The 144,179-nt window shown below is 42.3% G+C and overlaps 5 protein-coding genes across 14 annotated transcripts; 2 read left to right on the top strand and 3 right to left on the bottom strand.

Moving 5' to 3' along the window:
- Window positions 1-8,543: 8,543 nt before the first annotated feature.
- LOC120928280 (sodium leak channel non-selective protein-like) lies at window positions 8,544-13,960 on the bottom strand. Its single transcript, XM_040339380.1, has 4 exons — window positions 13,892-13,960; window positions 11,083-11,200; window positions 8,991-9,180; window positions 8,544-8,907 (listed from the first exon to the last, which is right to left on the bottom strand). Exons 1-4 carry the CDS (start codon window positions 13,958-13,960, stop codon window positions 8,895-8,897), a joined length of 390 nt encoding a protein of 129 aa, XP_040195314.1. The 3' UTR covers window positions 8,544-8,894.
- Window positions 13,961-28,711: 14,751 nt separating this feature from the next.
- On the top strand, window positions 28,712-47,870 carry ZBTB8A (zinc finger and BTB domain containing 8A). Of its 8 annotated transcripts, none has more exons than XM_040337032.1 (6): window positions 28,712-28,836; window positions 31,472-31,564; window positions 34,766-34,940; window positions 36,779-37,713; window positions 44,063-44,232; window positions 47,063-47,870. In XM_040337032.1, exons 3-6 carry the CDS (start codon window positions 34,915-34,917, stop codon window positions 47,378-47,380), a joined length of 1,449 nt encoding a protein of 482 aa, XP_040192966.1. In that variant the 5' UTR covers window positions 28,712-28,836; window positions 31,472-31,564; window positions 34,766-34,914; the 3' UTR covers window positions 47,381-47,870. The 8 variants fall into 8 exon arrangements, with proteins under 8 accessions (XP_040192966.1, XP_040192964.1, XP_040192963.1 ...); XM_040337030.1 differs by having other exon boundaries at window positions 28,712-28,845; window positions 34,836-34,940; XM_040337029.1 differs by having other exon boundaries at window positions 28,712-28,845.
- Window positions 47,871-53,070: 5,200 nt separating this feature from the next.
- Window positions 53,071-67,410, bottom strand: ZBTB8OS (zinc finger and BTB domain containing 8 opposite strand). The gene is made up of 7 exons (XM_040337027.1): window positions 67,222-67,410; window positions 65,193-65,217; window positions 60,972-61,093; window positions 58,312-58,394; window positions 58,181-58,233; window positions 57,185-57,221; window positions 53,071-53,757 (listed from the first exon to the last, which is right to left on the bottom strand). The coding sequence occupies exons 1-7, from the start codon at window positions 67,301-67,303 to the stop codon at window positions 53,671-53,673; spliced, it is 489 nt and encodes a 162-aa protein (XP_040192961.1). The 5' UTR covers window positions 67,304-67,410; the 3' UTR covers window positions 53,071-53,670.
- Window positions 67,411-67,768: 358 nt separating this feature from the next.
- On the top strand, window positions 67,769-89,229 carry RBBP4 (RB binding protein 4, chromatin remodeling factor). Of its 2 annotated transcripts, none has more exons than XM_040337023.1 (12): window positions 67,769-67,973; window positions 72,998-73,145; window positions 74,283-74,428; window positions 75,250-75,423; window positions 78,423-78,538; window positions 78,644-78,804; window positions 79,570-79,696; window positions 84,546-84,623; window positions 84,724-84,803; window positions 87,807-87,864; window positions 87,969-88,079; window positions 88,584-89,229. In XM_040337023.1, the coding sequence occupies exons 1-12, from the start codon at window positions 67,958-67,960 to the stop codon at window positions 88,647-88,649; spliced, it is 1,281 nt and encodes a 426-aa protein (XP_040192957.1). In that variant the 5' UTR covers window positions 67,769-67,957; the 3' UTR covers window positions 88,650-89,229. The 2 variants fall into 2 exon arrangements, with proteins under 2 accessions (XP_040192957.1, XP_040192958.1); XM_040337024.1 differs by having other exon boundaries at window positions 67,771-67,973; window positions 84,727-84,803.
- A 122-nt stretch (window positions 89,230-89,351) lies between these two features.
- On the bottom strand, window positions 89,352-119,696 carry SYNC (syncoilin, intermediate filament protein). 2 transcript variants are annotated; one of them, XM_040337026.1, is made up of 4 exons: window positions 119,453-119,696; window positions 110,166-110,937; window positions 103,418-103,542; window positions 89,352-89,642 (listed from the first exon to the last, which is right to left on the bottom strand). In XM_040337026.1, the coding sequence occupies exons 1-4, from the start codon at window positions 119,494-119,496 to the stop codon at window positions 89,588-89,590; spliced, it is 996 nt and encodes a 331-aa protein (XP_040192960.1). In that variant the 5' UTR covers window positions 119,497-119,696; the 3' UTR covers window positions 89,352-89,587. The 2 variants fall into 2 exon arrangements, with proteins under 2 accessions (XP_040192960.1, XP_040192959.1); XM_040337025.1 differs by having other exon boundaries at window positions 103,389-103,542; window positions 119,453-119,695.
- Between the last annotated feature and the right edge of the window lie 24,483 nt (window positions 119,697-144,179).

The raw sequence follows: 144,179 nt of genomic DNA, 5'->3' as shown, positions 1-144,179 counted from the left end.
ATGATTTGTTTAATGAATGGCCCTTGCCTTAAATCCTAAGCTGTCCTCCACAGTACCTCTTTTTGGCCACAAGCTACCCTCAGACTCCTGGTTAAATGGCATCCAACATCACTAAACCTAAAAGACTGAGAAAAAGAATGTCACAGCCGTGCCTCTTGAGCATGGTGCCCCGCACTCAAAGTATATTTACCACATCAATGCCATTTTCTGCATCATCCATAACTACTTACCACTGGAAAATTATGGAGAAGGAAGAAGACCCAGCTTATCCCAGAGTGTGACCAGCTATTAAAAAAAGGCATAAAATACCACTGAGGGGATACCAGTGAAGGGAGAGGAAGGCCTTTGAAGGAGAGCCTCTAGTTTGTATTTCATACAAAGGAAAAAACTGCGCTAAACAATATATAAAATCAACATCAATAAAGATCAGAGGCAGCAAAAAAATGAGATAAACACGAATAACATAATAGAAAAAAAAATTGCGCCAATGAGGAAGAACAGCACCCTGTGCCAGTACTAATACACAAAGAAAGTCTTTTATAACCCCTATAGAAATTGAATAATGGGGGTATAGAAAACAAAGTCCCGATGTGTAGAGTGGATCACAAACAGGATGTAACAGCACCACCGTGAATGAGACTTCTGTGAGGAAACCACCACCTAATGGAAAGCCGCTTACCGGAACAACCAGATTCATAAGCATATACTGTAGGTATAACTCCATCCACGGACCGAGACACCGATTAACAGGGAATCCAATGGGCAGCTATCCAAGAGGTAAGTTCACTTGCTCATAGAAAAAGGTCCTCTGGTATAAAGGTATGGAAAAAAACTGACCCATCAGGCCAGGAGAAGCCGGTGAAAGGCGACATTACTGATCATCCGCGGTGGTGCTGTTACATCCTGTTGTGGGTTTTGATGTGATCCACTCTACACATCGGACTTTGTTTCTATACCCCCATTATTCAATTACTATAGGGGTTATAAAAGACTTTCTTTGTGTATTAGTACTGCCACTGGGTTGCTGGTTCTACTCATTGGCGCAATTTTTATTTGTATCTAGTTTGTATTTGACGGTAATGTCATTTTAATTAAAAACTATGCACAGGCAACTAGAAGTGCCTACTCAACTCTGCAGCAGTCTCAGTGCCGCTATGGCTGAAATCATGGGCCATTCTGATGGGCAAGACTCCCACACTTCCTTTTAGCTTTGAGGGATGCCTGCTATCTCCCTTCTCCCAAAAAATGACTGGCAATAAGAGGCAAAAAGGGGGCAGGGATATTTCAATATTACTAGGAAGGACTTTGTCTGTCAAATTGGCCTAGTATTTGGGTATAGCAGGGAAGAATTGGAGGCTGCTACAGGTAGAGGTACTTATGCTTAATATCTTTTTTAGGTAAACTGACAGAGTTGCTTAAGTGAAAAGTGATGTATTTTGATGTATTATGTCAAAGGGAATTTAATAATCTCATATAAGATAATATACATTTTGCCCCGTTTTGCCGATTATTTTAGTTTATACAGAGCAACAGTCTTTGTAGAGAGGTTACATAAAAGGAAATGTATCTAAAATTATGCACAGGACACATTTAAAACATATCAGGACCAAAATTAGAAACTATTGAACCTAATGCATATAAGATTACCATTCTGTTCATAGTGTTAATTTAAACCTCTCTCCCCGCATAGAAATTTTAATAAAGGTCTTGCTGTAATTTATTACTACTACTACCAATAACTAATCAGTTTTTAGCATTTAAAGAACTTGTGAAATAAAGTAGGTGGCCACAGTGCTCAGCCTTTTTCAACTGGGCGGCAAATTTAAAGGGACGTACAGGTACGCTCATTTGCCTGCCCGTGCCATGTTGTCCGACATATATCGTCGTGCGTTGGACGGCAAGCGGTTAATCAGCAGCCTTAAAATCGAATGTAAATTAGTAAAAAAAATATTTACCATAATATTACCATATTTATTTCATTAATTTGCTATTCCTATTGTATCCTCTTAATTTATTTTTTCTATATACAATGTCGACTCTTTTACTTTAATGCTTCTCATATGCTTTGTCTTGCGAGAGCTTGGATTTATAGACTTGTAAACTAATTTAGAAAAAGAAACAAACTCTCAGTTTATCTGACATTAAGCTGAAGTGGAGACTAATGAACACTGTTATTTAGAGAGATATTTGGCAATATGTTTTGCTAATCCTGCACTCGGCAGCTTTGTTTACTTATTTGTTGAGTATGACTAGGCTGATTATGAGACAAGATTGACTTTACTGAATTTAGTGCTCCTCAAATATCATCTTTAATCCCCATAGTGAAAACTAGAAGAATAAAGCCAAGCTGTTATTATTGGACAAAAGTTCTTCCATCAAAGGAAATCAACAAAAGGTATAATAATAAAACATAAAATCATATAGTAACAATACTGTATTTTGTTACATAACATACAGAGCTCCTATTTCTAATAAATGTAAATTGAATAGTACTTTATTGACAGGCACATTAACATTATAATAGTACAGGGAAGGTAATCAAAATGTTTAATATCAAGGCAGTTACAAGAACAAGCAGAAGGGACTTTCCCATGCTGAACCATTCCGTGCTCACACATTGGTCACAAATAGAATGTGGGCATAGGTTTTCATTGCTTGTGAGAATATGCGTTTCCATATTTTTTGGTACATGAAGTGGAATTAGACCGCTGTGTGGCGCTTTTTTTTTGCCATAATGTGCAAGTTTGCACCGCATACTTGCACATTATGACAAACCTACTTACATGTTTTTCCCCTCTCCAGCACTGTGTCATGCAGGCTCTGTCTCTAGCTCTCTCCTCGATCTCAGCCATCAGGTTCCCAGGCACTCTCTTCTTACAGATGATGGTACTGAGTCAGAAAAGTTACACTGCATAGTGTGCAGTGCTTTCAGTGTGCACTGAAAATTAAACAGTGTTTGGGGCACAGATTTTTTTTACAAAAAAACCCTAACACCTAGCAATGTTTTTTACTGTTTAGTTTAGATTTGCTTAAAAATGTGGGGTTCATTGATAATCTGTGCCATGGGAAATACAGATATTTGACTAGAATTTTTTTTCTGCACTATTCTGATGTCATTGAATCTTTCAGTCCATATCCCATACAAGTAAATTCTAATGTTTAAACATTATTTCAAACTGAACTTTTCGTATGGGACCCCTAAGGCTCATCCCATAGCGTGCAAGTATCAAAATGCCCCTCCTCCAGTTATGTGATCTACAAACTTCCCTCTTACTTCCTTCCAGCACCCAAGGAGTGCTGAGATTGTAAAATTAGTTGCACATATGCAGCTCAGTGTTCACATAGGCAGAGACCTCAGAGGTGTTTTGTAACAGGGCCAGCTCCCTGTTATCTATTTTAGCAACCTCCCCTGACAGAAATTTCAGGCTGCTTTTATCTGATGTGTCAAATAATTGTCAGGAGTTATCATGCTGATAACAGAGGAATGGGTTCAGGAGAGAGCTACAGGACTTAGCGCTTTGAAGAGAGATAACAAAATACTGCAAATATATGTGCCCAGCTCAAATTTCATGAATTGGGTTTACATCCACTTTAATGCATTCTTTGCATTAGGTAAAATACCCTTGCCATGTCAGCTCCCTCAAAACCCCCCCCCAAATACAGGAGGCTCACACAGCAAAAGCCATTGGCTCCTGCTGCTATCAATCAGATCCTGTGACAGAAATCAGGATCAAGCCATCATAGCAAGTGGCTTGCTATAGGGGGGCACTCAGAAAATAGGAGGAGCCAGGATCGGGCAGGGGACTCACAGAAAAGGAGGATCGAGTCTACTCTGTGCAAAACCATTACACAGAGCGGGTAAGTAGAACATGTTTATTATTTTAGAAAAATAAAAGTTGAACCATTGCAATCACTTAAACAAAAAATGTATTATTTTGTTTATAAAAGACTTAGATCAGGTTGTACATACTGTAGAAAAATGCACAATAATGTGCCTTTCTATACAAACTATTAATTTTGTATTATTATTCATTTAGACCCTTTATTACCATTTAAACGGGGAGATAAAAAAAAATTCAATCACTGATTCTATGAAGTACAGTTTACATAAATCATAACCAGACATAGATCAATCCCTTTTTTGGAGAAAAGGAATTTAGCTCTTTACGATGCACTGACCAAGTTATAAATTAAATGATGTAGCAAATCCCAGATAGTTTGTGTAAAGCCTGTTCTCTTTGAAAGAGAGGTTGCATTTTGCAAGGAAATTTCCCCCAGGGATTAGTTAAGTGTAACTTTCACTTTGAAAAGTATGCCCAATCACATGCAAGGAGAATTAAAAAAACTGCATTTTTGCTTGCTTATGATTGGGATGAGGTTAGTTTAGCATAGGTTCACTTTTTTCACTAAGCTCTGAGGACATTTTTCTTGCAAAGTGCAACCTTCCTTGCAAAGTAAATGGTCTATTTGTCTTTAGACCAACTTCCAAGTCTGGATCTGCCAGCTGTCCTGATTGATGCAGTCTCAGCACTGAGAAGTTGTAAAGACAGAAGATTTTTTTTATCTTAATGCATTTTATGCATTAATATAAAAAGCTTTGTGTGTAGCAGCCTCCCCAGCACCCCCTAATACTTACCTGAGGGCCCCATCTCTCTCCAGCGATGTCCACATGTCCCTCGGCCATCCGGTCTCTACTCCTGATTGGCCGAGACACAGCAGAGGTTTTCATTAGCTCCCCGTCGCTGTCAATAAAAGTCAGTTAGCCAATCAGGAGAGAGAGGAGGTGGGGCCGAATGGCAGCTCCATGTCTAAATGGACACACTGACTGCAGGTGCCCATATAGCAAGCTGCGTGCTGTGGGGGAACTTAACAGGAGGGAGGGGCAAAGAGCAGCATAGAGGGACCCTAGAAGTGGAGGATCTGGGCTGCTCTGTGCAAATCCACTGCACAGGGCAGGTAAGTATAACATGTTTGTTATTAAAAAAAAAAAAAAAAACTAGACTTTACAATTACTTTAATAAATGAACTCCCTAGTATCCAGGTCGTTTTGTCACCCAAGTAGAGACTTTTCCCCTATAGCATAAAGGCAGGTTTGTTAGCACAGTAGACTGTATATTTTCCAAGAAAAGTATTCCCCTCCAGATATATCCAACCATAAAAAAATTATAATAATCATAATAGACATCTTTCACATATACACATATATAAAGGCATTTGTGAAAATAATGTTATACATTGTATTATATATAAAATAAATTACATAAATAATTCCACAGTATTCCCTTTTATTTGTCTTTTACCTTGACACTAAGTTCACACCTTTGTGCTGTGAATGCATTAATGTGCATTACTTTGTATAATAACGTGCACTGCATTAGGGCAAAATATGCAAGTCTTTTTTTGAAAGGCAGCAAACCATGTGGTGCACTAAAATGCACATGCATTGGCATGGTGTTTTGGAGTGCCATTATCAACAACATGTTTTTCCCTATGCACGCGTTCCCATAGTATTAATGTTAATGAAGCCTTAAACTTTAACAAGAATATTTTTTTGGAGAGAAAGCATGTACAGTCAAATAACTTCAATCAAGTGTTAAAGTCATTAAATGATTGAGGTATGTCCCTTTAACACTTACATACTTTATGTAACAGACATTCTTTAACATCTAGATCAACAAAACATAATGTGCAATTCAATAGCATGTCCCAGTTACTTTTATTACAAATACATTTACAACAGTCGATGCTGGCAGATTTTTGGTCACAGTAAACCACTTAAGGACCGGAAGGATTTACCCCCTTAATGACCGGGCCATTTTTTGCGATACGGCGGTTTAACTGACAATTGCGCGGTCGTGCAACGCTATACCTAAACAAAATTTATGTCCTTTTCTCCCACAAAAAAAACTTTCTTTTGGTGCTATTTGATCACCTCTGTAGTATTTATTTTTTGCGCTAAAAACAAAAAAAGAGTGACAATTTTGAAAAAAAAAAGCAATTTTTTTGCTATAATAAATATCCACCCCCCCCCCCAAAAAAATGTCTTTCTCAGTTTAGGCCGATATATATTCTTCTACATAGAAAAAGGTAAAGCTGCGCTGTAACATGAATCAGCATAAATATCAAATATGCTTATAAGTGATGCACACAAAACACCAGTATAATAAATTAATTTTTGTGAAATAATTAAGTGCAAAAGTTCATAAGAAGGATGTATCAGAAAAGTTCAAATGAGTGACAGAACGTTCTCCGAATGGGTGATTATAGATGTCCAGATGATATTGTGAATCTGTATAGCAGATGACAGAATCCTCCACCACTTATAATCTAACTGCTTACCAGAGCAAGAAGTTAGTCAGGCATATAAACATATGAGCCATTTAAGGGATCCAGGGAATGCTGTCAGTCTCTCTCCAATCTCACCAATCCTCTACATCAGACCCAACTCTCTCCATTAGTACGACCCAGAGGAGAAAAACACTAATATAGCGTAATACCGTTGAGAATGGTTTTATTGATAAAAAAGTAGTGCACTTACATGTATGCAGATAAAAAAGTGCGTGTATCGATAATAGCCGGCCGGCTCTACTGTCCGCTCGTCCTTCCGGGTAGACAGCGTGGTACGAATCGTGGTGACGTCAGCACGTCGCTCCTCCCTACGCCGTTTCGTCACAATAATGACTTCTTCCAGGGGCACCTGGAAGAAGTCATTATTGTGACGAAACGGCGTAGGGAGGAGCGACTTGCTGACGTCACCACGATTCGTACCACGCTGTCTACCCGGAAGGACGAGCGGACAGTAGAGCCGGCCGGCTATTATCGATACACGCACTTTTTTATCTGCATACATGTAAGTGCACTACTTTTTTATCAATAAAACCATTCTCAACGGTATTACGCTATATTAGTGTTTTTCTCCTCTGGGTCGTACTAATGGAGAGAGTTGGGTCTGATGTAGAGGATTGGTGAGATTGGAGAGAGACTGACAGCATTCCCTGGATCCCTTAAATGGCTCATATGTTTATATGCCTGACTAACTTCTTGCTCTGGTAAGCAGTTAGATTATAAGTGGTGGAGGATTCTGTCATCTGCTATACAGATTCACAATATCATCTGGACATCTATAATCACCCATTCGGAGAACGTTCTGTCACTCATTTGAACTTTTCTGATACATCCTTCTTATGAACTTTTGCACTTAATTATTTCACAAAAATTCATTTATTATACTTGTGTTTTGTGTGCATCACTTATAAGCATATTTGATATTTATGCTGATTCATGTTACAGCGCAGCTTTACCTTTTTCTGTTTATTATTTATGTTTATCTGACATATAAGCTGCAGCAGTGTTTTTATTATTTTTTTATTTTAAATTTTATATTTTATTTTAGTTTTGTATAGTCTTAGCACTATTCACTTTTCCTTGGACCTGCGCAGTATTTTTTTGTATACATATTCTTCTACATACTTTTGGTAAAACAAAATCGCAATGAATGTATATTGATTGGTTAGCGCAAAAGTTATAGTATCTACAAAATAGATTTATGGCCTTTTTATTTAATTATCTATTCATTTTATTAGTAATGGCGGTGATCTGCAATTTTTAGCGGTACTGAGACATTGCAGCGGACAGATCGGACACCTAACTGACATTTTTTACACTTTTTTGGGAACCAGTGACATTATTACTGTTATTGTACCAATGACACTAGCTGGTGGACATTGAGTCTGCCCCACCTGCTGATTGGCTCCCCTGCTGGCCAGTGGGCGTGCGTGCACCCCCACAAAATAGAGTTCCCGCGCCAACGTACAATGGCGGCAATTCGCTGGAACGAGCTAACCTGCCACACTACAATGATGGCGGCGGGTCGGCAAGTGGTTATAAGCATTAGGATATGGTGTAGGAATGATAGGTAAAAATGTGAAGATTGTAAACATAGTTTTTAGCCTTGCAATATATGCTGTTAAAGTCATATGAGGTGTTCCAAAGCTTATCATCCACTTGAGGGGGCCATTTATGAAAAGCAGTAAATATTTTTGTAGCTGAATAAACTAATGAGAATCATGTCTCATTTTGACTTTAACACTGCAGAAATTACAGAAGCTAACTGGTGGCCATGGACAACACTTTTCATACATACTGTAAGACCCAAGATGACGATCATGTCATCTGGCCAATTATGATTGTAATGGGAAATGGTAATTTATTTTTAAGCAGTCTGTACCCTCTAGAGCACAGGTGTCAAACACAAGGCCCGCGGCCCTAATGCGACCCTCCAAGCCATTTCATGTGGCCCTCACACCTCTCCTGCAGCTGCAGGAGAGCTCCAGGCCTCCTCTGGTCCTCCTCCAGTCCAGACCCTGTACTTTCTGCTTTCAAGCAATGCATCCATCTTCTTCCCAGCAGCAGCATAAGGAAAGGGGGGTGCACTGTGATGTAAGGGAGGGTGGGGGACTCAACTTCTGATGGTGGGGTGGCTCTTGACATCTAATGTAATGGGAAGGGATGCGCTGGACATCTAATCTTACAGATACAACTGGCCCTTTTGAGGGCAATCATAATGCTGATGTGGCCCATGATGAAATTGAGTTTGAAACCCCTGCTCTAGAGGCACTTGATTTTAAGGGAAGAATTGTTCACCTAGAATGGATTTTACCAGCTGACTGTTATTACTCCTGTGAAATAAGGTCTACTCGGTGCATAAACATGCACATTCAGCAGATAGAACTCTGCATGTTTATTTACTGATTGTTCTAAGGAACGAATGTTGCCATCTCATATCTATGGACAGCTTTATAATTTTTTGTCACATTTATATTCCGCATTTCACTGTGAGCTCAATAATACTGAATAACAGAATTTGTCTCTCCTCACTTGACATGAAGCATCCTTTAGACCGACAACCTAGTAATAATGAGTACACATTAGTTTCCATTATAAAAATGTAATCTAAATGTTGCTTTGAGTTTTGCTTGCGTTGTCCTTACATGTCAAGTAGATCATCTCCACTTTCATCACTCTCTACGGTAAGTTGCCTTGTCCACCATTTCTTGACTTCTGAACCACAAGAAGCAGCATCCGACATGGCATTCATCTTGCACACTACAGACTTCATAGTGGAGCGACCACCAAAGCGTAAATTGACAGAGGATACAGAATGACTTATAGGCTTTGGTGCTGTAAAAAAACAAAAAACAAAGACTGTGATGATGTGTATAGGTTAACTGGATTTGGAAACTGCTGATATTATATTGGCTTGCAAAAATGATTGATAGACTTTAGTATTTTCCTTTTTAATATGGGGGTTATAAATTCATTCCAAAATCAATATAAAAATTCTGTAATGCAGCCAATCTGAAAAATCTGCACTGTCTTTACACAAAAAACGAAATGATCAGCTACAACCACCTAATATTTTCTCTACTAAATATTTGTTCTCCCAGCTCCGGCTGTCTGTGCTGCACTCCCAGCTCCTGCTGTGTGTACTGCACTCCCTTCCTCTGTATTTTATTTTATTATTAGATCACTGATAAGCACTAATAGCTGCCACATAATGATAGGTCTTTACCCAAAAGAAAAGAAAAAAAAGAATGACGGATTGAAATATACTGACATACATGACTGAAAAGGAAATATGAAAGAGAAAAGTAATAGAGGAAATAATTAGTTTGGGTGTAGAGTTTGTAAAGGATTAAATTCCTTGCTCTGTAAAGTGTACAGTTATGTATACTGAACATTTAAGGTTTTGATGTGCTTGCAATAGTATAGAGTTTGTGCTTATACATGTACAAGTGATTTTTAAAATATATTGTAATGTTTGTAGTTGTAATAAAAAAAACTCTTTGCACTATGTATGGCATTTGTATTCCCTTCCTTAAAATACCGTATTTATCTGCCTATAGCGCGCACCGGCGTATAGCGCGCACCCCTAATGTAAAAGGGAAATTCCTGGAAAAAAAATTGGATTACTTACAGTTTTGGCGTCCATCGGCGGCCTTCTCCGGTCCGGCGTCCGTCTGCGGCCCTGGTGGTGTCCTCCCCGCTTCTCCCGCGCTGTTGTTGAGCCAATCCCAGCTTCCCGCGCTGTGTTTGAACGCCGCCGCCGACATATACCAAGCGCAGTACACTCGGGCACGCTCGGCCACGCTTGGCTCCTCTCGCATTAAGGCTAGGAGGCGGCATAGGGCGTGACCGCGAGCGGAGCCGAGCCTGGCCGAGTGTACCCAAGTGTACTGCGCTTGGTATATGTCGGCGGCCGGTTCAAACACAGCGCGGGAAGCGGGTATCGGCGTATATCGAGCACCCACGATTTCCCCCTGATTTTAAGGGGAAGAAAGTGCGCGTTATACGCCGATAAATACGGTATATGGTCTCACACACACTGGGTGTATACTTTTCCTCTCTGAATGCCAGAACTCCTAGGAGTTGAAAAGCGGCTTAAAAAACAAACCTAAAACAGTTTTTCCTGATTTCCAGATTTTTCTCTGATAGTGTAGCCTTTGTGCAGGCGTTAGGCTCACTAAACTTTTCATTTTTTAGTCTATATTTTATCAATTTAGATTATAACATTGTGTATTATATTTTATTATCTTTAAAGGAGAAGTTCAGCCTGAGCTTTTTAGGCTAGGCTTCTCCTCTGGGTCACAGGAGTGCAATTCGTTTTGCACTCCTGTGACTCGTTTTCAGCGGAGAGCGGTCTGATGTCTGCTCTCCGCTGACGTCACTGCCATCAGTCGGGGTAGCACGTCATCCCGACTTCCAAGTCTGGATCTGCCAGCTGTCCTGATTGATGGCAGTCTCAGCACTGAGAAGTAGAGCAGAAGTTATGCTGACTGACAGTCAGCATCGCTCTGCTCACAGGGGAGTGAGAACCGAGCCATCGGCGGTGTTTGGTGGCTCGGTTCTCAGTGCAGAGATGCCAGGGGACAGATGCAGCATCGGTCTGATGCTCCATCCAACGAGGTAAGTATGAATAGGGGATAAAAAAATAAAATAAAAAATTCTCTTTTAAAGAAACTTTAACCAGTGGTTGTAATGACTTTTTCATAGATTTGAACATATGTTGCCATTTCTGTTTACCTGCCGGTAGGTGCCACTGGCCAAATCTTCTCAGACGTTTACCAGCTTCAATAGAATCTTGTCTATAGCTTCCTCTGTCAGAAAGCGTTGGGCTTAGAAGCTGCTGTTGACTACTTGTCTACAAATAAACAGAAACAAAAAAATGACATAAATACATTATGTGTTTGTAAACTTTAAGCATAATATTATATCAATTATTTTTGATCCTACTTCTAGGGCCCCTTTCACACCTGCGGACCGTATGTCCGCTTTTTCATCCATCCGTGCGGATGAAAAAGGGACATACATTGGTCCCTATGAGATCGCGGGTGTCAGCGGATGAACATCCGCTGACACCCGATCTCGCCCGCTTCTGTATTCCTCCGATTCTGCAGACGGAGGAAAACCCTATTTTTCCTTCCGTCTGCGGATCAGGTGAACACGGACAGGCGGTTCATGTTCATCCGATCCCCTCATAGGGGAGAGCGAAGAAAAGACAGGGTGGTCCCTGCACTGTGTGCGGGGACCGCCCTGTCATCCGCCGGCTCAGCGGGGATCAGCGGAGCGATCATAGATACAAAAGACTGAAATTGAAAGATTCACTTATGAGTCCTGCTTGTTTCAAATATGTTGTAAGCTGGGGGTACAAAGCTCCGTGGGATAAACAGGCTTTCAGACACAGATATCAAATCCAGGTAGTGACAAACAGTGCAGTGTTTATTTGTGATATAGACAAGTCTTTTATATACAGGTCTCCACCCCCTTTGCCCTGCCCATGTATACCCCACCTTTTTAATGAAGCACCCATCAAATGCAGCCTCACCAGCGCCCATTAATGCAGCCTCACCAGTGCCCATCAATGCAGCCTCACCAGCGCCCATCAATGCAGCCTTTACCAGCCCCCATCAATGCAGCCTCACCAGCGCCCATTAATGCAGCCTCACCAGCATCCATCAATGCAATTAATGCAGCCTACTGCACCTATCAATGAATGTTTACTTGCTTCCATTCACTCAGGAGTCGGGACACAGACACAGTCCTCGGCCGCGCCTCTGACACTATGTGAATGAAGCGGCGGCTGCCTGCTGATGCTGAGACTTAGTTGCTTGCTGCAGAGAGAAGAGAATAGGAACACCAGTGGCCGAGCGCCCTAGGCAGCAGTGCACCCTAGGCGGCTGCCTAGGTTGCCTAGTGGTAGCACCGGCCCTGATAGCTTTAACCAACCTTTTGCTCTCACAGACCAGTGTCGTCTGAGTTTCCAAGGCAGAGAGCACTGGCTGTCTGTCTCAGATGAGCTTAAAATAGCCCGGGGGAGAGGACCAAGATCTGAACTGGATCGTGGATCAGAAATCTCTGAACGTGTATGAGAGGAGCCTGGGAGATGTATAAACTCTTAACAAAAACGAAAAGAACTCTGGACAGCCGCACTCCAAAATGACTTAAAATAAAGTTGGTCTTTTAATGTAAAAAGTACATACAGGCACTGCAAACAACAGATACAGATTGGCCGACGCGTTTCACGCTGCAATTCAGCGCTTAGTCATGGCTAACATAGGTTCACACTAAAAATACATATATACCCATACCACCATCATGTGAGAAAACATTCGCCTATGGCGAGACTGGATCAATTAAACAATTAGATAGTTAATTGCATGCATATTAAAACCAATTTATATGGAACAGGTGATGTAGCATATCTTGCAATTAACATGTTAAAGTGAAGAAAAAAAGAAACAAAAACAAAATAAGACCATACATATGCCTAGGACATGTGAATAGACAAACCGCACCTATATAATCTTGGGGTCTCCAAATAGGCAAGATAACCATTGTAACTAGTGTATGACTCCACTTAGAGTTAATAAAAGTAATATAAAATAAAATAAAATAAAAATGAAAATAAAATAAATAAAATAGAGTTTCGTTTATTGTGTTTTGTGAAAGACACAACTATTATAAAAATATGTATGTAAACACTCCTGTGTGAAATAATGAGTATACCCATCGAACTATGTCCTGGGGGTGAATATTGAAGTGCTTCTAAATCTTTTATATTTTATTTTGTTTTTTATTTTTAATTTTTTATGTGTATCATATTTTCTAGACTATATTTGTCTTTTATTAAAAAATTTTTTTTAGGTTTTTTAAAGGTTTTTTAGAATCAATTATCTAGTGTTTTACTATGTGTGTTATTCTAAACAAAGAATGAAAAATAAAGTGTTAAATGTAGAAGATTATCGTAATCGCAATTGCAATTAAAAAGATAAACTTCTGTGTATTAGTGTTAATACCAATATTTTAAATTTCATTGATATTCTTATATATAATATATCAACTGTGACTTAGTGTTGGTAAGCACATAGTGGAAGTCAAGATGTAATCCATCTATTTTATACGGTAAACCCGAGAAGATTGCCCCAGGTCATGTATATCAGACCAAAAAATGTGTACATATGGAGATTACTAATGTTAAAGCCTCTATGTGTCTAGTTACGAGTTAAAGACATAGTACTCTTATAGTGTGAAGATTAATTGTCGGGAGACAAATACAGGCTCTCCAATACAGAAATCAATATCTAGACCACAGAGGCATGACTCTCCAAAAGGCTATACCAATGTATATGGAGTAAATATCTTTCTCATGAACAGAAAATGAGTATAGAACAAGCTCAAAGAGTTTACCGTAAAAAACGAGAAGGAAAAGAACATCCCCTGTACATAAGGGTTAACAGTAATCTAATGGTTTAACATGATCAGATGCAGATGCAGTTTTTAGCAGAACCCTCAAACCCTCAACAGAAAATCCGTTTCGATTGGGGACCCATACCACCTCGACACCCAGCCAAGATAACGGTACGTCCCTCCTGGCCATGTTCAGACGCTTGGAACAGTCCATGGCCAAGGAGATCAAATTGTATTGGGACACTCACTTTCTTTCGGATTATATTACTCTACAGCAAATACCTCGGGGTTTGCGCATTAAAAAGTTCCCCACCACAGAGTTATCCAATGAGACACTGAGACAGGAGTGGACTGACACATTGAACAAATGTTCATTTACCCTCATGAATATCCTTATTAAATCCAACTTGGAGCAAGTCAGCGTACTACAAGAGGAAATAACATCTGTTCAAAAGGAGCTTACAATCATGCAAACACACCCCGACTTTGCTGATCTGGATGGAAAGTTGAACAAGCGACTGGATAAACTGGAAAAACTCGTCATTGATACGAAAAAGGGAAAGCAATTAAGAGATCGTGCCGACTATGAAAACAATAAAGTTTACACACGCACACAGTTTCCCTTCCAGTCTAGACGTCCCCGGAAAAACAGAATTAAGAAAGTCAGTTTTTCTGACATTGAGAACGATGTGGCATATGACACCTTAGCCACATCAGGGTCAGAGTCATCTCCAGATCGCCCCAATACCACCCTTAACTCACAGCCGGATCAGGAACCACAATCGGATGGACACCCTCACGGGAACAAAGACACCAAGAAAAGAAAACCCACCATAAAAAGACCAGAAGGGGAGGCAAGAGGAACAAAAACCACACACACCCCATATGCCTTGCGAGGAACCAGAAGGAAGTGACCGATAATGTTATTAATATTTCTAAGAAAGATTTAAATCACGGATGAACTACATCTTTTATCCAAGGGTCTAAACTTCTGCCCTTCTAATCATTTTAATTTGTTTGGGACTATCCTGGATGTCAACAAGTTTGCTAGAAAGCTCACGCTTAAGAAACATTTTTTTTCATCATCCACCGAAGAGGACACCGCATCGGTTAACAGTCTGGAGTCGGGTGAGTCAGTCTCTTCTCCCACTTTGTTTAAAGACGTGTGCTGTCTGCAAGATCTCACCGATCTACTCATAGAATCGGATCCCTGCCTTTTAGATCCTGCGGATGCCCCTACCCCAATATCTTTTAATGTACTATCTCGGTTCTATCCGCTGGGTTCCAGGGGCAGCGAGCTTGATTTATATCAAAAATTAGTGGAGAGAGATCTTACTCACCTGGCACACAGATGTCATGGTGTTCCGCACCCCTCTAATTTGACACACTCCGAGAGAGAAGCCTTGACAGCATTAAGTTCTAACCGGGACATTGTCATAAGAAATGCTGACAAAGGGGGTGCGGTAGTAGTTCTGGACTCTTGTATGTATAAGGCTGAGGCCATGAGACAATTGTTGGACGTTTCCACATATGAATGCCTTAATAATAATCCCACTGCTAAGTTCACACAAGATCTAATTTGTCTCTTGGATAGGGGCGTATCTGCCGGTATCTTTTCAGAGTCTGACAGCAAACTTTTTGTTCCCCCACATCCTATTTTACCCGTTTTTCATTATCTGCCCAAAGTACACAAGGGGTTTACACCCCTGACCGGCAGACCGATTGTGGCCGGCATCGGATCGCTCAACGAGCGACTCGGTGAGTGGGTGGATGGCCAGCTGCAGCCACTAGTATCCGTCCTCCCGGGGTACCTCAGGGACACCAAGCATCTTCTATGCAAGTTAACGGGGGTTCCCTGGGGGCATGGATACAGGTGGATGAGCTTTGACGTGTGCAGCCTTTATTCCAGCATCCCACACCATCTGGGATTGCAGGCGGTGTCCTATTTTTTACAGCAATCGGGTTGCCATTCGCTTGCCCTACAAGAGTTCATTATTTCAGCCTTACGTTATCTGCTTACACATAATTTTTTTATGTTTGACGGGGTCTGCTACCTCCAGAGATGCGGGGCTTCGATGGGGGCCAAGTTCTCACCATCCCTGGCCAATTTGTACATGGGATGGTGGGAAAAGTCCCGCATATTTGGAGATACCAGCCCCCGCCGCCTAGATACTATTCTATATTGTCGTTACATAGACGACCTGCTACTTATCGTATCTGATGAATTTGCAGATTTAAACGAATGGCTGAAATATCTCAATGACAACAAGCTGAACCTGCAATTCACGGGTAATCTACAAACCACCACCATAGAGTTCCTGGATGTAACGCTCACAGGAGCTAATGGCAGTATTTCCACGGGACTCTACAGGAAAAGTACAGCTGGCAATGCTTTGCTGCGAGCTGACTCATCCCACCCGATACATACCATCAATAGCATCCCATATGGACAGTTTTTACGTTTGAAGAGGCTATGCACTTCTCCCAATGATTTTCTAAAAGAGGCAGATCAAATGGCGCTTAGATTTAGGGACAGAGGCTACTCAGCAACTGTCATTAACAACGCCCTACGTAGGGTTAACACTATATCTAGAGATTCATTATTGGCCAAAAAACGAGTAAAGGACATCCAGACTGGATCCTCGGCTCACAGATTTGCCCCCCTTTTTTCCACAGCCTACAGTACAGAGTACCATAAGATTAAACACATCGTTAATAAGTATCTACCTGTCCTTTATAGTGACAGTACTTACGCGTCTATTCTGTCTGAGGGTATCAAATCAGTGAGCCGTAGAGCCCCCACTTTAGGGGGTGTCCTTTCACCCAGCCTATACGTCTCACAATCTGCCTCCCCCACATGGCTTGATTTTGTTGGTACTTTTAGATGTGGCACTCATGGGTGCAGATACTGTCCTTTAATAGGCATTGGCAACACGGTTCAGTCATGTTCCAACGGCAGAGATTTTAAAATTAAACAGTATGTCAACTGCAACACAAAATTTGTAGTTTATGTCATCTCGTGTAGTATTTGTCATGTTCAGTATGTTGGAAGAACTATAAGGAGATTAAGGGATAGACTTAGTGATCATTTATACGACATTGAGAAGAATCATAACACAAACGTGGCCAAACACTGGAATAATTTACACAACAAAAATATTTCCAGTTTATCCATACAGGGTATGGAGAGGGTAGTGTGTCCACCTAGAGGAGGAGATAAGTTTAAGCTTCTCTGTAAACGGGAAGTTTTTTGGATTTTCCATCTTGACTGCAGACAGCCGCGGGGACTCAACTTTGACTGGGATGTCTCTCATTATCATGACTGAACATCGCCTTCCTTCCCCGCCTCTGTCTCATTCCCTCCTCTCGTGGAGATACATGCCCTCTCCTAATTTATTCTTCCCACATTCCTCTAGTCATATTATATCATATATTATCTATTCTTCTCCTTTTTTCCTTTTTCCTCATTCCACATGCCTATATTATATTATTTCACACATAGTGACTGTTTTTTATCTATTTACAATACTGCCTTAGTACACTAGGTCTAAAATACATGTATTGTGCGGTGTCAATGACACTGCACAACACAGGTACATATTGGAACATAGACGGACCAGTCTCCATGCGGGTCCGATATACATGCATCATTTTGCTGCACTTCACTTTTATTTAGACCAATCATCAATCGGGTTCCTCATTAAATGTCTTGAGATGCAGAGGGGTTCTGCTAGGAGGGGAGAGGGGACGGATTGGCACATATCTGTGTTTAGAGTATTCACAGTTATGGCCATTTCATTTCGAATGTCAATTTCATTTCAATTGATACATTTACTATGGACTTTCACTCAGTCTAGCCGGCCAGACACATAGTTATCATTACAGTGTCTGTACTGCTTTGTTTACCATATTTTTGTTCATTGACATTCAATCTTTTTTTTCCACATATTTCATTTCATAACATTTCACACAACATGGGAACATTTCTCATTTGTGTCTTGATACTAAAGATTTAAATCCCCCCCCCCCTCTCTCCCCCCCTTTCGGTTCCAACGGTGCTTCTTTGAAGCCCAATTTTACGGAACATTATATCCATCACCATTTTTTCTTCTTTTCTCCCTTTTTTTCTTTTTCTTCTTTTTTCTTTTTTCTTTCTTTCTTTTTTTGGGGACCATGTGTCCTCCTCTATAACATACATCATAACCACATCTTTCTCAAATCCATGATCTATTTTTCAGCTTAGTTCCACATATGCTGGATAATGCACATCAAGCATTATTGCCCTTAACGGTTTTACATTCCGGCCTTCTGGAGAGTCATGATCAGGGTCCCTATGACATATCGATTTTCTATCGTGTCTCACAGTGTTATATCACTGTTGACTTAATGTCCATACACACCAGACCGTAATCTTGACCTAGTTATGATCATGTTAAACCATTAGCCATATATTACTGTTAACCCTTATGTACAGGGGATGTTCTTTTCCTTCCCGTTTTTTACGGCAAACTCTTTGAGCTTGTTCCATACTTATTTTCTGTCCATGAGAAAGATATTTACTCCATATACATCGGTATAGCCTTTTGGAGAGTCATGCCTCTGTGTTCTAGATATTGATTACTGTATTGGAGAGCCTGTATTTGTCTCCCGACAATTAATCTTCATACTATAAGAGTACTATGTCTTCAACTCGTAACTAGACACATAGAGGCTTTGACATTAGCAATCTCCATATATATACATTTTTTGGTCTGATATACATGACCTGAGGCAATCTTCTCGGGTTTACCGTATAAAATAGATGGATTACATCTTGACTTCCACTATGTGCTTATTAACACTAAGTCACAGTTGATATATTATATATAAGAATATCAATGAAATTTAAAATATTGGTATTAACACTAATACACAGAAGTTTATCTTTTCAATTGCAATTGCGATTACGATAATCTTCTATATTTAACACTTTATTTTTCATTCTTTGTTTAGAATAACACATATAGTAAAACACTAGATAATTGATTCTAAAAAACTTTTAAAAAACCTAAAAAAAAAAAAAATTTAATAATAAAAGACAAATATAGTCTAGAAAATATGACACAAATAAAAAATAAAAAATAAAAAATAAAATAAAATATAAAAGATTTAGAAGCACTTCAATATTCACCCCCAGGACATAGTTCGATGGGTATATTCACTATTTTACACAGGAGTGTTCACATACATATTTTTATAATAGTTGTGTCTTTCACAAAACACAATAAACGGAAATTTTATTTTATTTTATTTTCATTTTATTTTACTTTATACTATTATTTTTACTAACTCTAAGTGGAGTCATACACTATATATATTGGAGTCATTGGAGTCATTTTTACTAACTCTAAGTGGAGTCATACACTAGTTACAATGGTTATCTTGCCTATTTGGAAACCCCAAGATATATATAGGTGCGGTTTGTCTATTCACATGTCCTAGGCATATGTATGGTCTTATTTTGTTTTTGTTTCTCTTTTTTTTCTTCACTTTAACATGTTAATTGCAAGATATGCTACATCACCTGTTCCATATAAATTGGTTTTAATATGCATGCAATTAACTATCTAATTGTTTAATTGATCCAGTCTCGCCATAGGCGAATGTTTTCTCACATGATGGTGGTATGGGTATATATGTATTTTCAGTGTGAACCTATGTTAGCCATGACTAAGCGCTGAATTGCAGCGTGAAACGCGTCGGCCAATCTGTATCTGTTGTTTGCAGTGCCTGTATGTACTTTTTACATTAAAAGACCAACTTTATTTTAAGTCATTTTGGAGTGCGGCTGTCCAGAGTTCTTTTCGTTTTTGCTACAATCAGCATTGCCGGCACCCTGGTGGTTCAAACTACCCTTGATGATCTACGAGACTCACCTGGAGCGGTGAAAGAAATTGTCTGTTTGTCTTATCTGGATTTTGCATCCTCTGATCACCAGCTCGGGAGTCTCTGTCTACGGGAATTCATTGTTGACACATTGGAATCACCAGTCTTTCTTATGGAACCAAGCACATCTTCATCTGCGGCTTCAGATGCAGTTTTTAGCAGAACCCTCAAACCCTCAACAGAAAATCCGTTTCGATTGGGGACCCACACCACCTCGACACCCAGCCAAGATAACGGTACGTCCCTCCTGGCCATGTTCAGACGCTTGGAACAGTCCATGGCCAAGGAGATCAAATTGTATTGGGACACTCACTTTCTTTCGGATTATATTACTCTACAGCAAATACCTCGGGGTTTGCGCATTAAAAAGTTCCCCACCACAGAGTTATCCAATGAGACACTGAGACAGGAGTGGACTGACACATTGAACAAATGTTCATTTACCCTCATGAATATCCTTATTAAATCCAACTTGGAGCAAGTCAGCGTACTACAAGAGGAAATAACATCTGTTCAAAAGGAGCTTACAATCATGCAAACACACCCCGACTTTGCTGATTTGGATGGAAAGCTGAACAAGCGACTGGATAAACTGGAAAAACTCGTCATTGATACGAAAAAGGGAAAGCAATTAAGAGATCGTGCCGACTATGAAAACAATAAAGTTTACACACGCACACAGTTTCCCTTCCAGTCTAGACGTCCCCGGAAAAACAGAATTAAGAAAGTCAGTTTTTCTGACATTGAGAACGATGTGGCATACGACACCTTAGCCACATCAGGGTCAGAGTCATCTCCAGATCGCCCCAACACCACCCTTAACTCACAGCCGGATCAGGAACCACAATCGGATGGACACCCTCACGGGAACAAAGACACCAAGAAAAGAAAACCCACCATAAAAAGACTAGAAGGGGAGGCAAGGGGAACAAAAACCACACACACCCCATATGCCTTGCGAGGAACCAGAAGGAAGTGACCGATAATGTTATTAATATCTCTAAGAAAGATTTAAACACGGATGAACTACATCTTTTATCCAAGGGTCTAAACTTCTGCCCTTCTAATCATTTTAATTTGTTTGGGACTATCCTGGATGTCAACAAGTTTGCTAGAAAGCTCACGCTTAAGAAACATTTTTTTTCATCATCCACCGAAGAGGACACCGCATCGGTTAACAGTCTGGAGTCGGGTGAGTCAGTCTCTTCTCCCACTTTGTTTAAAGACGTGTGCTGTCTGCAAGATCTCACCGATCTACTCATAGAATCGGATCCCTGCCTTTTAGATCCTGCGGATGCCCCTACCCCAATATCTTTTAATGTACTATCTCGGTTCTATCCGCTGGGTTCCAGGGGCAGCGAGCTTGATTTATATCAAAAATTAGTGGAGAGAGATCTTACTCACCTGGCACACAGATGTCATGGTGTTCCGCACCCCTCTAATTTGACACACTCCGAGAGAGAAGCCTTGACAGCATTAAGTTCTAACCGGGACATTGTCATAAGAAATGCTGACAAAGGGGGTGCGGTAGTAGTTCTGGACTCTTGTATGTATAAGGCTGAGGCCATGAGACAATTGTTGGACGTTTCCACATATGAATGCCTTAATAATAATCCCACTGCTAAGTTCACACAAGATCTAATTTGTCTCTTGGATAGGGGCGTATCTGCCGGTATCTTTTCAGAGTCTGACAGCAAACTTTTTGTTCCCCCACATCCTATTTTACCCGTTTTTCATTATCTGCCCAAAGTACACAAGGGGTTTACACCCCTGACCGGCAGACCGATTGTGGCCGGCATCGGATCGCTCAACGAGCGACTCGGTGAGTGGGTGGATGGCCAGCTGCAGCCACTAGTATCCGTCCTCCCGGGGTACCTCAGGGACACCAAGCATCTTCTATGCAAGTTAACGGGGGTTCCCTGGGGGCATGGATACAGGTGGATGAGCTTTGACGTGTGCAGCCTTTATTCCAGCATCCCACACCATCTGGGATTGCAGGCGGTGTCCTATTTTTTACAGCAATCGGGTTGCCATTCGCTTGCCCTACAAGAGTTCATTATTTCAGCCTTACGTTATCTGCTTACACATAATTTTTTTATGTTTGACGGGGTCTGCTACCTCCAGAGATGCGGGGCTTCGATGGGGGCCAAGTTCTCACCATCCCTGGCCAATTTGTACATGGGATGGTGGGAAAAGTCCCGCATATTTGGAGATACCAGCCCCCGCCGCCTAGATACTATTCTATATTGTCGTTACATAGACGACCTGCTACTTATCGTATCTGATGAATTTGCAGATTTAAACGAATGGCTGAAATATCTCAATGACAACAAGCTGAACCTGCAATTCACGGGTAATCTACAAACCACCACCATAGAGTTCCTGGATGTAACGCTCACAGGAGCTAATGGCAGTATTTCCACGGGACTCTACAGGAAAAGTACAGCTGGCAATGCTTTGCTGCGAGCTGACTCATCCCACCCGATACATACCATCAATAGCATCCCATATGGACAGTTTTTACGTTTGAAGAGGCTATGCACTTCTCCCAATGATTTTCTAAAAGAGGCAGATCAAATGGCGCTTAGATTTAGGGACAGAGGCTACTCAGCAACTGTCATTAACAACGCCCTACGTAGGGTTAACACTATATCTAGAGATTCATTATTGGCCAAAAAACGAGTAAAGGACATCCAGACTGGATCCTCGGCTCACAGATTTGCCCCCCTTTTTTCCACAGCCTACAGTACAGAGTACCATAAGATTAAACACATCGTTAATAAGTATCTACCTGTCCTTTATAGTGACAGTACTTACGCGTCTATTCTGTCTGAGGGTATCAAATCAGTGAGCCGTAGAGCCCCCACTTTAGGGGGTGTCCTTTCACCCAGCCTATACGTCTCACAATCTGCCTCCCCCACATGGCTTGATTTTGTTGGTACTTTTAGATGTGGCACTCATGGGTGCAGATACTGTCCTTTAATAGGCATTGGCAACACGGTTCAGTCATGTTCCAACGGCAGAGATTTTAAAATTAAACAGTATGTCAACTGCAACACAAAATTTGTAGTTTATGTCATCTCGTGTAGTATTTGTCATGTTCAGTATGTTGGAAGAACTATAAGGAGATTAAGGGATAGACTTAGTGATCATTTATACGACATTGAGAAGAATCATAACACAAACGTGGCCAAACACTGGAATAATTTACACAACAAAAATATTTCCAGTTTATCCATACAGGGTATGGAGAGGGTAGTGTGTCCACCTAGAGGAGGAGATAAGTTTAAGCTTCTCTGTAAACGGGAAGTTTTTTGGATTTTCCATCTTGACTGCAGACAGCCGCGGGGACTCAACTTTGACTGGGATGTCTCTCATTATCATGACTGAACATCGCCTTCCTTCCCCGCCTCTGTCTCATTCCCTCCTCTCGTGGAGATACATGCCCTCTCCTAATTTATTCTTCCCACATTCCTCTAGTCATATTATATCATATATTATCTATTCTTCTCCTTTTTTCCTTTTTCCTCATTCCACATGCCTATATTATATTATTTCACACATAGTGACTGTTTTTTATCTATTTACAATACTGCCTTAGTACACTAGGTCTAAAATACATGTATTGTGCGGTGTCAATGACACTGCACAACACAGGTACATATTGGAACATAGACGGACCAGTCTCCATGCGGGTCCGATATACATGCATCATTTTGCTGCACTTCACTTTTATTTAGACCAATCATCAATCGGGTTCCTCATTAAATGTCTTGAGATGCAGAGGGGTTCTGCTAGGAGGGGAGAGGGGACGGATTGGCACATATCTGTGTTTAGAGTATTCACAGTTATGGCCATTTCATTTCGAATGTCAATTTCATTTCAATTGATACATTTACTATGGACTTTCACTCAGTCTAGCCGGCCAGACACATAGTTATCATTACAGTGTCTGTACTGCTTTGTTTACCATATTTTTGTTCATTGACATTCAATCTTTTTTTCCACATATTTCATTTCATAACATTTCACACAACATGGGAACATTTCTCATTTGTGTCTTGATACTAAAGATTTAAATCCCCCCCCCCCCTCTCTCCCCCCCTTTCGGTTCCAACGGTGCTTCTTTGAAGCCCAATTTTACGGAACATTATATCCATCACCATTTTTTCTTCTTTTCTCCCTTTTTTTCTTTTTCTTCTTTTTTCTTTTTTCTTTCTTTCTTTTTTTGGGGACCATGTGTCCTCCTCTATAACATACATCATAACCACATCTTTCTCAAATCCATGATCTATTTTTCAGCTTAGTTCCACATATGCTGGATAATGCACATCAAGCATTATTGCCCTTAACGGTTTTACATTCCGGCCTTCTGGAGAGTCATGATCAGGGTCCCTATGACATATCGATTTTCTATCGTGTCTCACAGTGTTATATCACTGTTGACTTAATGTCCATACACACCAGACCGTAATCTTGACCTAGTTATGATCATGTTAAACCATTAGCCATATATTACTGTTAACCCTTATGTACAGGGGATGTTCTTTTCCTTCCCGTTTTTTACGGCAAACTCTTTGAGCTTGTTCCATACTTATTTTCTGTCCATGAGAAAGATATTTACTCCATATACATCGGTATAGCCTTTTGGAGAGTCATGCCTCTGTGTTCTAGATATTGATTACTGTATTGGAGAGCCTGTATTTGTCTCCCGACAATTAATCTTCATACTATAAGAGTACTATGTCTTCAACTCGTAACTAGACACATAGAGGCTTTGACATTAGCAATCTCCATATATATACATTTTTTGGTCTGATATACATGACCTGAGGCAATCTTCTCGGGTTTACCGTATAAAATAGATGGATTACATCTTGACTTCCACTATGTGCTTATTAACACTAAGTCACAGTTGATATATTATATATAAGAATATCAATGAAATTTAAAATATTGGTATTAACACTAATACACAGAAGTTTATCTTTTCAATTGCAATTGCGATTACGATAATCTTCTATATTTAACACTTTATTTTTCATTCTTTGTTTAGAATAACACATATAGTAAAACACTAGATAATTGATTCTAAAAAACTTTTAAAAAACCTAAAAAAAAAAAATAATTTAATAATAAAAGACAAATATAGTCTAGAAAATATGACACAAATAAAAAATAAAAAATAAAAAATAAAATAAAATATAAAAGATTTAGAAGCACTTCAATATTCACCCCCAGGACATAGTTCGATGGGTATATTCACTATTTTACACAGGAGTGTTCACATACATATTTTTATAATAGTTGTGTCTTTCACAAAACACAATAAACGGAAATTTTATTTTATTTTATTTTCATTTTATTTTACTTTATACTATTATTTTTACTAACTCTAAGTGGAGTCATACACTATATATATTGGAGTCATTGGAGTCATTTTTACTAACTCTAAGTGGAGTCATACACTAGTTACAATGGTTATCTTGCCTATTTGGAAACCCCAAGATATATATAGGTGCGGTTTGTCTATTCACATGTCCTAGGCATATGTATGGTCTTATTTTGTTTTTGTTTCTCTTTTTTTTCTTCACTTTAACATGTTAATTGCAAGATATGCTACATCACCTGTTCCATATAAATTGGTTTTAATATGCATGCAATTAACTATCTAATTGTTTAATTGATCCAGTCTCGCCATAGGCGAATGTTTTCTCACATGATGGTGGTATGGGTATATATGTATTTTCAGTGTGAACCTATGTTAGCCATGACTAAGCGCTGAATTGCAGCGTGAAACGCGTCGGCCAATCTGTATCTGTTGTTTGCAGTGCCTGTATGTACTTTTTACATTAAAAGACCAACTTTATTTTAAGTCATTTTGGAGTGCGGCTGTCCAGAGTTCTTTTCGTTTTTGCTACATGTAATGATGGTGAGATGTGGGATCAGTGTACACAGATGGAATATTACACACACTCCTACACATCTCCGTGTACATGTAATGATGGTGAGATGTGGGATCAGTGTACACAGATGGAATATTACACACACTCCTATAGATCTCCGTGTACATGTAATGATGGTGAGATGTGGGATCAGTGTACACAGATGGAATATTACACACACACTCCTATAGATCTCCGTGTACATGTAATGATGGTGAGATGTGGGATCAGTGTACACAGATGGAATATTACACACACACTCCTATAGATCTCCGTGTACATGTAATGATGGTGAGATGTGGGATCAGTGTACACAGATGGAATATTACACACACACTCCTATAGATCTCCGTGTACATGTAATGATGGTGAGATGTGGGATCAGTGTACACAGATGGAATATTACACACGCTCCTATAGATCTCCGTGTACATGTAATGATGGTGAGATGTGGGATCAGTGTACACAGATGGAATATTACACACGCTCCTATAGATCTCCGTGTACATGTAATGATGGTGAGATGTGGGATCAGTGTACACAGATGGAATATTACACACACTCCTATAGATCTCCGTGTACATGTAATGATGGTGAGATGTGGGATCAGTGTACACAGATGGAATATTACACACACACTCCTATAGATCTCCGTGTACATGTAATGATGGTGAGATGTGGGATCAGTGTACACAGATGGAATATTACACACACTCCTACACATCTCCGTGTACATGTAATGATGGTGAGATGTGGGATCAGTGTACACAGATGGAATATTACACACACTCCTATAGATCTCCGTGTACATGTAATGATGGTGAGATGTGGGATCAGTGTACACAGATGGAATATTACACACACTCCTATAGATCTCCGTGTACATGTAATGATGGTGAGATGTGGGATCAGTGTACACAGATGGAATATTACACACACTCCTATAGATCTCCGTGTACATGTAATGATGGTGAGATGTGGGATCAGTGTACACAGATGGAATATTACACACACTCCTACATATCTCCGTGTACATGTAATGATGGTGAGATGTGGGATCAGTGTACACAGATGGAATATTACACACGCTCCTATAGATCTCCGTGTACATGTAATGATGGTGAGATGTGGGATCAGTGTACACAGATGGAATATTACACACACTCCTATAGATCTCCGTGTACATGTAATGATGGTGAGATGTGGGATCAGTGTACACAGATGGAATATTACACACACACTCCTATAGATCTCCGTGTACATGTAATGATGGTGAGATGTGGGATCAGTGTACACAGATGGAATATTACACACACACTCCTATAGATCTCCGTGTACATGTAATGATGGTGAGATGTGGGATCAGTGTACACAGATGGAATATTACACACACACTCCTATAGATCTCCGTGTACATGTAATGATGGTGAGATGTGGGATCAGTGTACACAGATGGAATATTACACACGCTCCTATAGATCTCCGTGTACATGTAATGATGGTGAGATGTGGGATCAGTGTACACAGATGGAATATTACACACGCTCCTATAGATCTCCGTGTACATGTAATGATGGTGAGATGTGGGATCAGTGTACACAGATGGAATATTACACACACTCCTATAGATCTCCGTGTACATGTAATGATGGTGAGATGTGGGATCAGTGTACACAGATGGAATATTACACACACACTCCTATAGATCTCCGTGTACATGTAATGATGGTGAGATGTGGGATCAGTGTACACAGATGGAATATTACACACACTCCTACACATCTCCGTGTACATGTAATGATGGTGAGATGTGGGATCAGTGTACACAGATGGAATATTACACACACTCCTATAGATCTCCGTGTACATGTAATGATGGTGAGATGTGGGATCAGTGTACACAGATGGAATATTACACACACTCCTATAGATCTCCGTGTACATGTAATGATGGTGAGATGTGGGATCAGTGTACACAGAAGGAATATTACACACACTCCTATAGATCTCCGTGTACATGTAATGATGGTGAGATGTGGGATCAGTGTACACAGATGGAATATTACACACACACTCCTATAGATCTCCGTGTACATGTAATGATGGTGAGATGTGGGATCAGTGTACACAGATGGAATATTACACACACACTCCTATAGATCTCCGTGTACATGTAATGATGGTGAGATGTGGGATCAGTGTACACAGATGGAATATTACACACACTCCTACACATCTCCGTGTACATGTAATGATGGTGAGATGTGGGATCAGTGTACACAGATGGAATATTACACACACTCCTATAGATCTCCGTGTACATGTAATGATGGTGAGATGTGGGATCAGTGTACACAGATGGAATATTACACACACTCCTATAGATCTCCGTGTACATGTAATGATGGTGAGATGTGGGATCAGTGTACACAGAAGGAATATTACACACACTCCTATAGATCTCCGTGTACATGTAATGATGGTGAGATGTGGGATCAGTGTACACAGATGGAATATTACACACACTCCTATAGATCTCCGTGTACATGTAATGATGGTGAGATGTGGGATCAGTGTACACAGATGGAATATTACACACACTCCTACATATCTCCGTGTACATGTAATGATGGTGAGATGTGGGATCAGTGTACACAGATGGAATATTACACACACTCCTACACATCTCCGTGTACATGTAATGATGGTGAGATGTGGGATCAGTGTACACAGATGGAATATTACACACGCTCCTATAGATCTCCGTGTACATGTAATGATGGTGAGATGTGGGATCAGTGTACACAGATGGAATATTACACACACTCCTATAGATCTCCGTGTACATGTAATGATGGTGAGATGTGGGATCAGTGTACACAGATGGAATATTACACACACACTCCTATAGATCTCCGTGTACATGTAATGATGGTGAGATGTGGGATCAGTGTACACAGATGGAATATTACACACACACTCCTATAGATCTCCGTGTACATGTATACACACACAGCGAGCTATCGCACTGAACATGTATATTCTACCAAATTCCTGCCCCCCTCCCCAGGCGCGGCCCCTTTAAGACAGTCTCAGCCCTCGGGCGTCATCACGTGACCGGCCTTTGTCCGGACATTCGGGTGACGGAAGCTACACCGGAGAAACCAAAAGCGGGCGAGAAGTGGCGCCGAAACGGGCGAGCACCCGAAAAAAATAAGTGGTGTGTTGGGTGAGTGGGTACGGGCGCCGCCAGGGCAGGAAACGACGTTGTCAGCGGAAGGAAGGGTGTACCGCCCGAGAGAGGTGACCCGGGATCGGGTGTGACAAGCGGGGGTCGCCATGCTCCTGCTGACACAGATAGCGGAGATGGCGGGGAGTATCCAGCTGAGGACACATAACGGATATGATGGCTAGGTGTATGGGGCGGCTCTTCGTTCCCGGGTCACCGAGCGTTGGGACTGTAGCGGGTCACATAAGGCTGCTGCTGTGCGGTACGAAGATTCTCCTCGGCTGTTGTTTTACGTCAGTGAAGCGGCACCGAATCTCCCGGTACGGGTGTGGAGGATGATAGACAGCGCTGGCCACCAATCACAGGCGCACGGTGCCAAATATCCCTCCACTCACTGAGTGACAGGTAGCGGGACGAGTAGCGCGCGTCCGACTTAGTCCCGCCTTTACCGGCGAGGAAGTCTTCCAATAGGGACGCGTGTTGTAGGGAAGGCTCTACTTTGATAGACATCTGGAAGGACCAATCAGGAAATTCTCCGACTGACAGCTACGCAGTGACAGTGATGGTGCTGTACCTTTTTTGGAAGCTGGCAGTGGTTAGGCTGACATGGGTATCTGCTGGCTTCACTGTTTGACAGAAGCCTGTATAGTGAGAGCTATTGATTGCCAGAGCTTAACTTTTTATTATGTTGATGTAAAGGCTGAAATTCAATGCTTTGCAGGTAATACATAACCAACTCCATACTCTGTGGTACAGAAAGCTCCAAGGCCAGAGTCCAGACCAATTGAAGCTCATTCACACAGTCATACAACGCCCAGATCACAGCCAGGGGATCGCTATTCGCTGCAGTTACTCAGCTTATGCAGACCAATGACAGGCTGATGGCATCCACAGATGGCAACATCCGCTCTGGATGAAGTCTGCATGCAGGGCCTCTCATCTGTCCCTTCCTGTGTAAAATCTGTTTGACAGATTACATGCGGACAATGTCAGCTAGGGTTGCCGCCTGTCCAGGATTCACCCGGACAGTTCGGGTTTTGAATCATGTGTCTGGGTTTCAGTCTGCCTGAAACCCAGATACGTCCTTCAGACCGATCTGTGGCTCCCCAAGTAACTGAGATAGCCACATACAAATCTGTTGCCATTCGAGAGCTGCGGGTGGCTGTCTTGGGGCAGGTTTGGTATCACTCGGGAAGGGGGGGGGGCGTGATGATGTCAGCAAGAGTAATTTGGCCACATCCACTATTCACCACAGCGTGCCCCATGATTACTCTCCTTGGGGCTCAGTCGCTTGTAGACCAGTCTTTCAAGAAGTTTGGAGGAGAAGGCAAGTAAGGAGATGGGGAGTAGGTTGTTAAGGGTATTCTCATTCAGTGAGAATGGGAATGGGTCATGTTTAGCAGGCGGTTATGTCTGCTGAATGCAAAAGCAGGAATAATTTTTTCTGCACCACAATGCAAAGCATCATGGCCGCAGCATACGTGCACCCCCTTCCTCTCCGCTGCCCTTGCGGCTTCAGGCTGGGCTCACAGCAGAGGTCCAGCGCATCCCCGTTCACCATTTCAGTTCTGATTTCAGCCCGAATTTTGGGCTGAATTCGGACCTGAAATGGACCAGAAGATGCACAGGACTCCTGTGCAGTTCGCTCTGGAGCCTCTCTGGAGATGTGTGAACCGGCTCTATTGAGAGCCGGTCACAATCTCCTGAAATGCGAATTCGATGCGGAGAAACCCGCATTCAATTCGTACTAGTGTGAACCTAGCCTAAAGTGGTTGTAAACCATTCTATATACCTGTTGAAGAGCCTATCCTCAGGTGATATACAAAGATTAAACAAATATTCTCGCATAAGTTGTACCTGTTTTTCTGTAGGTTTGATCTGCAACTGCCATGGTGCTGCACATGTGATCGGTTATGACACCAGCGATTTGAAGGTTTGACAGTTTGGTTAAAGGGGTTGTAAAGGTTTGTTTTTTATTTTCTAAATAGGTTCCTTTAAGCTAGTGCATTGTTGGTTCAACTTACCTTTTCCTTCGATTTCCCTTCTAAATGTTTTTTTTTCTTTGTCTGAATTTCTCACTTCCTGTTTCTCCTCAGTAAGGTGTTCTGGCTGACTAACCCCCATGGATAATGGGGGCAAGTTTACTGAGGAGAAACAGGAAGTGAGAAATTCAGACAAAGGAAAAAAACATTTAGAAGGGAAATTGAAGGAAAAGGTAAGTGAACCAACAATGCACTAGCTTAAAGGAACCTATTTAGAAAATAAAAAACAAACCTTTACAACCCCTTTAAGGACACAAGCAAATGTGAAGGTTAGCAATCCCGGCATTCCAGGAATGTAACTTGTTTTTATTTTTTATTATTGCTGCTTTAGGGCTCTGGGCCCTTAAACAGCAGCCTCCAGCAAGAAGAAACAGATGCAATACTGGAGGCAATTTACAGCAACATTTGGAGCATAATTATTAACGTGGAACATATATTTCTTGCTAAACATTATTTTTTATCAAATTATTGTTGGTAAAGTTCCACTTTAATAAATACTGAAGCAGAATAGTCTGAAAACAAGTCATTTCTGAAAGAATTGGTAACTAGCAGTCTGATCTTTCTTTCCCTTCCCATTTGCACAGCCTTCATGCACACAGCCATACAGCTTGCAGAGCAGGTGGGGGACCCGAGAAGAGGATCAGGGCTGCTCTGTGCAAAACCATTGCACAGGGCAGGTAAGTATAACAATTTTTTTACCTAAAAAAACTGTGCCTTTACAATCAATTTACAGCGATTTAACAGTTTCAAAAAACAGTTACGTTCCAGGCACATACAGAGAATGTAACTGTCCCATTGGTTGTGCTGTCAACCAAACTGTCAAACTATCCAATGGCTGGTGTCATAACTGATCACATGCACAGCACCATGGCAATTGCAGATCAAACAGAGGCCAAAATGGCAGCTTCCTTGGCTGAAAATGAAAAAAGGGTTTAGTTTGGCTTCAAAGCGGGGGTTCACCTGAATTTTTTTTAAAAGGCCAGCAGCTACAAATACAGCAGCTTACCTCGGCTCTCGGTTTCCCCCGCCGCCATCCTAGGTAAGGGAAGCGCTGCGGCTTCACTGCCGGTTCCCTACTGTGCATGCGCGAGTCACGCTGTGCAGTTCCCACTGGTCCCCGTTGTATTCTGGGAGCCGAGTGTTTCCCAGAGCACAACGGGGGGGGGACGGGGACGCGGAGGGGCCGGACTCTCGCAGGAATCTATACCCGAAAGTGGTGCAAATACCTGTTTTATACAGGTATCTGCACCCCCTCCCCCCTGAAAGGTGTCAAATGTGACACTGGAGGGGGGAGGGTTCCGAAAAGCAGAGGTTCACTTTTGGGTGAACCTCCGCTTTAAGGTCAGCAGGGAAAGAGGGAAATGGGTTAGCAGTGGCGGTGCATCCATAGTGGACGTAGGAGCGCCCCCCTCTTTCCTGCACCCACTCGCTCAACAATACATAGACTCATGTATTATCGCCGCCCACTATTAAGGTGGCCGGCCCCCTGTTGAGAGCCGGCCATCTGAATAACAGCGGTGGGTGTGTTTTAGAAGTGTCTATCAGAGCCAGCAGCTCCGATGGGCTTCCCGATTACAGCCTGTGGGCTCTATTCGGCTTCCAAATGGTTAACCAAGGGACTCACAGGGTGTTGACGCCTGGTTAACACTGACACACGTCTCAGCCAATCAGGTTCACCGGGTCTGGTTACCGGTCACCTGATTGGCTGAAGCGAGATCGAGGGCGGGAGAAGACATCCAGGGATCGTGGAGGGAGGATGGCTGACCCGAGAAAGGTAAGTGCCGGCAGGGGGACAATCTGGCGGCATTTTAAGGGGCAACCTGGGGGCATTTAACGGGGCACAGTGGTGACAATTGATTTGATGGCACAGTGGCGACAATTGATGGCACAGTGGCTGCATTTGATGGCACAGTGGCAACAATTGATGGGCACAGTGAGGCTGCAATTGATGTTTTTTTTTTCCGTTTGTTTGCGCTCCCCCAAAAATTTTAAGCACCAGCTGCCACTGTGGGTTAGTATACATTGAAATCATATTTGCCCTTAGGGCTCATTCAGACATGCAGCCATGGTACTACCCCTCGACTGTCAACCTTAACAAGGAAATGCAACTGTTCAGGCCTGTACACATGCTGCTTGAAAAATGAACCCCTCCTTCCATGTTCTGTGGGCAGTACCATCTCTGACTGCATCTCATTTACGTGAATGGGTCTACGTCGCAACTGTGTGCAATACAAGAGGTTGCAGCCTGGTGGGTCGGCATTTTCAAGGTTAAAACTGGCAGTAAGGAGACATATTGCCTCCTCACTGCCTGTCAAATGCCCTCTGAAAGGTGATCTACTACGGATAACTTTTCAGAAGGGCAGCAAGGGTTGCTGCACATCAGTATGAGTCCTTAAAGGGCATCCTTTTGTTTATGTTTAGAAGGAAAACATTACTGTGTGACTGCAGATTTCATAGGGAGAACAATTTAAATGTAAAATAGCTACTGAATATCTTTAGTCTTAAAGTGGAATTAATCCAAGGAAGCTTCCATCTTAGCCTCTGTTTGATCTGCAGTTGATATGGATATGTGATGGCTTAACCAATCTGTTAAGAGCACAAACATGTGGTAGTAAAGGCATAAACAAAAATATGGTGTCCCTGCAAATTAATGGCATAATGTGCTAGTATGCGTCACATACTAGCACATTATGACAGACTTGCCTGAAAACAAAGCCCTCCAGCAGTGCCTTATCACCACTGACAGGGCTTCCATCTTCACACAGTCTTCCTTTCAGAGCCACAATGGCAGATCACGCATGATTCACATGATTGTGCTGTGTTAACGCACAATATGGCACTCAGTAAGCAGCCCAGTGGTACCGGCTGCAAAACTGCAAAAAAATTGAATATCTCCTGAACAGCATGTTTTTAGGAGATATTACTTTTACCTACAGGTAAGCTTTTACCGACAGGTAAGCTTACCGGTCGGTAAAAGTCACAAATGCCTTTATTGTAACTGTTTTTTTGGAAACTGTTAATTAGATGGGTTTAGTTTGCATGAAAATGAAAGCATTGTGTCGCAGGGTGTTGAAGTGTGAACCAGTCTTAATACATCATGTGGGTAAAGACTGGTATGCAATCACATGCTCTTACTTTTTTATGTGCATTTTCATGCATGTGTTTTTTTGTTTTGTTTTTTTACATATCCAATTTAAATGCGTTTTATTTTCATGTGAATTTCCAAAAAGCCAGGAAGCTGTGACTGTATAGGCCAAACGTGCCAATCCTTTTTTTGCTCTTTACTTCCTGCTGCATTGGTTTATTGTGTGTTTTTTCTAGGTTAACTGCTTTTATATGTGGAGCAGTGCATTCTTGTGGAGAGCTGCGTTTTTCTTCTGCTCAAAAACGAAGCTTTCCACACAGGTTTGAACCTGCAAATGTTGTTTATTTAAATTATTTTAACTTCAACAGTCCAAAGATTTTAAGTCAGCAACTATAAATACTGTAGCTGCTGACTTTTATTATTAGGACACTTGCCTTCCCAGGGTTTCCGCAATGTCGGCACCCCAGCCGATTTTTCAATTGACTCTCGGGTGCTGCCGCCGCCATTCCTTCACTACTGCGAACTTCCGGGCAATCTCGCGGCAGCCAGGTCACCCGGAAGTAGGGACGAGTACCTGTCAAAAACAGGTACCCGCTCCTCCCTCCCCCCAAAAGGTGACAAATATGGCAGCGGAGGGGGGGAGGAAGCAAACAAGCAGAGCTTCCCCTTTTGGGTGGAGCCCCGCTTTAAGTACTTGATCTTGACCTGGTATCATCCTGAGCAGTCCATGTACAGCATAACTCACAGAAGGGGAGGGAGAAGCAAACCAATGAGCCAATCATTTGTGTTACAGTTCAGGGAAACAGCTGATAGGAGAAGAAAGAAGAGCTAATCGGTGTACTTCTTCTCCTTTTATTGTCCAGTCGCAAGGTGAGGAAAAGATGTGAAAGTGAAACTGCAGCAGAGGAAGAGAAGGTGCTGTTGGCAAAATCTCAGGACTGAATGGACAAATTAAATTTCTTTGGCAGGTAAACCAGCTTTTATAAATGTATTTCATCTGTATATTTAGTGGCTTACCTGCAGTTTCGCTTTGAATCCATAACACAACTTACTTTGTTAATCCGTTGTCTACCAGGGTACGGTTATAAACCTTGTGGTAAACTAGGTGTTTAACAGTGAGCAAAGGGATTTCAGATAAGTCATCTGGGGGTTCCCCAATCTCTTTATAAAAAGGACCTGTCACTTGCCCAATGCTGTCATATGAGGACTTGTTAGCCACTTTGTTTTTAGCAATAACGTTAAATAAAGATTTAAAAAAAGTGTAAAATATGAAATAATGTAAAAAATATATAAAAATACGAAATATATTTTTAAAAGCACCCCAGTTCAAACGTGCAGCATAATGCAAGCATGTATATGTAGACATAAATTGTGCAATACATGGGAGATCTTGTCATGAACGTCGGAGTGAGAGCTACAATTCTAGTACCAAAATTTATGGCTATTGCTAAACTGATAATCTGTACAGTCTAAGTGTTGCTTATGGAGTAACATTTATTTGTAATTTCACACAAATTTAAGGCCCCTTTTACACAATGCGGATGTTTCCGAGCAGAGTTTGCCAGCTCAGCAGGGAATCTCTCCACTGATCCCCGCTGAGCAGGCAGGTGACCGCTCCTCCTCTATGGAGTAGTCAGATGGAAATAGACTGCCTGTCCATTTCCATCTGATTGTCATCCGATCCAACAAGCTGGACAGATGGCGAACGTATCGCCATACGTCTGGTTTTAGTGGATTTTGTCGGATCGGATACCAGGCGGGTGTCAGCGGACATGTGTCGCCCGCCTCCCCATAGAGAACAATAGGTGCGCTGTCGTACAACACTGTACTCAAATAGAATTTATGTAATTAATTCCCACAAATGGAGCTTTCTTTTAGTGGTATTTGATCACTACTGCGTTTTAATTTTTTTGCGCTATAAACAAAAAAAAATACTGACAATTTTGAAAAAAAAAACATTTTTATTACTTTCTCCTATAAAACATATCCAATAAAATAAAAAATAAAAACATTTCTTCATATATTTGGGCCAATAAGTGTTCTGCTACATGTTTTGGTAAAAAAATAAAAATCCCAATATATGTACTGTATAATATATATTTATGGAATTTTCATTATACATATATATATATATATATATATATATATATATAAATAACCCCCTTATTTACGAAAGGCAAATCCACTTTGCACTACAGTGACTGCACGTCCAAGTGCACTTTCAAATGCACTTTGCACTTGTGCAAAGTGGATTTGCCTTTCGTAAATAACCCCCTATCTGTTGCAGTGGACTAACATGCTTTGCAGTATCCTGCACAAAATGCACCTTTTTTGGTATTAACCTGTGCTGCGTTACCACTGGGCTGCTTACTTACTGAGTGCCATATTGTGCGTTAACGCAGCACAATCACGTGAATGCGACCTAAGACATGTTACTTGCTAAACATCACAATGGGGGTTATTTACGAAAGGCAAATCCACTTTGCACTACTAGTGCAAAGTGCACTTGGAAGTGCAGTCGCTGTAGATCTGAGGGGTAGATCTGAAACGAGGGGAAGCTCTGCTGATTTTATCATCCAATCATGTGCAAGCTAAAAATGTTTTTTTATTTTCCTTGCATGTCCCCCTCAGATCTACAGATCAGATCTACAGATCTACAGCGACTGCATTTTCAGTGCAATTTAAAGTGCACTTGTGCCTTTCGTAAATAACCCCCAATGTGTTTCTTTATATTTTCTAAAAATGTAAAGTTCTATTTTTTCCTTGTGATCCATTTACTAATTCTTTACTTCTGTTCTTCTGTCAGTGCCCTCCAAAGGATGGATTTTTCTTCACATCATACTCGTCTTCTGCAGCAGTTGGATGAGCAAAGAAAAAGGGACTTGTTTTGTGACTGTCACATCACAGTAGAAGGGCAGACATTTAAAGCTCATCGTAATGTTCTGTTCGCAAGCAGCGGATACTTCAAAATGCTACTGTCCCAAAGTTGCAAGGATGTCAGCAAACCCACAACTGCCACTTTTGACGTATTTTCTGCTGACACTTTCACTGCCATCCTGGATTATGTGTATTCTGGCAAATTGCCTCTGTCTGGGCAGAACGTCATCGAGGTCATGTCAGCAGCTAGTTACTTGCAGATGACTGATGTTATCAGTGTATGTAAGATGTTTATTAAATCATCACTAGACATTAATGAAAAAGACAGAGATGGCTTCTTTAGCCTGTCTGACAAAGACAATGGCAGCAATGGCACTGGACTGTATGCGGCAGGATGGAGGACAGAATACAGTCCAACGCACATTCATGAAGCTGCAGAGCACAGTGGCTTTATTGCAGGATACAATTACCCTCCTCCTATCACTTCACGGTTACAACGGCCTTTTACTAAACATTCACGCAAACCAGAGCATGTTCGCAAGCACCGCAGACGCTTGATGCCAGAGCCCCTAACATCTGCATGTCTAACATCGGTGCCACTAGGTGATCTTGTGGGTGGCACTGCTGAATGCATTGTTCATGAAGATGAGAGCACACTTCAGGAAGAAGATTCACAACCACCTGAAGATATGGTGTGCCCTAAAGTTGAAGAAGAGGAAGAAGGTGATACAGCACAAAGCTGGCCGGAATCACCCCAGCATGGAGAATCTGGGGACCAGGACGGCATACCACGGGTTTCAAAGGCAGATGAACTGTACAAAGCAATGCCAACCATCTTGGGTGTCATGTCTGGTTGGAGTGAAGGTGAGATAAGAATATCCCTAAAGCTACAAAGTTTAATTTACATGGCTATTTAAAAAATTTGATTTTTGCCTTTTTCTGTCTCTTAAAGAGAACCTGTCACCAGACCATTTATTTCAACAACAAAAAATTTCCAGGATTAGCTAAGATTTTTACTGTATGTGTAATTAATGCACATTTTTTTACCTGATAAAATCTCCTTTGTGTAGCCATCCAAAAGCCCTAAGACTGCTTCTGTTTTGATGTATTAATCATATATATGTATATATATACATACACACACACACACACACAGTACAGACCAAAAGTTTGGACACACCTTCTCATTCAAAGAGTTTTCTTTATTTTCATGACTATGAAAATTGTAGATTCACACTGAAGGCATCAAAACTATGAATGAACACATGTGGAATTATACATAACAAAAAAGTGTGAAACAACTGAAAATATATTTCATATTCTAGGTTCTTCAAAGTAGCCAGTAGCCAGCTTTTGCAGCAGACACATCTCTAGAACTGGTAAGAGGAGACTGTGTGAATCAGGCCTTCATGATAGAATATCTGCTAGGAAACCACTGCTAAAGAAAGGCAACAAGCAGAAGAGACTTGTTTGGGCTAAAGAACACAAGGAATGGACATTAGACCAGTGGAAATCTGTGCTTTGGTCTGATGAGTCCAAACTTCAGATCTTTGGTTCCAACCCCCTGTGTCTTTGTGCGAGGCAGAAAAGGTGAACGGATGGACTCTACATGCCTGGTTCCCACCGTGAAGCATGGAGGAGGAGGTGTGATGGTGTGCGGGTGCTTTGCTGGTGACACTGTTGGGGATTTAATCAAAATTGAAGGCATACTGAACCAGCATGGCTACCACAGCATCTTGCAGCGACATGCTATTCCATCCGGTTTGCGTTTAGTTGGACCATCATTTATTTTTCAACAGGGCAATGACCCCAAACACACCTCCAGGCTGTGTAAGGGCTATTTGACCAAGAAGGAGAGTGATGGGGTGCTGCACCAGGTGACTACCTCTTGAAGCTCATCAAGAGAATGCCAAGAGTGTGAAAAGCAGTAATCAAAGCAAAAGGTGGCTACTTTGAAGAACCTAGAATATGAAATATATTTTCAGTTGTTTCACACTTTTTTGTTATGTATCCACATGTGTTAATTCATAGTTTTCATGCCTTCAGTGTGAATCTACAATTTTCATAGTCATGAAAATAAAGAAAATTCTTTGAATGAGAAGGTGTGTCCAAACTTTTGGTCTGTACTGTATATATAGAGGTCAACCGATATGGGTTTTTCTCTGGCCAATGCCGATATTTAGAAATGGCGGCGGCCGATAGCCGAAATATGATGCTGATTTTTTTTTTTTATGGGCCGATATGTTTGGCCGATTTTCCCCCCTTCATCTCATAAAATCTAACAGTTAGACCCCTTTCACACTGGGGCGTTTTTCAGGCGCTTTTGGGCTAAAAATAGTGCCTGTAAAGTGCCTGCAAAACTGCTCCCCTGCAGTCTCAGTGTGAAAGCCTGAGTGCTTTCACACTGAGGCGGTGCGCTGGCAGGACATTAAAAAAAAGTCCTGCAAGCAGCATCTTTGGAGCGGTGTATACTGCTTCTCCACCACTCCTGCCCATTGAGATGAACGGGCACCGCTGCCAAAGCGCTTCTTCAGTAGCGCTACATGGGAGCATTTAACCCCTTCATTGACCGTTAGCTGGGATATAAGCACCCCGCTAGCAGCCAAATAGCGCCACTGGAATGATGGTCCAGTGTGAAAGCAGCGGAGTTCTGCAGAAAAAAAATTAAAAGTCAGCAGCTACAAATACTGCAGCTGTTGACTTTTAATATATGGACACTTACCTGTCCTGGGTGCCCGCAATGCTGGCACCCGAAGCCGATCTCTCCCTCGGTTGCTGCCGCCACCATGTTCGATAAGGGAATCAGGAAGTGAAGCCTTGCGGCTTCACTTCCTGGTTCCCTACTGTGCATGCGCGAGTCGCGCTGCGCGATCCCACTGGTCCCTGCTGTCTTCTGGGACCAGTGCGTCTCCCAGAAGAAAGCTGGGGGCGGAGTAGGCGCCAGATGTGGTGTAGGTCACCACAGTCACTGCGGTGATCTATGCCCGGAAGAGGGAGCAAATACCTGGGATTACGCAGGTATCTGCTCCCCCCTGAAAGGTACCAAATGTGACACCGAAGGGGGGGGGGGGGGATTCGGAAAAGCGGAAGTTCCATTATTACTCTAAGTAATACAATTTCTTAAATTTAAACATTTATTTTAAACACAACAAGCCTCCAATCAGTGCACTTGTATGTATAATTTTCTTGTATGTATAATTTAGAAAAAAAAATAAATATATATATATATATATATATATATATATATATATATATATATATATATATATATATATATATACAGTGCCTTGCGAATGTATTTGCCCCCCCCCCCCCTTGAACTTTGCAACCTTTTGCCACATTTCAGGCTTCAAACATAAAGATACAAAAATGTAATTTTTTTTTGAAGAATCAACAAGTGGGACACAATCATGAAGTGGAACGAAATTTATTGGATATTTCAAACTTTAAAAAAAAAAAAAAAAAGAAATGAAAAATTATTCAGCCCCTTTACTTTCAGTGCAGCAAACTCTCTACAGAAGTTCAGTGAGGATCTCTGAATGATCCAATGTTGACCTAAATGACTAATGATGATAAATAGAATCCACCTGTGTGTAATCAAGTCTCCGTATAAATGCACCTGCACTGTGATAGTCTCAGAGGTCCGTTTAAAGCGCAGAGAGCATCATGAAGAACAAGGAATACACCAGGCAGGTCCGAGATACTGTTGTGGAGAAGTTTAAAGCCAGATTTGGATACAAAAAGATTTCCCAAGCTTTAAACATCCCAAGGAGCACTGTGCAAGCGATAATATTGAAATGGAAGGAGTATCAGACCACTGAAAATCTACGAAGACCTGGCCGTCCCTCTAAACTTTCAGCTCATACAAGGAGAAGACTGATCAGAGATGCAACAAAGAGGCCCATGATCACTCTGGATGAACTGCAGAGATCTACAGCTGAGGTGGGAGACTCTGTCCATAGGACAACTATCAGTCGTATACTGCACAAATCTGGCCTTTATGGAAGAGTGGCAAGAAGAAAGCCATTTCTTAAAGATATCCATAAAAAGTGTAGTTTAAAGTTTGCCACAAGCCACCTGGGAGACACACCAAACATGTGGAAGAAGGTGCTCTGGTCAGATGAAACCAAAATCAAACTTTTTGGCAACAATGCAAAACGTTATGTTTGGCGTAAAAGCAACACAGCTCATCACCCTGAACACACCATCCCCACTGTCAAACATGGTGGCGGCAGCATCATGGTTTGGGCCTGCTTTTCTTCAGCAAGGACAGGGAAGATGGTTAAAATTGATGGGAAGATGGATGGAGCCAAATACAGGACCATTCTGGAAGAAAACCTGATGGAGTCTGCAAAAGACCTGAGACTGGGACGGAGATTTGTCTTCCAACAAGACAATGATCCAAAACATAAAGCAAAATCTACAATGGAATGGTTCACAAATAAACATATCAAGGTGTTAGAATGGCCAAGTCAAAGTCCAGACCTGAATCCAATCGAGAATCTGTGGAAAGAACTGAAAACTGCTGTTCACAAACGCTCTCCATCCAACCTCACTGAGCTCGAGCGGTTTTGCAAGGAGGAATGGGCAAAAAGTCTCTCGATGTGCAAAACTGATAGAGACATACCCCAAGCGACTTACAGCTGCAATCGCAGCAAAAGGTGGCGCTACAAAGTATTCACTTAAGGGGGCTGAATAATTTTGCACGCCCAATTTTTCATTTTTTTTTTTTTTAAAGTTTGAAATATCCAATACATTTCGTTCCACTTCATGATTGTGTCCCACTTGTTGTTGATTCTTCAAAAAAATTACAGTTTTATATCTTTATGTTTGAAGCCTGAAATGTGGCAAAAGGTTGCAAAGTTCAAGGGGGCCGAATACTTTCGCAAGGCACTGTATGTATATGTGTGCGTATATATATATATATATATATATATATATATATATATATATATATATATATATATATATAGTGATGAAAATAAGTATTTGAACATCCTGCTATTTTGCAAGTTCTCCCACTTGGAAATCATGGAGGGGTCTGAAATTGTTATCGTAGGTGCATGTCCACTGTGAGAGACATAATCAAAAAAAAAAAATCCAGAAATCACAATGTATGATTTTTTTAACTATTTATTTGTATGATACAGCTGCAAATAAGTATTTGAACACCTGAGAAAAACAATGTTAATATTTGGTACATTAGCCTTTGTTTGCAATTACAGAGGTCAAACGTTTCTTGTAGTTTTTCACCAGCTTTGCACACACTGGAGGAGGGATTTTGGCCCACTCCTCCACACAGATCTTCTCTAGATCAGTCAGGTTTCTGGGCTGTCTCTGAGAAACACAGAGTTTGAGCTCCCTCCAAAGATTCTCTATTGGGTTTAGGTCTGGAGACTGGCTAGGCCACGCCAGAACCTTGATATGCTTCTTACAGAGCCACTCCTTGGTTATCCTGGCTGTGTGCTTTGGGTCATTGTCATGTTGGAAGACCCAGCCTCGACCCATCTTCAAAGCTCTAACTGAGGGAAGGAGGTTGTTGCCCAAAATCTCGCAATACATGGCCCCGGTCATCCTCTCCTTAATACAGTGCAGTCGCCCTGTCCCATGTGCAGAAAAACACCCCCAAAGCATGATGCTACCACCCCCATGCTTCACAGTAGGGATGGTGTTCTTGGGATGGTACTCATCATTCTTCTTCCTCCAAACACGGTTAGTGGAATTATGACCAAAAAGTTCTATTTTGGTCTCATCTGACCACATGACTTTCTCCCATGACTCCTCTGGATCATCCAAATGGTCATTGGCAAACTTAAGACGGGCCTTGACATGCGCTGGTTTTAGCAGGGGAACCTTCCGTGCCATGCATGATTTCAAACCATGACGTCTTAGTGTATTACCAACAGTAACCTTGGAAACGGTGGTCCCAGCTCTTTTCAGGTCATTGACCAGCTCCTCCTGTGTAGTCCTGGGCTGATTTCTCACCTTTCTTAGGATCATTGAGACCCCACGAGGTGAGATTTTGCATGGAGCCCCAGTCCGAGGGAGATTGACAGTCATGTTTAGCTTCTTCCATTTTCTAATGATTGCTCCAACAGTGGACCTTTTTTCACCAAGCTGCTTGGCAATTTCCCCGTAGCCCTTTCCAGCCTTGTGGAGGTGTACAATTTTGTCTCTAGTGTCTTTGGACAGCTCTTTGGTCTTGGCCATGTTAGTAGTTGGATTCTTACTGATTGTATGGGGTGGACAGGTGTCTTTATGCAGCTAATGACCTCAAACAGGTGCATCTAATTTAGGATAATAAATGGAGTGGAGGTGGACATTTTAAAGGCAGACTAACAGGTCTTTGAGGGTCAGAATTCTAGCTGATAGACAGGTGTTCAAATACTTATTTGCAGCTGTATCATACAAATAAATAGTTAAAAAATCATAAATTGTGATTTCTGGAATTTTTTTTTTTTGATTATGTCTCTCACAGTGGACATGCACCTACGATGACAATTTCAGACCCCTCCATGATTTCCAAGTGGGAGAACTTGCAAAATAGCAGGGTGTTCAAATACTTATTTTCCTCACTGTGTGTGTATATATATATACACATACACACACAGAAAAACAGTTACGGTAATCAAAACTTTTGGACGAAAAAAAAATATGGGCTAACTTTACTGTTTATTTATTTTATTTTATTTTTTTTCGTTAAAGCATATTTTTTCCAAAAAAATTGAGTTTGAAAGACCGCTGCGCAAATACCGTGTGACATAAAATATTGCAGCAATCGCTATTTTATTTCCTAGGCTCTCTGCTAAAAAAAATATATAATGTTTGGGGGTTCCAAGTGATTTTCTAGCAGAAAACACACTATTTTTGATTGTAAGCAACAAGTGTCAAAAAAGATTTAGCCTTTAAATGCAAAGCATCATCTGAATGGATCCCATGCTGAGTGGCTGACCTCCTGTATTCAGAATGCCAGTTGCTCAGCATTGGACCTGGAAACCAGCTTCCAGAGTCATCGGTCAGGTATGGTGTGTGTATAGGTGGATAATTGTGGGCTGGTCAAGTGTAGCAGTGATCCTTTCCTCTGTAAAAATCTACCATGTCTAATATTCATCTTTAACAACCAACACAAACTTTTTGATTTCTTGCACTATTACAGGAAAAGTGTAAATTCTTACGCATTGTCCATACATTAACATTATTTCTATTTTTATAGATGACTTAAGTCCTGTAAGATTTAAATGTCCCTTCTGTACACATACTGTAAAGCGCAAAGCTGATCTTAAACGTCATCTGCGTTGTCACACTGGAGAGCGCCCTTATCCATGTGAAGCATGCGGGAAAAGGTTCACACGGCTGGAGCATCTGCGCAACCATTTCCAAACTGTATGTACTCAATGTTAACCAAATTACTTGTTTTTGTTTAGCATGTTTTACTGAACACTCGCATACCTTTAGGTAAACTCAAAAAACAGACCACATGAACATTACTTTCCTGGTGCCTCCATGGCAGCATACACATGGTTGGTTGCTCTGCCCCAACCAACCCACAGGACCACTTTAACTCTTTAAAAGAAAGTCAGTCCCTACGTCATTTCTATTTTCTGTCCTCAAGCCTGCAGGATCATGGATCACCTGTAAACAGCCCTACCACACCACTTAGTTGGTGCAACCATTAAAGGTTCATGCTCTCCTGTAGATGCAGTTCCAGGACTTGCATGAGTATGGGAGCCCGTTTTTCTGTGGATATTTTGGGGTGTTGGGAGCTTGGGGATTTTACACATTCCCCTGCAGCCCTTGGCCTAGTTTGTTGCTTCTCCTTCCTCCAGAGACGTTCAGCAAATGTTTCTCAGCCCTCGCATTGGATCAAGGTCGCTCCGTAAGTGCTCTGTGGCATCTTCCTTCCTGCCTCTCCTGCTTTGCAGTGGCGATTCACGTGTGCCTCCTAGCACAAATTGGTTAGGTTGGGGCGCCCACTGCAAAGACCAGTTGGTCCAGGGAATATGGCAGTTCAACACAGAAGGCATAGTGTCCAACATTTTGAAACTAAGGGTGGCATGGATGGCAATATCACGCTGGGCATCTCTTCTGAGAGGCAAGTCCATCTTGCTACAAATGGACAACAAAGTGACAGTGGCATACATCCAGAACCAAGGGGGGGTGCAGAGCAGGTCATTATCCAGTGAAGTGGCCCCGATTTTATCTTGGGCCGAGATGAATCTCAGAGCATCTTATATCCCAGCTTTTAAAAATCAACTGGCGGATCAACCTATCAAGACAGTTCACCAACAACAATGAATGGTCTTTGGACCAGAACGTTTTCTGGTGAAATTGCCACCAATGGGGTAGGCCTCAAATAGATCTTTTTGCGTCACCACTCAACACCAAAACACCTTTATTCTTCATGAGATACCCTGCCCGGAAATCAGCTGGGGTGGATTTAGATGGGATATGCAGGCGGTATTGCCGCGGTTTCCCATTGTTTTCAATGGGAAGGAGCGGTATACATGCCGCTCCTCTCACCGCTCCAAAGATGCTGCTGACAGGAGATTTTTTTGTCTCCCGCCAGCGCATCGCCTCAGTGTGAAAGCCTGCAGTGAAGGAGTTTTTCAGGCGGGATAGCAGCGCTATTTTTAGCGCTGTACCGCCTGAAAAACTCCTCAATGTGAAAGGGGCCTAACAGAGGAACAAGTATCCATTCTGGCAGTAATCCCTTACTGGCCGAGAAGACCTTTGGTTCACACTCCTGACCAAGCTCTCTGTGTAATCCCTTAGTCTTTCCGAACACATGCAACCTTCTATCTCAGGGGAACGTCTTCCATCCACATCCAGAAATCCTGGATGTGAGGGCTTGGAAATTGAGTGGAAGAGGCTGGAAAAGTTAGGATGCTCCCACAAAGTAATCCAGACGCTGCTTCAGGCCAGAAAGTCATACACCTACTACGAAATATGGCAAAATTTCTCAATTTGCACAAACTAACCTGTTCAACTCATTAAAACCAGATGTTCGCTATATTCTCCTGTTTCTGCAAAGGGGGTTGGATTTAGGTCTGGGGCTTAGTACCCTTAAGGTACAGGTCTTGACCTTATCGGCTCTAACAGAAGGGCTCTGAACCCTATGATGGAGCATATTCAGAGGGCAGTTCTAAGGTTAAGACCCCCGAGGAAGAATCTATATCCGAAGTGGGATTTGCCTTTGGTTCTCAATACCCTTACAGCTCCTCCATTAGCACCCACTGAAGAATGTTCTCTAGAAAATTATTACTTTTAAAGCAGCCTTTCAAATTGCCACCGCCTCTTGTCATAGTTTTGGAAATCCAAGCCTTGGGAGCTCAAGACCCCTACATTATGTTCTTCCCGGACAGGGTGGTCCTACAACCGATGCCCCCAGTTTTGAGAGACAGAGAATCTAATACAGAAATCGTATTAGGCTAGTGGTCTTCCAGTTCTGAAAACTATCAATGCTCACTCAAAGTGGGGAATGGCCTCTTCTTGGGTGGCTTTAGGGCGATTTTTTGGGGCTGACTCTTTCTTTTATAAAGTTAAAGTGGTCCTGTGGGTTGGTTGGGGGGCGGAGCAACCAACCATGTTTATGCCGCCATGGATAGGTATCGGGAAAGGTAAGTATTACATTTTCAGTTTTCTTGCAAGAGCCATAGGCATTTTCTGTTCTTGCTAAAAATACAACCAATGCAGCCACAAAAATAGAGAAACAGTAATTTGCAATACATCAAATTTTATGTTCTTGGGTTTAGATATACTTTAATATAAAAGAATGTTATTTTATATTTTTAGAGTATATACTGTCATTTTGTGTAGTGTTTATCATAAAGTATGGCTGTATGCATTTCCCTTTTTGTATTTCTTGCCCTTCTATATTTTATGGTATCAAATACAGAGAGTTATAGTTTACTAAAAGGAGCTTGTAATTTGTCTCATTCAATCTTCCTGCTTCATAGTTGATGATTTTTATTTTTTGTGAGTCCTAGTATAAAATGTGTATGGATGTCTTACTGCATATACTGAAGCTGAAAGTAGCTGTTATTGATACAGTATTTTTTTTTTTTTACCCTCCAGTATTGTTGTTTATTAAGATTCTATTTGTCAAAAGAGCTTATATGCTTTCATTGTTTTCTTCAAGAACACAGCTGAATGTATTACTTTAGCACTGTTTTATATTAAACATCCTTTCTTACCCAACACTTGACTTTCCTAGATACATGAAGCTGGTAAACTTATCTGCCGTCGCTGCAAGCTCCCGGTCACCGAGTTGACCGGGCGAGTAATTCAGGATGGGACAAGAAGATATCGTCTTTGTCACCCATGTCTATCAGAAGCTGGTTTGGATAGTGTCAGCTTTGATTTTGGGGATGATCAACCACTGGTGCTCCCACCTGAGAATGAGAGGGAGCAAGCCTGGAATTTCAAAGACGATGTGAAAGATGAAAATAGCAAAGATCGTCAAGAATCCGATCTGGTTATTCAGGAAGTAGAAGACAGCGAAGAGGAAGATGTAAAATCTCAAATAACATAAATGCTAGAAGTGGGGAGTGGACTTTGCTATTCTTTGTGTACAGAATATTTCTGGGAGTGAGATGGTGATATACTTAGTATAGTGGTTTTATCTATGTACACATTTGTTTTTATTGACATTTGTGCACCATCACACTTTATTTAGCAGCTGATATGTTGCCTTTTACTGAGTGACATTTCATTAGCTGTATCTGCATTCATATCAATCATGGCTGCTGTAGCACTTCATCTGTAAATATGTAACTTTTTATTTAGCTCTTGCATACTCTGAAACGTTTTCATGGCTGCAAGAAGCTGCCTTGCTGTAAAATACATATGTTCATATTTGAAGCTTTCCATATATTATGTGATGTTAAATATTTCTGAAAGTTTGTGTTATGAAGGACTATAAATTTTACATACATCCCGTGTATTGTAAATGCTAATCATTACCCTGCTAGCCTCTGCCAGCAATTAAATTGTTTTACTTCTTCATCAAACAACTAAACCAACTGAATTACCATTGAGCTTTTTTTAAAAACAAGATACCTAGACCTACAGTACCTTGGAAAAGTATTCACACCCCTTGAAATTTTCTACATGTTGTCATGTTGCAACCAAAAACGTGATAGAGTGGCACATAATTGTGAAGTGGAAGAAAAATGATAAATGTTTTTCAAGATATTTTACAAAAAAAATATCTGAAAAGTGTGTTGTGCATTTGTATTTAGCCCCCCTGAGCCAATACTTTGTAGAACCACCTTTTTCTGCAAGTCTTTTTGGGGATGTCTCTACCAGCTTTGCACAGCTAGAGAGTGCAAAATAGCTCAAGCTCTGTCAGATTGGATGGAGAGCATCTGAACAGCAATTTTCAAGTCTTGCCACAGATTCTCAATTGGATTTAGGGCTGAACTTTGGGCCATTAAAACACCTGAATATGCGTCAAAACCATTCCATTGTAGCTCTGGCTGTACATTTAGAGGAGTCGTCCTGCTGGAAGGGGAATCGCCACACCAGTCCCCAGTCTTTTGCAGACTTAAACAGGTTTTCTTCTTAAGCCTCGTACACGCGGCAGAACATTTTCAGCCAACATTCTGCTCTTTACCGCCACTCTTTGGGCAACTTCTGCTATTGTTGTCTGATGTTTAGCATTGGTTCAGAGCATGCGTGTTTGTACTTTGGATTTTAGCCCGACTGATTTGTGTACACACGATTGGATAATCCGAGGGAACCCATGTTTTGTCACAAAATTTGAGAGCATGCACAGCCAACATTTGTTGTCTGAAATTCCGACAACAATTGTCCGATGGAGCATACAGACGGTCGGATTGTCCAACAAAACACGTCTGTCGGACCAGTGTTTTCAGAAAATCATATCGTGTGTATGGGCCTTAAGATTGCCCTGTATTTGGCTCCATCCATCTTCCCATCAACTCTGACCAGCTTCCCTGTCCCTGCTAAAGAAAAGCATCCCCACAACACGATGCTGCCACAATCATATTTCCCGGTGGGGATGGTGTGTTCAGGGTTAGCATTCCCCCACACCACGTTTTTCTTTTAGGCCAAAAAGTCAAATTTTGGTTTAATCTGACCAGAGTACCTTCTTCCACATGTTTGCTGTGTTCCCCACATGGCTTCTTGCAAACAGGACTTCTTATGGCTTTCTTCTTGTCACTCTTCCATTAAGGACAGATTTGTGGAGTGCACGAATAATAGTTGTCCTGTGGCCAGAGTCTCTTACCTGAGCTGTGGATCACTGCAGCTCCCCAAGAGTTACCATGGGCCTCTTGGCTTTTTTCGGATTAATGCTCTCCTTGCCCGGCCTGTCAATTTTAGATGGATGGCCATGTCTTGGTAGGTTTGCAGTGCTCCATGAGATGGTCAAAGCTTGGGATTTTTTTGAATCTAACCCCACTTTAGCCTGGGTTCACTCTAGTGCGATCTCTGACATTGCATGTGATTCGCACCCACACTGCAGGTGATGATCACCTGCAATGTCTGAGCAATGCGAGTTCAATCACAGTTGTATGGCTAAACTTGCACTGGATTCGCACAGAAAAAAAAAAAAAAAAAAAAAAAAAATGTGCAGGGACTTGTTTTTCCCCCCGCAGTAGAATCGGATCATGTGGGTGTTCTCACCTATGCGATCAGATTCCTGTTCGAGTTCACACTGCGATCTGTGAACCGATCTGGGGGTATCATTAACAATGTATTGACACCCGCAGTGACTCGCGTCGGTTTCCACATAAGGTTGCAGTTTACAGTCAGGTAAACAAAGGGGAAAATGCAGTATTTAATCAATTGACAACCAAGAGAGAAAAAGAAAGCTGTAAAAGGGGTGGGAGGGGGCATTGGGGGAAGAGAATGACTAAGGGGCCAGGTGTCCCTTGTTAGAAGAAATAGTACCGATTTAGACAGAGCCACTCACCCAAGGAATCCAGAGGTCCAAGTCAAGTCCAGGAGGTCAGCCAGGTTGCGAGACTTCCTGAAGATAGGCATCGGTGTATACAAAATGCTGCCAAGGCCTCCAGGTGTCATGAAAGATCTCCTCCCGGTTGTTCAAGGTAGCTGCAAGATCCTCCATATCCCTAAGTTCACAGTCTTTGGAAAACTCTTGGGACTTTGATAAAGGGTTCTCTGATCTCCAACACAGGGGGATGCATGCCTTAGCAGCATTCAGTAGCTTAATTGTAAGAGAAGCCTTATATTTCTTTATAGGTTGTTTCAATAGATGTAACAAGCATGCCGCAGGGTTTCCCTCCAAATCAACGTTCGTCAAGTGCTTGACAGTACAGATCACTTCACACCAGAAAGGCCCAAGTTTGGGACAATCCCAGAAAATATGTAGCATCGTTCCCTCAGCATTGCTGCATCGTCAGCACGTACTAAGGACCTGAGAAAAACAGCAGTGCAGAGTAGTAGGTACCCCTTATCAACAAGTCATGATCTTGTGACAAGTCTCTTGAACTCTAGTGGCAATGGTTCTGTAAGCTGGCAAAGTATACCCAGTGAACACGAACACCGGTGAAGAAAATGACGTAACTGGAGATTGCTCCAGAAGTCTAGTGAAGGGTCAGTCGCCACCTCTCCGACAGAAGAGAGACGACTCTCAGGTCCTGTAAAGTCACAAAAATGAAGGCGGCCATTCGAAACCAGAGGGCTCTGAAGGCCCGATTCAAATTGTGGATTACCCAGTATAGGCACCATAAGAGAAGGCAATAGTGACACAGAAGAGTGTCAAAAAGCATCCCTAGCGACCAACGTGCTGCCAAGGGTAGGATGATCACAGAGAGCCTTCGGCAACTGAGAGATTATGCATGGCCAACTCTTCATGTCATCTAGTTAGTGCCAGGCCACTAACCTTGTGAGGTGTACTGCTCTGTAGTAGGCCTGTACATCTGGGCCAACCCCTCCCCAAGGCTTCAAGATGAAGAAGTTGAACCTTAACGCGAGGTCTTCGGTGGGACCATACAAAAATCTCTAAACATAGAACTCACCTGTTTAAAAAATAGCAGGGGGAGGCGAACAGGGGAGCGGCTGTAGCAGATACAGTACCTTAGGTCATCTTGAGGGCACTACAGCAGCCAAACCAGGTTAAGGTAAGCGAATGCCAGGGGAGTAGATCAGATTTAGGATGGAGGAGCAAAGGGGCACCAATCTAATACATTTGCATTTTTGATTGCAACATCAGAAATTGTGGAACATTTCAAGGGGTGTGAATACTTTCAAGGCAGTGTAGTTCCCCTCTTATTTATATCCTTACATAATGGTCTCCTATTACTGCCAGTGTATTCTATTGGTTTCACAATAGCCAGCAGCGTGAGGAAGAAACCCTGACAATCATTCCACTGCTGTTAAAAAAGTCAGGTTTAAAGCCAATTTCCATGTTTCCTATCACTGGTCCAAATGATCTATTTCCTTCACTAAGTTCCGCAGTGTCTCCAAGCACTGTATGTGCTGCATGTAGCTTTAGCTACATACAGTACACAGTTCCGAATGAGACAGAGACTTCACGTCTCACACCGAAACAATCAGAGTCGGTCTGAGTGGCACTTAGCCATTCACAGGCAACTTTTTTTTTATTCACAGAATACAAAGAAGAAGCTTTCTCTGATTGGCCGAGTCGGAGAGGGTGATGTCATTAGCCTGCCACTCCACCTCAGCCAGTTAGAGGAAGCTTTGTATTCATTCACAGAAATGTACATTATTCCCATTTTTAAGGGACACTGCACCACAACACACATGATCCACCTGCATTGCGGTGCACTGTTGAAGAAAAATAAGTGTATGTTGATTAAAACCTGAATTGCCAAGCTGTTACAGGCTGCCTTAAACAACATACCAGTGTGAATATGGCATTAGATATTTTGCTTTGTGCATGATAACACAAAAAAAAAAAAAGAAAAAAGAAGATTCTGTATGCAGTTGGTGAAAAATACTTTTATTTATAAATCATTCATATAGAATATATAATCTATATCATATATTTCATTGCCAATAGCAAGTGAATTCAACACCTGCTACAAAAATAAAATAAACAATCTGGTTTAAAGTACAAACTTAAAAGCATCATACAAACTACCAACATAATTCTTGTAGTGCGACAGCTAGGATGTAAACAGTATTTCCATGACAGAGTATTCCTTTCTTTCCAAATGGGAGTTGCTTCAGAGATTAAAAAAAATAAAATCAGCAGTTTTAAAGAATACTTGTCATGGGGGGAACACCGAGGCTGCCATTGTTGGCTTTCTTTTAAAATTGCTACAGCTTTCCCGCTGGTTCTCTTGCTTTAAATATTTTTGCAATACTAAACTGGAACAAGTTTGCATAGCAGTAGATTTGACTTCACCTGCTGCATGCTTGTTCTTAGGTTAGTAACTCAAAGTATTGAAGCCAGAGACAGCCAGGAGACTACATTTTTCAGATGTCAGCAATGGCAGCCCATAGGTTTGTCAGTGCAGGTGTGCATGAAAATGCAAGGTCTGCTTCTCTGGAAGCTCTTCACCCCCTCCTGTCCTGGAGTGCATTTCCACAGGATTATAAGTACTTAGGCCCAGATTCACAAAAGAGATACGACGGCGTATCTCCTGATACGCCGTCGTATCTCTGTTTTAGGGTCTCCCTAACTATGCGACTGATTCATAGAATCAGTTACGCAAGTTACGCATAGTTAGCCCTAAGATCCAAAAGGTGTAATTGAATTACACTGTCGGATCTTAGGATGCAATACCTCGGCCGCTGCTGGGGGGAGTTTGCGTCGTAAACCAGCGTCGGGTATGCAAATTAGTAGTTACGGCGATCCACAACGGTTTTTCGCGGTCGCTGCTAGTCTAGTTTCCCGTCGCAAAGTTAGTCGTCGTTTAAGCTGCCCTAACTTTACACAGCACACGTAAGTGCTGTATAAAGTATGGCCGCGTCGAAATGTAAAAAATTTTTGTTCTTGCGTAAGACGTCCGGGAATACAAAAGTACGCTACGCACGTCGCCGTTCGAAAAAATGACGTCACTTCGCGCAAAGCACGTCGGGAATTTCAAAACGGAGCATGCGCAGTAGGTCCGGCGCGGGAGCGCGCCTAATTTAAATGGCACACGCCCCTTTGAATTACGCGGGCTTACGCCGGAGGCCGCCAGCGTAAGTTTTCATGCAAGTGCTTTGACAATCAGGCACTTGCGATGAAAACTTGCGGCGGTGTAACGTATCTACGATACGTTACGCCGCCGGGATTCTACGTGAATCTGGGCCTTAGATTTTCTAGGAGGAAGCAGTGAAAACGTTGACATGACTGGAGCCTTCAGGAAGCAGCCAATTACCGAGAACATTGAAACACTTTTCTTACGTTTTTTCTTTGGATTTTATAAGTCTTTATTTGTGAGCTCTCAAAGCTTCACTTTAAAGCAGAACTCCAAGGAAAAATAAAAACGATTTCATTTAAGCCAGATACTACTGTGAGCACTAAACTTCTTGTGCTGCTGCCGAGAGTCACAGTTCTTCGCACAGTGAGGGCATCCTGTCATTTACCTCTCCTTTCACAAAACATTTTGTATTCTGAACAAAAAGCAAGGCGTTTTGTGAATAGACAAGTAGAGAGAAAAGGGAAGGTAAACTACACAAGCTCTTTACTGTACCAAAGTCGAAACATCAGAAGTTTTGTGCCGATAGCAATAGCTGGTGAGAATTAAATAAATATTTTTTTTACCTTCTACAGCAGTCATCTGGGCCTAAAATAACCATCTTTTGAGATTTGTGCACAGCAAAAAATAGTCAGAAATCCCCACCCCCTGGAATTTTGCTTTAAATGTAATGATCCACAAGTTAAATATCAATGATGACAAAAACTTCAGGCTTGTCATCTTCACAGATCTGCATGGCTGAATATGTAATAGCCTTCACCTCAGTACCCTGTCAATAGAATAAAATAGAGAATAAGAACACTTATAATTACACTTGTAGTTGTATGCACTGAGGTGTGCTCATTTTCGTTTCAATGTTTTTTATTGAATTTTTTACAAAGAAAAGAAATACAAAATGTAAGTAAAGTCCTTAGTCATCCTAACAATGAATGGAAACCTCCATTACAGCCAAGTTACAAACTAGAATCATTATGAAGCGGAGTAAGTAAGACATCTTCATCCTTAACAATGACTTCAAAGCTCATTTGAATTTTCACACATGGGCTGGATCCACTACCTTGTGACATTTAGAAATAGATCCTCCAACCGTTAAAGATCAACAACAGTCATCCATAAAGAATTATTTAGACAAACATATATTTTAGACGCATCAACTAACTGCTGCATATATAAGCAAATCGGGGTAAGTGGCTGTGTGGTAAGATCTCCCCCCCACTCCCTGAGATCAGAATACATTCCGTAGAAATACTCACTACGCAGAGGTTAGGGAGCAAAAAATTAGATGACTCTCACCTCATTATAATAACAAGGAAAGGACAGAAAAAGGGAAAGGGAAAAGAAAAAAGAAGATAAGAGAAAGTAAAGACAATAGAGGAAGAAGAAAGTGACCCCGTGCTCCAACCCCACCATCCCAGGTGTGCTCATTTTAATATGTACCTTTACATACAACAGCAACAGGTATTACTAATCATTTAAAGCGGGGTTCCGGGCATCATTTTTTTTTTGCAAGCTAAAATGAATCACATTAAATAGTCCCTAAAACATATTAATCGTTCCAGAAATCATTGCAAACACTTGTCTTATATCCTCCAGCTTGTTGTGGCCGTAACCATCATATGTGTGGGCCTGTGAAGCCCAGTTCCTTTTTCTTCCTGGTTTTCAGGGAGAGGTGCATGCTGGGCGATTTTTAGGCACAGTAATGCCCAGAGACTCCTGGGAAATGAGTGTCATTTACCAGGAGGCAATGGGTTCTTAAGACAGGAAGTTGAACCACATAGGACCAGGAACTAGGCAGATTATGAAATCTGCCTAGCAAAAGCCAGATAGAAGTTAGTAAAAAATGTATTTTGTTTTTACATTAAAGGCAAGCTGTAAATAGAAAGTTCATTTTTAGGGTGGAACTCCGCTTTAAGGACTGAGCCTCTTTCTGGAGATTTGTTGTTTACAAGTTAAAACATTTTTTTTGCTAGAATTTTTTTTTTTTAGATTGTGAAAGATAACGTAATGCGTAAAATACCCAACATGTCCGCTTCAAAACTGCACCCGCTTGTGGAATGGCGACAAACTTTTACCCTTAAAAATCTCCATAGGCGACATTTAAAAAATTCTACAGGTTGCATATTTTGAGTTACAGAGGATGTCTCGGGCTCGAATAATTGTCCTTGCTCCACACTAAAATGCAACAATTTTCGAAGCCGCTTCCGACCTGCAGTGGTATGGAGATGGGTGGGGGCCACCTTACCCTCACTCGTCTCCATGCCACTGACGTGAGAGGATCCGATCACCTCCGGCGCTGCCAATGGCTCCGGTAAGTGGCGGGGGGGGGGGGTGGAGTGGGCCTCTCATGCCATCGATAACAGTAAACTTGTGGCGAATCCACCACAGAGACCACGATTATCGTAAACCGGACCGCCCGCTGAATGAGAGGATACCATGGTTATGGCATCTGGCCATAACAATATTCCTCTTCAAACAGCCGACATATATATCAGCATGCGGCAGTCCGGAAGTGGTTAACAAGAGTGTAAGGGCATCTATTTTTTTTCAATTGTTTATTTAGCAGTCAAGGAAATAAACATAGGGCAGCGAATAAAACATTACAAAAAACAAGCATTACAATACGCACATCCCATCTAAGCTAGTACACAAATGGCTGCTAGGTCAGCTATCAAATAAACCATCGGCTACCGAGTATTATCCTACAACGTGTAATCTTGTATCAGTTTGTGAGAAGCCATGTGGGGGACACAGCAAACATGTGGAAGAAGGTGCTCTGGTCAGATGAGACCAAAATTTTTACTTTTTGGCCTAAAAGAAAAATGTGTGGTGAAAAACTAACACTGCACATCACCATGAACACACAATCCCACTGTGAAACATGGTGGTGGCAGCATCCTGTTGTGGGGATGCTTTTCTTCAAGCAGGGACAGGGAAGCTGGTCAGAGTTGATGGGAAGATGGATGGAGCCAAATACAGGGCAATCTTAGAAGAAAACCTGTTTGAGGCTGCAAAAGACTTGACTTGACAAAAGACTTGACTGGGGCAGAGGTTCTCCCTCCAGCAAGACAACGACCCTAAACATACAGCCAGAGCTACAATGGAATTTAAAAGCATATTTATGTGTTAGAATGGCCCAATCAGAGTCCAGACTGAAATCCAAATGAGAATCTGTGACAAGACTTAAATTCCTGTTCACAGACGCTCTCCATACAATCTGACAGAGCTTGAGCTATTTTGCAGAGAAAAATAGGCAAAAAGGCCACTCTCTAGATGTGCAAAGCTGGTAGAGACATCCCCAAAAGGACTTGCAGCTGTAATTGCAGCGAGAGGTGGTTCTACAAAGTATTGACTCAGGGGGCCTAAATACAAATTCACACCACACTTTTCAGATAGTGTGTTGGTATATCACATAAAATCCCAATAAAATACATTTACGTTTTTATAGTTTTAACATGGCAAGATTTGGAAAATTTCTAGGGGGGTATACTTTTTCAAGGCACTGTATTCTATGCAGCTTGGCAGGGGTTATGTACCACTGGGTGAGAAGTTTATAACCTCCCTCCTGATATTTGCTTGCCAGGGAAGCTTTATTTGCAAAAAAAAAAGTTTTGTCTTTCGGAGGTTGACAGAAGGTAACTCGAAGGTCATCTTCCCACTGTAAAAAAGTTAAGTCGACCATGTCCCCTGGTTTGTCAGCAAAGCATAGAAATGAGAGAGGGAGTTGAGACCCCCCTGAACAGATTTGATTGAGTGTAGCGAGTTGATAAAGGCTTAAATGGTCCATGGGTAATGAGCGTAGGCAAGTACTCACTTAAGCCCTATGGAAAAAAATCTAGGTCAGTATGGAAACGGGCCTTTAGTTCTCAGCTGGACTTCAGTTTATTATGAGAATTGGAGGGTAACTCAATCTGTTTTTTTTTTAACACACAAAATATTTATATATATACACACACACACATACATACATACATACATATACACACACACACAAACATATATATATATAATTTATTTATTTATTAAAAAAAAAAGAAATGAAAACAAACATTACATTCAAAAAAGTTTGTTTTTTGCAATATTTGGGTGCAGAGGCAATAGTGTTACGAGTGTGCCAGAATATCCCCACGGCACCGACTGTATTATCTTACATCCAAAAAAAAATCTACAGTTTTATAAAGCAGATTAGGAACACTTACCTGGGGGTGTTTGGACAAATTGAACTCTTCCCCCCACCTATAGAAGAATAAAAAAAAGAAAAAAGAAAATATTTTTAACAAAAATACTTTTTGTAACATTATGCTCAGATTTTGAATTGCTCACTTGCAGCAGATTAGAGTTAAGCCTAGTACAAACTAGTAGTTCTTTTCTCGTTCAACACAGCAGGGCTGATAGAAATACAAAAATTGACCGTTCGGGAGAAGCTGCTGTATTAACTATCCAATGTTAGTACAGCAATCTTCCCTGCTGTTCTATGGTGTTCTTACAGGGGGACAGCCTCCCTGCCAGAACACTCCAGTCAGCGCTCTCAGCCATTAGCCGAGAGTGCTGATCAGCAGACTTTTTTCGGTCATGCCCCTTTGACAGAAGCTGGCCAAACGGCCAGCTTCTGTCGGCCCACCTGCAGTACACACAGGTTTAGGTTCTGTTCACACCAACAAAATAAAAACCCTTTGTAACCAAGCCCCAGTGGCGGCACAACACGTCAGGGGGCATGGCTTGGGCAGTGCTGCCTGAGGCCACACATCTCATTAGCATCGGGTTGGTTTGAATGGCATCTCTTGCTATTTAGTCTGACACTCTATGACGTTCAGTGCATGAAAATGGATTTCAAGTAGAAATTGCATTCCTGGCATAGCTCTTTTTTTATTATTATTTAACTCCTTCCTAGAGTCCTCATACTGTCAAAGCTTAATACATTTATTGACCTACCAACTAACCAAGTCTCAGCAACTGTTATGCCTCGTACACACGGCGAGTGTCCGAGAAATAAAAAAAAGTCAGACAGGCTTTTTTCCCCCTGGAAAGTCTGGCCTCCGTCTGACTTTTTTTTTTAGAGAACCTGTTCTCTATCTTTCCGTTGGACTTCCAAAGAACTCACAGCAGACTTTTGCATGGTCAAAAGTCTGACCATGTGTACAAGGCATTATCGATACATTTGTTTGTTGGAAAAAAAAAAAAAAAAAAACCCTTACCCAATAGAACGGATTTTAAAACTCATACGATCTATGTGCAGCACCTTTACCTCCTGCATAAAGAAGAAAGACATTAATTTTCAGAAGGCAGAATATCATTATGGATTTTACAGCATGAAGAAATATCTCACCCGGGGAACAAAGTACTGGTCGGCACTAAATTTATATAGCCACGCATCCAGAAAATTGTAAAGAAGTGAAATCAGGTCTCCCCCTAAGAAAGAAAATAAAAGTCAAACAAGGTTTTTGAATGGCTTAGCATACCCAATTTCTGCACAGAACATTTGGGATGTACAGTACTGCGCACAAGTTTTAGGCAGGTGTGAATAAATGCTGTAAAGCAAGAATGCTTCCAAAAATATACAATTTGTTCATTTTTATCAATTTACAAAATGCAAATTGAGCAAACAGAAGAAAAATCTAGATCAAACCAATATTCGGTGTGAATACCCATTGGCTTGAAACCAGCATTAATTTGTACATTTGCACAAAGGCTGGAATTTTGTAGGATTAGAGTCAGGTGTATGATTAACCAATTATACCAAGCAGGTGCTAATAATCATCAATTTCATATGTTGGTTGAAACACAGTCATGAACTGAAACAGAAACAGTTGTGTAGGAGGCTTAAAACTGGGTGAGGAACAGCCAAGCTCTGCTACTAAGGTAAGGTTGTTGGAAGACAGCTTCAGATCACAGGTCATACACCATGGCAAGACCGAGCACAGCAGCAAGACACAAGATAGTTATACTGCATCAGCAAGATCTCTCACAGGCAAAGATTTCAAAGAGGACCAGGAATCAAGATGTGCTGTTCAAGCTCTTTTGAAGAAGCACAACGAATCGGCCAACGTTGAGGAGCACAGTGGTCAGCCAAGGAAACTTAATGCAGCAGATGAAAGACACATTGGGGTTTATTTACTAAAGGCAAATCCACTTTGCACTACAAGTGCACTTGGAAGTGCAGTCGCTTTAGATCCGAAGGGGACATGCAATAAAAATAGAAAACAGCATTTTAGCTTGCACATGATTGGATGATAAAATCCGCAGAGCTTCCCCTCATTTCAGATCTTCCCCGCAGATTTACAGCGACTGCACTTCCAAGTGCACTTGTAGCGCAAAGTGGATTTGCCTTTAGTAAATCAACCCCATTATGTTTACTTCCCTTTGACATTGAAGATGTCCATCAATACAGAACTGGCAGAAAACAGTGGTGCCCGGGTATACCAATCTCCTGTATGGAGAAGTCTGACCAGAAGTGGAAAAATTACAGCCAAAAAGGTACCTTTGAGGTGGAAAAAGGGCTAAGTGACCCAACTATGCACAAAAACATAGGAACTGGGGTGCAGAAAAATGGCAGCAGATACTCTGGACTGACAAGTCAAAATTTCAAATATTTGTTCGTGAAGGGCTGAAGGCAACAGTGAAGTATGGTTGAGGTTCCTTGCAAGTTTGGGGCTGCATTTCTCCAAATGGAGTTAGAAAGTTGGACAGGATCAATGGTGCCCTCAGTGCTGAGAAAATACAGGAAGATACATATCCATCAAGTCTTACCATCAGGGAGGTGCATGATTGGCCCCAAATTTATTCTGCAGCCGGACAACAGGCCAAAAATACAGCCAATGTCATTAAGAACTATCCTCAGCATAAAAAAAAAAAAAAAAAAAAAAAAAAAAAAAAGAACAAGGAGTCCTGGAAGTGATGCTGATCTCAATCTCATTGAGTCTGTCTGGGATTACATGGAGACACAGAAGGATCTGAGACAGCTTACATCCACAGAAGTAAGTTATAATCGTTGGTTAGTTCTCCAAGATAATCAAAGCAATATTTGGTGTGACCAATTTCTCTTCTGTTCATTTTTTCAATTAACTATTAACACTTATATTTCTGAAAGCTTTCTTAGTTTACAGCCGTTTTTTTTTTTTACACCTGCCTAAAACTTTTGCACAGCACTGATAGAGAATTGGATGACGGATAGTTATCTTAAACTCAATGGCTCAAAAACAGAACTCCTTCTGTTCCACACCAACAGGAAAAGACTCGCTACAACAACATGGATGCCCCTGCCCATTTTGGGACAATACTATCACTCCTAGCACCAAAGTCAAAAGTCTTGGAGTCGCTTTTGACTCCGACATGACAATGGATGCACAAATAAGTTCAGTAGTCAGCGGATCCCACCATCTGCTGCACCTACTACGTAGACGTATTCCCTTTATCCCAAAAGAAAACATAGCAGACTCGACTATGCAAACGCCCTTTACCTCAGACTCCCAAAATACCAAGTTGCGCGTCTACAAGTCGTCCAGAATACGGCGGCACGACTTGTAACAGGAAAAAAAAACTGGGAATCAATCTCTCCCTCCCTTAGGTCCCTTCACTGGCTGCCCGTAAAAGATCAAATCACGTTTAAGGCACTCTGCCTGATGCATAAATGTGTACAAAAGAGTGCACCCCAATATCTATGCAAAAAATTAAAAGGTCATAACCCAAACCGCGTCCTCCGATCTACCAACTAAAATCTACTCCAAATACCCAAGGCCCGATTCAAGTCCAAAGGATAACGACGATTCGCAGTCCGAGGACCTCGACTATGGAACGCTTTAGCAACCAGCATCCGAATGTAGGTGAATTATCAGGCCTTCAGAAAAAAACTCAAACCCCATCTATTCTGAAGGCAAAAAATAGTAGGAAATGGATACCAAGCGCCATTTCGCATGTGTAGTGCTATATAAGTTTCTCACTCACTGTAAAAATATTACTCGATATAAAAAATATTTTGGACAGCCTCACCTTCAATTTCCACCTCTACTGTGTCTATGGGTTCTACAGTCTCAATGTCGGTCATATATCCAAACATTGCCATAGCACATTGCTCAAAAGCTTCTTCTAAAGTATCTCCCCATGCGTGTAACCTGCAGACACAAGAAAGCATGTATTAGTAGACCAACATCAACTATATTTTTGGCTAAAATTCTTGGTTCTATTTATGAAACCTTTAGAAGACATCACATGAATTTCCACCTTACAAGAGTGGAAAGCCCTTTAAGTATATCCTCTTGATTCAAGCTACTACTGTGCCTGCTAATAGAACAGGGTTTTGCCATTTGTTTCCTGTGTGTGGTTGGGGTAAAGAAAGCAAGAAAAAAAAAAAAAAAAAAAAAAAAGCCCAAACCTAATCTGCTGGGCCAGGATCCAGTTAACCTGTGAGAATTCAAAATGGAAACCTGTCCATTTGAGGGCTGCCACTGCTGACCTCTACCCAGGAATACTAACTGTGTGCCTGTCTCTGGATTTTTGATACCTTCTGAATAACTATCCTGGAACAAGAATGACAGCTAGAAAGTGGACACAATTAAAAATGGCATTCAGTGGAAAAAGTATTCATACCCCTTGACATTGTCCTCATTCTGTCATGTTACAACCAAAAACGTAAATGTGTTTTATTGGGATTGTATGTGATATACCAACACAAAGTGGCACATAATTGTGAAGTTGAAGGAAAATGATAAATGGTTTTCAATTTTTTTTTTTTTTTACAAATAAATGTCTGAAAAGTGTGGCATGCTGCAATTATAGCTTCAAGTCTTTTTGGGTATGTGTCTAGCAGCTTTGCACATCTAGAGTGAAATTTTTGCCTATTCTTAGCAAAATAGATCAAGCTCGTCAAATTGGATGAAGAGCGTCTGTGAACAGCAATTTTCAAGTCTTGCCACAGATTCTCAATTGGATTTAGGTCTGGAATTTGGCTGGACCATTCTAACACATGAATATGCTTTGATCTAAAAACCATTCCATTGTAGCTCTGGCTGTAGGTTTAGGGTCGTTGTCCTGCTGGAAGGTGAACCTCTGCCCCAGTCTCAGGTCTTTTGCAGACTCTAAGGCCTTGTACACACGATCGGACAAAACTGATGAAAACGGACTGAAGTTCAGTTTCATCGGTCCAAACCGACCATGTGTACGCCCCATCGGTCAATTGTCCTTCGGTCCAGAAAAAAGAGAACTTGCTTTAAAATTGAACCGATGGACACCTAACCGATAGGTCAAAACTGATGGTTAGTACGCAAAAGCATCGGTTACAAACCCGCGCATGCTTAGAATCAAGTCGACGCATGCTTGGAAGCATTGAACTTAATTTTTCTCTGCACGTCGTTGTGTTTTACGTCACCGCGTTCTGACACGATCGTTTTTTTAACTGATGGTGTGTAGGCACATCAGACCATCAGTCAGCTTCATCGGTTGACCGATGAGAACGGTTCTTTCGGACCGTTCTCTTCGGATAGATTGATCGTGTCAATGGCCTAACAGATTTGCTTCTGAGATTGCCCTGTATTTGGCTTCATCCATCTTCCCATCAACTGACCAGCTTCCCTGTCCCTGCTGTTATGAAAAGCATCCCCACAACATAATGCTGCCACCACCATGTTGCACGGTGGGGTCGGTGTGTTCATAGTGATGTGCAGTGTTAGTTTTCCGCCACACGCAGCATTTTGCTTTTAGGCCAAAAAGTTAAATTTTGGCACCCTCTTCCACATTATAATCAACAAAAGTGCAGCACTGAAGAGATTAAAAGTATAAAACATCCAAAATAATCAAGTTTCAAGTGAATCCAAAATATACAAAGATAACTGTATTGAAATTCCAGGAACTCCACCGGAAAGTGAATATAAAAAAGTGCCTGAATTTCCAATATAAGCTGTAGTGCTCCTTAGTGGCGACAACCCTTCACTAATCATACACTCAGATGTAGAGACATTTAAAAGCCTTGTATTCTGAAGCTTGACATCCTTTCATCTGGAGTGGGGGGCAAATGGGGAGAGCATCACAGGAGACCAGCACCAAGTAAAAAAGCTCACGCAGAGGAGCCCAAAAATGATTATTATATGGTGTAGTATTTATTAAAAAAAATACTTATTTATATTAATGCGGTTCACTTTTTTTTTTATTTTGCATCATCATTACCTTTGAATGTGCAACCCATGATATACACTGGACTTAGGCTGAATATCTGTAATGACTGGATTAATATTGCATCTAGGTTTTTACATTAAGGCTTTGATCCGTTTAAGATCTACATACGATATTATTAATATAATCCGCCATTTTGTTGCAGTCACAGACATTATATATTTGTCTGAGACTACAACAAAATGGCAGACACGGTATTTCCAGTTTTCTATTTTAAGACCTAGTCACACAGAAAATGCCGGTCTGCGGCAAGATGGTGGCAGCGCCACGTCCGGTCATGATTTATCGGAATTTCCTGATGTTTGGTTATAAAAAGGAAGTGTCCTGTATCATGCCAGTGACAGGTAGAACCCTTGATAACGTGTTATTGCACGAAACGCGTCGAAAAGGGCCTACGCACTGATGCCTTTACCATACACAGAGGTGGCGGCAATCTTTTTTGTAAATTTTTTGACTTTCATATGCTTTTTTTTTATGCTGCAGCAAGTTTTTAATAAATGCTATACCATATAATCTTTTTTGGGCTCCTCTGCGTGAGATTTTTTTTACTAGCGCTAGTCTCCTGTGATGCTCTCCCCATTCGCCCACCACTCCGAATGAAAGGTTTTCAAAGCTTCAGGATACTGATACAAGGCTTTTAAAAAGGTCTTACCTCTGGTGAGTGCATATGGTTGGTGAAGGGTTGTCGCCACTAAGGAGCACTACAGTTTATAATGGAAATTCAGGCACTTTTATATTCACTTTTTGGTGAGTGTTTTGGCACATTGTACTGTCCTTATGGATTCCTGGAAGTTATCAGTTAACTTTGTATATTTTGGATTCACTTTGGACTTGATTATTATGGACTTTTTATACTTTTAATCTCTTTGGCACTGCACTTTTGTTGATTATATTGTTTGCTTGGAGGTTGTATGTTTACATTTAAGTGCCAGTTGCATCTTCATGATCAGCCCTCACTTTCATACTTCTTACCACTCTTACATAAAGGCCAATTTTTTTAAGTGCACGACTAATAGTTGTCCTGTGGACAGATTCTCCCACCTGAGCTGTGGATCTCTGCAGCTCCTCCAGAGTTACCATGGGCCTCTTGGTTGCTTCTCTGATTTGCCCGGCCTGTCAGTTAAGGTGGACGGCCATGTCTTGGTAGGTTTGCAGTTGTGCCATACTCTTTCCATTTTCAGATGATGGATTGAACAGTGCTCCGTGAGATGTTCAAAGCTTGGGATATTTTTTTAATACCTAACCCTGCTTTAAACTTCTTCATCATTATTATTATTCATGATGCTGTTAATTAGGTGACTTCTGAGGGCAATTGGTTTCACTAAATTTTAGTTAGGTGTATCAGAGTAAAGGAGGCAGGATACAAATGTACGCTACACTTTTCAGATATTTGTAAAAAAAAAAAAAAAAAAAAAATGAAAACCATTTATTATTTTCCTTCCACTTCACAATTATGTGCCACTTTGTGTTGGTCTATCGCATAAAAATCCATTTACGTTTTTGGTTGTAACATGCCAAAATGAATTTCAAAGGGTATGTATGAATACTTTTTCAAGGCACTGTATGGTGTGGTCTGTGGCTAGCAGTCACTCCTATAACATAGTTTTATCCCCCATTAATCCTGCCAGTAGTATTTTTCCAACTTCCTTTACCAGGTCAGCAACACTGTTCTTTCTGCAGAGAAATCATGCAGCAGTGTTTTAGACACCCCTGACAGTGTTTTATGGCTTTTCCCAACCTTTGTAACTGCCCATTATGCTGAAAAGATTGATTTAAATGTGAATAACATAAATAAATAAAATAATACATATACAGAATACTATTATAGGTATAAACCCTATACAGTTACCAGAAGACAATATTTTTAGCTATAGCGGCCCTCTAAAGTGTATTTCCACCTTTGCAGCCAAACGTGAGAAACCCCCAATTATATGTTTTGTTGATCATCTAACAACTGCCAAGAGTTCGGCTATTTAGGTATGTTGGAGAAGACATTCAAGATGAAAGATTTAAAAAGGAGGTATGATAAAAAGAAAGGGTACATACTGAACATCTGCAGTGTGATCCAAATCTGAAAGACAAAACAAAAAGGACTTAGTACACCTTACTCTAGTCTAGGTAAAAATGAAAAATGGTTACCAACAAACTCGAAAGACCCTTTCACATGGGCGTTCTGTATGTCCGTCTTTCATCCATCCATTGACGGATGAAAAATGGACACACATGTATCTCTTGGGGACAGCGAACGTTAGCGGATGATAATCCGCTGACATCCATCTCTGTTAAGCCAAGCTAAGCTCCGTTTTTAAGACGGAAGAAACCCCCATTTCCCCAGTGTGGAAAAAAACTGCGTGGGGTCCCCATCCAGGTCCATAGGGTTTAGTATGGATTCGGAGGGAACCCCCAACCCCAAAATGAAAAAAAAAAAAAAATGGTGTGTGCCCCCCCCGCAAAGTCCATACCAGACCCTTATCCGAGCATGCAGCTCGGCACGTGCAGAGAATGCATTAAAGCGGTGTTCCAGCCATTAATTTTTTAAAAGTCAGCAGCTACAAACACTGTAGCTGCTGATTTTTAATAAGGACACTTACCTGCCCTGCACACCTGCGATGTTGCCCCCCCAGAGGCCGATCCGTCCTTCGGATCGTGTCCCGATGCTGCCATCCTCACTTGCGGCTTCACTGCCTTTTTTCTACTGCGCATGCGCGAGTTGCGTGGTGCTTTGTGAATGGGCGGCTGTCTTCTGGGACACACACAGAAGACAATGCGAGTGGGACCTTCGCTTTAATCACCACTGGGTTTTTTTATTTTTTGCCAAGCAAACAAAACTGAACATTTTAAAAAAATACCCTTTTCTTTATTTTTGTCATACAATAATAAATTTTGCAAATAATAAATTGTCCTTCTTTATCGATGTGCGCTGATGAGGCGGACGCTGCACTGATGATCAGTGCTCTGATTATCAGTGTAAATGTCCCCTGTAACTGGAAAGCCGATTATTGGCTTTCCTTTCCTCAGACACTGACAAAGCAGAGGAAAGTAAATGCCGATAACCAACATTTGTTTACATGTGATCGGCTGTGATTAGACACAGAAGGAAACCGCTCACCACCGTTTGCCATGCTGCGTGCACGAGCGGCGGGAAGGACGTCATATGACGTCCGGTCAGGATGGTAAAGTCACCGTCAGGCTGTCATTCTGCTATAGGCTGGGCGGGAAGGTGTTAACTTTCTTTCCTATAGACACAACAGGAAGTGAAAGAAAATATCTCTGAAATTAAGAAAGTTCACAGTTGTACCCAGAACAGATGATTTTCCCTCTGTTCCTGTTTTGATGACAACACACAATGTTGATTTTTCTATCACTTTTAGCCCTGGTGACATCGGTAATCAAGACAAACAGAGCGAGAGTAAAGCTACCAAATGCCTGTAGATAAGTTTTGATGTGAACATGTTGCTATGCCCTTAGGGTTGTCTCATCTCTTTAAAGTGGTTGTACACCCTGTACAACCACTTTTACCTGCAGGTAAGCCTATATTAAGGCTTACCTGTAGGTGCTGGAAATATCTCCTAAACTTCCACGGTTTAGGAGATATTTACAAGAAAACCGTGTGCCAATGTCTATGGCGAATGCGCACTTTAGAAAGGGCAGATCGTGCTGTTTCTAAAGAGGTGATGCCGTGACTGACCGCTCCTGTGCACATGTGTGGGAGTGAAGTCACGCAACCACGGCCAGTCACAGAGCTGGAGTTTGCGGCCCCAGAAGGAAGAGGGGTGAAGATGGATGCTCCCCGCCAGCGGGGACGTCACAGGCAAGTGACATATAATGGGCTAGTATGCAATGCATACTAGCCCATTATGCTTTACCTTCTTTTACATTCTTTTTAAACAGAACCCATATGAATTACACAGGTTCTGTGGCAATTAAACTCACTTGGTGCCTTACATTATCCTCAGAACCTATGTAATTCATGTGTCCTGCATTAATGGGATGAGTTGTCAAACCTAGCCACCATGGAAAAAAACAGCTTTACTTTATCCCCCCTTATTCCTTTGTACAGAAGACAGATACCCACATTCATGCTTCTTGTTGACAGCCGGGTACTTTGCTTTCACGGCAGTCTGCTCCTTAGTAATTGTATAATAACGTTCATCCATGGCTGGACTGTTGCGAAGAACTCACTTCCGGGATCCCGGAACTTCCTGTCATGTACATCACTTCCGGGTTGCGCTTCACGCGGCTGCCATGTTCTTTCACGTTTATGGAACGGGGACGTCTTATAATGAGCATTTGCCGCGTATATGTCGCGGGCCCGTCCAAGGCGAATGAATAAGACCTGGAGCAAGGCTGTTCCGTGTAGGGCACTAAAAAAAAGGCGTTAATTTCTACTGAAATAAAAAAAAGTCCATGCGTGTTTATGACATTCCTTCATACTCAAACTCGTCCAACTACAGTGCAGCGTTTCTTCCCCTCCCATGTTCCACACACCGCCCCCCCTAATTATTCCCAGGTTGCCATGGAAACGCCAGGTCCCGCCTACTGCACTGCACGCCTCGACCAAAAGTTCCCTCACATTTCCCACCTCAAGGACCGCCCACTCGGTGACGTTGAGTGTAGCCATTCGTCGCGGCTCTCGTCTCCGATTGGTTCGGGTTGGCGCGAAGGTGCGCGACTCCGAGACACGGGGGAGGCGGGAAACAATAGCAGGAGGAGCAGGCCGGAGCGCCGGGGATTGTGGTAAGAAGCTGGCCTGAGGAGCGGCGACGGAAGGTGTGCGCGGCAGAGGACGGAGGCTGCTTTCTGACAGCGCTATGGCGGACAAGGAGGGTGAGTGCAGACAAAGTTCACGCCTGTAGAGATAAGCCATGACCGCGCCGGACAGCCTGTGGTTGCTGGAGGGCCTGGAGTGACCAGCCCCGTGTGAGTTGTAGGCTGTCCACGCCTCAGGGTGGTGGTAAGATTTATTTCAGAGAGTCTACATCGAGAATATATTCTCCTCACCACCATGTGCACTCCTCATGAGAGTAAACTGTAACATTAAACTATAGGCTTCCTGTGGACATCAGCATTCCTCAATGTCTGTCTACACACTGGCACTTTCTGTCATACCTGTTGATCGTGCCAACAGAGGTGAGCAGATGACGCCACGATCTCCACCTCAGCCAATCAGAGGAGGCTTTGCATTCATTCCTAGAATGCAAAGCAGAATATGAATGGCTGAGTAGCTTTGTTCCCTGTGTGGAAATGGAAGTTCCCTTTACACTGCTGAGGCTGCATACACAGTGGGCACCCCTATTCGCATAGAAAACAGATTGTTTGTGCCAGCTTGGCTCAAACAAACCAGTAAAGGTGGGGCTCAGCTTTAGGCTCCATGCTCCATATAGAGCATTTTTTTTGTAAAGTGTTTAGGAGAGTTTTACAACGTTTCTGCCTCCAAGCTCCAATCAGAAACGCAAACTAAAAGGATTTTTTTTTTTCCTGCCTCCAAACATTAAAGCAGTGTTCCACCCAAAAGTGGAACTTCTGCTTTAAGCACGCCTCGCCCCCTTACATGCCACATTTGGTATGTATTTTTTGGGGGGGTGGGGGCTTTGGTAGGAGTGGGATTTCCTGTTCCTACTTCCACCTCCGGTGATAACTCTTGCCTTAGGTGGGCCCTCCCTCTAGGTGATCTCCTGGGACACGTGACAGGTCCCAGGAGATCGCCTGTCCATTCCGGGAGCGCAGCGTAACATGCGCAGTGAGTGCCCGACTGTGAAGCCGTAAGCTGTCACGGCCGGGTGCCCACTGTGTGAACGGGGGGGGGGGGGGGGGTAGCGACGCTCCGGGTGGCCGCATCGCTGGACCTTGGATCAGGTAAGTGTCTGTTAAAGTCAGCAGCTACACTTTTTGTAAACATAAAAAGGCTGGAACTCTGCTTTAAACTCAAAATATGCATAGACACACAGGAAAACATTGAGTTGCTTCTATAGGCAGAACACAAAACTCCTGTAGAAGCTGCGATTTTTAAGCCAGTGTGCATGGAGCCTTAACCGCTTGTCAACCGCACGCTGTCAAATGACGGCTGGCGTAACACTCCATTGTTCTGACAGGACGTCATATGACATCCTGTCATTTAAAGCCGCTAGGGGGCGCGCGCACACGTCGCCTTACTGTGAACACAATGCGTGTGCCCGGCATTTTCTTTTTACCAAAAATATGTAGAAGAATACGTAACGGCCTAAACTGAGATAACATTTTTTTTTGTTTTAAAGTGCTATATTATAGCAAAAAGTAAAACATATTGTGTTTTTTTTTTCTTTTCGAAATTTACGCTCCTTTTTGTTTTTTTGTTTATAGCCCAAAAAATAAAAACCGCACAGGCGATCAAATACCACCAAAAGAAAGCTCTGTGGGGGAAAAAAAGGACGTGAATTTTGTTTGGGAGCCACGTCTGGGCAGGAAGGGGGTGTATGTGCCCAGTAGGCAAGTGGTTTTAAGTAGTTGTAAAGCTTCTGACAAGTTTTCCTGATGCCAAGAGAAAAATGGTGACAGAGGAGGGACCACCAGCTGATTGACACCTGCAGCTTGGTTCCTGGGTGCTGTGTGAAGGGGGGGCGTGTCCTCCAATCAGCTCTGAGTTCTCACTGAGCTCTGCAGAATGTTACTTCAGCTCGGGCTATATGTAAGGGTTTATAACCAGTTAAAGCGGAGTTCCACCCAAAGCTGAATTTCGGCTTATCTGATTGCAACACCGACATTTGGCACCTTTTGGGGGGGGGGGGGGGGGCTTAAAACTGTACATTTATATTCTCCATCAGCCATCCCCCACAGTTCTCTCTTGACCCTGCCCTTTTTAGATTGTAAGCTCTAACGAGCAAGGCTCTCTGATTACTACTGTATTAAATTGTAATGTGTACTGTCTGCGCTTATCTTGTAAAGTACTGTGTAAACTGTCGACACTAAATAAATCCTGTTTAATATATGTGATTCTGCACGTCCGCATAGAGGGCGTGCTGCCTCTGCTGTAATTTAGTCACAGCAAAAGCTCATCATCGGGTTTTGGCCAATGGATGTCCACCACCACTGGGTGATTGGTGAGGAGACACACAGGATGGAGCTCTGCCTATGTAAGCAACACAGAGCTTTGTCCTGTCAGCAGGGATGCACTGGATTTTGTTTCACTGCAAAGCAGGGAATAAAGACCAGCACATCCTTAGTAAAAACACCACACACAGTACACACAAACGCTGGTCGGGCACACATTTAACCCTTTGATCACCCTAGATGTTTACCCCTTCCCAGCCAGTGTCATTAGATCAATGACTGTACATATGTTTAGCACTCATCACTGTATTGGTGTCACTGGTTCCCACAAAGTGTCAGTGGCATATTTGATCACCTCCTGGGTTTTTTATTTGCACTATAAACAAAAAAAAAAAAAACTTTTTGCTATGAAACATATCCAATAAAAAAAAGAAATCTTGATACATTTAGGCCAATATGTATTCTGCTACATATTTGTGGTAAAAAATCCCAATAGGGCCCCTTTCACACTGAGGAGTTTTTCAGGTGGTATAGCACCTAAATACCGCCTGAAAAACTCCTGCCCAGCAGCCTCAATGTGAAAGCCGGAGGCGATGCGCTGGCAGGAGAGAAATAAATCTCCTGCAAGCAGCATCTTTGGAGCGGTGTGTATACCGCTCCTTCCCATTTAAAACAATGGGAAACTGCGGTAATACCGCCCGCAATGCGCCTCTGCAGAGGCACATTGCAGGCGGTATTAACCCTTTTCCGGCCACTAGCAGGGGGTTAATACCGCACTGCTAGCGGTAATAGCGCCGCTATACCGCCACCGCACCTCCGCTGCCCTGTGTGAAAGAGGCCTTAGTGTATATTGGCTGGTTTGCCCAAAAGTTATAGCGTCTACAAACTATGGTATATTTACTGGAATTATTATACTAGTAATGTCGGCGATCAGCCACTTATAGCGCAACTGCAATAGTATTCCAGTGACACAATACAGTGCTAAAAATATGTACGGTCATTGATCTAATGACACTGGCTGGGAAGGGGTAAAATTGGCTGATCGCCGACATTACTAGTATAATTCCAGTAAATAAATATACCATAGTTTGTAGGCGCTATAACTTTTGGGCAAACCAGTCAATATACACTTATTGGGATTTTTTTTTTTTTTTTACCACAAATATGTAGTACAATACATATTGGCCTAAATGCATGAAGAACTTTATTTTTATTGGATATGTTTCATAGCAAAAAATATATATATTATAAATATATATTTTTTTGTTTTATAGTGCAAATACTACAAAACCCAGAGGTGATCAAATACCACCAATAGAAAGCTCTACTTGTGGGGAAAAAAAATACACAAATGTTTGGGCACAGCGTTGCATGACCACGCAATTGTCGGTGAAAGTAACACACTGCCGTATTCCAAAAAGAATGGTCTGGTCAAGTGGTTAAAGCCCAAATTGGGCAAACTTGAAAATTCTCCCTTGCAGTCTGGCTGCAACTTGTTCAGGTCAAGGGGGCAAAAAAAAGATTTGCTTTACTGCTCCTCTGCACTACTAGACCAGTCACTGCGGCAGTGCCTTCTGTAGACTCCCAACTGTCTAAGGTCCTGACGTCATCGTGACTGATGTAGGTTTCATAGCTCTGCATTGGACGTTATAACACCAAGAAATAAGTCCACTGTCGGAGAAGAGGAAAAGTGAAATACATTTTACTCTCCTCTAGACTAAATAAGAAGTTAACCCTTGTAGAGCAGGCACAACTGCAATGCACAAGAGAATTTCAGATTTCCCGGAGTTGAGCTTTAACATGTAACAAACATTTTTATTTTTTGAAACCTCATAATCGGTGGCACGTATGCCGTTTGTGATGGGATTGCTTCAGTAAACATTCACCCTGGGTTCACACTAGTGCGATGCAGGAATCCGAGCCGGTTCCTGCATCGCTCCTGTCCTGCAGGCAGTTCACACTGCCTTGTGCAAACTACTGCTGGTGTCAGTTTAGTGCGACAACTGTGAACTCGCACAGGAATCGGATCGCATAGGTGAGAACACCCATGCGATCTGATTCCAGTGCAGAGAAAAACAAGTCCCTGCGCTATTTTCTGTGCGACTCCAATGCGAGTTCAGCCATACAACTGTATGGCTGAACTCGCATTGCTCAGAGATCGCATTTGATCCGCACCTGCTGTGCAAGTGTGAATCCCATATGATCTGAGATCGCACTAGTGGGAATCCAGGCTCAGACAGTAAAATGACACATGATGTGTTGGTGACATGTTCTCTTCTACATGGAAAATTATACATCATCAGCTAATACTAAAGTGTTAGAATACAACCCAATGTGTAGTTTATAACTTCCAAAGTTCATTCTAGTGATCCTGTAGAATTCCAGAATGCAGCGTATACTCCATGGTCTTCCAGCTGGGCCATCTTTATATATAAGCTCTAAAATGGACAGAGCGTACCAGCCTCTTGCAATATCTTCAATATAACTTTATTAAAAATGGGAAATAAAGTTTTGTTACAGAATTTGCACATAGTGCTTTTCCTTTGTTTGAAGAAGGTGCTCCTCTGTCAGTGAATATTTCATGTCAGTTGCACCGACAGTCCTTTAGATTGACAGCAACATTGTATTGCTCTGTCTTCAGGAACTTAGGGCTTAACCATCTAGCAAGGTGCAGGAGAAATCCAGCTGCATTTACCATTGAAAAGATATGACTTAAATGTATATTTACCATTTTTGCATTGAAAATGCTGCACAACGTTCTCAGAAATGAAAATTAAAAAAATGTTTGGCTAGATTTTATTACTGTCTTCTTTTTCTGGGCACAGCTGCATTTGACGATGCTGTGGAAGAGCGGGTTATCAATGAAGAGTACAAGATCTGGAAGAAGAACACTCCTTTCCTCTATGACTTGGTAATGACCCATGCCCTGGAGTGGCCCAGTCTAACAGCTCAGTGGCTCCCAGATGTCACCAGGTTAGTTTCTCACCAAATTAACAAAGGTCTTGCAAAATTAACTTTTTTTTCTTCCCTTTTACCTCCTAAAGTGAGTTACAATCTGATTATGCATTCTTTATTAAAGTATATCAACAGTAAATTTGTAGCCTCAAAGTATGGGAAAGTTAAAACCACCATTTTGCTGTATTAATATATGCTAAAAATACACGTTGACATATCAGAAATGTCAGCTTTTTATTTTCTGTGCAATCTGCACTCTGGTTACCAGTTCTACTTCCAAGCTATCACTGTGGACTATAGAACACCACCTTTTTGTTAATGGAGGAGGAGTTTTGCAGCCCTGTCTTTGTGTGGCAATGCTGCTCCTCCATAGATACTGTATGGTGAGAAAGCATAGTTCCCCCTAGGAAAGGAGGTGTGTTGCATGCTTAGGCCCCTTTCACACTGGGGCGGGAGCACCGTCGGCGGTTTTACCCCGCGCTAGCGTCTGAGGGTTAAAACCACCCGCAATGCCCCTCTGCAGAGGCGCATTGCAGGCGGTATAGCCACCCTGTCCCATTGAAATGGTGGGACAGGGTGGCTGCAAACCGCTCCAGTGTGAAAGAGGTCTAAGTGGGGAAAGTCTTGCAGCCCAGGCATGACAAAGCACGTACTGGTGACCCCCTGCCATGCCACATTTTGGGATGTAATTTTTTGGGGTGAGGGGTGGGTACCTAGTTTTGACAGGCACCCAGCTCCCACTTTCTTGCCAAGTGCTGTGGCAAAGGAAGAAAAGTCACCCCCCAGCCCCCCCCCTTGCAATCTTCTGGGGCGTGTCACAGGTCCCCGAAGATTGCCCGGCCATTCACAACACGTGGCTCATGCATGCGCAGTGCGTTCCTGGCTGTAAAACGGTTACAATGTTGGCGCGGAGAGGAGCGAGGCTTTGTGCGCCCGCATCACTGGACTATGGGACAAATGTGTGTCTGTTTGTTAAGTCGGCGGCACTTTTTGTAGCTGACTTTTAAATGGGTGGAAGGGTGCGGCTGTATTTGTGCAAGGAGAGTATGCTGTATCCAGCCCTGTGTATCCTGCTATAACAGCATTCTAGGTGCTGTCATCACAGATTACTGCTCTTTTTATATAATATTGACTAACAATCTGGCATTTTTACAGGCCTGAAGGAAAAGATTTTAGTATCCATCGCTTGGTTCTTGGAACTCACACCTCTGATGAACAGAATCACCTTGTGATTGCCAGTGTGCAGCTTCCTAATGATGATGCTCAGTTCGATGCATCTCACTATGATAGTGAGAAAGGAGGTTAGTCCAGGCTATAAGAATCTTGCATGTGTCCATAAGTGAACCAGTACTCAATGCAGCTTATGTTCACAATCCTTAAGATGCATGCTATAACCTTTACAATTACTATGCTGGTCATCTGCTATAATTCCACAAAAAAAATACTGGTTCTCACACTTGTAATGCTCGTATTGATACTTGCCCCTGCCACCCACTATTTGGTACCTTTTTTTTTTTTATTTTTTTTATAGTGGGCAAACTTCAGGTGGTGTGGGATGAATGCTTGGCCCTGTAGCCCTTGTGGATCAGTCTGAAGAATAAGTTCACCTTTTGCAACATGTTACGAGTGGACTCTGGCTGTCACAAAAAAAAAAAAAAACTCTGCCCGCACTGCTGCATCACTCATTCACACTGTATTGGAAATGGGGGAAACTACCAGGTCCGGCAGCCTTTGTGGCTGTCTGCTTGTAGTTTTCTATTAACTACCATCCAGTGCTAGTGCATTCTCCCCTTTTTTTTTTTTTTTTTTTTAAGGTGAACTTGCCCTTTAAGACTGTGCTGAGAGCTTACTGCACTTCTAGAATCCTCCCTGTCCTTCTCAAAAATATCAATGCAAAAAAGAGATTTGACCAGAAAGTACTTGCATCAATCAATATTTAAAGGGTTCACCTCTTCGTAAATGTGACTGAGCACTGGACACTCACGGAGGGAAGGCCAATGGCATAAGTCCGCTCAATACCAAATGTGAAATCGCAATTCCAGTACTGAAATGAGCACTGCCTAATGTTTGCTCCAAGAAATTGCATGTATCTGATCCCTTTTTTCTTATAACCTTTTTGCAGAGTTTGGAGGCTTTGGCTCAGTCAGTGGTAAAATAGAAATTGAGATTAAAATTAACCATGAAGGAGAGGTAAACAGAGCTCGCTACATGCCTCAAAACCCCTGCATCATTGCAACCAAAACCCCATCCAGTGATGTCCTTGTGTTTGACTACACTAAACACCCATCCAAGCCAGGTAATAATCTGCAGTGGTTTTAACAAAATTTGTGTCCATATGTGCGCGTGTGTGTGTGTGTGTGTGTGTATATATATATATATATATATATATATATATATATATATATATATATTCTCTCCAGGCACTTTATTAGGTACATCTTGCTAACACCGGGTTGGACCTCTTTTTGCCTTCAGAACTGCCTTAAAGTGATTGTAAAGTATTTTTTAGCTAAAAACAAACAAACCTGTACAATGGTTTTGCACAGAGTAACCTGCATCCTCCTCTTCGGTGCTCCTGGTCTCCCCCTCCGGTTGAGTATCCCCACAGCAAGCAGCTTGCTATAGGGGCACCCTAACAATGTCCATTCAGACACTGAGCTATGGCCCGATTCCGCCCCTTCTCTCTCATTGGCTGACTGATTTTGACAGCAGTGAGAGCCAATGGCACCACGCTGCTGTCTCGACCAATGAAGGGGGGGGGGGGAGTCCTGGGCAGCAGAGACACTCCTACAACATCGCTGTTCCTAGAGGGGCCTCAGGTAAGTATGGGGGGCTGCTGCACACAGAAGGCTTTTTATCTTTATGCATAGAATGCATTAGGTTAAAAAAAATCTGCTTTTACAATTGCTTTAATTCTTCATGGCATAGATTAATAAGGTGTTAGAAACATTCCTCAGATTTTGGTCCATGCTGACATAATGGCATCATGCAGTTGCTGCAGAAGCCATTATGTAGAGCTTTCTTTTGGTGGTATTTGATCACCTTTGCGGTTTTTATTTCTTTATCGTACACCACAGGACACAGAGCCATATTCATTACATAAGTGGTTGTATGGTCACCAGAGGTGATTGGACAGTGGCACAACGAATCAGACAGTTCCCCTCCATATAGCCCCTCCCATCAGGGGAGTACCTCAGTTTTTTTCACCAGTGTCTAAGGATTGGACGTATGGAGATGTGTTAAGGGAAGCTTGACTAAAGGAGCTAGACCGTCGGGTCCATCCATGACGCTAAAGTATTACGCAAAAAATGGATGAGATCCGGGCCTCAAGCATGAGGCATCGCCTGTAATGTCTCTTTTCGAAGGACTGGGCTCTGAGGTTCCAGTACTTTCGCTATTGCAGCTAAGAAGCCTGGTCAGAGTCTTTTACAAGGCCCAGGGAAGAGGTCTAGTTTAAATAGGAACCCATACCCCTGAAGGTTGGCACACAAAACCCGCTGAGATGGGAGAAGATTGGTACTGTCTGTAAGATTAGCAGTTAAACCTGCGGCGGGGGAAAAGGAGCCCAAGATTTTTTCTTTAAGCGGGGGTTCACCCTAAAAACCATTTTCTAACATTACATGACTCTCGACAATGACAGTATGCCTTTTTTTTTTTTTTTTGCTGTACATACCTTCGTACAGCTATTTTCTTCCCTGGCTTCCGGGTAGTGAATCCCGCGGGAGTGGGCGTTCCTATCCAGCAGGTGATTGACGTGATGACAAAAACTACCTTCGCATAAGGAGCGTCACGAGTTGCCAAAAGAAGCCGAACGGCGGTGCGCAGGCGCCGTATAGCACCAACTCACTACCCGGAAGCCAGGGAAGAAAATAGCTGTACGAGGTATGTACAGCAAAAAAAAAAAGGCATACTGTCATTGTCGAGAGTCATGTCAATGTAATGTTAGAAAATAGTTTTTAGGGTGAACCCCCGCTTTAAGTACCCTTCAATTTAGGCCAATATGTATTCTGCTACATATTTTTGGTAATAAAAAAAATAAATAAAAAATATCCCAATAAGCGTATATTGGTTTGCGCAAAAGTTATAGCATCTACAAACTATGGGATAGATTTAGGAACTTTTATTTTTTTCGGGACTGCGACATTGCTGTGGACATTATTTACCAATACAGTAAGCAGTGCTATATAAATGCACTGATCACTGTATAAATGGCACTGGCAGGGAAGGCGATTAACAATAGGGTGTGGTCAAGGGGTCTAATGTGTTTAACTGGGGGTGTGGCTTTCAATGGAGGAAAAGCGAGATCGTGATTTAGCTTAGTTGAAACACAATCTCTTTCCTCCCTGACAGATCAGCGGTATGCTTTGTTTGCATCGGCACACCACTGATCAGTCTCCCCTGTGAACGATTGGAGCGTCGTGCCAGCCATCGTGGCTGCCGAAACGCTGATTCTCAAGAGGTTTGTTGGGGGTGAGGGGCAGACTCTTTGACATGCTAGTTTTTGTCTACGCTATTAAATGATTGTTACATTCTCAGTTCTGATACATTATTTTGCTGTCTGTTTTTTTTTTTTGTGTGTAAAATAAATTATATATATGTGTGTGTGTGTGTGTGTGTGTGTGTGTGTGTCTCTGTATGTAACCAAACACCATGTTGTTGTTTTTTTTTAGGTTTTTTTACATGTCAATGTGAATTTTAAAGTTTAATAAACGTTCCTTTTGTATTTCAACGCTACAGATGTGCCTCTAAAGTCCATGTTTCCTTTTGTAATATATTTAGGCCGTTGGCATACACATACCTATCTGCATTCATAACGCCATCTTGTGATGCATTTTAAATTTTAAACTACAGAGGATTCATCGGCTCTTGCTGCCTACAGCATTTCCAATTTTACAAGTAGTCCCTCGCATTGCACTCTGATGCTTTGGGATGGTGGGTCAGCAAGCCCAGACCACAGTCTACTGGTTGCTGACCCCCCACTCTAAACACTTCCCTTTTTATTATGCCTGTGTGCATGGCCACATAGGGTAACATAGAGGGGTGTTGTTTTAAAGGTTTGAAGAAAAAGATCAAGTGCCTTTTTTTTTTTTTTTTTTTTTTTTTTTTTAATCTTGTGTGCTGAAGTCAGACATCTAGAAAACCAGGTGTTAGAAGCTATCTAAAGATGTAAAAAAGAAACCCATGTGGACTTATACCCACTGTGTGATTGATTTGAGACAATTCTTTGGCGAAGAGTACACCCCAACTGTTTTGAGTTTACTAGATATTTTCATCCATTTTGTTTTCCTGGCTTAGATCCTTCAGGAGAGTGTAATCCAGATCTTAGGCTTCGTGGTCACCAAAAGGAAGGCTATGGATTGTCCTGGAATCCTAACCTCAGTGGGAATTTACTTAGTGCATCTGATGATCATGTGAGTAGCTGACATTGCTGTATTTACCTTGTGACATAGTAATTTGTATACATTTTTGCTTTTGCCATTAAGATCTTATGGTACATAATTTGTTATTTTCTACAGACTATTTGCCTATGGGATATCAGTGCAGTCCCCAAGGAAGGAAAAGTTGTAGATGCCAAGACCATCTTCACAGGACATACTGCAGTGGTGGAAGATGTTTCCTGGCACTTACTACATGAGTCTTTGTTTGGATCAGTGGCAGATGACCAGAAGCTCATGATGTGAGTCTTCCCGATCATAAAAATGTCTTTAAAAACAAACTATATGTAAACCTAAGGTGGTTGGGTGTTTCCCTCCATACCCCACTGTAGACTTTTTTTTAGAACGGTTTCTTGTTGCAAACTTTCTTTGCTGGAGAGTTTGCCAGTAACAGCACAGACTGGCATTGTAAACAGTTTTTTTTTGTTTTGGGTGTTTTTATCTTTTTATTTTTTAGGTTCCTGCATTCAGTTGGCCACTGAAATGCTTGTGGTTCTTTCCTTGCCTGCCCGAATTGGGCAGCCACCTCGATGCAGGTCAACAGCCAACTAATGGAGATTACACTTTCAGCTTCCTTTTTTTTTCAGCGCAACCCAATTGAACAAGTTCTAAAAAAAAAAAGTTTTTAGGATCTCTGAAAAACAACTTTTGATACTTTGCATAATTGTTAAAGCCTCTTGGATCTGATTTGAGAAAATTGGACCTGTTCGTGATTGGGTACCAAAAGGGTTGTTTCAGTCTCTTGTCAAACTGGGGTAACAGAAGATTCTAAAATGCATTTTGCGTTGGCAGTGTACTGGTTTTCCTCATGCTTATGTTGTAGGGTAGTGCCATTTCATTTAAACCTTTACTGAGCTCATAGCTCTAGCATGAAGTGGACAACACCATTTTGAAAATCGCCATGTATGCCTGATTTTGGAACCAAAACTATGAACAGTTTCTAATGCAGGGACTTTCAATTTTGTGGTTGGTTAGAACGGTATCATTTGGTTCCTTTTGTATTCTAGATGGGATACCCGGTCTAACAACACATCAAAGCCTAGCCATTCTGTAGATGCTCACACAGCAGAAGTCAACTGCCTTTCTTTCAATCCCTACAGTGAATTTATCTTGGCCACTGGGTCAGCAGACAAGGTAAAAAACTTCATATTGCCCTTTACACATTTTTAGTTCAGCAAAGTACTGCAAAAAGCACTTGCAAAGTGCTTTAAAGAGATCATATAACAAGCTTACAACATTGCAGATTAATGGAACGTGTAAATATTTGCTTTACAAGGTTACTTGCAGTGTTTATTTTATTTTTTTCCCCCCTTTCCATAATTTTTTTTTTTTTTTTTTTTTCACTTGCAATGTACTTTTTTTTTTTTTTTTTTTTTTTATTATTATTATTATTATTATTTTTAAAATTCCAATGCAGAATAGGTATATAAGACAAGACCGTGCCAAGTGTTGTGTGTTTTTTTTTTTTTATTATATTTGACAATTGGCAAAATTCTTACCGCGTACAGGGTGGATTTTGTACAGCATTTAAAAAAAGGGGGGGGGGAATATGTCTCAAGAGAAATTATAGACGCAAATCTTTTTATTTTGTGTTTTGCATATCAAGGAGAGATGAGAAATATACTTAAGTTTCTCTCACATCCATCATTCCTTTCTCTTATCTATTGTCTGATGGTTCGCCATGTAACCTCTACAGATTAATAGAGATGGCTAGCTCCATTTAACTATTGAAGTCTAAACAGAAATATTCATACCAGACCAAAGGATGGTTTTGGTGAGGGTTCCCCTTCAAGATCCTCGGAGCAGAAGCCGCACCGCAAGTCCGGATCATCATGATCCAATTTGTAGTGCGACTTCTATTCAAATCTATGGGCTCTCATGGGTAACTATTTTTTGGACATGTCAAAAATCAATGAACGCTTGACAAGGCTAATGCAGCTGTATCCAGCATTAAGCCGCTTTTAGCAGCATCTGAATATTTTACAGCTGTAACGCCAGTCTTCGGGACATGCTGACCCTGGGTTGTGTGTGTTTTTTTTTGCAGTTTGAAAATGCCTATGCTACTTACAACTCCTAAAAGCCTGTGTGCATGAGGCCATAGAATAACAGGTGTTTTTAAGCTGCAAAAAAAGGCTGACGCTGCTAAAAAGCAGTTGAAGAACCATCCTGTATGCATGAAGCCTTAGGCCTAAAATGATTGTGTTTTATGTAAAAGTGTGCAAAATGGCCCTGGCAGCAAAAAGGTAACGTTGTGCAATAAACCTTTAGAATTGTCCAATGCTTTGTTTAAAGCAGTAGTAAAGTGGCTTTAATGTAACCCTTGCACTAGCGCCTCCTGCCCCTTTAAGGGGGTTTAAGATGCTGAGGGCGGGGTTTATTACCATGTGACCACCATGATTGGCTGTCCCCATGATCAGCCAGCTCCTGATTGCAAGTATCAATCCTGGAGCTTTCCGTTGGCCACTGATCACTGCTGAGGGGCGTGTGCTTATGGCACAGTTGTAGTTCCATTCTGGTAAACAAATATGCGGGCCACTCGATGTTGAGGCCCATCCATCAAGAGGTTAAAAAAAACTGCATGAAATAAGTTTTTTGTATAATGTGCTAGTATGTTAATCAATGAATCCACCAGAGAAAACCCCTCAAATGTTCCTAGCGTCCCAAAAATTAGAAACAAGAGGACAAACTGTACTACTGTATTCTAGTATCAATGATTGTTAGTTGCCCTTTAACCCCCTTAGCGGTAAACCCGAGCGTGACTCGGGGTGGATTTTTAATGCTAAGAACGGTATCCCAGAGTCACGCTCGGGGTGGACGTGCAGAGTGTGCAGCGGCGCGGCTTACCTTTCGCAGCATCCACAGACAAGTTACTCACCTTGTCCTTGGATCCTGCGATGCATCCCCGCTGTGTGAGCGAGCGGGTCCTCCTTGCTCGATTCACTGTCTCCCCGTGTGCCGCCGATCTCTGTTCCCTGCGACGTTACGATGCACAGGGGCGGAGAACGGCGCCAAATTCAAAAAAGTCAACAAACACGATACATACAGTATACTGTAATCTTATAGATTACAGTACTGTGTGTAAAAAATCAGGGCTGTGGAGTCGGTAGATAAATGTTCCGACTCCGACTCCTCAGTTTTATGTACTTCCGACTCCTCTGTATTAATATGCGAATGTATTTTATACATTCCTTGAGGGAAAGAAACGCAACCTACCACAGGACTACTGGCTGGGAAGCCAACAGTCTGTCTTTTGCTTAAACTGTGCAATACAGTAAACACAATGAAAACAATCAAGTGGCTGGATAGTAGCAGCAGGCATAAACATCAGGAACAGGATCTTTACCAGTTCAAAAATACAAACCACATTAGTTGGTTGTTTTAGAACAAAAACAAAGCTTATCAATAATGAACCAAAAACAAAATCTGTAAAACCTAGAAATGGTTTATATTAATCTTGAAATGTAGTTATAGGCTTAGCAAATGCAAATCAATTCAATGTAGAGTTCTAAGGAAGAGAATTGCCTCTGCCAGATCCTCTTTCATAGAGGCTCTTAAGTCAGACTGAGCCTAGGTTCACACTGCTGCGAATTCAAAATCGCGGTAAAATGCGCGATTTTACCGCGATTTCGCGGCTGCGATTGTGCCGTGATTTTGGCCACAATTTAATGTAAATCGCGGCCCGAAATCGCAAAAAGTAGTACAGGAACTACTTTTTGAAATCGCAGATGCGGCGTCGCACTGATTAGGACAGTGCCATTGCCGCCGATTTGAGATGCGATTTGACATGTCAAATCGCATCTCAAATCGTTCCAAATCGTACCCAGTGTAAACCAGGGCTTTATTATTTTTAGGGCTGAAAATAATCTTTCGACACTGACTTGGGTGGGTGGCATTGCAGTAACTATTCTGGCCACATCACTAACGATCTCTGGATAAACAAGGATGGCTTCTTCAACAGTAAGTTTTGATGAGCGATCATACTTTTCAACTTCTTTTAGTGCTTTATAAAACTCCTGTTGGAATTTTTTTATTTGGACACTTACTGGTTCTCTAACATGCCTTCCCTGTAAAAGCAGAACACAACACTATGGAAAGTAGAAGTATTGCAGCTCCTAATTGTGCGTTGCGTGCCATATAGTGAAGCACATGAAAAGCATGCTTCTTCACGGTCACTTAACGTGTTCGTTTTGCGGTTACGTGAGGCACTGCATGCATTGGTCTTTATTCGTAGGCCCCATACACACGACCGAGTTTCTCGGCAGAATTCAGCCAGAAACTCGGTTCAGAGCTGAATTCTGCCGAGAAACCCGGCCGTGTGTACACTTTCGGCCGAGGAAGCCGACGAGGACCTCGGCGAGGAAATAGAGAACATGTTCTCTATTTCCTCGTTGTTCTATGGGAGAACTCGGCCCGCCGAGCTCCTCGGCGGCTCCAGGACTGAACACGCTGAGGAACTCGATGTGTTTGGCACGTCGAGTTCCTCGGCCGTGTGTACGGGGCCTCACAGTAGAGAAGTCATTAATTATAACTTTATGTCAATTGGGACATTTAAACTTGCTTTTTTTTTATTTTTTTTATTCCAATCTAAATTTAGTAGGAGTCGGTGCATTGTTTGCCGACTCCGACTCCAGGTACCCAAAATTTCCCCCGACTCCTCGACTCCGACTCCACAGCCCTGTAAAAAATACACACCCCCTTGTCCCTAGTGGTCTGCCCAGTGCCCTACATGTTCTTTTATATAATAAAAACTGTTCTTTCTCCCTGCAAACTGTAGATTGTCCAAAAGTGTCCCTTTATGTCAAAAATGGTTTTAGATCAGCTAGAAAACGGCGATAATAAATTATAATCACTTAGAGAATTGTGCGATAGCGATTTGTGGGAAAATGCAAGGAGCACCACCGTAGGACCCCAGAAAAGTAGGATCGGTGCAAAACCCTTGCACAGAGCAGGCAAGTAGACATGTTTAAAAAAAAAAAAGACTCCACTCTCCATAGTTGGACCACATATCCATGACACGAAATCGCCTGTATCAGCATGCCCGACAGGGCGCTGTTGATGCAATGAGGGAAATATGGAGTAGTCGCTACGAACTGTGGGGTAACTTACGCCATCGTAGGAGTGTGGATCTGCACCGCCCCCCATCCATAAGGGGGTGTTGGGAGGAGGAGAAATGCACTCCGCTATATATATCTAGTAGTATTTTGGTTTGATCTTTCTTCTCGTGATTGATATTCAGATAAGGCAAGAGATAGACTACGAAAGTCTACCTTTTTACGTTCCAAGATGTATATGTTTTGTATATTCATTGTATGTACAGGTAAGCCTTATGCGCTTACCTGTAGGTTCAAGTTATCAAGCAGTTTACAACCGCTTTAAGGCCCCATTCACACCTGGGTGTAGCGTTTTCAGGCAGAAAATACCGCAATTTTGCACAGGTCAAAAGGTCACCAATGTAAAAAGCAGAAACGCCCAAATCTGCCCCAAAAAAGTTCCAGAACTTGATTGGGCTTCAGGTGTTTTGGAGTGGAGATGTGAACCATCTCCGTAGAAAATATTTTTCCCTCCAGCGTTTTGTAGCTTTAGGCTTCAAGCGACAAAACACTCAGGTGTGAATGGCTCTAACTGAATGTACAGAGACGGCTGTAGCTCTGATATGTAGCAGTTTAAACTTTTTTTGAGTGTTGAAAGATACCTGTCCTTTAAAAAAAAAAAAATGCAGGGGAGGGGAAATCAACTTGGTTATTTGCATTCCTGGAACAAACATGCAGATTCTCGCATGCCTTTTGAATGGGTCAGTGACTTAAAATGTTGAGAATAATAACCTTGCTATTAGCATTCTCAGTAATGCTTGGAAATGTTTCTCTCGTGACATGTTTTCTTAAAGTAAAGGGACATTCATTTTTTCTTTTTATATATTAAGCATTGTAGTCATGCATTCCATTGTACCTATATTTTTCTTATCATAATTCCTCTTTATCTGCAGACTGTTGCTTTGTGGGATCTGCGTAATCTTAAGCTCAAATTGCATTCCTTCGAATCCCATAAGGATGAGATTTTCCAGGTATGGGCCTTGCATCTCATTTTTTTTAATGACAAGTAGGTTTTTTTCTGATGGTGTATAGCTAACTGCGGCATGCCTTATGAAAATGTGTATATTGTTGCAGGTACAATGGTCTCCACATAATGAAACTATACTGGCATCCAGTGGCACTGACCGAAGACTGAATGTTTGGGATTTAAGGTATATTGAATGGAGCCCTAATCGGTCTATTATGATATTTATCTGTAAGGAAAATGTCTTGGCATTATTCTAGTAACTTCTTGACAATTAACTTGCAGTATTGTATGGCAGGTATGCAGTCTGTTACTGAATGTTTTCCTTTACCTGGGAATTGGAAGGGCTGCAGTATTTAATTGGCCTTGGCTTGAAGGCATTTTAGATAAGTCGGTTGTAAAGGCTTTATTTTTGCCTGCTTTGTGCAATGGTATTGCACAGAGCACCCTGAACCTCCCCTTCTGTGGGCACTCTTGGCACTTCTGTGTGTGTGCCTCCATAGCAAGTTGCTAGTTATAATGGTGGCACATCTGTGGGATTGATCCCAAGTCGAGCTGTGTTCTTGTGTTGACACGCACATCGCAGCTCAGTCCTGCTCTCTGATCAATGGATTTGATGGAGAAGAGGAGAGAGCTGCTGCAGATGGGCACATCACTGGATGGAGATAGGACTAGTAAGTAGATAAGTCTACAAGTGTGTGAGGGGGAGATGCAAGTACTGGGACGTTTTTAATCTTTTATTTTTTTTCAGGGAATGCATTAACCTAAATGTTTAGTTTTTTTAGAACCACTTGCATCTTATTGCCTTGTAACAGAACAAACTAATAATGCAGTTATTGGCAAATTCTCAAACTTTAGTTTCCTCACTCTTGCTGTGTATTTACTGTTACATTATTTTTATTCTATTTTTTTTTTTCCCTACAAGTATTTAAAAAAAAAAATGTAAAATTTTAATTAGGGATGTTTGTAGTTACTCTGCTTTGTGTTTAATACAGGTGCATCAATGTTTCTACCCGAGTCTGAGATGTACAAATCAGTTAGGATGATCCCTGATTTGGCAAAAGTGTATTTATAGGAACTATTATCAAAGCACAACATTCACCAATAGAGAAATCAATATGAATAGCTTTGTACACGTTTAGATATTTTACTTTTGCAGAATTTTGATTATACACATCAAACTTTTGGATTGCTTGCTTTGTATAGCGCAACAATACCTTGAGCTTGGACTAAAACGGCCTATAAAGTCTTAGAAGCATGACTTCCAGGGTTCACATTAGAGGTCGACCAATATATCGTCCGTTTTTTTTTTTTTGCATTTGTTTCATCGGCTTCGGCCGATTGTGCTGGGGGGTAAAAAAGGCAAATTAAAACTTCAGAGTGACTTCGCGCTGCAGAATTAATCATTAAAAAATCGTGATCTCGATTCAACCCCCATGACGCGTTTGCCGTTTCTTTCATAAGTGGAGAGACTTTATCTGCTCACTCAGCTGTCAAAAGAAAATATGGGGCAGTCTGCCAAGTTCTTAACAGGAAACATTGTAACTAATGCTTCCTTCTTGGATCAAAGGGATACAATTCTTTGTGTAAAGAAAAAATCTGTCAGTTTGTAACACAAAACATTTTAACTAACTTCCTTCTTAGAGCAAATGTGTGTAGATGCAGGAAGTTTAACCACTTTTTCTGACACTTGTTTCTTAAGTTAAAATCAACATTTTTTTGCTAGAAAATTACTTGGAACCCCCAAAAATAATAAAAAAAACTATCTATACAGAGACCCTAGGGAAAAAAATGGCAATATTTTATGTCACACTGTATTTGCCCAGCGGTCTTTCAAATGCATTTTTTTGGGGGAAAAAATACACTTCAATGAATAAAAAAAAAGAAAGAAACAGTAAAGTTTTTTTGTTTTTAATGTGAAAGATGTTAACCTACGAGAATCGTGATCTATTTTCTAAACAAAAATGTGATTCTCATTTTAGCCGGAATCGTGCAGTTCTAGCGTGACTCGCGAATGACTTCTGTAATAGAAGTCAATGCAAGTTGCCTGAAGTCTCCCCGTGGAGCGACTTGTCTCTTCTATCTGGGCAGCCTGCCAAGTCTGAGAAAAGAAGCAAAGATGCAATGTTTCTACTTATCAAAGGACTGAACTCCGTGTGTAGGAGATCTTGGTTTAACCATTTAAAGCGGATGTCCGCTGAAAAAAAAATATTAAAAGCCAGTAGCTACAAATACTGCAGCTGCTGACTTTTAATATTGGGACACTTACCTGTCCTGGAGTCCAGCACCGTCCGCAGCAGAGGACGAGCGATCGCTCGTCACTCTGCTGCCCCCCGCCATCCTCGGTGAGGGAACCAGGAAGTCAAGCGCTCCGGCTTCACTGCCCGGTTACCTATGGCACATGCGCGAGTCGCGCTACACCTGCCGATTGGCTCCCGCTGTGTTCTGGGAGTTGAGTGTTCCCAGGACACAACGGGGGAGGGGGAAGTTAAGTCATGCCCGCGGTTTACCCGAGACTGTGTGGCCGGAAGTGGGTGCAAATACCTGTCTTTAGACAGGCCTTGCAGGCTTTTTTATTTAATGTCCTGCCAGCGCATCGCCTCAGTGTGAAAGCCCGAGCACTTGGACTTTCACACTGACTGCAGGGGAGCAGTTTTTTAGGCGCTTTACAGGTACTATTTTTAACCCAAAAGTGCCTGAAAAACGCCTCGGTGTGAAAGGGTCTAACTGTTACATTTTATGAGATAAAGTGAAAAAAAATCGACCCATCGTATCTGCTCAAAAATCAGCGTTTATATATATATATATATATATATATATATATATATATAATCGGCTGTTGCGATTTCTAAATATCGGCCAGAGAACCCATATCAGCCAACCTTCAGTTCCCATATATGATAAATTCCAAGTAGATCAAAAAAAAAAGCTTGATGTAAAGATCTGATGACTGTCTTATTTAGCCTTACAGAAATTTCAATGCTGCAGCCAGATGTTAAGATTGTTTCAAATCCTTTAGTAAATCCACATCTTTGTGAGTGGTGTCACAAGTTGACATGGGTCTTAAATTTTTCTGCTCGTTCAAATCAAAGGTGTAATTTTGTATGCTGAAATTTCCTTTGCTTTTTAGTAAAGTTGCGTATTTTCTATAAACCCTCACCAATATTTTGTTTATTTTTTTTTTTTCTAGCAAAATTGGAGAGGAGCAGTCCCCAGAGGATGCAGAAGATGGTCCACCAGAACTATTGGTTAGTGTGTATTTTGTAATCTTGGAACCAGTGTTTTTTTGTATTGTTCCCGTATTTATTGTTGACGTGTGGTGTGTGTTTTTCTATTTTTTTCTTTTCTTTAGTTTATTCACGGAGGACATACAGCAAAAATTTCTGACTTCTCATGGAATCCAAATGAACCATGGGTGATCTGCTCTGTTTCTGAAGATAATATTATGCAAGTCTGGCAGATGGTGAGTTGCGAAGTCCTGCAAAAGTTTTCTACAAACACTGGTAACCTTTGAAAATTTTGAGTGTGTATAGTGTTTGTTTTCCCATAAACATGTTATACTTGCCTGCTCTGTGCAATGTTATTGCACAGTGTCCCCAAATCTCCTCTTCTGAGGTTCCCCGCTGGCAATCCTGGCTGCTTCTTTTCAGTGTATGGACCCCATAGTAAGCTGCTTAAAGTATAAGTTCACCTTTCGGTAACATGTTGCACCCGTATTTTGGGGCAAGTAACCGTGACAAACGGTAGTAAACACTTGAGAGGTTCTGACCACTCTGTCCAAAACTATCTTTATTGGGAGCACGTCTGGGTTGTTTAGTCAGCTAGCTGTGCATTGATGAAATTGGTGAACATCATGGGCTACAATTCACTTTTGTTTTAATTTCTATTACTTTCTTGATTGCTTGATTAATGGTTACCTGTGCCAACATTATGATGTGCCCTGACGTCTTCTAAATGTTTTCTTCAGGCTGAGAACATCTACAATGATGAAGACACGGAGGGTGGTGTGGATCCTGAGGGCCAGGGATCCTAGACATGTCTCTTCCCCTGGTGCAATGTTGTCTCACCAGATCAATCTCTGTATGCAGCACTTGGACATTGATAACCTTCTTGTGCTTAAAAAGTGCAAGCTGACTCCATATCTCCATCACCTAAACTTGCTTTTATTCATCTTAGAAAAACTGTCCCTCCGTTTTATTTTATATATAAATATTTTATATAAGAATGCGATTTTAACAATGCGTCCATTACAAGAGTGGTTTTAAGCAAAGCAAGAAAAGGATAAATGGCATCAGTTGTGTGACACCATACCTTCAAGTGCAACTGTCATTTTTGGAGTCTTGGACCAAGCTGCTTCATGCAAACATTCCTTATTTTTCCACTGGAAAAGTCAACTGCTTCTATTACAATCATGGACATCTTCCCAACAGTTTCCCTCACCCGTATTGTTGCATTTTTATTTGAAGTATGTATTGTAATTTAGACTTGTCATCAACTGTTTAGTTGTGCTTAACAGTTTAAAGGGAGAGCACTAATATCCCTTTTATTGTGTTTATTTGGCTGTATGTGGTGGATGAGCACCTCACATAAAATAAATAGCTTGTTTTTCTACATTTCTTTGCGCTATAACCTTGAGGTGTAACTAGGGTGTGTGCAGTAATATACTCCTACTGCAAAAAACTTCAATTGGGTAAGTTTAGACCATAAAGTAATGCCTACATTAAGCACGTTCTTATAAAATTTGAAAACCAGATATCGCTGTAGGATATAACTATTCCTCCCTGGTGCACTTTACTGTTCAATTGACAAAACAAGTTCCCAAAATGTAATCCCTCATTTGGTTTTTCTCCTTACTGGTGATGTGCCTTTTTGTGGCAGCTATTTCAGAGAAAGTACCTTCTTCACATATTCTGCTTCAGTCTTCAATCCTGAATTGATTATTTTAAGCATGTCCGCTTGGTTGGATGGCAGTCATTCCTTTTTTGTCACAGATTTGAAAATCTGTCCATATAGTTCAAGATATCCCCTGAAAAATAAAGCATTGCTGCAGTTAGAGTATAAACCAGGAAAGAACAGGAAATGTGTTGAATAATTGATAAAAAAATGTATACAGCATTTTATTGTGTGATCTTGCAAGTTAACATAAAAGCTACTTGTTTTCAAGACATTAACCACCTAACTTAACCACTTAAGGACAGAAGGTGTTTTTCAAATTCGGTGTTTACAAGACCTAAAACATTGCTAGAAAATTACTTAAAACCCCCAAACATTATATATTTTTTTTTTTTATAACACCCTAGAGAATAAAATGACGGTCATCGCAATACATTTTGTAACACCGTATTTGCGCAGCAGTCTTACAAGCGCACTTTTTTTGGAAAAAAATTCACTTTTTTGAATTAAAAAATAAGACAACAATAAATTTGGCCCAATTTTTTTATATATTGTGAAAGATAATGTTACGCCGAGTAAAATGATACCCAACATGTCACGCTTTAAAATTGCGCCCGCTCGTGGCATGGCGTCAAACTTTTACCCTTAAATCTCGATAGGCGACGTTTAAAAAATTCTATAGGTTGCATTTTTTGAGCTACAGAGTAGCTCCAGGGCTAGAATTATTGCTCTCGCTCTAACGATCGCGGCGATACCTCACTTGTGTGGTTTGAACACCGTTTTCATATGCGGGCGCTACTCGTGTATGCGTTCGCTTCTGCACGCAAGCTCGTCGGGACGGACGCTTTAAAACACTTTTTTTTGGTTTTCTTATTTATTTTTATTGATTTTATTATTTTTTACACTGAAATAAAAAAGAAAAAAAAATATAATTTTTATTCCTATTACAAGGAATGTAAACATCCCTTGTAATAGAAAAAAGCATGACAGGTCCTCTTAAATATGAGATCTGGGGTCAAAAAGACCTCCGATCTCATGTTTAGACTTAAATGCAAGAAAAAAAAAAAAGGTGAAATTTGTCATTTAAAAAAATGACAACAAAAAATTGTCTCTTTAAGACGCTGGGTGGGACTGACGTTTTGACGTCACTTCCGCCCAGCAGAGCTGTGAGGACGGGTGGGGGCCATCTTCCCCTCACTCAAGTCCTCGCACATCAGGCAGCAACACCCGATCTCCTCCGCCGCTACCGACGGCTCCGGTAAGCGGCGGAGGGGGGGGCCCTCTCCCGCCACCGATAATGGCAAATTTGCCACGGAGACCGCCGTTATCGTTTACAGGCCCGCCCACTGAAAAGATGGATACCTCGGTTGTGGCAGCAGCTGCTGCCGTTACCGAGATATCCACCTTTAAAAACAGGACATGTATACACAGTGGGCGGGCGTTAAGTGGTTAAATGTCTCTAAATCCTTCATTGAAGGGCACAGCAGATTTCTGATATAAGGGTCTATTTAGACTGGATACAAACCTATGCAGTTTTGGATCTTTTTGCAGATTTACACTACAGCCCATTTAACATGGTTTCCTATGGAACACATATTCTGTAGTGCAAATCTGCAAAATACAAAACGCACTAAATGTATAGATGTGAATCCAGACTTGCATTTGGCAGGTTGCATGCAGCACAACTGAGCAATTTGTGGCATTAAAATGCATTTGAAGTAGAAATCCTCGTCTTTCCTGTGTGGCTGGCTCACAATGATGTACTGCAGTTTAGTGTGAAAGGGAAATGGTATAGACCCATTCACACCTACATATCTAGAACGCTATCTTTAGGAGATTTAGCTTGGTTGGGGGTTTGTTTTTTGTTTCACAGTAGTGACACAGGCTCCAAAACATGGAATTTCAGTGCAAGAAATACTGTGCGGTTTTTCTTTTTCATACTACAATCGGTGATTTACTGTGAAGGTTCCTTTGCTGCCAAGCTTTATGGATCCCCCACCCAGGATAGCTACTTTTTTTGTTCCATCTGAGTGAGTAATATTATTTTTTATATATAATAAATGTGTGTGTGTGTGTGTGTGTATATATATATGTATGTATGTGTATATATAATATATATATATATATATATATATATATATATATATATATATATATATATATATATATATATATATATATATAATCTCAATTGTTACTACAGATAAAATGTGGCAATTGTCTGTTTTACCAGGTTATCCACTTCCAGACCAGCATACCTGTACATCGCTGGACTCTTAAGTGGTTATATCAGGTCAAACCTAAATCCAATTAAGAATCTGGGCATCATCATGGTAACTTTTTTTTTTTTTTTTTAATGGCTGGTTGGCTTTCTTAATGCTAACTAGCTGCTGGATTGCTTTAACAAGCAGTGGTAGGAGATGTCCTCTTCTGCAGCTTTCTTGAACTATCATGTCCCACCAGAAGACCTGAGCAAGCAGCTGGTGCACCAAAAGCCTCGATCAGCTCTTGGGGCTTAGTTTCTGGGTTAACATAACTAACATCACTTTTGGTTTACCCAGATGTCAATGGCCCCATTTAAAAAAAAATCAGAGGCATTTGAAATGCTGATCTTGGTGTTTTTAAATGTTTTTAAAAACAAAAACCCAACCCATTTTCTTTTTAAAAATGTGCATACAACTGATGGTGTATTGAAATGTAGAACGATGCTAAATCCAATTGTGCTTGCTTAATCCAAAGGTACATTTTTCCTTTTTACAATTGCACCCTTTGTGTAGGATCTTAACAATACTGAATCATACGTACCATAATTTTCCTTTCCCGGTGCCTATGGCAGCATACTTGTGATGGAACAATCCCTCAGGACCAGTGAACAGCATGAAAGAAAAAGACAAGGATGCCCCCAGTATCCTTAATAAATAAAATGCTGCCACGGTTAGGCACCAGGAAAGGAAAATTGTGGTAAATATGATCCTATTTTCTGTGTGCTCCCATGGCCTGTGATGTATACTGTATAACTAGTTGACATGGGGGTGATGAGGCTAAACAGCATTTAATGCTGCATTTAGAACAGGTAAGTGCTGACCAGGACAGATTTTCTTCTGAACTCTGTTTGTTAGGGTGCCTGGGTCCACAGTGCTTCAGGAAGGTATGCTGGAATGACTAAGTACCTATTTTGCAGACTCTTAATGGAAACTCTGGCTGCTGCAACTGCTCGTTTGGATGAGTCCTCACCACTGAAGGAGGTTCCATACCCTTCACCCTGTATGCCCTTTGGATAAGTTTCATAATTCAGGCCGCAATTGTTCTAGTTCCTAGTGCTTTTGCACCAAGGAATGATAAATGGCCGGTTTGAGGTTCTGAAGGCCACTGTGACTTCTAGAAAGGCCTGGCCTATAAGATTCAGGCAATCTCCAATTATTTTAAGGAGCCTGTCAGAGGCTCTGGATTCCCTGCAGTATGCTCTCCAGCCCGGTCTGCTTGCAGGTCATACAAATATGGTCCATGAGACAGGACCTAAAGGGCAGGTCTTTGATGAACTCTTTACTTGGTGCACCAGAGAAAGCTCTTGCACAGGGCAAGTGATATATTGATCAGCTGTGCCAATGAGCCTTTGGCACTAAGTAAGGGTAAGCATGCAGACATTAAAGGAGTTGTAAAGGAATTTTTTTTTTTTTAGCTGAAATGACTGTTTACAGGGTATAGAGACATAATAAAACAATATAAAAAGCCGCGCCAAGTATCAACAAAAAATTGAATATAAAAGTTCAACAGTCCACAAATGGTATGAGCAAGTGGAATCGCTGTATTGATCAGAGGCTGATTTGCATGCAGAGATGTTCAGCTTTTCAATGCACCAGGTGACATATATACAGTGTGTGAGATCCCACCACCGAAATTGTATATCAGCTTACCAGATAGCAAGCCTTTAGTGCAGTTGGCTATAGCCCAGCCACGGCCTTTGAATCCCCTGGGCTAAGATGTTTCAAGATTCCCAATTCCCAGCACCTCCTCAATAATCACAGTAACGTGATAAGCGTAACCCAATCCGGTTCACATGCGGGCAGGAAGATAGAAAGGGACGCAATAGCGTGATATCGTAGGTAACAGATTTATTAAAAAAAAGTATTGTACTTACACTTAGACAGTATAAACACAGCATATAAACAGGTAAAAAAGCCGGCCGGCTTACGGAGCCCTCCTCCTCGGCGTGATGACGTCACTGACGCTGCGTCAGTGACGTCATCACGCCGGCCGGCTTTTTTACCTGTTTATATGCTGTGTTTATACTGTCTAAGTGTAAGTACAATACTTTTTTTTAATAAATCTGTTACCTACGATATCACGCTATTGCGTCCCTTTCTATCTTCCTGCCCGCATGTGAACCGGATTGGGTTACGCTTATCACGTTACTGTGATTATTGAGGAGGTGCTGGGAATTGGGAATCTTGAAACATCTTAGCCCAGGGGATTCAAAGGCCGTGGCTGGGCTATAGCCAACTGCACTAAAGGCTTGCTATCTGGTAAGCTGATATACAATTTCGGTGGTGGGATCTCACACACTGTATATATGTCACCTGGTGCATTGAAAAGCTGAACATCTCTGCATGCAAATCAGCCTCTGATCAATACAGCAATTCCACTTGCTCATACCATTTGTGGACTGTTGAACTTTTATATTCAATTTTTTGTTGATACTTGGCGCGGCTTTTTATATTGTTTTATTTTTTCTTGTCATCACACGCTAGCCGCTGCCTGAAATTACTGTGTTGTGATAGCGCGGTTTTTTGGTGTATATAGAGACATAATAGTTAACTGATTCATTTTAAAAATAGATAAAAATCAATCATATAATGTACCTGTAGTGTAGTTTTTGCCTGTTGCTTCCTGTCTCTCTGATGTACAGAGCCAGAGAGCAGTGATGGTTTGTAAAACAAAACTGGATTGGTGCTGAGGGGTTTTAGACACAAAGTAATCACACCTCCTTGATTAGTGACCACAGAGAAATCTCCCAGTACTGTGGTGATCAGCAAACAGACAACCAGGAAGTGTCCAGAACAGACAGCAACATCAAAGCAAAAAACGAACAATGAGGACATGAAACCAGGACTGTAAAGGAAGCTATTTAGCTAAAAAAAAAAAAAATCCTTTAGTGACCCTTTAAGCACAAACACTAGGTGGCTGATAAGGAAAAGTACGTAATCACGTTGTGCATCCTTGCTTGTTTTATGGGGGAGGTATCAAACATTGCCTCCAGATATACCATCGGTTGAGTTGGGAACAACTGGCTCTTTTTGTGGTGGATCAACCAGCCGAACCTCAACAATGTACTGGACAGCTAGATAAGAGTAGAATGTCATTGAGGTAATGATACACCTGAAGACCTTTCTCTTTTAAGGGTGAATGAGGGGTTAAAAGGGTGCCAGTATTTTCATGAAAACTCTCATCCAGGTACACAGGGGCAAAGGCAGGCTCTGAAAACTCATCCAGGTACACAGGCAGGCTCTGAAAACTCATCCAGGTACACAGGGCCAAAGGCAGGCTCTGAAAACTCATCCAGGTACACAGGCAGGCTCTGAAAACTCATCCAGGTACACAGGCAGGCTCTAAAAACTCATCCAGGTACACAGGGCCAAAGGCAGGCTCTGAAAACTCATCCAGGTACACAGGCAGGCTCTGAAAACTCATCCAGGTACACAGGCAGGCTCTGAAAACTCATCCAGGTACACAGGGCCAAAGGCAGGCTCTGAAAACTCATCCAGGTACACAGGCAGGCTCTGAAAACTCATCCAGGTACACAGGCAGGCTCTGAAAACTCATCCAGGTACACAGGGCCAAAGGCAGGCTCTGAAAACTCATCCAGGTACACAGGGCCAAAGGCAGGCTCTGAAAACTCATCCAGGTACACAGGCAGGCTCTGAAAACTCATCCAGGTACACAGGGCCAAAGGCAGGCTCTGAAAACTCATCCAGGTACACAGGCAGGCTCTGAAAACTCATCCAGGTACACAGGCAGGCTCTGAAAACTCATCCAGGTACACAGGGCCAAAGGCAGGCTCTGAAAACTCATCCAGGTACACAGGCAGGCTCTGAAAACTCATCCAGGTACACAGGCAGGCTCTGAAAACTCATCCAGGTACACAGGGCCAAAGGCAGGCTCTGAAAACTCATCCAGGTACACAGGCAGGCTCTGAAAACTCATCCAGGTACACAGGGCCAAAGGCAGGCTCTGAAAACTCATCCAGGTACACAGGGCCAAAGGCAGGCTCTGAAAACTCATCCAGGTACACAGGCAGGCTCTGAAAACTCATCCAGGTACACAGGGCCAAAGGCAGGCTCTGAAAACTCATCCAGGTACACAGGCAGGCTCTGAAAACTCATCCAGGTACACAGGCAGGCTCTGAAAACTCATCCAGGTACACAGGCAGGCTCTGAAAACTCATCCAGGTACACAGGGCCAAAGGCAGGCTCTGAAAACTCATGCAGGTACACAGGCAGGCTCTGAAAACTCATCCAGGTACACAGGCAGGCTCTGAAAACTCATCCAGGTACACAGGCAGGCTCTGAAAACTCATCCAGGTACACAGGGCCAAAGGCAGGCTCTGAAAACTCATGCAGGTACACAGGCAGGCTCTGAAAACTCATCCAGGTACACAGGGCCAAAGGCAGGCTCTAATTGAAGATGGACTTGATCTACTGCGAGCCTCTGGTATTCAGCATGTGCACATGCATATAAACTTTCTGGAGGTCTATTGAGATCATTCAGTTGCACTGTCTGTGTGATAGTTTGCAATTATATCATTTTGAAGTTCAAGATAACGCAGTTCAATCTTTTTTTTAGTCTCTTGCAGGGTGCCACCCTCCATTTTGCTTTTGGACCAAGAACAAGTAAAAATCCTGTAAATCTTTCCAAGTATGGCATTGGGATAGGCTGTAGAGAGACTATACATTGGCACAGAATCATTGCTTATTAAGGAGATCTTGGAATTTCTGTATGAGTGAAGGAATTATGGGATGGCACATGCAAGAAAGTCCACAACTCGCCCTAGCTGTTGCCAAAATGACTTTGTGGTCCTGACTTATCCAGACTGACGTGAAGTGTTTCAATCTGGTGCTGACCAGGAGCATTTGGGCAGGCCTTATGTTAATAAGAGGGGAGCAGCGAGGTTTCTTTATATGCTTTAAAGAAGGTTGCCTGTGTATTCTTCCAGGTCCATTTGAAATTCCTGCCTTGATAAATCTTTTGTCTTGCGGCAAAAATCCTAATTTGCCCCCGTTACTCTAGAAATGGTGGTTTGTAATTTAAAGGTATTTTGCACCAATTCTGTTTGGATGCATTGTCAGTTGCCTATGTTTTCAGCCATAAGGCCTGTTTAGCCATGATGGTGTGTAGCACAGCTCTCGTTGAGCATCAAATAGTTTTAATCACTGCTTTCCCTATAATATAAGCTCACCGTTTTTAGCTCATCCAACATTTTTCAATGCAGCTCCAGCTGTCTGATTTTTCTAAGAGGGGGGGGGGGGCTGACTTTGAGGAACAGGAAGTATTTGTTAACGTTATTGGGGGGGGGGGGATTCTTCTGGTTCCTTCCACCCAATTGCTTCCTTTACCGCTTGCACATAAGGTTCCGCAAGCGCAAGACTGAAACTGGATGGTTCTGATTACTCTGCATCATTCTTCAGGAAGTTCTCTGGGTGGCTGTATAACTGGTTGGCGAAGTAAGCCACTGGCAGAAGGACCTGGTTGAGACAGTGTAGAGTCCCTTTTCTGAGGGTTTTGAGCTAATAAATGTGAGGCTATAGTGGCCACCAACTCATAAAATGTGTTTGAGCAAGAGCGTTACCAGCTGACTCTCCATCTCCTTATCTACTGCAACTTCCCCCAGGCAATTCTTGCAAACTAACTTGTTTGCTAATGGTAGGATTTCACAAAACAAATGTATTTGTTTTTGCCTCTAAAGAGGAAGAAGAGTGATGATGTCTTTCAGCTCTGACCCCTTGGATTTCCTGGAATGCACAGGGCTGAAAACACAAACCATTATTAGGTTACTCTTTTACATCACCTGGACTTGCCTATTTGTAAGTCCTTTACCCAGAGAGCAATAGAGGAACTTGGATATTTGATGAATGACTCATGGTGAACAAGCAGCAGGAAGAGCAGCTGAGGGACAGGCAATAGATTTGGTAAAAAGAGCAAAGAAAAGTAGCTCCAGGGAGAGAGGTTCCAACTTGATATGACTGCGGACCTTAGATGTACTAGCAGTGGTGAAAAATATACAGGCTACGGAAGATGTACCTGTAGCCTGGATTGCCAGAAAAACTAACAGCATAGATACAAAAAGGCACCAGAATTTAAATACTGTTCTGAAACTTTAACAGGCCCCCTTTGTTCTGCCACCATGAAAGGGCAAATTTACCCATATTAAAGATGACTGCTGGATCAACTGGCCTCATCATGCATGCAGGATGGGCAGCTATGATAATTCTGCCCCTAGGTCAAGCAGGGTCTGAGCGCCAACAAAGGAATAGTACAGACAGTGCCCTGGAATCATAGGAAAGACCGCACATGCAGTACAGCAACCAGTCACCGCTGTCTTTGATTCCTAAAATTGACAGCTAAACAGTTGCCTTGACAGAATATAGCAAGCAGAACTTGTAAGAAAAGAAAGGTAGCTGTACTGCCCTCTTGGTCCTGGCCACAAGTTCATATAATCCTTAGAGATCCTATAAGAAGTGTCAAACACAAGGCTCACTGGCCCTCCGGCCATTTTATGTGGCCCTCATCTCTGCCCCCACCTTGTCTTAGCATTTAGCAAGGAGGACATAACTCTTCTGCCGGATCCTGAGCTTCTCCGTATAGCTGCAGAGAAGCTCGTTTCTGACCTCCCCCCTGTCTCAGCAGTCGGCAGCAGAGAGGGCAGGACTCCTCTTACAAATCCTGTACCTCTCTGTGCAGCTGCAGCACCACCTCCTCTCCACCTTCCCGGTCTGCATTCAGCAGACTCCAGCAGCTGACTCTTGTCCTCCAGACTTTCTGCTTCCTAGCTTCTGCCCAGTAGCAGCACAAGGTAAAGGGGATGGTGCTGTAAGGTAGGGTACTTCTGACAGTAGGGGGGCTTGCTCTGGACATCTAGTCTTACAGATACAGCTGGCCCTTCAAGGGCAGCCATAATGCTGATGTGGTCCGTAATCAAATTGAGATTGACACCCTTGCTATAGAAGAACAGAGCATACTACATAGTGTAAACCTGCAACAACTACATCCTTTATTAGAGTCACAGGTACTTACACAATGGGTTAAGAAACAGACGTGTAACGCCTCAACCTCCACAATCGACGAGCGTGATGACATCACCACTTAGGCCCTGTCGAATGTGTTTCATCTACAAGCGGATGTCATCAGGGGACTGGAGCTAATGGCAACATCTACAACAATATTTAAGACCTCACATGCTTCATGGTTGGCACATGTCAGTCACCAAGGAAACCAACTACACAAATGACACCAAGAGCCTTACTGACGAAAAGAAAAAAAAACAAACAGCACCCAAATTAAACGAATAAGGTAGCAAAATTAAATACAATATAAAAACAAATAAGTAACTGTAACATACCCCATCTAGTGGACAAAAAAGGCAGCCACAGCTCACAAAGGAACTTACCATGGCCTGAAATAAATACACTATAAAGCTGGCAAGTATACATGGCCTACGCCATCTTGTGGATAAAAAAGCAACTACTGCTCATATTAAAATAAAAACGTTATACTGTATGTGTGTATATATATATATATATATATATATATATATATATATATATATATATATATATAAATATATAAAAGTGCTGACTGGCATGGTATGAGATATACAATAAAAAAATAAACACAATATAAAATTAACTATTATTGATAAAAAAAAAAATCGATATCCCACTCTATATTTAGTACATTACATTATGTATGGTATGATGCTGTAGATTGTATCAGAGGTTATATAAAATAATCAACAAATTAGCACATTTGTACTCATTGTAAAATGTCAGCCTAGGACAGTGATGGCGAACCTTGGCACCCCAGATGTTTTGGAACTACATTTCCCACGGTGCTAAACTACACTTCAGAGTGCATGAGTATCGTGGGAAATATAGTTCCAAAACATCTGGGGTGCCAAGGTTCGCCATCACTGGCCTAGGATAACCCCTTCTTCCTTTATGCTTCAGCTTTGGAGTGATCATAAACATAAGAGGTATAGGGCCTCAATGGACTCCAAGAAAATGATATATTGTGAGATTCAGGAAGTGACATCCAAGACTTCGGGACATCTCAGAGCAGCCAATTTAACGGTGGACAACACAGCTACAACCACTGAATGGCCCAAGAAATAAAATAAAACTGGGCACTACCTGCAGCTCAAAAAGCCATCATAAGGACCTTTTGCCTGCAGCTGACGCCTGAACATCAACTTAGTAGAAAAGGTAGTATCCTTGCAAATATGAAAAACAATAGCCTGATGGCGCAGACATTTACAGATCTAGTAGAGTGTACATTAACAAAAAAGGGGAGAACCTGATCCTTGAGACAATAAAATAGAATATTGGTCTGCCTGAGCCACCTAGAGATGGTGGAACGAGAAGCCAGTGCACCCTTACAGGGACCATCTGAAATGACAAAGAAAATCAGTTTTCCCAGGAGGAACAGTGTCTGATAGGTCTGGAGCTTCCAGACCTTGGTGACTAGATCCTTGCTAAAACATTTCACCAGTCAGGGTTTGAAAGACCAAAGTCACAGCTAAGATAGAGTAAAGAACTGTACCTGCCAGGGTGAACAGAGCTCTAGAGAGGGCCTCCAATTGTAGGGGTCTTTAGAAACAGTTGTGTCTTCCACCATGATGGTGGGTGCTTTGTAAAAGCAGAACCCTGCTTGATCTACATTGGCAAAAGTGGAAAAATATAATTGGAATTTTCTCATTGGCATTGCTATCTTAAAGTATTGATGTCCATGTAAATAATCTGACTCCTGGGCAAGCAGCTTCTACAACTTAGAAAATCTCCATTGTCTCCTTGGCTTTTAGTATAATGTAACAAACATTGAAATTAAAGCGCCACATCACTGCTAAGAGGTCCAGATACAACTTTATTCCAATAAAAGTCAGGGGGACAATCCAAAAAGTAGCTAGCACATTTTGGGGGTCCAAGTAAGTTTAATTGGGGCTTGATTGACAACAATGTGAATTGGACTTTTGATGTTTAATTACTTCCAGTGTGATCATAAGCAGAAGACTTGTCGGTAGCTAGTTTGCTGCTTATTTTTCTCGATTACAGCTTTTCATTGTGACTGTCCTTGGCCTGGCTTTTGCAATGCTGCAACCAGAACCATATAATCAATTCTATACCCACAGTTGATCCAAAGGAAGGAAAAAACCCCAGCAGAGCATGCTCCAATTTGCTACAGCAGGGGAAAAAATTCCTTCCTGATCCCCCGAGAGGAAATCTGATTTTCCACGTTCTGTCAGGGGGGGGGGGGGGAGACCGAGGGTGTGTCCCTTGTACATAGGGACACCGATTGGTCCCTCCCACAATGAGCCCCCCCCCCCACCACAGTAATGCCGCGTACACACCATCACTTTATGTGATGAAAAAAAACAACGTTTTGAAAAACGTCAATTAAAATGACCGTGTGTGGGGGGAAACGTTGTTTTATGTCTTGTGAAAAACGACAAAAAAAAATTGAAGCATGCTTCAATTTTTTGTATCGTTTTTCAAAACGTTGTTTTTTGTGTCAATTAAAATTATAGTGTGTGGGCAAAACGACGTTTAAAACAACGTTTTTAAACCCGCGCATGCTCAGAAGCAAGTTATGAAGCTAGCTTCAATGGAAAAGAGTGCTGAACGTAACCGCGCTTTGCTAGAGCATTTTGAAAAAACGATGGTGTGTAGGCAACGTCGTTTTTGAAAATTAAGTTTCAAAAACGTCATTTTATTTCATGATTTAAAACGTCGTTTTTTTTCATCACATAAAGTGATGGTGTGTACGCGGCATAAGAATCACTGTGAATGGTCCCAAAAATTTGTCAATAGTGTCCGATGTGTCCGCCATAATATCGCAGATAACCAACATTACTAGTAAAAAAAAGTCATAAATCTATCCCCTATGTTGTAGGCGCTATAACTTTTGCGCAAACCAATCACTATACGCTTATTGCGATTTTATTTTTACCAAAAATATGTAGAAGAACACGTATCGGCCTAAACTGAGACATTTAAAAAAAAAAAAATAATTGGGATATTTATTATAGCAAAAAGTATAAAAATATTGGGCCGGATTCAGAAAGAGATACGCCGTCGTATCTCTGAGTCTCTGAGTATCTATGTGACTGATTCAGAGAATCAGTTACGCATAGATATCCCTAAGATTCGCCAGGTGTAAGTGTCTTACACCGTCGGATCTTAGGCTGCAATTTCAGGCTGGCCGCTAGGTGGTGCTTCCGTATGTTTTACGCGAGGAATATGCAAATTAGGATTAACGCCTATTCAGAAACGAACGACCACCCGGGGTTTTTTTTTTTACGTCGTTTGCGTTCGGCCTTTTCCGGCGTATAGTTACCCCTGCTATATGAGGCGTAGCTAATGTTAAGTATGGCCGTTGTTCCCGCGCCGAGTTTTGAAATTTTAGGTAGTTTGCATAAGTCGTTCGCGAATACGGCTGGACGTAATTTACGTTCACGTCGAAACCAATGACGTCCTTGCGACGTCATTTAGAGCAATGCACACTGGGATATTTTACGGACGGCGCATGCGCCGTTAAAAAAAAACTTATAAAACGCGGGGTCAAGACAAATTTAAATAATACACACCCCCCAACATCCCCATTTGAATTACGCGGCCTTACGCCGCAACACATACGTTACGCCGCCGTAACTAAGGGCTCAAGTTCTTTCTGAATAAAGAACTCACGCCCAAAGTTAGAGCGGCGTAACGTATCGGAGATACATTACGCTGGCTGGACAGATACGCTCAGGTATCTGAATCCGGCCCATTGTGTTTTTTTCAAAATTGTCTGTCTTTTTTTGTTTATAGCGCAAAAAATAAAAACCGCAGAGGAGATCAAATACCATTAAAAAAAAGCTCTATTTGGGGGGAAAAAGGGACGTCAATTTTGTTTGGGAGCCACGTCGCACGTCGCACAACCGCGCAGTTGCCATTCAAAGCGTGACGGTGTTGAAAGCTTAAAACTGGCCTGGGCAGGAAGGGGGGCATGCATCCTTTCCAGTCTATTAAGAGCCCACTCGGAAAGACACTTTCTGCATCTTAACAGGAAGCCATTTTTTTGTATTTATTATTAAAACCTTTAATAGTATGGTAGCAAAAGAAACCCATCCATTCGTTCCCTGTTGAGACTTCACAGGATTAAAAGCACAGAAGCTCAGACTCCTGACAAAGGCTCTTTCCCATGCCTTTGATAAAAAAAATGTTTTGCAGGTGTTGGTCCTTATTCTGCAGATATTTTAGTTAAAGGCTGTTTTTCCAGTGCTGTACTGGAAGATGCCAGGGAAAGCAGAAGTTAGGTTTTCCCAGTTTCTAGGAGCCTTCTAAGATGGCATACTTACCTCAACTTACCGGTACATTTTTTATTTATTTTTTGCTACCTGTGGTTTAAGAGGGTTAATATTTGTATCTCTTTAGTCTTGTGTTTTATTTTTGCATGTGGGCAGAGACCCCTGTTTCCAGAGCTATCCTAATGGTTTATGGGAGTATATAGATAAGATGGGGATAGACTTGATTTATTAAAGTGTTCTCATGTTCTAAAGTATATGCTTTGATTGTTTAATTTGGAAAGAAAATACATTAAAGACCACTGCTGTATTGTCATAGAATTTCACCTATGATTCCTTGGCTGGATGGAACATACTTGTAGACTGCTAATTCCTTTGCGAGACTTTTGCGCAGCTCTTCAAGTTCTTTGTTCTGATGTTCTTGCAGCTGGACTGAAATTTTTATCTCTCTTCTTCTATCTTCCAGATCTTGCAGCTGTTCCTGGGTGAAGAGCAAGAGGTTTAAGTCTCAATAATTAAATTACTAATATGACACAATATACAACAGTAGTTATTTTTTTTTTTAAATAAACTGCTTTTAATCATTAAAATGCAGTCCTTCAGCTTTAGTCATGTAATTGTGCCTAGGCCTGGGAACATCATATTGAAAGAATGGGGGGCCAAATTCCCAAAAACGTAGCCTAACTTAACTTTCAGCAGTTAAGTTACACAGGCGTTAAATTTCTACCTAAGTGCCCGATCTTCAAAGCACTTACCTAGAAATTACACGCCGTGTAACTTAAGTGCCTCCGTCGCAAGGCGGTCCTCCTCTCCGGGGGGCGATTACAATTTAAATGAGGCGCGCTCCCGCGCCGGCCGTACTGCGCATGCGTGTGACGTAATTTTCCCGACGTGCAGCGCGCGAACGTAATTTACGCCGGGCTTTGTGGATTGCGACGGGACAATAAAGTTGCGACGGGTGAAAAAAAAAATACGCGCCGGGAAAAAAAATTCAAATTTAAAAAAAAATCGCGGCGATCGAAAAAAAGGTCTGGTTTTACATGGTGTACTAACTTTCCACATTGTAAAACCAGCCCTAATTTTGCGCAAGCAAATCGGAACTTACGCAGAAACCACAATGCTTAAAAGCTTTGTGGATCTGCTTAAGTCCTCATTTGCATACGCAAAGCCGCATTTCAATGAGAAATGCCCCCAGCGGCGGATGCGGTACTGCATCCTAAGATCTGACAGTGTAAGTGTCTTACAGATGTCAGATCTTCTGCCTAACTTTGGAAAAAGCCTTTTGAGGATCGTTTCCAAAGTTAGGCACAGAGATACGCAGTTCCGCCTGCGTATCTCTTTTGAAGATTTGGCCCGATGTCTTTAGTTGTTTGCTGGAGGAAGTCTTCATTGCCTTAGTGATCATTCACTGAGACTGTTGCAAACTGAAAATGTCTGGCAACTCACAAGGTAAGAGGCACTAGTAGGAGACTGATCTGTTTGGGACATGTATACTATACTTCCCCTCACACCTGCAAACCTTGCCCACCGACCACTTTTCTAAGCATTGATCATGTATCGCTTATCGACCCTCACATCTCTTTTAAATCTCCCTTATATCAACCTTGCAGCATGTCAGGCTTTTTTTTCTTCTCATCTGCACAATCGTCCGTTCTCAGCCATCTACAGGCATACCCCGCTTTAAGTACACTCACTTTACATACACTCGCGAGTAAGGACATACCTGCGAGTGTATGTAAAGTGCCTTACAAGCACTGTACAGACATTTTGCAGCCGCAGTAGAAGGAGCTGAAGCTCATAGAGCATTGCCCGCCCTGTTCCAGTGTGCCCCTGACACCCCCACTGCAGCCCCTGAGAACTTAATTACAGCTGTTAACCCCCCCACTACACCCCCTGACCCCGCACTACACCCTATAAGTGAAAAAAGGTATTGTTTCACTTTAACCTCCCTGGCGGTAAACCCGAGCGTGACTCGGGGTGGATTTCTTATGCTATTATCGGTATCCCCGAGTCACGCTCGGGGTGGATGTGCAGAGTGTGCAGCGGCGTGCAGCGGCTTACCTTCTCGCTGGATCCACAGGCAAGTTACTTACCTTGTCCCTGGATCCAGCGATGCATCCCGCTGTGTGAGCGAGCGGGTCCTCCTCGCTCGATTCACAGTCTCCCCGTGTGCCGCCGATCTCCGTTCCCTGCGACGTTACGACGCACGGGGACGGAGAACGGCGCCAAATTCAAAAAAGTAAACAAACACATTACATACAGTATACTGTAATCTTATAGATTACAGTACTGTATGTAAAAAATACACACCCCCCTTGTCCCTAGTGGTCTGCCCAGTGTCCTACATGTACTTTTATATAATAAAAACTGTTCTTTCTGCCTGAAAACTGTAGATTGTCCAAAAGTGTCCCTTTATGTCAAAAATGGTTTTAGAGCAGCTAGAAAATAGCGATAATAAATTATAATCACTTGCAGAATTGTGAGATAGCGATTTGTGGGGAAATACGTCATAAAAAAATAAAAGTAATGACAGCGACAATTCTGCAACTGAGCAAATTTCAGTGATTTTGAGTTGATTACATTATTGAATCATTTTTATTATAATTATATTATTATTTGTTATAATTATTTATAGTTATTTATTATATTATAATTTATAATTTTGTTTTTAAAAAAAAAAAAATCATACCTGGGATGCCTACAAGACTCTTATTTGGTCAGATTTAAGTGAGTTATTCCTAAGAATTACAGGCCTACAGTATAAAACGCCAAATTTCCTTGCAAAATAATTGTACCGCTTTTGGTACATAATTCCAGACAGAATCATACCGCCAGGGAGGTTAAGTACATTTTCGTTTTACATACATGCTCTGGTCCCATTGTGTACTTAAAAGTGGGGTATACCTGTATATACTTTTTCCTTGTCACCTTTTCCACTATACTTTTCCTCTATCCACACCATGCCCCATTATTTTTCCCTAGTCAACAATTCTTTTCTTCTCGCTCTTTTAGCCATCTTTATCTTTCCTCATTCTTCCCTGTTGTCTTTAGGGCCATCTCTGCCAAAGATCCATTTTATTTTAGTAATTTTAAAGTTCTTCTTTCTAACAATCTAACTGAAGCATTTTGTATTGTGCATACCTAGTCCTTTTTAATATTATTTCAATGACACTTTACTTCCCCTTGGTATTACAAGTACTAATTTAAGGGTCTCCTTGACCTAAAACCCACAAAAAGTGGGGGCCAATCCTGGGCAAGTTGGTGCGCTGGGTGCATCGCACGCAGGCGCCGCAGAGGTGGGGGCGCCAAAGTGCAAGAGTTCTCCCCTCCCTCCTTTCAGGGTCGGACTGGCCTACCGGGAAATACCCACTTTGATTTATGGCTGCAGGCTGCAGCGCTCCCCTTCAGCGGGAGCACTGTGTGTCATGGATCTGTGTGTGTGTGTGTTCAGCAGTGCTGTAACAAGGTCCCGCCCCCTTAGACTGGCTTGTGTGATAGTAGATTGAATCAGTGTTCCGCCTATCACACAAGGTGGTCTAGGGGGGGTGGGACCTTGTTACAGTGCCGCCGAACACACAAACAGACCCAGCTCTGTGACACACAGCGGGAGATGCCCATTTTTGTGATCCAGGGCAGGCTATGGTGAGTCTGCATTGAGGGGCATAATGAGGCTGCGATTATGGGCACAGTGAGACTGCATTTATGGGTACAGTGAGGCTGCAATGATGGGCACAGTGAGCCTGTATTGATGGGCACAGTGAGGCTGCGATTATGGGCACAGTGAGGCCGCATTTATGGGTACAGTCAGGCTGCGATGATGGGCACAGTGTGGCTGCATTGATGGACACAGTGAGGATTTCACATATTACAGGCACTAGACATTGATGGGCACAGTGAGACAGCATTCATGGGTACAGTGAGGTCACATTGATGGGCGCAGGGAGGCTGCAATTATGGGCACAGTGGGGCTGCCTTGATGGGCACAGTGAGACTGCCTTGATGGGCACAGTGAGACTGCCTTGATGGGTACAGTGAGGCCGGGTTGATGGGCACAATGAGGCCGCATTGATGGGCACAGTGAGGCCGCATTGATGGGCACAGTGAGGCTGCATTGATGGGCACAGTGAGACTGCATTGATGGGCACAGTAAGGCTGCGTTTATGGGCACAGTAAAGCCGCATTGATGGGCACAGTGAAGCCGCATTGATGGGCAAAAAAATGGAAGGGGGACAAAAGAAGAACAAACCCCTTTGAAAGAAGCTACGGGTGGACCAAGCTGCTTGAGAAAATTGTATACGTTTTTTACTTAGAAAATTTAATTTTGCGCATTTTACAGGCACTAGACATTGATGGGCACAGTGAGACAGCATTCATGGCTACAGGGAGATCGCATTGATGGGCACAGTGAGGCTGCAATTATGGGCACAGTGAGGCTACCTTGATGGGCACAGTGATCTCGCAGTCTCTGACCATCTCTTGTATCATGTCCGCAGACTCTGACCATCTCCTGTGCTATGTCTGCTGTCTCTGACCATCCTCTGTAATGTGTCTGCAGTCTCTGACCGTCTCCTGTACTGTGTCTGCAGTCTCTGACCGTCTCCTGTACTGTGTCTGCAGTCTCTGACTGTCTCCTGTAATGTGTCTGCAGTCTCTGACTATCTCCTGTAATGTGTCTGAAGTCTCTGACCGTCTCCTGTGCTGTGTCTGCAGTCTCTGACCATCTCCTGTACTATGTCTGCAGTCTCTGACTATCTCCTGTATCATGTCTGGGGGCTCTTTCTAACAGACTCTCTAACAGAAGCCCTCTCTGTGTCCATCAGAGAGCCTCCCTCTAGGTCCCAAAAGTACTCTGCTTCTCTTCCTGTATTTTGTTTATTGTTAAGAGATCATATGAGGATCCCAGGGTAATGACGACTCTTTAGGGGAGCACCTCTGTGTTTGAGTCGTTGCCATAGAAACATTGGTAAAGGGGGGGGAGTTAGTAAGATGGCCACACCCATTTGGGGGCACCAGAAATATTTCTGCACCCAGGCGCCTGTGAACCTAGGATCGGCCCTGGTATTAACCTTTAGAGCCGGTTCACACACAGGCGACACGACTTTGGGGGCGACTCGGCAAAGCGATCTCAAGGCGTCTTGAGAGGCAACTTGCAAAATGACTTCAGTATTGAAGTCAATGCAAGTCGCCCCGAATCGCCCCCAAAGTAGTACAGGAACCTTTTTCTAAGTCGGAGCGACTTGCGTCGCTCCTATTAGAACGGTTCCATTGACTACTGTGGACCGCGACTTGTCAGGCGGCTGAGTCGCCTGACAGGTCGCCCCAGTGTGAATCGGGTCTTACTGTAAACTGCTTATTTTCCACAGCCTCTGTCTCTTTGCTTGCCAACTGACCACTGCTTGGTGCTGGTGCATGTGTGGGGGAACGTGCATGCTCAACATTGGCATTGGTGCCAGATTTAAGGATCAGGGCTGAGATAGGAAGCTGCTGGTTGGTCTTCAGCTATACACCAGTGATATGAGAATATACTTAACATTAAAAAATGTTGCTGCACCATGAGCTTTCTTTAACACATGAAAGTCAATGGCAACAATAATATAGCTTTCTGCACATTAAAATAGGTTTATAGGTGTAACCTTTTGCTCTGGAACACTTGAAATAGACTTGGCATAGGATGTGGGTTGTGAGTACTGTTTTCCAAAGCCTCGCTGAAAGAGCTATGTGAGAAGAAGATGCACGGCACTTCCTGTGTTACTTAAACTATACCCCAGTTTTATTGCCAAGAACAAGTAGTGAGTGGGCAGAGGGATAAAGGGTAATGCTTCAGATCTATGGCCATGACTGTGATGCTGTGCTATAAAAAGAATACTCCTAGAGTTGTGGAATAAGAAGTGACTTCCAGCAGTAAGGGAGGAACATTTCACCACCAGGCACCAGCATAACCTAAACTAGACTAACATAGTGTAAAAGAAATCTGCATTAACATGTAACAACCAATCATATTTGATGTCAGAAAAGCCTTGTACACACAACCAGTTTTCCCTGCCATGACAGCTTTTGGCCGGGAAAACTGACAGTGTGGAAGCTCCATGGCAGTTTTCCCGACAGGAAAACCGCCGGGAAAATTTAGAACATGTTTTCTTTTTTCACACCGGGATTCCCGGCGGTTTTTAACCTGGCAGTTTTCCTATGGGGAAAGCCTGCGGGGGAGCACACAGCCAGGAAAACCGGCTGTGTGTAGGGGGAAAAGGCTGCCGAGCCGGTTCTTGACTTTCCCCTCAGGTTTCCTGGTGGTAAAAAGTCTGCCCGATCGTGTGCACGAGGCATAAGGGTAAACTAATACTCATGTGCCCCTAACTGCTATTTCAAAATCATGGTCCTGGATCACTTAGACTACAATTCAGAGAGACAGAGAAGCAGGACAAGAAGTCAAGTGGTAGTCTGGCTACATAGGGTTGCAGAAAGTAGTGTTAAGCCTCGCACACATGATCAGTTTTCCAGACGGGAAAACTGTGAGGAGAGCTTTTGGCCTGGAATCCCGGCCGTGTGTATGCTCCTTGCAGTTTTTCCGATGGGAAAACTGCACAAAAACCGCCGGACAAAAAAAGAGAACCAGTTCTCTTTTTTCCCACCGGGAAAACCGGCAGACTTTTTCCCAGCGGTTTTTGGCAGTTTTCCTATGGGAAAACTGCGATGGAGCATACAAACGGATGGTATTCCCGGTCAAAGCTCCATCGCAGTTTTCCTGTCAGGAAAACCGTCCGTGTGTAGGGGAAAGACTTAACCGAGCAGGTTCTCAGCTTTCCCCTCAGGATTTCCAACAGGAACTTTTCCTGTCGGAAATCTTGTGCGTGTGTACGAGGCATATATTGCATTCTATATTCCTCCACTTTTTTTCAGATTCGTAATTGCTGGAATTGCCCTTTATGTAAACCTCTACTGTATATAAGAAGTGCTTGTTATAAGGAACATTATAAGGATTTTTCAAAAAAGTTCTCACATACACCTGTATGGGAAAATTGATATTATATGGCAAGATTGTGAAATTGTGATTTTTTTTTTAGGTAGTATACGTAACTTCATCAATGTTTTTGTTTGCATCCATACCCTATAGAGCAGTGCTTCTTCTCCCCGCTTCTTTTTCATAAGAATAATTTGCTCCTGTAGGTTGTATTTCTGTGCCTGCAGATAACATGCTTCCCCTTGCAGTGGTCTGATCTGTTCTCTCATTCTCACCAATTCTTCCTGTTTATCTTTGACAGCTTGTGCTCCCCTTTCAACACGCTCCAACAGTTGTAGCAGTTTAGGTCCATACTCATCTTGCAAAGAATTGTGTTGTTCCTCCGTCAAATCTTGCAGATCTGCAGACAGTCTCCTTCTCTCTTGGATTTCACGTGAGACCCGCCTGGTGTGTGGAGCTCTAAGGCGAAGCTCTTCTCCTTCTCTTTGCTGAGTAAAGGTGTCCCGGAGTTGAGTAAGCTCCTCTGTCAAGCGGGCTGCAAGAACCTCTAGCTCTTCTCTTTCTGCTTTACTCTGAGCTAGCCCTTGTCTGCGATTTTCAAGTTGGTATTGACATGCCACACATTCCTTGGTTACACGGAAGAGCCTACAGCGTATTCCCTTTATTTCTTCCCTTAGAGTGTCCCTCTCAAGCTCGACACGGGCACGTTGTCCAAAGGCCTGGACTACTTCCTCATGTGCCCTCTGTACAGCCTCTAAAGAAGGATCCCGTAACAAGGTGAGTTCACTTATGAGTTCATCACGTTCCCTTTCCAGTTCCTCTACAGCAGCAATACAAAACTGAAATCTTGCTCCCAAGTCTTCTAGGGATATAAATCCTCCATTATCTGGCGAAGAGGGACTAGGCTCCGGAATCTCCCTGGAAACGAAAAATAATAATCATTATGCCTTATACTACTAAGACTGCAAAACACGCAAATCAACCCAGCCTGAAGAAGGACCCAAGGCAACTCCTGAAGAAGGACCCAAGGCAACTCCTGAAGAAGGAGTTGCTGGAAACTGAAGTATATTCTCAGTTTCCAGCAAATCCTATAGCATGCTGCTATCCAGGTTTTAGAGCAGCATATGCTCCCATTCAGATTACATATTTTTCAAGGAAGGCCTTGCATATTTTAGCAGGACATACTAACTGCATCTACAACAACAGCATGACTTCATAGTAGAAGAGTCCCGGTGCTTAACTGGCCTGCCTGCAGTCCAGACCTTTTACTAATTGAAAATATTTGTTGCATCTTGAAATAAAAAACACGACAAAGAACACCCAGGACTGCTGACGAGTTAAGCCTCGTACACACGCTCGGTTTACTCGGCAAGAACCAGCAAGAAAACTGCTGGCAGAGCTTTCTTGCCGAGTAAACTGAGCGTGTGTACAAGGCTTTCAGGTTTCTTGTCAAGAAAACTGTCCAGAATCTAGACGAGAAAAATAGAGAACATGTGGAGTGTCTGTACACTCGGGCGGCAAGAGATTCTTGCCAAGAATCTCGTCAGTAAAAACTACGTTTTTTTCCTGACGAGATTCTGGCCTGTGCGTACAGGGCATACGAATCCTATATCAGATAAGAATGGAACAACAGTCCTCTCCCAAAATTCCAAAAACCGGTCTCCTCAGTTGCCACACTTTTACAGAGTGTTGTTAAAAGATGAGGGGACACTACACTGTGGTAAATATGGCCTCAAATTTTTGTGGGTTGTGTTGCTGCCATAAATTTCAAGATGACCTTATTTTTGCTGAAAACTATAAATGTTCTCAGTTTAACCACTTAAGACCCAGACCAAAATGCAGGTAAAGGACCAGGCCCCTTTTTGCGATTCGGCACTGCGTCGCTTTAACTGACAATTGCGCGGTCGTGCGACGTGGCTCCCAAACAAAATTGGCGTCCTTTTTTTCCCACAAATAGAGCTTTCTTTTGGTGGTATTTGATCACCTCTGCGGTTTTTATTTTTTGCGCTATAAACAAAAATAGAGCGCCAATTTTGAAAAAAATGCAATATTTTTTTCTTTTTGCTATAAAACATATCCCCCAAAAACATATAAAAAAAATGTTTTTTTCCTCAGTTTAGGCCGATACGCAATAAGTGTTTATCGATTGGTTTGTGCAAAATGTATAGTGTTTACAAAATAGGGGATAGTTTTATTGCATTTTTATTAATAATTTTTTTTTTTACTACTAATGGCGGCGACATTATGGCGGATACTTCGGACAATTTTGACACATTTTTGGGACCATTGTCATTTTCACAGCAAAAAATGCATTTAAAATTGTTTTACTGTGAAAATGACAATTGCAGTTTGGGAGTTAACCACAGGGGGCGCTGAAGGGGTTATGTTTCACCTACTGTGTGTTTACAACTGTAGGGGGGTGTGGCTGTAGGTCTGACGTCATTGATTGTGCGTCCCTATATTAGGGAACACACAATCGATGACAGCGCCACTGTGAAGAACGGGGAAGCCGTGTTTACATACGGCTATCCTCGTTCTTCAGCTCCGGGGACCGATAGCGGGACTCCAGCAGCGATCGGGTCCGCGAGTCCCGCGGTCACGGAGATTCGGACCGAGTCGCGGGAGCGCGCCGCGGGCGCGCACTCGTGACCCACCGCTGGGCTTTATACAATTACGTACAGGTACGTGATTGTGCCCAGCGGTGCCATTCTGCCGACATAAATGTGCAGGAAGCGGTCCTTAAGTGGTTAAACATTTGATATGTTTTCTATTTGCTATTGTGAATAAAATATGGGTTTATGAGATTTGCAAAGCATTGCATTCTGTTTTTATGTAGATTTTACACAGCATCCTAACTTTTTGGGAATTGGGATTGTATAGTGATATTTGTTCTAAAAGGATGATGTAATTTAAGATAAATGTACCAAAGGATTATTGCATAACAGGGCAAATGACAGACTTTTTATGTTACTGGAAACTTCATGTGAAGTTTCCAACAAAGTCAGATTTTATACCAAAATAGATACAGGGTGTTGGATTACTTGTTTATATTCTTAGAGCTAGGAATCTAACAAATGGAACCTGGTGATTGGAGGAGAGAACAGTAATGACTATTAGTGAGATTGATGGTTTCTTCACCATCCAGTCACAGGACATGAATTAGAAAACTGGCAGTATATACTGTAATCATTTTTTGCCTGATAAGGCAGTTTACTTTAGCCTTTTTTAAACATTTGACTGTGTGCCTAAAATTATTCTTTAATGCAATAGCTCTGCTATAACATTTCATATTCAAGAGGCGAGGAAGAGGAAGTTTATCTCTATATTTCCAGTTCATGCATATATGGTTAGAACAATGCATTGCAATTAGGCTTTATTATATTATTCATTATAAAAAAATGGTCTGTTCTCATCCAGGGTTCATTGAAACTATAGGGTTCCTCCAGAGATTACTGGGTGTTCGTTGGGCAGTGTGTAGTGGCAGAATGACCTCTCACCTGATGGTGCTTGCATAGTTCCAAGGCTGATGTCCCTCAGTAGAGTCAACAGCATGGGTCTAGTGCCACGTTTTCTTTTTTATTAATACACGACCATAAAAAAAAAGCAGCGCTTTTCTCCCTGAACATAAATAAGTGGGCCCTTTTCCACTGACCACCAATGTAAGGGAGTCCTTCTCCACTTACCACATATGTAAGTGGACCCTTCTCAACTGTCCACCAATGTAAGGGAGTCCTTCACCACTTACCACATATGTAAGGGGGCCCTTCTCATCTGTCCACCAATGTAAGGGAGTCCTTCTCCACTTACCACATATGTAAGGGGGCCCTTCTCAGCTGTCCACCAATGTAAGGGAGTCCTTCTCCACTTACCACATATGTAAGGGGGCTCTTCTCAACTGTCCACCAATGTAAGGGAGTCCTTCTCCACTTACCACATATGTAAGGTGGCCCTTCTCAGCTGTCCGCCAATGTAAGGGAGTCCTTCTCTACTTACCACATATGTAAGGGGGCTCTTCTCAACTGTCCACCAATGTAAGGGAGTCCTTCTCCACTTACCACATATGTAAGGGGGCCCTTCTCATCTGTCCACCAATGTAAGGGAGTCCTTCTCCACTTACCACATATGTAAGTGGGCCCTTCTCAACTGTCCACCAATGTAAGGGAGTCCTTCTCCACTTACCACATATGTAAGGGGGCCCTTCTCAACTGTCCACCAATTTAAGGGAGTCCTTCTCCACTTACCACATATGTAAGGGGGCCCTTCTCATCTGTCCACCAATGTAAGGGAGTCCTTCTCCATTTATCACATATGTAAGGTGGCTATTCTCTTCTGTCCACCAATGTAAGGGAGTCCTTCTCCACTTATCACATATGTAAGGGGGCCCTTCTCATCTGTCCACCAATGTAAGGGAGTCCTTCTCCATTTATCACATATGTAAGGTGGCTATTCTCTTCTGTCCACCAATGTAAGGGAGTCCTTCTCCACTTATCACATATGTAAGGGGGCTCTTCTCATCTGTCCACCAATGTAAGGGAGTCCTTCTCCACTTATCACATATGTAAGGGGGCTCTTCTCATCTGTCCACCAATGTAAGGGAGTCCTTCTCCACTTACCACATATGTAAGGGGGCCCTTCTCTTCTGTCCACCAATGTAAGGGAGTCCTTCTCCACTTATCACATATGTAAGGGGGCTCTTCTCATCTGTCCACCAATGTAAGGGAGTACTTCTCCACTTACCACATATGTAAGGGGGCCCTTCTCAACTGTCCACCAATGTAAGGGAGTCCTTCTCCTTTTATCACATATGTAAGGGGGCTCTTCTCATCTGTCCACCAATGTAAGGGAGTCCTTCTCCACTTACCACATATGTAAGGGGGCCCTTCTCAGCTGTCCACCAATGTAAGGGACTTCTTTTCCACTTACCACATATGTAAGGGGGCCCTTCTCAACTGTCCACCAATGTAAGGGAGTCCTTCTCCACTTACCACATATGTAAGGGGGCCCTTCTCAGCTGTCCACCAATGTAAGGGAGTACTTCTCCACTTACCACATATGTAAGGGGGCTCTTCTCATCTGTCCACCAATGTAAGGGAGTCCTTCTCCACTTACCACATATGTAAGAGGGCCCTTCTCAGCTGTCCACCAATGTAAGGGAGTCCTTCTCCACTTACCACATATGTAAGGGGGCCCTTCTCAACTGTCCACCAATGTAAGGGAGTCCTTCTCCTTTTATCACATATGTAAGGGGGCTTCCTCATCTGTCCACCAATGTAAGGGAGTCCTTCTCCACTTACCACATATGTAAGGGGGCCCTTCTCAGCTGTCCACCAATGTAAGGGACTTCTTTTCCACTTACCACATATGTAAGGGGGCCCTTCTCAACTGTCCACCAATGTAAGGGAGTCCTTCTCCACTTACCACATATGTAAGGGGGCTCTTCTCATCTGTCCACCAATGTAAGGGAGTCCTTCTCCACTTACCACATATTAGGGTTGTCCCGATACCACTTTTTTAGGACCGAGTACAAGTACCGATACTTTTTTTCAAGTAGTCGCCGATACCGAATACCGATACTTTTTTTTAAATGTGTCCCCAAATGCAGCCATGTCCCCCCCCCATATGCAGCCATGTCCCCCACATATGCAGCCATGTCCCTCTAGCCATGTCCCTCACATATGCAGCCATGTCCCTCTAGCCATGTCCCTCACATATGCAGCAATGTCCCTCTAGCCATGTCCCTCACATATGCAGCCATGTCCCTCACATATGCAGCAATGTCCCCCTAGCCATGTCCCTCACATATGCAGCCATGTCCCTCACATATGCAGCAATGTCCCTCACATATGCAGCAATGTCCCTCTAGCCATGTCCCTCACATATGCAGCAATGTCCCTCTAGCCATGTCCCTCGATGCGGCGGCACGATGCGGCAGGAGCGGCGGGGGGGGGGAAAGGGGGGGAAGTATTCTATTTAGGTATCGGGGGTATTTGCGCGAGTACGAGTACTCCTGCAAATACTCGGTATCGGTCCCGATACCGATACTGGTATCGGTATCTGGACAACCCTACCACATATGTAAGGGGGCTCTTTTCATCTGTCCACCAATGTAAGGGAGTCCTTCTCCACTTACCACATATGTAAGAGGGCCCTTCTCAGCTGTCCACCAATGTAAGGGAGTCCTTCTCCACTTACCACATATGTAAGGGGGCCCTTCTCAACTGTCCATTAATGTAAGGAGCCCTGCTTTACTTACTACCAACTAGTGGTGCAACGAATCACCGTTGATCCGTGATCCGAAGGGTCTACGCTTGGAGCCTGATGATCCATTCCTTATGTGCTGAGCTGACATGATCTCTGTAATAGGGGTCCACCTGTTCTGGTAAGCGGCCACTTATCTACCTTATGTGAGAGAAGCGTCTAGATCTGAAGATAAATACTTTTGTTCCCATGTTGTGTGATTGAATATCTGCGGTCTATTTGCTATAGTGCTACACTTTATGAACTTCCATTTTTGTTTTGGTACTTCTTTGGATTTTCAAGTTGTTACTACTCACCCAATTTCACTTTTTATAACTTTTTGTGCTTATGTGGACTGGAATGATCATTCACCACAAATGCTGAGGGTTTAAAGTGACATTGTTGTTTTATATATTTTTTCAGTCATTCATTCATCTTTTTCATTATTTATATGGTTTAATTTAAACGATTATCCTCACACATTCACATTGTATCACAAGAGTCGCTGGTATATGGGATTTAGTAGGTTGTAGGTTGCGCATTATTAATTATCTTCTTTACATATTATCTTAGTTCACTATTCGAACTAATATTTAATTGCAGCACCTCATCATATTTTTATGTCACGTTTAATTTGTGTCCTTAATTCGGAACACACACCTGTGGTTTTTGTGCTAAACCCTTGCACTTTGTGGCACCAATTAACACTTTCTACATTTTGGGGATAGCGCGGATTAACTCTTTTTACATATCTCCTAAACCTGCACAGTTTAGGAGATATCCCTGTATTTGCATGTTCCGACGTCATGCGGCACATGCGCACTTAACATAGTGCCATTACTTTAGTTGTACTGTGCCGTTCCCACGCGCATGGGCGTGAGTGACTTCATCGCGGCTCTGGCCAATCACAGCTCTGGAACCGCGATACCCGGAAGCCACTCTGGGACAACATGTCGGTGGCCGGAGGGGGAGATGTGGACCGCTGCGGGGGCTTCGATCGGAGGTAAGGAATACATAATCAGCTAGTATGCATAGCATACTAGCTGATTATGCCTTTGTCTTGCAGGGTTTATTGTTTTTCAGCTTTGTTTGAGAGGGTTTACTTCCTCTTTAATACAACTTTAAGAACTGTTTATAGAGATGATTATATAAAAGTTTAAAGCATATGTAAAATAAATCACCAAACTCATATACAGTGGTACCTTGGATTACGAGCATAATTCGTTCCAGAAGAATGCTTGTAATCCAAAGCACTTGTATATCAAAGCGAGTTTCCACATAGGAAATAACGGAAACTCCAGTATCACTGTTAGTGTATGCAGTACCGCGTGTAACTAGAGGTGGGGCGGAGACAGTCGGAAACACTCGGAGCCGCTCAGATGCACTCGGAGAGGCTCAGGGACACTTGACAACAAAGTGTTTCCGAGCGGCGCTAAACGGCTCCAAGTGTCATCAGCACCCCCGCACCTCTGGCCTAATGCGGTACTGCACACCTTAGAGGCTTGAATCCTACGATGCTCGCAAACCGAGTCAGGATTTAAAAAAAATAATAGCTTGTATTGCAAAACTTTTGTAAACCACGTTACTCGCAATCCAAGGTATTACTGTAATCATTAACACGGTAAAGTCATTTTCAGCCTTTTCAAATCCTGCAGCTTTTATTAAAATATCTGGTGTTAAAGTTCCCTGTTTAGAAACTTTATGCTATAGGGCAGGGGTCTCCAAACTGCGGCCCGAGGGCCAGTTTTGGCCCTTTGCTAGCTTTTATCCGGCCCTTGGGCCACAATACCTCCCACTTACACCAACAATGGGGCACTGTATCTTACACTGATACCAATGATGGGATACTATTCCTCCTTCTAATGGGGGAAGGGGGGAACTCCTCCTCCTATTGACCACCAAACCTGAGGCCATATTTATTCTCACTGGTGATGGGCCTGTGACATTTCCTGTCCCTTCTGGCCACAATCCGGCCCTCCTAAAGTCTGAAGGACAATAAAGTGGCCCTTTGTTTGAAAAGTTTGGAGAACCCAGCTATAGGGTGATATCGCTCTGCCTCTCAGTTGTTACATGTTGTCACGCTGTCACATGCTCTCCAGATGGAGACAACGAGCAGGCATGCTGATGCACATTTCATAGGCCTAGTGCATTGTTGTCACCATCAGGAAAGCCACCCTGAGAAATGTCATGCAGTCACCGTTGGAATGCATGCATGTAGGCAGCAAGTGGTTGCAAAAAAAGGGCTGCATGAGATCAGATGCAACCAAGGAGAAAAAAAACAAAGGTTATGAATACAGTGCTTTAGCAAGCAAAATGTCATATAGTTATGTGCTTTAAAAAAGGATAAAAAAAAATCTTTGAAAGGCAACGTTTGCTATCAGTTGAATACCACTGCCCTGAATAACCGTTATAAATATCTACATACAGACAAGCTGCCACTCCTGTTTCAAGTATTCATCTGCTTTGCTTGTCTATTATTTTAGCCATCTGTACAAGCTTTAAATATCGTGTCGTGTAAGAGAGTGCCTCAGATTTTTTAAGCATCTGCTGTATTCATTTTCACAAATTGTTCTCTTGCTGGAACATATATTATAAAAATTCAGCTTTTTTGTTGTAAATACAAGTTATTCTTTAGCAATTTGATAGGTAAACTGTTTCTTACAGTCAATGCTCTTAGCTGAGCCGGATGACTCCCATTAGTGTGATCCCTGTGTCTGTACCCCGATAGGGTTAATTTCTGTGAAAAATCACTGCAGACAACTAGCAGAATATATGCCTGCGGATCTTCATTCATTGTCTCTGGTGATCTGTGAAGTGTCAGCAACCTGTGTGATCATCATTGAGAAGATCCAGAGTGGGAAAAAGTATAATTGTCAGGATACTTAAAGCCTCAAGCTGCTATTTTTATGAAGATAGACATTTAATATCACATGCTTACTGTATTCTAGATGATATATGTATTATATGTTAGTTATTTCTATGTGCTGCAATATTATACAGAAAAAAGTCTCCCAGTGACTGATTCATGCCTGTTCTTCCCCCCTCTAGTCCTGCGCTGGCGTTTAATGCCCCCATATTTCCATACTCTACTTGCTGCGACCTATGAACATTACTTGTCCCATGCTGCTACTACATGTGCTACTTAACTTCCTTTTTTATGACATGCAATTGCACCTCGCTTATTCTAGAGTCTTACCTCCCTCCTTTGGAGTTTTCTCCTTCCTCCTCTGTACTGGACATATCATCTGCACAAACTGGCTCGCCTGTTAATAATAACGGTACCAAGAGTCTGTGTGAGCGAAGTCTCCCCACCCTCACAGACTGAACAAGTCTGCCACGTTATGATTCACATGCAGCATACAAACTTGGGCCTCTTGTGCCTAGCTGGGCACGCCTGAGATGACACTGCAGCTCTGTCCCTGGCAGAGCTAAAAGATTGCCAGGGGTTAATTTGTGCACTGCCAACAAAACTGGGATCGGCAAATTTAATGGGTCTGTCAGCAGCGCCAAGTATGCTCAGGCAGGCCCAGAGAAGTGCCTGTTGTTGCATTTGCCAACTGCAATCTCTTGTAACATAAATAGAATATACAGTATGCTTTATTGTAACAGTTTTCTAAGAAATTGACACTAAAATTGTTATCATGTTATAGTTCACACAAGCTACTTAGCTGAGTGACAGCACCATAACTGCACCAGATGTGCAACTTTCTCAAGGTATCTTATTTAGGGCCTGCGGTTTCTGCACTAGAAAAGTGCACGTCTCTGCATGGGCATACAGAAAACAGTTTGCTAGGGGCCCTGTTCACACCAAAACCATATCTCTCAACTTTATAAAATGACAAAGAGGGACACCTTTTATGTAGTATGAAGGCAAAGGACATCTCCCTACCATGGTCCCAGTCAGGGCCGTTTGAAGGAATTTGGGGGCCCCAAGCAAAATGGACATAGAGGCCCCCCAACCCCCCCTCCACAAAACCTACAGGAACCACAACATAGCGATACAGTTTAAGTTCACTCACACTCAAAGACTGTTGCCCCCATCACAGACTGGTGCCCCCCATCATAGACTGGTGCCCCCACCAAAGACTGGTGCCCCCATCAAAGACTGACCCCCCCTATCACAGACTGACCCCCCCATCACAGACTGACCCCCCCCCCCCATTACAGACTGGTGCCTCCATCACAGACTGACCCCCCATCACAGACTGACCCCCCCATCACAAACTGGTTCCCCATTACAAACTGGTGCCCCATCACAGACTGACCCCCCATCACACTGGTGCCCCCATCATAGACTGACCCCACATCACAGACTGACCCCCCCCTCACAGACCCCCCTCGATAGTAGACTCCTGTCCCCATAACAGCACAGCACTCCCCCTCCTCACAGAGCATTACCTTATTCACACACGAATCGATGAGAAGCACGGCAGCCCTGGACAACGGGCGGGACTTTTCATGTTAAAAGTGAGTGATTGATTGCTGGGACCGCCCTGCTGCATAGCAGCCAATCACACACTTCTTAACTTAAACAGTCCGGTGCTTTGTCCAGAACGGCCGAGGCTCTCATCTTGTGTGAATAAGCAGGGCCGCTGTTAGAAATCATGGGGCCCCGTACAGCCTATCTGACAGGGCCCCCTTCAACCACGCCCTTGCCCCCACCCCCGGCCCCACTCCTGACCCCGACTTGAAGCAAAATGCAGGTTTGTTGTTGTTTACATATGTGTGTGGCGCCAACGTATGCGTTTGCAATTAGTTTGCATGAAAGAGCAGGGGTCAGTTTAAATTTCTTTTAAATTGTATGTTATTTATTAAAAATAAACAAAAAACACCTTACACTGTATCTTTCATTTTTTTTTTGGTAATTTTTGCTTTCACGAGGGATGGACAACATTTCTTGTGATAACATGGACCATGACAGGTCCTCTTTATGGAGAGATCTGGGTTTTTTAGACCCCATATCTGTCCTCTGGCCTCCAAAGCATCTGATCAAGCTAAGATCAGATGCTTGTTCAAGTCGGTAATGGCTTCTTTACATGAGACTAAAACCAAAAGTGATCAAATCTTCGTCACTTCTGGTTTCTGACGTCACACGGTGGGAGGAACGACATCCATTCCTCTCACTGTGTCCCAGTAACTGGACGCTACTAGTCACATCTTAAAAGCAGTAAAGGCTGTGGTGGAACCCCCTTCCACTGCCTGTAAAAGTAATCCAGGGGTTTCTTGTGCAGAATTGCTGGGGCTAAAAAATGATATCTCGATCATTGCTGTAGTGATGACCAAGATATCACCCCTCCAAGTCAGTGATGATGGGAAGCAGTTAAAGGGGATTGGTTTGGGGGCAGTAAAAATTCAGCTCCGCTGCACGTTTCCTGCACCCCTAAACTAAGTTTAAAGTAGCATGTTTCTTATTATCATCAGGTTACAATTATCACACAGGCAGCACAGTAAGCAGGGGCTCTATCATAGCTTTATCATGGCTCTATGCCACATGGCTGTTGAGTGCTGGCTTAGTTAACTTATGGCTGTATTGTATATAACAGACTGTAACAGTACAACCATAACAAAGTCAGCACCCAAAAGCAATGTGACACAGAGCCATGACAGAGACCCTGCTGTGCTGCCTGTGTGATGATTGTAACCTAACCTGCTGTGAGATAAATAATAGGGCACAGTGAGTATTCTTTCATCTATTCCCACTCACTGTGTCCAGTGCAGCCACGATCCCCTCCTGCTCCCCCGATCTCCAGCCGCTCAACTTCTTCACATCTCTTCAGATAAGCAGTCAGGACACGAACGGAGCACAGCTGTATCACTCCGCCAGCCGGGACTCATAGAATAGTGGGTCGGCATGATGTACATGTGCCCGAAAATTAAGAAATAGTCCCTCTGCTGTGCTCCCCTCCTCGGCCTCTGTGTTGACCAGATGAGGCACCGGACAATAATAGACCCACTCTGTAAGCAAGTGGAAGTGGGGAAAAGTTTAGAAAACAGGCAGACAGACAAGCCAGCTTGGGGGCCCCTTTCTAGCTCGGGGCCCCAAGCAGTTGCTTGGTTTGCCTGTCCTGTTGCGACGGGCCTGGTCCCAGTTAGGTAAACCACAAAGATCTAATATGCAGAACATGACTGGCTAAACGTCACAAGTGCTTTATTGACCTCTGTTTTTCCTTTATATTGACTTCTCAAAATAACAAATGCAGTAATATAGAGGTTGAATAAAAAGTTAAAGGGTTTGTAAAGTATTTTTTTTTTTATCTTAATAGCTTCCTTTACCTTAATGCAGTGCTGTTTTCATGTCCTGTTCTCTGATCTCCACACTTCCTGGTTGTCTGTTTCCTGATAGCCGCAGTACTGGGAGCTTTCTCTCTGTGGTCACTAATCAAGGAGGTGTGATTACTATGTGTCTAAAACCCCTCACCACCAATCAGTTTCGTTTTCCAAACCATCACTGCCCTGTATTGGCTCTGTGGCTCTGTACATCACAGAAGCAGGAAACAACATGCAAAAACGAAACTAGAAACTGCATTTACATTATATGATTGATTTTTATCTATTTTTAATCATTTTTAAAAGGAATCAGTTAACTATTATGTCGCTATACCCTGTAAACAGTCATTTCAGCAAAAACAATGTTTTCCTTTACAACTACTTTAAGTGCATTGTATATGACAATGCTTATCTCATGTAAACAATATTTTGCCTTGAAAATTTCATATGTACAATTTTTCAATAGAAATTATTGGAAAAGAAAAGAAAAAGTTAAGTGCATCATAACACTTGGTAGTAAAATAGTACATTTTGTATAAAGATGTCAGCATCAGACCAAAAAAGAGGGCTGCATGAGGGACAGAGAGATCTGGTCCCAAATGGTAAAACCCTTTAAACACTAGCCTTAAAGTGGATGTAAACCCAATTCATTTGAGCCGGGCACATATATCTGCAGTATTTTGTTATCTCTCTTCAAAGAGCTAAGTCCCGTAGCTCTCTCCTGACCCGTTCCTCTGTTATCAGCCTGATAACTCCTGACAAATTCTCGGACACATCAGATAAAAGCAGCCTGACAATTCTGTCAGTGGAGGTTGCTAAAATAGATTAGCAGGGAGCTGGCCCTGTTACAAAACACCTCTGAGGCCTCGTACACACGACAGAGTTTCTCGGCAGAATTCGTCGAGAATCTCGGTGAAGAGCCGGATTCTGTCGAGAAACTCTGTCGTGTGTACATTTTCGGCCCGATGGAGCCGCCGAGGAACTCGTCGAGCAAATAGAGAGCAGGTTCTCTATTTTCTCGATGGCAGTGGATTTTGGCTCGACGAGTTCTTCATCGGGCTGTTTTTTAAACGAGAAACTCGGTCGTGTGTATGCTAAGAAACCTGTCAAAAACTTAGACACTGGAGACTAACATAGGTAAAACTAGCGTTTGGAATGGAGATAGCACATTCGTGTCGCTTCCAACATTATTTAATCGTTTATTTGCAGCGCTTTACACAATTTTTTGTAAGGGCACAAAACAGCAATATAATTTTTTTTTTTTAAGATATTCACACAGAGTTCCTTAAAATTAGGTGGAACCTTTTTCTTACTGGACTCAATATTTTTTTTTTTTTTTATTGTCACCTTATTTTGGTCGTGTGTTTTAAATCCTGCTTTTAATATTCACCTTAATTTTAAATTTAAAAAAAATGCAAATCCTTTTTTTTTTTGTAATGTCAAGTTCCCCCCATAGAAACCTTATTGCTTTGTCTTATCTCATGTGTCCCTTTCAAATTACACCTTATATCCAATTTTTAAAAAATAAGAACCTGCCTTCTCACTTGCAAAATTGAAATGTAAAAAAATACAAGGACAAGTATGAACTGTAAAAAAAAAATGTACCATTTATTTTGGTAATAAAAATAAATTTACTATGCAAAAGTCAGCACTGGAGAGCTTGCTGCCATTTGTGCACAGCCAGGTGTGGCCTGATGTGACTGGTGAGCAGTTGGAGGCCAAAATGGGGACTTGAGAGGTTCATTCAGGAAGTCACGCATCAAGGTCTTGGACTCCCCGAGGTCAGAAACTGGAGCAGGGCAGGCAGATGTCACCAGGTTGTGGTACTACAGCAGCCTGAACTCTGGTACACCACATGGAAGTAAGGGAGTCACTTTCTGGATTTCTTCAAGGCCTTCCTTGGTGGCTTCCCTGCAGCCTGCTCTTTCACCTTCTCTGCAGCCTTCTCAGCAGCCTTCCTCTTCTGCCTGGCTGGAGGTGGTGCCACAGGGGTAGTACTCATGCCAGGAGGAGGAGTAGACGAAGGTGGTGGAGGATGAGTAGCCGACGGTGGTGGAGGAGGAGGTGGAGGAGGAGGAGGAGCAGTAGAAGGAGGAGGAGTAGTAGAAGGAGGAGGAGTAGTAGAAGGAGGAGGAGTAGAAGGAGGAGGAGTAGAAGGAGGAGGAGCAGTAGAAGGAGCACTAGAAGGAGGAGGAGCAGTAGAAGGAGGAGGAGTAGAAGGAGGAGGAGTAGAAGGAGGAGGAGTAGAAGGAGGAGGAGCAGTAGAAGGAGCACTAGAAGGAGGAGGAGCAGTAGAAGGAGGAGGAGTAGAAGGAGGAGGAGTAGAAGGAGGAGGAGCAGTAGAAGGAGGAGGAGTAGAAGGAGGAGGAGTAGTAGAAGAAGAAGAGGAAGCAGAATGTTCAGAAGGAGCAGGAGAAGAAGAGGAAGAAGAATGTTCAGATGGAGCAGGAGAAGAAGAGGAAGAAGAATGTTCAGAAGGAGCAGGAGAAGAAGAGGAAGAAGAATGTTCAGATGGAGCATGAGAAGAAGAAGAAGGTGGGGGAGCTTGAGAAGGAGCATGAGAAGAAGAAGAAGGTGGGGGAGCTTGAGAAGGAGCATGAGAAGAAGAAGAAGAAGGTGGGGGAGCTTGAGAAGGAGCATGAGAAGAAGAAGAAGGTGGGGGAGCTTGGGAGTTATGTGGTGTGTGAGGATGGGGATGGCGGCAAATCACAGTGTCCTCCGTGAGAAGACCCCTCACCCCCTGATTTGCGAGGGTGATGAGGAGGCCCTCAAAGAGGAGGCGTTGGTCTAATGTCATTTCTGACATTTTGGCCAAAACCACTGTTACAAATCCCTCCTGAGCAGTGGGAGGCTGTTGAAGGGTTGCATGGGCGTCCCGAATGAGGGCTAGTGAGGCGTCACGCACCCTTGTATCCCTCACCTGCCTTCTCGGACGCAGGCGAAGAGGAGACACCTGGCATCTTGTGCTTGGCCCAGCAACCTCGTGCAACCCACTTGGGCCTGCCACCTCATCCGCTCCACTTGGGCCTGCCACCACGTTACAGATACTTGGGCCTGCAGCCTCCTCCAAGCCACTCACCCTGTCCTCCTCCTGCCTGGCATTTTCCTGATCCTCCTGCTGCCTGGTCTCGTCCTGTGTATGGAAAAAAAGTACATTTTTACTATTTTAAAAAATTTTTGTTTTATTTATTTAAGCTCCTGACTGTTGCATTTTTTTTAGTCACGACTTAGCTAAGCCAATCATTCTGACCCATGTTTTATGGTCAATCACACCACAAAAATTCATGGCCAATACTGACAAATTTTAGGAATAACACTTTTAGATCTAATTTTTATTTACCTTTAACATCTTAATTTACATCTCTTTAACAACATTTAAACACCACACATTTGCACATTGAAAGTACTATATACCTGGCTCCAGCTGGGCAAATCCGGATCTTCATCCAGGATGGAAGGCTGCTGAGAGGGTTCATCTGCAGAGGGAGCAGCAGGTTGGCTGGAGGGAAGGCTGGACCTTCTGTGCCTTCTGGGGGGAAGGCTAGAAAGTGACTCCCTTACCTCCAGGTGTTCATCCAGGAAGCTCAGTTTGCTGTAGTACCACAACTTGGGTTTAAATACCCGCCCTGCTCCAGCTCCAGACCTCATCGAAGCCAAGACCTTGTTGCGTGCCTTCCTGTAGGTGCCTCTCAAGGTCCCAATTTTGACCTCCAACTGGTCAGTTGTCACATCAAACCCCACCTGTCTCCGCACAAGTGGGAGCAGGCTCTCAAGTGCAGTTTTGCGCAAGTCTCTATTTCTAGATATGGGGTCTTTGGTGGCCCACAGAACAGGAAGTTCTTGCCACCGATCAATGAAGATCTCCAAGAATTCGGGTCGGTTAAAGAGATTCATCTTTTCCTGTCCAAAACCAAGGATAAAAAAATAATGTCAATACACAATCTATAAAGTCAATTACTCTTTCTCACAAGCTAGCCCTTAAAGGGTCACTAATGGATAACTATATTTTTGGAGGAAATGACTGTTTACAGTGTCTAGAGACATACAAGTGCATACATATAATGTGCCTCTAGTTTCACTTTTGGTTTTAAATTTATTTAATGTTTCTGTGAAGTAAAGAGACACACAGAACCCCAAAAAAATAAAAGCAGGGCATATTTTAATTTCTAAAATTATTAGCATTGTTTTGGTGGATTTTTAGACACACAGCTTAGACCACAGTGACAAGCTCCCCTGATAAATTTGAGAGGGAGCCAGAGAACCAGGAAGTGATGATTTATGCAAAGGATTACAGCTGCTTAAAAGCAAAAAGGGACAATGAGGACATGAAATCAAGACTGATATAATGTAAAGTTAGTTATTTCTGCCCCAAACAATTTTGGCTTATTGCTCCTTTAAATGTCTGTCTTTCCTGAATATGCCACTGCTGTACCAAGTTCGAAGCATACCTACACGCTTGTCGTTCAAACGTCTTTCTTACGCAACCCGGTCGTATGGACGCTACATGTGTTCGAGCCTTATATACACTCCGCACACGACATCCGCCCATGCTTAAAAAAAAATGATGTTTCCCCCCCGCCCCTTATCTTCCGTCGCAAAAACGACAAGGATGAATTGGCAGCAGATCATGTTGGGTCAGTTCCTAGGAAACAGATGACCAGTTGTGTCGAACTAATAAGCCAGATCTCATCCTCATTTGTGTATGAAACGTTAGTTAGAGAAAAGCACTCCGATATAGTTTGGTCAAGACATAAAAGCGACCATTTGCATCATGTTTAAACCGACTTGTTTTTAGAAGACATCCTGATGAGAACCGAGATTGCCCACACAACAGTAGTTGGATCAAAATGCATAATCAAAGCGTTGTTTACGTACGACGGCACTATAGCGGACCATTACCTTCAAATTTCAAACTAGCTATGTTTTAATTTATGAACCTAAGATGTAGGCCACAAAATCATTCAATCAAGAATAACATGTAAAATGTAGTTACATACCGGTCTTTGACCCGATCGTTATCTCCGCCGTCTTCCACAAACTGTGAACGCCCCTTTTACTCACGTGGTAGCCCTTTATACACGCGCATGTGGGACTTTACGCACGTCCCCCCTGCCCCTGACGTTCATGGTGTCGTATTTTCCCCGCCCCTTTTCCATCTTTTTTTTGTTGGAAGCACATGGAGAATATGGCAGCACGGCGAATCCGTTGTAAGGCCTCCAACATGACCTTTGAGGAAATGGTGGAGATGGTCCTCATCCTCAAAGCAGAGGACTACGATGGGAGGCATGGGCCATATAAGTACCCTAATAAGGTCAAGGCCCAAATAATGGAGAAGGTGAGGAGGAGTCTCCATCAGAAATTTGGGGTGAAAAGGTCCAAAGAACAGATCCGGAAAAGGTGGTGTGACCTTAAAAAACGTGAGCCGGAACAAATGAAGAGGATCAGGAGAGTGATTAGAAGAAGTAAGTTTGTTATATATTTTGTAAGATTTGTTCCGCGCCATGTGTTTTTTATTTCAGGTTGTACTGTAATATTTTTTTATGCACAATAATTTGTCGTCAAACTGGACGTCCATTCGGAACGACTAAATATTGTGTTTAAAATCCTACAAATTATGACATTTTTTAAAAATTGTGGTGAGATCAATCGTGAAAATTATGTAGATGTGCTATTAAAACCACAAAAGTTTTTTAAAAAATTAAATATACAGTAAAAGGAGAGTCTGCTCAGCAGTCGGTGACACATGTGGACTCATTTGCATAATTGTTGTCCCCTTTAATAACCCATTTTGGGGTTCACACAGAGCTGAGGTGATCCAGTGTATACTTGGTTGGCTTACATGTTTAAAAGTAGACCAAAGCTCAAAGATTTGTCATGATCTTTGTGAATGCCTTCAATCCTGTGTTTTGCCCTGAGGGGTTTTTCAAAACATCAATAGTCCCAGAAATTGTATAAAGTGAATCATATTCCTCTTTCAGGCCTATAAGCTATAAAAATCCTGTTTCCATTTTCTTCATTCTCGTAGGGCGTCATGAAGCTTCAACACGGGAGCAAGAAGTCCAGCAAGCCACACCCCCGAGGGATGGTGATGATGCGCAGCCTGCCACCACATCAGGTAAAGTAACATATAACTAACCCAGCTTCAGGTAATGTAGATGTAGGCCTGCCTAATTTTAAAAAATTGTTTTGTCCCACATTTCAGGATCAGGTGGTGGCTTGGACAGGCATACTAAACAGATGGTGATCTCAGAAATATGGGCCTGCAGAGAAGAGGTGGAGGAGATACATCTGGCCAACAGAAAAATTAACGAAAGAACAAGGAGGGTGGAAAATAAATTAAAAAATTTACTAGATGTTTTGGGGAGAGTCTGAATCAGAAAAAAAAACAAAAACATTTTAAAATACCAGATTTTGGTGTTTATTTAATTAAAAAAAAAAAAAAAATAATAATATAACCAGATTTGACAGTTTCTTTAATTAAAAAAAATACAAAAAAATAATATAACCAGATTTTAGACTTTATTTAATTAAAAAAAATACAAAAAAATAATATAACCAGATTTTAGACTTTATTTAATTAAAAAAAATACAAAAAAATAATATAACCAGATTTTAGACTTTATTTAATTAAAAAAAATACAAAAAAATAATATAACCAGATTTTAGACTTTATTTAATTAAAAAAAATAAAAAAAAATAAAAAAAAACAGATTTTAATGTTTATTAAGATAAAAAAAAACAAACAAAAAAAAAAAATGATTGTATATTGTATGAGAAAAATGACCAAAAAATATACAAAAATGATTGTATATTGTATGAGAAAAATGACCAACAAAAATACAAAAATGATTGTATATTGTATGTGAAAAATGACCAACAAAAATACAAAAATGATTGTATATTGTATGAGAAAAATGACCAAGAAAAATACAAAAATGATTGTATATTGTATGAGAAAAATGACCAACAAAAATACAAAAATGATTGTATATTGTATGTGAAAAATGACCAACAAAAATACAAAAATGATTGTATATTGTATGAGAAAAATGACCAAGAAAAATACAAAAATGATTGTATATTGTATGAGAAAAATGACCAACAAAAATACAAAAATGATTGTATATTGTATGTGAAAAATGACCAACAAAAATACAAAAATGATTGTATATTGTATGAGAAAAATGACCAAAAAAAATACAAAAATGATTGTATATTGTATGAGAAAAATGACCAAAAAAAATACAAAAATGATTGTATATTGTATGAGAAAAATGACCTAAAAAAATACTAAAATGATTGTATATTGTATGAGAAAAATATAACAAAAATTTTTGTAGGGTATTTTGGAAAAAAAACCAAAAAAACAATTAGGAAAATAAAGAGCTTTTGAACATCAAAAAAGTGTGTGGTGTTTTTCCTAAAATACGTTAAATTTTCTATGTGTTTGGTTTGGGGGTCACCTGGGAAATGTTTGCTAGTTGATAATGAAAATACACTTAGTTACACTTAGTAAAGAACTCCAAACAACACAAGCAAGACATAACAAGTTTAGAAAAAAGATTATGATTTATTTTGTTGAAAGCTACAATTATGGCAAATTTGCTTGAGATGGTATTGCCCCCCTACCCATGAAATAGTCCATGTATTTGTCCCGGACTTCACGGGCACTCTGGGGGGGCAGTCCTGTGTGGCCAGCTTCAAGGCCCGCCAAAGTTTCTGCAGGGGTCAAATGTTGTGCCTCGGGCCCAACCAGGGCCATATAATTTGGAGATTGTCTCCGCAAAAAATTGTGGAGAATGCAGCAGGCAAAAATAATAGTATTCCACTTATATTCCGCCATGTGGAGAGAGGTGAGGAAAAGGCGGAACCGGCTGGCCATGATGCCGAAAGCGTTCTCAACCACTCTACGTGCTCGGCCCAGCCGGAAATTAAAGACACTCCTCTCTGGGGTGAGGGTGCGCTGAGGGTATGGCCTCATAAGATGGGGTCCCAGGGCAAACGCTTCATCAGCCAGGAAAACAAATGGCAGGCCTTCTACATTCTGGTCATCCGGTGGCAATGACAGATCATCATCCTGAAGGCGAAGCGTGAACTCCGTCTGCCTGAAGGCTCCCCCATCCGATATCCGTCCATTCATCCCGACATCCACAAAAAGGAATTCATACTGTGCTGACACCACCGCCATCAGCACAATACTGTTGAACCCCTTATAATTAAAGAACTGGGATCCTGAACGGGGTGGAGGCACGATGCGGACGTGCTTCCCGTCGATGGCTCCCCCGCAGTTGGGGAAGTTCCATCGGGTCTGGAAGTCCAAAGCCACAGACTGCCACTCCTGTGGTGTGGACGGAAGCTGGGGAAGAAAAAATGCAAAAATTAGCCACATAACCTTGCAAGCAGATTATACAAAGACATTATAAGCATTCTAACATTTCTGGGAACTAGCATATTATATCTAAATATATTTAGACAATTAACACATTAAACACCCCCTCTGATGGGCCAGTGCCCAAGTTTGGGGGAGGGCTAGATGAGTTTGGGAGTACTAAAAAAATTAAAAATTATGATTATTGGTGAACATAGACTTTACAACACATTTTGGAGGGGAGGGCTAGATGAGTTTGGGAGTACTAAAAAAATAAAAAATTATGATTATTGGTGAACATAGACTTTACAACACATTTTTGAGGGGAGGGCTAGATGAGTTTGGGAGTACAAAAATAATATAATTAGGATTATTGGTGAACATAGACTTTACAACACATTTGGGAGGGGAGGGCTAGATGAGTTTTGGAGTCCTAAAATATAAAAAAATATATATTTAATATTGGTGAACATAGACTTTACAACACATTTGGGAGGGGAGGGCTAGATGAGTTTTGGAGTCCTAAAATATAAAAAAAATATATATTTAATATTGGTGAACATAGACTTTACAACACATTTTGGAGGGGAGGGCTAGATGAGTTTGGGAGTACTAAAATATAAAAAAATATATATTTAATATTGGTGAACATGGACTTTACAACACATTTTGGAGGGGAGGGCTAGATGAGTTTGGGAGTACTAAAAACATATAATTTTGATTATTGGTGAACATAGACTTTACAACACATTTGGGAGGGGAGGGCTAGATGAGTTTTGGAGTCCTAAAATTTAAATATAAAAAAATTAAATATTGGTGAACATAGACTTTACAACACATTTTGGAGGGGAGGGGGGGACATTACAATGGATATAACACAATACATTGGGAAGTGACTAGACTAGGTAGGTTGGGGCCCAGGATAGCATGCTGGGGAGGTAAGTGATGGGAAATATGCATGTAGGCCAAAAAAGGGGCATCAAAGTTTACAGCATGCATGGGGGCAAAGGGGACATTCACAGCATATTCCAGACATGGTAATTAGGGAAGGAGGAGATAACTACAAGACATTAGCATACATTATAGACATAAAATGTGATATTAAAGGAGAAAACTTACCCTCATATATTCCTCCTGCAGAACCTGGATGATGGCAGAGCAGGTGTCAGGAATGATGAGGCCCAGAGCCTGGGGGGAGATGCCCGTCGAGAACTTTAAGTCCTGAAGGCTTCTCCCAGTTGCCAGATAACGGAGGGTGGCAACTAGCCTCTGCTCAGCACTGATGGCTTCCCGCATAACGGTGTCCTGCCTGGTAATATAGGGGGACACCAAAGCCAACAGGTGCTGAAAGACGGGATCAGACATCCTCAGGAAATTCCTGTAATCAACAGGATTATTTTCCTGAAGCTCCCGCAGCAAAGGCATGTGAGAGAATTGGTTCCTACGGAGCAACCAATTCTTGGTCCATGAACGCGTCCTCCTCCTGTTCATGAACTCCTCATCGTCTAGGTCATAAACAAACAGACCTATACTCAGAAGATGCTTAGCACTAAGTCGGCGACGACTAGGTGCCTGCAACATGGCTACAAGGCTAGTTACGAACGACAAATCAGAATTGCACTAAACAGACCGCAGTGAAGAACAGCAAGACCTATGAAGAACGACCCTGACAATGAAAAACGCGGGGACAGGACCGCAATGTAAAACAATACGACCTGACCGCACGTCTCGATTGCCTAGATACGACCCCCACAAGTACAAACTGAACGGCAGAGATCAATCTGAAAGCACAAAGACTGAAAAGCACGAATCGTCACTCACCAAACTTTTACTAACACGCGTAAACACGGAATCAGCAAAAGGAGCCCCAAGGGTGGCGCCAACAAAATCAAACCTCCCCTTTATAGTCGCGTCATACGTCGTGAGCGTCATCGCGCCGGAGAACGACCAGATTTTGGTATGTTACGTGTGTACGCAAAGCAAGCCTGCCAAGCTTCTCGACAAGTTCAACAAGGAACTCGACGAGGAACTCGACGGGCTTGGCACGTCGAGTTTCTCTGTCGTGTGTACGAGGCCTGAGAGTCTCTGCCTATGATGAAAGGGAATGTGTACCTTTCCTCCAATCAGCAATTTTAGCTATCTTGGCTGTATGCCCAGACATCACACTTTGTGTTAAACAGGAAGAGCAAATTCCCTAACATGATATGAACTTTCTAAATATATAGTATATAAATGTGAAGACAGCAGATATGGATGTAAAACGTAGGGAGATTTGGTTGATGTGTATCATCTGAGGCTGTTCACTTCACTTCAATGTAAACATCCCTTGCAATAGAAAAAAAGCATGACAGGACCTCTTTAATGTGAGATCTGTGGTCAAAAAGACCTAAAATATCACATTTATACTTAAATGCAATAAAAATATATATATTTTTTTCCAATAAAAAAAAATTCCCCTTTAAAACCATTGGGCGAAATTGACGTTTGACGTCGATTCCATCATCCGATGATATGGAGTCGTGTGGGGGATATCATTCCCTCACTTGACTTCATGCCTCACAGGGGAAGGAACCCGATTGTCTCTGCCGCTACCGACGGCACCGGTAAGGGGCGGAGTTGACCAAAACTCGGCTGGAGGGGGAATGGTCACCTCTCCCGCCACCGATAAAAGTGATCTCGCAGAGAATCTGTCATGCTGAGACCACTTTTACCTGAAAGCAGACTGCCCACCGTTTTTAGAAATATTACACATGAAATACCCTCAGAATTGCAGTACCTTTTTTATGTCTAAAGAAAGTAAACATGGTCAGACACTTTGGTTGATGGATGGACCATTTATCTGGGTTGGATCTGTATTTGCATGAGTTAACACCCTCAACTCTGTTACTTGTTATTAAAAAAAAAAAAATCACCTGTGCATAATAAATGATATGCAAGCGCAGAGTACAGACATAAGATGGCCCTATGTAGTTCCTCAAATTGACCACTAGATGTCGCCATAGTTAAGGTCAGGAACCCTGTAGTGACAGTAGTCAGTGTAGTTACTAGAAGCCCCCAGAGTAGTGAATGGGGTGCCCTGATCCTGCCAGGGTGGGTCATCCTGGGTTGGAGTGCTCTGTATGTATAGTCTTGTGGGAATCGGTGTGGGGCATTAGTCAGGGGAAGCGTGGCTAGGATCAAGGCATGACATAGCTGTTATATTTAAGGCTCTAGCTTCTGGGAACTTCCCATTAGGAGGGAGGCACGGTTTTGAGAGGTGCAGGACTTTCAGGACTGCTCATATCCCCTTTGTATGGGATGCAGCACTCTGTTAAACCCCTTAGAAGGCATAGGTTCCTCAACTCTGCTCTCTGCTTGTTAAAGCTGTATTTATTGTTTGCAACTCAAGGACTGAAAGAATATAAATGTGTAAATTAACTAGTTTAGTAAATAGTTATAGAACTTTCTATTGTCTTGACTATTACTTATCCTAACCTCTAGATGGGTATATCCTTTGGAGATAAACATGAGCCGGATGAAGCTGATATTGAAATCCTTTGTCATAAGGCTTGCGAAAGGTAAGGAACAAACGACTAGTGGTGCTGGTTAGGCCAGGACAGGGATGTCTTGTGGGGGGGAGTTCCTTCTGCATTGGTGCCGGGAGGAGGATCCCATGACTATAATGGCTGGATGAGTCTAATGCCGCGTAGACACGATCACTCCATCCGATGAGAACGGACCGATGGACCGTTTTCATTGGTTAACCGATGAAGCTGACTGATGGTCCGTCGCGCCTACACACCATCGGTTAAAAAAACGATCGTGTCAGAACGCGGTGACGTAAAACACAACGACGTGCTGAAAAAACGAAGTTCAATGTTTCAAGCATGCGTCGACTTGATTCTGAGCATGCGTGGATTTTTAACCACGATCGGTTTTGATCGATGAAAACGGTCCATCAGACCATTCTCATCGGTTGAACCGATTGTGTGTACGCGGCATAACCCTGGCAAATCTTGATTTTGCCATTTTTTTTCTTTATTTTTTTATTATTTTCCTTTAGCACTTTTATTTGCAGCTTCATCTCCTGCACAGTGTGCGGGGACCGCCCTGTCAGCCGACGGCTCAGCGGGGATTTTATGGAGGATCCCCGCTGAGCTGACGGACACACGGAGGCGGATCATTACTGATCCGCCCCGTGTGAAAGGGCCCTTAGAGAGCCTGGTCGGTGAGAGCCCAGTCTATGTGCTAGGAAAAGTGACCAACTTCCACGAGGCAGCATACAGCTGCAATAAAAAGTATGTGAACCCTTTTGGAATGATATGGATTTCTGCACAAATTGGTCATAAAATGTGATCTGATCTTCATCTAAGTCACAACAATAGACAATCACAGTATGCTTAAACTAATAACACACAAAGAATTAAATGTTACCATGTTTTTATTGAACGCATCATGTAAACATTCACAGTGCAGCTGGAAAAAGTATGTGAACCCTTGGATTTAATAACTGGTTGAACCTCCTTTGGCAGCAATAACTTCAACCAAACGTTTCCTGTAGTTGCAGATCAGACGTGCACAAAGGTCAGGAGTAATTTTTGACCATTCCTCTTTACAGAACTGTTTCAGTTCAGCAATATTCTTGGGATGTCTGGTGTGAATCGCTTTCTTGAGGTCATGCCACAGCATCTCAATCGGTTGAGGTCAGGACTCTGACTGGGCCACTCCAGAAGGTGTATTTTCTTCTGTTTAAGCCATTCTGTTGTTCATTTACTTCTATGCTTTGGGTCGTTGTCCTGTTGCAACACCCATCTTCTGTTGAGCTTCAGCTGGTGGACAGATGGCCTTAAGTTCTCCTGCAAAATGTCTTGATAAACTTGAGAATTCATTTTTCCTTTGATGAAAGCATCCGTCCAGGCCCTGACGCAACAAAGCAGCCCCAAACCATGATGCCTCCACCACCATACTTCACAGTTGGGTTGCGGTTTTGATGTTGGTGTGCTGTGCCTCTTTTTCTCCACACATATAGCTAGATTCAGAAAGACCGCCTTAACTTTGCGGCGGTGTAGTGTATCGTGTTTACACTACACCACCGTAAGTTAGCGAGGCAAGTACATGATTCACAAAGTACTTGTCTGCTAAGTTGCGGCGGCGTATCGTAAATCGGGCTGGCGTAAGCGCGCTTAATTCAAATTCGGCTGAGGGGGCGTGTTTTATGTTAATGGAGGGTGACCTGACGTGATTGACGTATTTTACGAACGGCGCATGCGCCGTCCGTGTACATATCCCAGTGTGCATTGCGGCAAAGTACGCCGCATGGTCCTATTGGTTTCGACATGGACGTAAATTACGTCTAGCCCTATTCACGGACAACTTACGCAAATGACGTAAAATTTTCAAATTTCGACGCGGGAACGATGGCCATACTTAACATTACTATTCCAGCTATTTGATGGAATAACTTTAGGCCTGAAAATGCATTACGTAAACGGCGTATCTTTACTGCGTTGGGCAAGCGTACATTTGTGAATCGGCGTAACTACTCATTTACATATTCTAGGCCGACCGCAATGGAAGCGCCACCTAGCGGTTAGCCTAAAAATTACACTTTAGGATACGACGGTGTAAGACCGTATCTGAGCCTAATTTAAGCGTATCTGGTTTCCAGAATACGCTTAAATTTGCGTTGGCGCAGATTCTGACTTAGGCCGGCGTATCTACTGATACGCCGGCCTAAATCTTTCTGAATCTGCCTAATGATGTTGTGTGTTTCCTCCAAACAACTCAACTTTGGTTTCATCTGTCCACAGAATATTTTGCCAGTACTGCTGTGGAACATCCAGGTGCTCTTGTGCAAACCGTAAATGTGCTGTGCTCTTGCAGTCATCTTTACAGGACGGCCACTCCTAGGGAGAGTAACAGCAGTGCTGAACTTTCTCCATTTATAGACAATTTGTCTTACCGTGGACTGATGAACAGCATGGCTTTTGGAGATACTTTTATAACCCTTTCCAGCTTTATGCAAGTCAACAATTCTTAATCGTAGGTCTTTTGAGAGCACTTTTGTGCGAGGCATCATTCACATCAGGCAATGTTTCTTGTGAAAATCAAACCCAAAACTGGTGTGTGTCTTTTATAGGACAGGGCAGCTGTAACCAACACCTCCAATCTCATCTCATTGATTGGACTCCAGTTGGCTGACACCTCACTCCAATTAGCTCTTGGAGATGTCATTAGTCTAGGGGTTCACAAACTTTTTCCACCTGCGCTGTGAATGTTTACATGGGGTTTTCAATAAAAACATGGTAACATTTAATTCTATGTGTGTTATTAGTTTAAGCAGACTGTGATTGTCTATTGTTGTGACTTAGAAGAAGATCAGATCACATTTTATGACCAATTTGTGCAGAAATCCATATCATTCCAAAACGGTGCACATACTTTTTATTGCAACTGTATGCTGCCTCGTGGAAGTTGGTCACTTTTCATGAGGTTGTATATATGCATATCTCTCTTTGTGCTGGGAGATCGTTACACGGGTCACTCCCAGCACATAGACCGGGCTCTCACCGACCAGGCTCTCTTAGCCTCTGATTAGGTATCACAGTGACCAGTCACTGTGAAACCACCCCTGTGTTTACTTCCTCTTCTGAATGGAGAGGAAGATATGTTGTATCTTCCTCTCCTTGCAGGAGATGAAGCTGCAAATAAAAAAATAAAGAAAAATAATGGCAAAATCAAGATTTGCCAGGGTTAGTGTTAGAGTCAGGGTCAACATAGTTTGGGTAGAATACAACTTTCTGGGCCCTACTATGGGTACAAACCACAACTAACAAACACATATGTGGTATCACTGCGATTGTCAGGAACATTTATTTTGGGTTGTTCTATGGTGGTAAATTATGGTAATAGCAAGAAATATACAGCTAAATTTTACGCCATTTTTGCGTTGTTAATTAAAATTAGGGAGATATTTGTTACCAAATACCACCAAATGAAATCCCAATTTGTCCCAAAAAAAGAAAAAGGTATGTAGCGGGTGCCCCTCAATCGTGGCAGCCTGAGACTTACATTAACACAGCCTAGCTAACATAGGTTCTGCTGTTGGGGAGAAAAGCACCTGTCATGTCTGCAGGTGATTTCTTCCCCCCTCCTTCATCCTGTTTCACTGACTGATTGAATCGAATGTAATGCGAGCTGACTCACACAGAGCTGTTCACTCTGCAGCCTCCCCTGTGTCCCTATTGGCAGGAAGAAAAAGCCAATTAAAGGAGCAGTCACAGGAGCCAATCAGAGGGACTTTAACAAGCTGCAGGAAGCAGCTGCAAAGGACTCTGGAATATGGAGTTCCAGCACAGAGCGGTCCCATGGCCTTGTATATTGACAGGAACTATCAAGACTAGCATGCTCTAAATGGCAGAAAAGTAAAAACTCCACTTTAATTTCCTGAGGGGATTCTTAGTCAGCAGGAGGCTAGGAAAGAGATCAGACCTGAGGGAGAGATGCTGTCTCTCAGATGATCTCCCTGCGAGATCCAGACCTCCATCGCCAGTCGACATCCAGCCTGAGGGAGGGGGATCTCAGGTGCACATCCAGGCACACCTGCACAGACGGTGAAGCGTTCTAGTGTGAGGTGACCAGTTGAGTCACCAGGAGAGCCTGCTTGTTCCAAGCAGGTCTTGACCCCAGGATCTGGCTTTTGCACATTTGCAGGAAACTGCACCACAGAAGGAGTTAATTGAACACTGTATATACAGACATCATTACTGGTAGTCATCTTGCTGACACTTGTAGTGCCATAGGGATAAATGATAAGGCCATCCATTTCTGAGGACATTGTATACAGACATCATTGTCCTTTCACCTTGCTGAGAAAGATCCTGCCTGCCTCACTTGATAATCTGGGCCAGTTGTGTTGTTTAGCCCTGCTATCCAGGCGTTTAATTGCACCAACGAAAGTGGCTAGCTGAAGACACAAAGTTTTTCTTCAAAAGGACTGAAGCAACTAGTGACATACGGATACACACACACATATTCAGGGCTCTGTATATGCAGTGGGTGTGTGTGGTACAGCTTATCTAGGCGGTTATGCCATTGCATGTTGATTTGAATAAAGGGGTGGATTCAAGAAGCAATTGCGCCTGTGTAACCATAGGTTACACAGCGCAATTGCTTACTTGCCCCAGCGTAACGAGTGCTCCTGATTCAGAGAGCTTGTTACGCCGACTGCAGCCTAAGATCTGCGCGGCATAAGGCTCTTATGCCCGCATATCTTAGGCTGCATTCTTGCGATGGCCGCTAGGTGGCGTTCCCGTTGTGCTCAGCGTATAGTATGCAAATTGCATACTAACACCGATTCACAACGTTGCGCGAGCCCTGCGTACGCAATTTACGTTGTTTCCGTACGGCGTTTTTTGCGTAAGGCTGCCCCTGCTATTAGCAGCCAATGTTACGTATACCCGTCGTTCCCGCGTCGCGAAATTTGAATTTTACGTACTTTGTGTAAGTGATTCGTGAATGGCGCTGGACGCCATTCACGTTCACTTTGAAGCAAATGACGTCCTTGCGACGTCATTTGCCGCAATGCACGTCGGGAAAGTTTCCCGATGGAGCATGTGCTCTACGATCGGCGCGGGAACGCGCCTAATTTAAATGATTCCCACCCCCTACGGGATCATTTAAATTGCGCGCGCTTGCGCCGGGCATTTTGCCGGCGCGCCCGCGCAATTTACGGAGCTTCTGCTCCGTGAATCGAGGGCAACGCAAAAAAATTGCGGGGGCGCAGGGCAAAATCGTTGCCCTGCGCCTCCATAATAAATGCGCAAATCTATCTGAATCTGGGCCAAAGTGTTTAAAGTTGGGCCTGTGGAGTCAGTGGACAGAAGAAAGAGGCCTGACACAAAGGGGGTCATTCCTCTTCTCTCCTCCTGCCTGGACTCATAGAGCCAACTTAAAGAGGGGGTTCACCCTATAAATTTTTTTTTTTTGGCATTAAATTAAGCATAGTAGCGCGAGCTACAGTATGCCTTTATTTATTTTTTTTGCCCCGTACTCACTGTGCAATCCTATAGTGAAGATTCCGACTCCCCGCGGGGAATGGGCGTTCCTATCCAGAGGGAAGATGATTGACGGCCGGCTCTGGCGCGTCACGCTTCTCCGGAAATAGCCAAAATAGGACTTGGCTCTTCACGGCGCCTGCGCATAGTCTGTGCGCAGGCGCCGTATAGCGCCATGAAGAACCGAGACCTACTCCGGCTATCTTCGGGGAGCGTGACATGCCATAGCCGGCCGTCAATCATCTTCCCTCTGGATAGGAACGCCCATTCCCCGCGGGGAGTCGGAATCTTCACTATAGGATTGCACAGTGAGTACGGGGCAAAAAAAATAAATACAGGCATACTGTAGCTCGCGCTACTATGCTTAATTTAATGCTAAAATGTTGTTATGGAGGGTGAACCACCGCTTTAAGTAAAGGTAACCAATCCGATTTAAAGTGTCATATTGTGCTTTATTTGCCATTTAAGTGTGCCTCTGCTCTTGGGGACATTCTCTGGTTTAGAATCCCCTGAAAGCAGCTTGAATATAGGATTGGGAGCTATATTGCTCTTAAATCTCATCTATTTCTCTCTGGTTGATTACTTGAATATATACTGTTACTGTCTGTTATTCTTCCACAAAAATATTGCATTAAAGACAATTTCTGTGTTTTATTATACAGTGTGTGTCTCTCATTGGTAATTGCACTTACACTATTGCCAGGTGTGCCAGGTGTGCCAGAGGGGGCTGAGGCTGTTATTAGAGTTGAGAGCAACGCTGTATCCTGGCCTAGGCCAATAAGGCCCAGGCCTAGGGCAACACTTTGCAGGGGGGCAGCATGGAAAGAGTCCCCGCCGGCTTGCGCTACACTGTTAGTGTGCTTCTAATTTTGACTGTCCTATCATCCTGGACCACAAACCTTCCTCACTGTGCTATATGTTTTCTGCTGCACCATTGGCGTGGTTATATCTTCTTAGTCCTCTCCATAAAATTATCAGAAATTTGTGCTTAAAGTAGAACTATAGGCAACATATAGTTTTTTTTTTCATTTTGGATAGAGTAATAGCCCCGGACAGTTTATTTTTTACCATCCCTGTCCCATTACAGAGATTTCCTTTCACTTCCTGCCCCATAGCCAAACAGGAAGTGAGAGGAAATCCATTGCCCCCCAGACCCTCAGAACTAGTGTCCACACACTAAATTTTCAGGGCGGGTCTTAAACGGCAAGGGGTGTGGCCTTGACAGGAAGGGGTGGGTCATATTTAAATTAGGGGGTGCACAAGTTTAGTCAATACACTACTGGTTGAGAGGCAGAGTAACGGACTGAACAAACAAAAGAAGCTCTTTGGGAGTGTCGCTACATGTATAATCCACCCGGATACACAAAGTGGTTGTGACAATATGTACAGTTTTATTAACACATGTCAACGTTGCAAAATTGTGCTTAGGCATTAACATTTGTTTTACCCTTAGGAGGGAAGGGGGTAAATGTTTATTTTTTCTTTGTAAACGTCCGTTTTGCTGTAGTAGAAAAGACAATATTTTAATATCAATGATATTGTCATTTCTCTCAGAGTTTTCTCTTTTTGTTGTTTTTTTATGTGTATTTTAACCACTTAAGGACCGCCTCCTGCACATATACGTCGGCAGAATGGCACGGCTGGGCACAAGCACGTACCTGTACGTCCTCTTTAAGTGCCCAGCTGTAGATAAACGATTATTGCGATTTTTTTTATATATATATTTTTGGGGGATATTTATTATAGCAAAAAGTAAAAATATTGAATTTTTTTCAAAATTGTCGCTCTATTCTTGTTAGGGTTGTCCAGATACCGATACCAGTATCGGTATCGGTACCGATACCGAGTATTTGCGGGAGTACTCGTACTCGCGCAAATACCCCCGATACCTAAATAGAATACTTCCCCCCCCCGCCGCTGCCGCCGCATGGAAAGCCGCTGCATCGCACCGCCGCATCGAAAGCCGTCGCATGGGTTAAACGCCGTGCGGGAACATCACAGCTTTCATTTGAATAGCTGTAGTGTTCCCGCGCGTATAGACACTCCCCCTTGCTCGGGATTGGATGGGTGATCGTGATCTGTCCAATCCCGAGCAAGGGGGAGTGTCTATACACGCGGGCAAAACAGCTATTCAAATGAATGCTGTGATTTTCTCCATGCGGCGGCTTTCGGCGGCAAAGGTATGGAGGGACATGGCTGCATATGTGAGGGACATGGCTGCATTTGGGGACACATTTAAAAAAAGTATCGGTATTCGGTATCGGCGAGTACTTGAAAAAAAGTATCGGTACTTGTACTCGGTCCTAAAAAAGTGGTATCGGGACAACCCTAATTCTTGTTTATAGCGCAAAAAATTAAAACTGCAGAGGTGATCAAATACCACCAAAAGAAAGCTCTATTTGTGGGAAAAAAAGGACGCCAATTTTGTTTGGGAGCCACGTCGCACGACCGCGCAATTGTCAGTTAAAGCGACGCAGTGCTGAATCGCAAAAAGGGGCCTGGTCTTAAAGCGGTGGTTCACCCTTAGAGAGCACTTTTTAGCCTTAGATTCCTGCTCGTTTTGTCTAGGGGAATCAGCTATTTGTTTTAAAATATGTGCAGTACTTACCCGTTTACGAGATGCATCCTCTCCGTCGCTTCCGGGTATGGGCTGCGGGAATGGGCGTTCCTTCTTGATTGACAGTCTTCCGAGAGGCTTCCGACGGTCGCATCCATCGCGTCACGATTTTCCGAAAGAGGCCGAACGTCGGTGCGCAGGCGCAGTATAGAGCCGCACCGACGTTCGGCTTCTTTCGGCTACGAGTGACGCGATGGATGCGACCGTCGGAAGCCTCTCGGAAGACTGTCAATCAAGAAGGAACGCCCGCTCCCGAAGACCCATACCCGGAAGCGACGGAAGAAGATGCATCTCGAAAACGGTAAGTACGGATCATATTTTAAAACTAGCCGATTCCCCTAGACAAAACGAGCAGGAATCTAAGGGAAAAAAAAAAAAAATTTAATAAATGGGTGAACTCCCGCTTTAAGTGGTTAAAGTGTGTCCATTCAATATGATTTTAGAGTTCGCGAATGTGTCAGCTGTTTCTTTATCTGTCTGTAAAGGTCATCATATTCCATAATCCTCACTAGGGTACGATTACACCACACAGCCATTTGACATAAAACAGGCATGCCTAGAGATAAACAGATACACAAAGGCAAAATTACTCCCAGGCCTACACAGAAAGGATAGATACACTCATACTCTCTCTAAATTGCCTTTGCATGCCAAATGAGTTACATGTGCCCTTTTTCATGAAATGATGTGTAGCGGGGTCATCCTGTCAGAGTTTCATGACAGGTTATCCCTGCTGGACTTATATTTTAAATTGTAAATATTGGGTCCCAGGGAATCCCCACAATCCCTGAGGCTCCAACAGGAGAAAAGGTGGGCGGGGAGGACTATAGCGGTACTTTAAAGATTGGTTGCAGGCAACCAGAGTGAGTCACATTAGATAAATTGTAGAAAAATGTATTCACATAAATACATTAAACAAAATAAAAAATACATGACATTTAAAAAAACAACAATACAAACATGTTTGACCACAATCAGATCACCGGTCGTGCAATCCCATATGTGTAAACAAGGGGGGGTGGCGGTGAGAGAGTTGGAGTCATGAGACAATAGTCTCTGGTCTCTACTAGTTTCGCGAACTCAATTTCAGGGATTGTGGGGATTCCCTGGGACCCCCTATTCTTTACTAGAATATTAGGATGATGGTACATTTTTTATTTTTGGGATAATAAATCTCGCGCCAAAAAATATTAAAAAAATATATGTAAACAAAATAGCTGCTCCCCAAACAATTCAAATAAGAATAAATTCAAATAAGAATGGACATATGGAAGGAAATTTATAAATAGGGGGCGCTGATACTAATAAGAAATATATATATGAAGTGGCAGTAAAGTGCCTGTGCAAACTATAATACAAAAGGTCTCCTGAAAAGAACCTGTGAAAAATTATACTAATAAATCAGGGTATGAATACCTGTAATATATGTGCCAAAATACAAGTAGATAAAGTGCATGTGCAATTCATGAACCAGTGTAAATTGTGTATGAACCTTAAATATAAATCACACAAACCATTTAAACATCCGTCAACTACACGATAAATAAATATATGGTAGGTTGACATATAAATGTGCTGAGTGCCCCCAATCAGAAAGGGGGGAAGAAACCTCAGTAAAAAATGGAAATAAAGATAA

The sequence above is a fragment of the Rana temporaria genome, chromosome 2 (genome assembly GCF_905171775.1).
Source record: "Rana temporaria chromosome 2, aRanTem1.1, whole genome shotgun sequence".
Classification (NCBI taxonomy): domain Eukaryota; kingdom Metazoa; phylum Chordata; class Amphibia; order Anura; family Ranidae; genus Rana; species Rana temporaria.
The sequence above is the reverse complement of the archived record's forward strand: the minus strand, read 5'-3'. Positions and strand labels throughout refer to the sequence as shown.

What these genes read in the sequence shown, in the direction of transcription:
- RBBP4 (XM_040337023.1), top strand. An exon ending in CTGAATGTTTGGGATTTAAG is followed by an intron (nt 84,804 to 87,806) that starts GTATATTGAATG and finishes TTTTTTTTCTAG; the next exon opens with CAAAATTGGAGAGGAGCAGT. An exon ending in TTATGCAAGTCTGGCAGATG is followed by an intron (nt 88,080 to 88,583) that starts GTGAGTTGCGAA and finishes TGTTTTCTTCAG; the next exon opens with GCTGAGAACATCTACAATGA.
- SYNC (XM_040337025.1), bottom strand. Translation starts at nt 119,496, where the DNA reads ATGTCCAGTACAGAGGAGGAAGGAGAAAACTCCAAAGGAGGGAG. An exon ending in GAAAACTCCAAAGGAGGGAG is followed by an intron (nt 110,938 to 119,452) that starts GTAAGACTCTAG and finishes TTTCGTTTCCAG; the next exon opens with GGAGATTCCGGAGCCTAGTC. An exon ending in ATCCAGCCAAGGAATCATAG is followed by an intron (nt 89,643 to 103,388) that starts GTGAAATTCTAT and finishes TTTATTTTTCAG; the next exon opens with GGGATATCTTGAACTATATG.
- LOC120928280 (XM_040339380.1), bottom strand. Translation starts at nt 13,960, where the DNA reads ATGGACTGTTCCAAGCGTCTGAACATGGCCAGGAGGGACGTACCGTTA. An exon ending in CTTGGCTGGGTGTCGAGGTG is followed by an intron (nt 11,201 to 13,891) that starts GTATGGGTCCCC and finishes GTTTATTTGTAG; the next exon opens with ACAAGTAGTCAACAGCAGCT. An exon ending in CCAGTGGCACCTACCGGCAG is followed by an intron (nt 9,181 to 11,082) that starts GTAAACAGAAAT and finishes GTTTTTTTACAG; the next exon opens with CACCAAAGCCTATAAGTCAT.
- ZBTB8A (XM_040337034.1), top strand. Translation starts at nt 34,915, where the DNA reads ATGGACAAATTAAATTTCTTTGGCAG. An exon ending in CATGTCTGGTTGGAGTGAAG is followed by an intron (nt 37,714 to 44,062) that starts GTGAGATAAGAA and finishes CTATTTTTATAG; the next exon opens with ATGACTTAAGTCCTGTAAGA. An exon ending in TGCGCAACCATTTCCAAACT is followed by an intron (nt 44,233 to 47,062) that starts GTATGTACTCAA and finishes TGACTTTCCTAG; the next exon opens with ATACATGAAGCTGGTAAACT.
- ZBTB8OS (XM_040337027.1), bottom strand. Translation starts at nt 67,303, where the DNA reads ATGGATGAACGTTATTATACAATTACTAAGGAGCAGACTGCCGTGAAA. An exon ending in ACCAGTACTTTGTTCCCCGG is followed by an intron (nt 58,234 to 58,311) that starts GTGAGATATTTC and finishes TTCTTTATGCAG; the next exon opens with GAGGTAAAGGTGCTGCACAT. An exon ending in TTTAAAATCCGTTCTATTGG is followed by an intron (nt 57,222 to 58,180) that starts GTAAGGGTTTTT and finishes ATTCTTCTATAG; the next exon opens with GTGGGGGGAAGAGTTCAATT.